This window comes from Nipponia nippon, unplaced genomic scaffold, assembly GCF_047370975.1.
Source record: "Nipponia nippon isolate SJK-2023a ecotype South Korea unplaced genomic scaffold, ASM4737097v1 scaffold_2, whole genome shotgun sequence".
Taxonomy (NCBI): Eukaryota; Metazoa; Chordata; class Aves; order Pelecaniformes; family Threskiornithidae; genus Nipponia; species Nipponia nippon.
In genome coordinates, this window is record NW_028262336.1 from 101,570,897 (window position 1) to 101,715,075 (window position 144,179).

At 42.7% G+C, this 144,179-nt stretch overlaps 1 long non-coding RNA gene across 1 annotated transcript; it reads left to right on the forward strand.

The window, feature by feature from the left end:
• The first annotated feature begins 7,350 nt into the window (after nt 1–7,350).
• LOC148055896 (uncharacterized) lies at nt 7,351–80,323 on the forward strand. The gene is made up of 5 exons (XR_015704757.1): nt 7,351–7,515; nt 21,145–21,321; nt 23,831–24,059; nt 65,698–65,810; nt 74,955–80,323. It is a non-coding gene; the product is annotated as an uncharacterized LOC148055896 (long non-coding RNA).
• The last annotated feature ends 63,856 nt before the right edge of the window (nt 80,324–144,179 follow it).

Genomic DNA, 144,179 nt, shown 5'->3' on the forward strand with positions numbered 1-144,179 from the left:
AACATTGTGTACTGCAGAAGACCGCCCAAATCAGGGGCAAACTTTTGGACCAACCATAGCAGTAGGCCTGTTTTGAAATGCTACTGGATTTAAGGTTTAAATGCAGGCAGCGCTCTGTAGATTTGCCTAACTGACTCACGATGAGAAGGCAGTTTCTATTCGGGTGGGGATAGAAGAGAAAAAGAAGCCAAAATGCCTGATTGTAAAGATTAATGCCTTTTAGAAAAAAATAAAGATGTTTTGAATCTGTGTGTGGCAGAGAGGCGTCTCAAGGGAGAAGCTAATTATGATATACTGCTTGAATACCATTATGCACTAATTACTGAAAAAAGATGATGGATTTGAAAACCTTTGTGTTACTAAATGCAAGCAGAGTAGGGCCAGTGTTGGCAGCTTTTGAAAACCCCCTGCAAGAAGCACCCGGATCATGCATTGCCTGGACATATCCCAACAAGCATGTGCTGAGTTTCCAACACAAAAGGTGAAGTACAGCCATCTAAACCCTGCCAGATCCAGGTATCAGAGGGGGTTGGTTGTTCTGGCCAGACCTTGCGTGGGATGTAAGGTGGGAAGGAAGGCGTGCACCATTTGTACAACTGGTCTGCAAGCTGCTGGGAGTGCACAGTCTGGACTTGCAGGAAAGAAGGAGAGCCATTTCCTAGTTGATAGCACTCAGAAATGTTGCCTTAGATTTATCTTTAATGTCCCTCTAAATGAGGGACTTGAGGTATGGTGGCAGCCACCCAAGACTCCTCAGGACTCAGCGGAGAAAGAGAAAGATCTCAGAAGGTGATCTGGGGTCCAAGGTAGGCTGAAACATCTTTCTAAAAAGGTGAGTAAATTTGGTGTTCTTCCCTCTGCCTGGGAAAGTGCCCTGGAGATGGTGGCAGGGTAGGTCTGGGCTGACATAGCATGGTTAAAACCCCTGTAAAATCCACCCTCCATTTCAAATGTTTTATGTGGAGGAGGAGTGGGGTGGGCTGGAGGTGAAATTTTGCATTCATGCCTGCAGTAATGGAGAAGCAGCACTTATTAGCTCTGGTATACTCTGTGCTGCACCTTCTCTGCTAGCCTCTGGACCTGAAGCATGCCTCTTTGCTAGTGCCACATGTCTGCTGGGAAGCCAGATGCATGTGCTGCCTCTCATAGGGCTTTTGCAATGTGGACTAACATACCTAAGAACTGGGACCACTGAAAACACTGGTGTGGCTGTCTCTCTATTGTGGTAAACTAAATGTCCCAAAGACTATTTTTTGTTGTAGAATGTCCCATTTCCTTACCTATTGGACTGTTTCACCTGCCAAAAATGGACACCTGTCCAAATTTCCCACCTGAACAGTTCCTTGCTCATGTTAACCCCTGAATCATGCCTGGAAACTGAATGGGGGAGTGCTAGTTAGCATGGGACAAGAGCCACATCCCAAATTTTTCATGCCCAGTGTCCATAGCAGCTTCTTCAAGGTCCCTGAGACTTGTCCAGGGCCTGACTGACCTGAAAAATTTCTCAGGGTCCATCCTAGCAGTTGAGCAGAACAGACAGCTAACCTCCAGGCATGGGCACTGTTTATTACACTAACTCCTAGGTGGCCTCATGGTCCAATTTTCTTTGACATGGAGTGATCAGAGAGTAAGCCTTCGTGCATATGGGATGCAAAAATGCAGATAACAAGCTGAAATACATAAATGCATTGCCTTGCTGGGGAGTGACTTCCCCTGGGATCTGGTTGAATCTGCTGCTTCTGGCAAATTTTAAAAACTGTAGACGAATGCTGAGGAACATACAGAAGATGTCTGGAAATGAAGTCCATGAACTGGTGATCTCCTCTGATCAGAAAGCAAACCCACTTTTCCATTACCTTTGATGTGTTGTTGGCTAAAAGAGGAGGATGTACTTTCTGTCCCTCCAAGGAGACACTTCTGGTTTGTATGTGCCAGCCATATTCATCCAGCCCATAGAGCTGAGTGGAATTCATTGTCTGACATATGTCTTTTGTTGTTGCTTTTTGCTGAATATCTGTCTTTCTCATCAAGTGAGAATTTTTTGCAGGAAAATTCTCAAGTCTTTTTTCCCCCTGCTTTTTTGGACAGAAGTTTGAATTTTTGAAGGAAATTTTGAATAAAAGCAAAGTATTTTTGTTTTCTATTTTTATTTGTTTTCAGGAGAACAAGCATTGCTCACCCCTAGTAAGGTGCTGAGCGTGTACCTAGGGAGGAACAACCCCAGGCACCAGTATATGCAAGGGCCACCCTGCTGGAAAGCAGCTTGGCAGAAAAGGACCTGGGGGTCCTGGTGGACACCAAGTTGACCATTAGCCAACAATGTGCCCTTGTGGCAAAGAAGGTGAATGGGGTCATGGGTTGCATTAGAAGGAGTGTTGCCAGCAGGTCAAGGGAGATGATCCTTCCCATCTACTCGGCACTGGTGAGGCCACACCTGAAGTACTGTGTCCAGTTCTGGGTTCCTCAGTACAAGGGAAACATGAAAATGCTGGAGAGAGTCCAGCGAATGGCTGCAAAGATGATTAAGAGACCAGAGCACCTCTCCTATGAGGAAAGGCTGGGAGAGCTGGGACTGTTCAGCCTGGAGAAGAGAAGGCTCAGGGGGTTCTCATTAATATATATAAATACCTGAAGGGAGAGTGCAAAGAAGACAAGGTCAGACTCTTTCCAGTGGTGTCCAGTGGTGTCCAGTGACAGGACCAGAAGCAATGGACAAACTAAAACACAGGAGGTTCTCTCTGAACATCAGGAAACTCTTTTTCACTGTGAAAGTGACTGAGCAGTGGCAGAAGTTGGCCAGAGAGATTGTGGAGTCTCTTGGAGATATTCAAAAACCCACTAGACATGGTCCTAGTAAGCCTGCTCTAGGTGGCCCTGCTTGAGCAGGGGGGTTTGACCAGATGAGCTCCAGAGGTCCCTTCCAGCCTCAACCTTTCTGTAATACTGTGATTCTGAAAGCTTACTGGGAGATAACACAACAGTACTGTAGGAAGCTAAAGCAGCTATAATCTTGCCTGTGCTCTCCATAGGGAGCAGTCCTTGAAGTCAGCTATTCCCAGAATCATACATGGATTTAATTTTTTGAGAGAAGTACTTGATTTGGTCCAAAAGAGAAAAACAAGACATATGTGGAGAAGACAGGAGATGGGGACCTGGGAGTGAAGGTGGGATCAAGGTGATGCGAGAGGCACCATGAGCTGGGTCTAAAAGAACGGAAGGGGTTCTCAGGAGAAGAGCAGTTGCATTTTTCTGGAGCATGTCCAAAGAAGGGCAACAAAGCTGGTGAAGGGTCTAGAGAACAAATCTTATGAGGAGTGAATGAGGGAGCTGGGGTTGTTTAGTCTGGAGAAGAAGAGGCTGAGGGGAGACCTTATTGCTCTCTACAACTACCTGAAGGGAGGTTGTAGCAAGGTGGGGGTCGGTCTCTTCTCCCTAGTAACAAGCGATAGGATGAGAGGAAACAGCCTTAAGTTGCACCAGGGGAAGTTTAGGTTGGATATTAGGAAAAACTTCTTCACCGAAAGGGTAGTCAGGCACTGGAACAGGCTGCCCAGGGAAGTGGTTGAGTCTCCATCCCTGGAGGTATTTAAAAGAAGGGTAGACATGGTGCTCGAGGACATGGTTTAATGGTGGACTTGGCAGTGATAGGTTAACGGTTGGACTCGATGATCTTAAGGGTCTTTTCCAACCTTAACAATTCTATGATTCTATGATTGGCATAGGCAGAACCTGCTAGACAGCCTGGACAGGGCAACGTGGGGAGGCAGCAGCACTACTCCCATTGGAAGCACCAGCTTGTTCGGTGCTTGTGTCCCGACATGGGACCAGCTTTCTCCAAACTCATTTCATGCCTGACATTCAAAACTAGACATTCAAAATGGCCTCAGCACAGCTTTCCAGTCAAAACACCTGGCGTGAACATGCAGACCCAGCTGCATCCAGCCAGAAATGGAATAGGCTCTGCTGGTTTTAGAGTGCGAATGTTTCCTGCCTTGATGGAAAGACCTAGATTTGTTATTGCAAAGCTAGGGACAATCTCACAAAGCCAAGCTTAGACCAACCAGAGAAGAAAAGAGGGCAACATACTGTGCAAGGGTGGAGAACAGGAGCATGGGATTTGGGGTGTGTGGTTTTGGGTGTGCATGTAAATTGTTTGTGTGGGCAATTTGCTGTTTTTACAGTGAAAAATCCTGATCTTCCAAAACTGCCTGTGTGGAAAAAAAGGGAGTGCAATTTTCACTACTCAGATTTATAATCTGCTCTCGAAAGTATGCCCACAGGAAGCAAAATTAGAATTTTCTTCTCAGGACAGTGCTAGCTCAGGAGTTTAAAATATATCTTGAGCTAACATTTTTGTGAGTCATCCTGCATCACCGAATAAAGATATACATGATGTGATCACTGCAGATTTAGGAATGAGACAGGGTTGTTTTGTGCCTTGCTCCATTATTGAGAATTTTCTGATTCCACCGCCAGTGGTTCATGAGGGCAAGTCTGTCCCTGGTACAGGTCCACAGGACACGATGGAGCGATTACTTCGATCCTGTAAACACGCTGCTAAGTTCTGAGCACGGATCTATGACTATGGATTTTTGTGGTGCTTTCATGGGTGTCATTACACAGAACAGATACTTAGACCGGCTCACAGTCTTATATCCTCAAAGGGAAAAATTAACTCCAGTTTCCATGCGTGAAATTATTCTGTTTAACAGGAGATATATCAACACACTACAACAGGGTGTAAAATACGTTTGGTTTGTAATTACACTAGCTGCATTGGGAGAATAAAGCAGGGATTAAATAAGGCCACATGTTTAATTAGAGGTCTCACAGGGCTATGAATACAAGGAAAGCTGATCTTTTTTCATGATATCAATACAATGCAGTCATCCTGTGTGGGTTTTACATACCATCCTGTCCACAGCCAGAGAAGTGACTTCTATTTCAGCAAGAATTAAAGCAAAACCAAAGGAAGAACAAAGGGGTGAGGGAGTTGATCTGGAAGAGATGATGATAAATCCCACTGCATCTTGTAAAACTCTCCTGCTCTTTCCTCCATAGCAGCATTATTTTCCCATCATAACCACTTCCTTAATAAACAATTAAGCTTTGTGTTTGGAATCTAAACGTATTTTTTGGGGGCGAGGGAGAGAAGGACTGGGTGGCTCAGGGTTTGGCAGTAATACAGTCAAGAGCCTACCGTGGTTTGGATTTGATCCAGGTTGTGTTGCCCTCAATTTATTAGCTATCCTGGTGCATGGGGAATCACTGTCTTCCCTCCATACTGTTTTGGTGGGTCTTCTCTGTATTAATATCAAGCACGACAAAATAGAATTCATTTATTTTCTCACAAATATTTGACCGATTTATTTTGAGAAGCGAATTCTTGCTGCTGCTGTTCATGCCCTCTGTAATGGAAACTCAGCTCAATAGCCAAGTGAATGCTGAATAAATGAATACAGGTATTCAGTCCCGATATTTGATTACAAAAGTGATAGGTACAGAAAAGCAATGAGCCAGGTGGCTACATCTGCATGTACAGTCCGTACCTCCACTGATAGCTGTGGGGATGATGCAGCATGGTCAATCTGGTGTCACTGCATGGATGGACTGACATGTTTCCTTGAGCAAAGCAGCCACAAACTCAGCTTGCATTGCACAGCTGCCAAGCTCTGCCACAGGAGAGGTCTTGCCTTCTCCCATCAGCTAAGCGACACGTAGCACCGCTCTGGCCTTTGGGCTGAGCTCTGGGGTGGCAGTGGTCCAGTGTGAGCTCTTTCCCTTGCTTTTGGTGGCCTCCAGCCCCGAGCTGCATCTAGCACTAACCTCTCTCATGCTGCTCAGCCTGTGCAGCCTCAACATGAACAGTTTGCAGATGGGCCATGGGCCAAGAATTATTCAACAATTCTGAGATATAAATGTGAAATCATAAGTGCTCTGCAGAAATTCATTCCTCAAATCAAAAGTGAAAAAAAAAAAAAAAGGACAATCTGGCAAATGGCTTGCTCTGAATAATTTACTTGTCTTCATGATAAAGCCTAGGCTCCCCTCCTCTGCTCCCTAACCAGAGGCTGTGGGGACAGCTATGCTGCTACTGTCCATACTGGTAATTGTCTATAGGCTGAGATACTCCCTTGCTTTTCAGTGCCATCAATCTGGCAGCTTCCCATTGTATGTAATCATTATTAATATCTTTTTTTTTCCCCAAAATGCTTGGAAAATGATGAGATAGTTTGCTAGCAAACAGTTTTCATGAAAAAAACAGCTGGGTTGTTCTACTTCTAGCTCTTTACAAAGGCTTTCTGCGTGTCTGTCGAGCTGGGGTGTAGCGTGATGAGCTGTTTCTGTTGAGAAACCAGAGTTTACAGAATAAACAGAGTTGAGGTAAACCCTGATTATGGGGAAAGTCTGTGCGTTAGGCTCTCTCGCAGCCTTAACTCACACGACTGGCCTGTATTTTTGGAAACACTTCCAAGGCTTTTCCTTTGTGAATTGGTGCAAATGGCTTGTTGGAGCCAGGCGTGCCTAAATTCTCACTGACTTTTCCTTAATCTCTTTGACTCGAGCAGGGCCTCAGACAGGCGCGAGGAGATCAAGGGGGTCCCTGGGGAGCGCTCAGCCGGCAGGGTACCGTCCAGCAGAACCGGCTTGGCGCTTCCAGCTCCCGGCCGCACACATAATTGTGTACTTTCCTAAATGGGAGAAGAAACAAAGCGATGTATGTCAATAAGCTAAAGGGAATTATCTCATGTACAAGGAACAGCAAGCTCTGTGTTTTCCCTTGTTTGCTCTGGGATTTTCGCTCTTTGTACTAAATTCGGCATGCCAGAGATTGAGCGCAGCACCCCTGCCCAAGGGCCATGTTCAGACATGTCGGGTCCTCGGGGTGGGAGTAGCATGGCAAGGGAGATTTGATGAAAAATCAGCTGCAAGGGGAAGCAGCAGAGCTCAAGCACCTATTTTTCTTGGACTTTGCACCTATGTGTAATCTAACTGCAGCCGAAGTGCCCTTGCGGCTGCCAGCTCTTCTTGCCGGGGCATTGAGACGTGGTGTGGAAATGGTCCCTGTCACCTCCGGCTTCTCTCCAGGCCCTGCCTGAGCCCCCCCACAATGAAAACACAGAAAGTCTGAAACCTTTTCATCACACAGCTATTGATTTTTGCAGAGTTACTAATATCAGTGTAGGTGGGATGAGGTATGTGCTGATGTGCCTCACCAGCCTGGAAAAGATCATGCAATTCAAATGTCGATGTAAGAGCCCGATTGCCCACTCTGTTGTGCGGTGGGAGTTATACAAGTGTCCTCAGTGGGCGTGAAATGCTAGATCTTTATTTGGACAGCCAAAAAGCCTGAGGTCTGGTGTTGACTTTACTTCAGTCCTTGCTTTAACAAAATCTCTTCCCTCTTCGTTATGGGATTACCTGTAATGGGGCTGGGGCGAGATCTCTAGGTTTTGTGGCATTAGTCGCTGCTCTTTCCAGCCCAGTGGGATTTTGCAGTTTTGAAGCCAGGAGGTGAGTGGCTTTCTAACTAAATACTCCAAGATTTCTGTTTGTTTTATTTTGCTCAGAGGAAGGTTCAAAGATAGAAGGCTGATTAAGAATGATGATGTGCTCCCACTCCATTTCTGACTGTCTTTTAGCCAGACCTTCAAAGAGAGTTTTATTTGTTTGTGTTATGAACTGAATTTCTTGAGATCTGTGCTTACAGGAGGCCATGATTTTACCTGGGAATTATTAATTGGGAGACGCTTACTACCTTCTGCTGCTCAAAAACAACTAGAACATGTCTGTGAAATGTGAAAGAAAAATGAAAACAATTTCCTATTTGCTCTCTTTGAAGTTAAGGGGGAAAAACCCTCAGAGTATAGCTGAATTACCACATAAAGCAACTTTTTTTTTTTTTTTATTATGTAAAGATCAAAGTAGAGGGAGAAAAGTATTGCGAGGAGCTTACTTTGATGAGTTTGGTTAAAAATCAAAACTTGGTTTGATGGGGGAGATACAGACACAAAACACTATGTGCCATGGATTTGCTGAATATGTTAAAAAAGTGCTGAGCAGTATTAAATTAATGCAAAACTGAAGATTACACAAGGGTAAACACTGCAGCTAATGTTTGACTAGAACTGAACTGAGGGCTGAGTGCCTCCACTTAATTTGCAGACCATGCCCACGGCAACCCCCAGGAGGCTGGGAGTGGAGGAGACAGACATTTTATAGTGAGGAGCCACATTATTATTTTTAAATTTAGGAAAAAAAAAAATCTGGCTAAAGTTACTGCTTCTAAGCATTGGAGAGATGGAACTGAGAGAAAGCAAGAAAGAACAGTGAGTGGCTTTTGGAGCTGAAAGAGAAAGATCTGCTAAGCTAATACCCAGTAGGTGCGAACGTCTCTAGTAAATACTAGATCATAAATAGAACTGAGAAAATCAGAATCGTTCAAAAAGCATGCTGCAGATAGCTATTCAGCCTGAAAGGGACTTGCATACAGTGCTCAAGCAATGTGCATGAAAAGTGTGCTTTCCGTGACTGTTCATTTGCATGCCATCCAGCAACAAAACTGTTGTGGCGAGTGAACATGATGGCATAGGGAAAGCAGTGAAATATAAAGTGGCTTTCAAGTTCAAACGAATATTTGAAAATTATTTCTTCCACTCCACCCAGCTTGGATCATGACACATTTTCCTTCCTTAGCAAGATGGGCCTGGTGGACTGATCCTCCCTTCTGGAAGGAAGAGCACAAAAGACTATGCTTGCTTTGCAATTAAGAGTTTTGTATAAGATCTTCCACTTATGAAGAGCACGTTTGAGCCCCTGACAATCTGTTGCAATTCCTATTTGTGTGAGTGGTTTGAGAAGTGAAAGGAAAGAGAGGATGGCAGCACTGGGCTGGGACTGTAGCTGGTTTAAACTTATTCCTCAGATAACTTTTTTTTGGTCATTAAAGCCCTGAGTGCCTTTTAAGCATGATATGCTATGTCTTCAGTAGCACAGCAGTGGATATCTTTAGATTGGGTTTTCATCATATACTTTAATTTTCTAGGCCGGGGGATGACCATAATTGCTGAACAATTCAATGTAATGGAATGGGCTAATTCAGCGCTTTTTACTGCATTTTTCCACATAATATCTAAAATCTTTTTTTCCACCGTAACCCATGTTTATGAAAGCAAGTACTTAACCCGCACATTTCCTGGGCTTGAATCATTTCCTTAATAAGGCATAAAATTTTGCAAAATCACTCCCCTTACATTAACACATCATTATAAGGAGATATCAGTGTTTAGCACGTCAGAGGCATACGCTAGTCTGTGCAATGTACAGCTACACCACTTAGCTTCAGAGCCATGTACCATGGCTATTGAATAATAATTCTATAAAAGCAAGAGCTTTCCTTTCCTTTTCTTTCTTTCTTTATTTTTTTAATTCAATGTTTTCTTCCTAGCTGTTATAGGCTGTTCTCTTGCACAGGATGAAGTATGTCAAACATGCTAGCTTTACTTTTAGTTTTGGCTTTGAGTCTGATAAGTAGAAACAAAGCAGCAAGCAATGGCTATGATTTGAAACTGCTATAACCGCAGTTCATAAAATAATATTAAAAGATGACAAAAGCCATAAAAATCTCTGTCTTCCCTTTTGTTGCTGTGTTCTGTCAGACAGGAATCTCCTTTTCCAGGGAGACACTGGAAAGGCTGATATATTACTTCAAAAATAAAAAAAATATATATACAAACCAGAATTTCTCCTGTCATGGGGCTGTGAGCTCCTTGTACCACTGCAGGATGCTTGAACATCCAGAGCCCAGTGACCTGGACGCACAGGTAGAGTAACTCCTGGGAGCAATTCCTCTGACATAAAAAAATGTGCTTGCTTGCATTATCTTAAGCATGTGCTCAGGACCTGGCCTTCATGCAGATTTCTCATTGCTGTGTGACCTTTGGTTTGGAATAAGACTTCTTACCAGAACAGTTTTGTTGCAACAGCCTTTTGCATAGAGGGGGTCACCAATCTAAAAGCTCTGTACCTTCTTATGAGTTGAACGTCTCTCTGTGTCTATTGAAAGAGTGGAGTGATCAAGCCTCTGCAGAGCTGGCTCCAGGGATGTGAGCCTGAGCCTTGCTCTGGCTTTGCGCACTTCTGAGCTCTATTAACTCAAACTACTGTACACACAAAGGTGCTTCCTAGAAGAAGGTCTCACAACTCTTGAAAAGTAGTAGTCAAACAAGTTGAATCTTGCTTCATTTCTGATTGGAGGCAGAGCTCAGGTCTGCCTGTGTTTCAGGCACTTGGACCATCTATCCTCAGAGCCAACTCTTGCTCATGAGAAGGCCACTCAGCAGCTTGTTCCCAGACAAACCATAGCAGGCTCAGATTTACATTAATAAAAATCTGTATGATCTCATCATTTTATAAGCTATCACAAATCAGACTCTTTGCTGGTTTCCCGGAACCTTCTCCCATTTTGTGACTCTGCAGTCTGGGTTTTGACCATTCAAGAAACATCAGGATGAGCACACCAAAAGAAAAAAGAATAACAGGTTTAATAAAGACCTGAGTGATATAAGGTTAATGAAAAGTAAACACATGAGGGCTAGCCACAACCAGAAATAGCGCTGGTAGCCTGCTGGGTCAGTTCTTTATAGTGTGTTTAAGGTTAGGATGAGCGGCTAGCAGCATATTACTACAGTGAGGCTATTTGTGTGGGACTGGGCTTAGTTCTCTTGGAAATGTGAAATCATAATTATTGGGTTCCTTTCAGTTTGAAGCAATCCAGAAACGATGCATCTTCTGAGTGTGTGGGAGGAGAATTTCCTTCTTTTCTTTCTCTCTTGCTCTCTCTCTCTCACGCGTCCTTTTCTACTTCTTGATCGTAATGTGTGACAGTAAATAGTACGGGGAGAATTATTCATACTGAATAATTTTATTGATATATTTCACCCTGGAAACTCTTCAAGCACATTGTGATTTCTCTTGAAAGCGTTTGAAAAATGCCACTAACAGTAAGTCACGTGGTATGGTTTCCCTTCCCCTAGTTGGATGACTGACTCTGTGATGACGGCTCTGATGGGAGTGCTCAGACAGGTCAGGAATGTGGAGCATGTCCGGGTCTCGCGAATTTTTCATGAGTCACGGGATTTCCACCAGATCAGAGCCTGTTCCTTTGGTTAAAAAAAAAAGAAACTTCATCTCTGTCATGAATTTCAGTCCAGACCAGGAAAAATCCTACTCCCCCTCCCTCTGGCTGCCCATTTTATTATCCTGTGTTCTGGGTGAAGAGCAGCCCATGAGAGCCCAAGTTGGCCAAGTTCCTCCATATTTCACAAGAAGTTGTGTAAGGGACACTTAGTTCCTACAGATTTTCTGCAGGCATGATAGAGAAGAGAAGCCCTACTGAAGGGTTTAGGGAGAGCAGGCTGAACAGAAACCCAGCTCCCCACTGAACACCAGTGAAGCCACTGGAGAGGAGATGTTGCATATGCTCCAACTAAGTGAAAATCTTCAAAGCTCAAGCTTTAATCCTGTCCAGATAATCCAGGACTGGACAACAAGGAACTGTGTGGGTGTTGTAGGTGAAAAATGGCTTAAACTGTGAATGCTAACAGGCAGCAGATAATTGTGTGTGTATGTATGTATGTGGGTGCATGCCCCAAAATGAGCTTTTGAACTCCAAGCAGAAGCCTGCTACTCACAAGCTGTAACTGGTACAGGCTATTTGTCAAACAAAAGTAGCTTGTCCTGAATTCTCCAGTTAATAAAGAGATGTGGGGCAGAGACACTTATTAGGAGACTGATCATGTATTGTGCTTTTGCACAGAAACTATTTAGACAGTGAAATCTGGGGCTTGGTGTCCTGGAAAACAGAGTTGCCCCAAAAGAAGGGCTCCCATAAAGAAGAAGTGGTAATGGAAAAGAGAAAGGGGGTCAGGGAGAGGAAGGTGACAATCCTGGCAGGAGGAAACCCCCTGGTAATGGGGACAGTTCCTGGAGATCGGGGAGATACGGAATCATTGCCACCAGTCCTGCTCAGTCACAGGATTGTGGCCAGCCCAAGTGAGAGCAGCATGAAGGTTGTGGGTCAGAAATCCTATGTACAGTCCCACCACGTGTGCTGTTTTCCATGTGCTTTCCTTGGCCAGCCAGGGGTGTGCAGAGCTTGGTGACTGTGCTCTCCCTTTTACCCCATCGACCTCCTTCTACCCCTGGGGTTACCCTAAAAAGGGCAACTTGTTCTTGCAAACTGAATTGCAGTATAGTGATGCAACAAAATAGTGTTTGCAATATAGTTATTATTCCAGGCTGGCACTTTTTAGGCAGTGTGTAAACATGCAACTTGCATGTCCCTGCTTTGAGGACTCTTATTGAGGAAAGCAGACAAATGACAGAAAAACACAGAAAGGAGAAATGACAGTCTCCAGGTTCATCAAAGGTCAGCAGCATGACAGGTCTAATTCCTCCTGACACTGACCTACTGCCTTCTCACATTTTTGTGCTGGTAAACAACAATCCAACAGCAAATGCCTCGTGGCCCTCATGCACCTTTAGCATCAAATTTCTAACTGAAAGCACTACTATTTTGATATGGTTCTCTGGACCTTACCCAGGGCCCTATTTCCAGATAATTTTTCTATCATGTTCAACCACACATGGTTACATCTGGGTGGAGAAATGCTCTGAAAAGGTCATTTGTAATTTGGAGAGAATTCTTTCAAATGAAAAGACTTGGAAAAGGTGCTGAATGATCTAGGGAGTAAAAAAATCCCAGTGAAGGCCTGGAAAACTAGGGAAAATGTTGATCATCATGGTGTGACTGAACTGTAAAGGGACAAAAAATTACAGTAAATAAGCTAATAGCAACACACACTTTCTTTATGTGTTTCTTTCTTTGCTTTGTGTCTTTCTTGCTTGCTTTCTTGCCTGCCAACCTCCCTTCCCTTCCCTTCCCTTCCCTTCCCTTCCCTTCCCTTCCCTTCCCTTCCCTTCCCTTCCCTTCCCTTCCCTTCCCTTCCCTTCCCTTCCCTTCCCTTCCCTTCCCTTCCCTTCCCTTCCCTTCCCTTCCCTTCCCTTCCCTTCCCTTCCCTTCCCTTCCCTTCCCTTCCCTTCCCTTCCCTTCCCTTCCCTTCCCTTCCCTTCCCTTCCCTTCCCTTCCCTTCCCTTCCCTTCCCTTCCCTTCCCTTCCCTTCCCTTCCCTTCCCTTCCCTTCCCTTCCCTTCCCCTCCTAGTTGTTGGTGCTCTCAGCAAATCACCAAGGGGTCCTAACAGCACAGAGTTTACAGGCAACCTGTCCCTACCCTGCTCCCAGGGTGGGTGCCCTCTTTAACAGAGAAGCAAAAGACAGAGAAGCAAAAGCCAAGAGAGAGGGAGAAAAAGAGAAAGAGAGAGGGTATGAGAGAGGGCAGGAAAGAGAAGGAGATTTTTTTTAAAAACGAGCAGCTTAAAATGAAGACTCACAAAGAGTCTTTTACTTAGGCGTCTTGAGCTTGGCATAACACAGAAGGTTACCAGTAAGGCACCGGCAGAAGCATACAGGCAGGTTAATGTCCCTAAAATAAAGTATGAGCCAGTAATAACAGGGTCTTACAAATAGCAACCTACAGCTGGTCAGAAAGTCTGCACAGTAACACACCATTAGATTTAGCAATCACTGTATGTACAGAAACATGTCCCCACTTCCCAACAAGCACTGGGGATGCACAGAAAAGGCTTTCGCTCCAGATGATAACCCAGTGTTGGGGTGAGGCAGTGCCCAGGTGCAGAGGAGGGGTCTGAGCCCCAGGAGCTGAGGATGCTCTGCTTCATTGGTACAGCACCAAAGCAGGTATTTGCATGAAGAAGTCAATGAGAAAAAAAACAAAAGGGTGACTGTTAGGGTGACATCACAGAGCTCTGTCTATATGGCAAAGCAATGAGCAGGACAAAGACTGTTCTTTCTTGCTTGGTTTTCATATCTATTGGGAGCTCTGCAGGCGTAAGTGAATTTTTCCAGGTATTTTTTTGACAGTGAAATTCCTCTTTATGGCAAAACTAGAGATATTGCACGAAGAGAAAAGAGATGGAGTCTTTTATGCCTTAAAAATAGAAAAGAAGCCGTAACTTACTTTTTGAAGTAGTTCACATTGTATTTTTCTTAATAAATTCTTTCTTTTATCAGTTTTAAATACTAGTTCTTCACCCTGACATGTGTTCTTTTGCCTCCTAACACACTGTGTATACCAGACTATTTCTTCAAGAAATGTAGTCTGAAAATAATCAACAATTTTAGGGGCAATGGCAGCTATTTCCCTGCTCCTCCATGCCATTTTATTATGGTGAAAGCACAAAGGAAGACACCTGGATATGAAATATTGTGCCTGAAAAAGTCCATACAGATGGAGAAATTTAAAAGTGACAGGAACGGAACAGTAACCTATTCACATGTATAACAGCATCCATCCAGCAAATGGCACGCTGTGCAGTCACTGGGAACCCAAGGGCCAATCTCCTGGGCTCTCTGCCTAGCTCTGCTTTTTCACAGTCTCATGAAGGCACTACCAGTTTTTGGGGAGGCAAAAACCTGGTGCAGGGAATTAAGAGTAACTCAAGTAAGGGACTTACACCCTGCGGAGGTCAGCATTGCTGTTAACTGAATATTTACATACCTGTCAGAGTGGGATCTGGCTGAATGGGGCTGCTCAGGAGCAAAGGCAGATGGTAAAACAGGATTGCCCAAGAGCAGGGGTTTTCACTGAGGATTGGCCAAGATCAAAGGAAAATGGCACCGCTGAGCTGACTAGGCCATGGCAAGTTATACCTGTGTAGGAGCAAATCCCTATGTGGTCTGTCCATCTGTAGCTTCTTGCAGGATGAGGGATGTAATTTTTTTTGAGAGACTTGATGATTCAGCAAAATAAAATTAGTCTCTTTGTCTTGGCATGAATACGCTTTTCAGGATGTTCCTCTGCCCAAGACTGAAATCGCTTTCATAAAGAGGTGAAATTCGAAAGATCCTCCACAAACAAACAGTCAGGCATCAAAAATGGAGAAGACATCTGTCCCTACACAACTATGTGGCTGATATGGGGAATCAAGAAAGTCTCAGCAATAGACCTAATTTACAATATACACAGTGAACATGCAAGGGACACAAGAAAAATAATAGAAGGCAGCCATTTATCGTCTGCAACCCAAGGGCTTTTTCTAAAGAATGTGATAACTTCATAAGAGTAGGAAATCCCCGACTAATACTGGGGGTAGACATATGTATTTGCTATGATTTAGATAAAAAAGAAGGAACAGCTACAACCCAGTCTCAGAAGGACCTGCATCCCAAGACATTATAACATAGGCTTGCTTTACGCACAGCTCTGGACAAAACAGACCCCTTGAGTAGGGAGAGAGGTGACTGGAGAGAGGAGGTTTGGCTTCGTTTGTCCCAGGGAAGGACCTTCTCCTCCTGGCACCTCCCAGCTGCTCCCATGCTTGTGTGAATGGAGAAGGCACTGGGTTGAGTGGTTGCAATCAGAATGTGGTGCTGCATCTTTATTTGACATGAATGTTAATCACCAAACAATCACAGCTCCTCACCCCAAATCGCCTGATAATCTACTGCCTCTCTTCGGCCTGTTCCCACCGCGGCTGCTTTTAAACCCTTGTAATGCCATTGATTTCAGTGGAGTTAATCTGAAAGGTACACACATGGGAGATAGATAAGAATAATTTCACTCCCATGCTGAATGACATGGCCTGCACTTCATAGTTGGCAAACGCTTATGTTTAGTGGCACCACCGCACACTTGGGATAGTAGATGTTGAAATTACATTAATCTGAATTGAATATTCCAAGCAAAACTACTGCCAAAACACACACTGGTTTTGGTAGTGGTGATGGAGGGAAGCCAGCGCTCCTCCTTCCACACCCCACAAAGAGTTCATGAAGAGTCTTCAGAAAGTTACTGAATGCATAAAGCGGGGGAATATCATTGTCACCTGACAGTAATGATCACATTTCATGGTAAATAATTACCAGCTCCCAATTACAAATGTGAGCTTCCTAAACTGCCGTAATTCATGGCAACATGCTTGCTGCCTCCAGCCATAAATCACAATTTTTTCTAGGGTGTGGGTGAAAGAGCCATCTGTGCTGATTTGCAGCGAAGCCTCCAAAAAGCCCAATTTATCAATATTATGTTCATCTTTCTGCCCACCTCCGTTGGCCTGAGCTTGTCTGAACAAGTGTCCTGTTCCTCCCTCCCAGTGCAGGGCACCAGGATAGACCCTCCAACACGCACATCCGACCCTACTGCACCCATTCCTGTTGTCTGCCTACAGCGCTGGAAGAGCTATTTAACCCACGCATACTGTTGACCACCCATTTTAACAAGTCACTGATATGCCTTGCTTGGTTTTCTGCAGCATGGTGTTTATTATGAGACTAGCAGACATTCATTTTTTGCCTGGAGGTACACCCAACAACAAGGCGCCTCGGTAAGCTTGCAGAGCAGTGATACTCCTACCTTAGTATTCACATCTCTGCCATGGTCCAAATGACTCATATACAGTGCTACAGCTGTTTCAGCGTTCTTGTTTTTTTTTAAGCTAGCTCTATTGGTGACTAAAGCTTATGTAAGTAATCTAAACCCTCAGTATTTGCAATATAAAAGCACCACAAGAAACCCCTCTCAGACCTTAAGCTTCTGTAGGATTTAATTTGGGGGAATTTTATTTGAAAATGCAATATCCTTCTCCCCCTCCCCCTCTTTCTTTCCTATGAGGAATTAAAAGAACAGATCTTGGATGGAAATGCACTATTTATAAAAATGAGCTTACCTCATTTGTGTAAGAAAGGAAAGACTGTCAACCTTGATTAGAAAGCAATAATTCTTAAAAGGAGTCAAGTAAGGTTTAATATTATTGTTTTCTCTAGGCCTGAAATGATAGAAGTTTTCAAAAATTTTAAATAAAAAATGAAAAATGAATACGCGACTCAGGAAATTAGTGCATCTTAGAACTACTGCCAGGGCTGTTAAAAAAAAAAATTCCAAAATAGCTCGCCCTGTTTTAGGGTTGGAAACCTTACAAAATGCTTAGAGGAAGCACTATCAAACTATGCTCAGTTCTGAGTTTTACTACAACTATGGCCAACTACAACTCTACAACTGTAGACTTACACTGACGTACCACAGTACTGAATCAGGTCCTAAGTATCATTCCTTTATCAGGTTATTTCATTCACCTTTTTAGCTCATGCTCCTTGTCAGAACAGGGGGATATGGTCCACGCAAAATTGGTTTTAAAATTATTTAGTTAAACGGGTGCAAGACATGGTCACTCAGACCAATTTAAATCTGCTCTGTACCATTTTAATTTAAGTAATTTCCTGATCAGATTAAGCTAAATCAATACAAACCAACTTTAAATAGATTCCAGTGTTTGCACTGGCTTAACTAATTTGATTTTAAAACACACCTTTAATTAAACCAGTGCAATTCTGAGTGTGGAAAAGGCTTTGCAAGGCAGAACTGCTTGTCCGTGATAATTGGCTAATATTTTACTACCCTGTTGTGCTAATTGTGACCTGTAAAATACAGTGAAAGAGCAATGCTATGCCTAAGAAGCGTGACAGTAGGTGAGACTTCAAATAAATGCTATGTCTTCGCCATGGCTTGGGGCAGTCCAGATGTGGGAAGATAGTTGTGGCCTGTCAAAAGACAATTAACATATTTACAAGGAAGACGTGTTTCATTTATGAAACGGGCCACTCCCTAGAGAATCAATAGCAGTTGGAGAAAGCAGTTGTACCTGTGGCTTGGGGGTTCTTTCGGCCTTCTTTTTATTTTGTTTCCATCTTTTTGACTTGGCTATTCTGAACATTTCTCACAATGTTGTTAACAAGGAAGAATTTTTTTTTCATGGAAAGAGTGACCATTTTTTTTGCAACGTGGAGAAACATTATAGGAAAGCTTTACTCAAAGCGAGTACGTGAAACTTGCAGTTTATCCCAAGGTTAGAATTGTGACCATTCTTTGGGTTGTTGGGGTGGGGTTTTTTTGCTCTCTCCATCAACATTGTTGTGTATACTCTGCTAGCCACATAAATTCTGTGCTTGACTCAAACTCAGAAATTTGTGCAGTATTTTTGGTTAGCAGCCCAAAAGTATTGGAAACATACATAAACTCCTCTAAATAATTGATGTTCCGAATAACAAATGAGCCAGGAAGCCTATGCGTTGTTACTGCCATTTTGCTAGCAGGGAACTGAAATGCAGGGAAACACAAAACTGAGATCCATCCCACCTCTCCTATGCATCTTGCACATCACCAAGAGGCCACGCACATCTGCCTGCAACATCTGCCTGTGCTGCTGGGAGAGGTGGGTGGGAATCAAGAGGGGCAGAGAGGGATCCACTCAGGATCACTTTGGTTCCTCCATCATTCTGCTGATTCTGCAGGGACGCTGAGCTCCTCTTAGGCTGATCATATCTTCTTAAGCAAGGTGTCTTCTTCCTCCATTAAGTATTGAGAAAGCCAGCAGGAAACTTTACGTGCCTCCACGTACGAAGGATGCAGATTGCGCAGTTTTATTTTGTTCATTTTTGTATGATGTTTGATTAGGTCAAAGCAAGATGGATGTTATGAGACTAAACAGGTGTTAAAAAAAAAAAAAACATCTTCTGCATAGTATGAAATTTAAAAGGTTTTGTTAATGTGTCTTAGAAGTCTGTAAAAAAAAAAAAAAGAGTCTGGCAGGCTGGCAGCAGTGTGCAAATTTACGAATGGTGCTGACTGTGCAGCAAGAAATGATGTGCTTTCTGTCTTACCTCAAAATGTCCCAGTGCTGTATAAATGGGGGAGGACGAGATCCCTCTGCTTTGGAGGAGAGGATGGTAATCAGAGCTGTTATCCCTGTGCTCTTCCTATCCTCTTGGGAAAGCTGGAGCAGAAAAAATGCTGCCTTAAACACTTTCTGGGGAGTAAAGTGTAAAGGCTGCATAGAAACCTTACAAACACTGTGGGGAGATGAAGCAGCTATGGAGGACCTTGATTGACAAGTGTCATCTAAATGGTGTAGGCATAGCCTATGTGGTCTCCTGCACGTCTCTCCCAGGTCTGAAGGGTGAGGACAGGATGGCAGATGCAGTTCTCCATCCCAGAACAGGTCAATGAGCCCAGATCGAGCTTGGTGCTCCTTGGGCTGGTTGACTAGTAGCTAACAGGTATTGCTGCATGGTGCAGATACACACCTCACCCTCTTCCTGAAAAAAGTCAATAAGCGCTGCATTGTTCCACTTGTTGCTTGGTTTCACCATGGAAAATGCACCTAGAAGTGTCTTCATTTACATACAACACGGATGCAAAGCAGACTTTCTTTTAGATTTGACATGACACAGTTTGATGTCCATAGGCCAATGTCACCCAGGAAGTGCTACATGGTAGCCTGCAGCTGTTCTCCCATTTTAATTACTGAGATGAGCCCGTGGAGCCCAAACCCCACAATGCAGTGCCCTATCATGACTAAGGGGTATTTCCTCTCATCAAGATGAAACAGAGCATATTGGAACCTGAAGCCTGGAGGGCTCCCAGGTGCATAATGTAGCTGTGCTAGTTAATTAATTCAAATTGGTTGGGACCCTGACAAGCTGCCAGTGTGCCTAACAAGCAGAGGTTGAACATGCCCTTGCTTAGGATACTTTTGTAGAGCATACAAGAAGTTCAGAGTGTGCAGCCAGGCACATTATAACAACTTGCATCCCACCTTGTAATTTCTGGTTTTAAAACCTATCTGGATGAGTCAGAAGCAGCACACAGAGAATTCAAATGCTAGTGCAAAGAAAGCGCATATCCAGGACCCTTCCTTTTACTGCGGGATTAAAGCCTGCAGTCGCCCATATTGGGCTGTTATGCTTTGTGCTGTGATGGTGCCAACATTTCCAAATGACAGTTGGGGCTGAATACTGTAAGCACATTAGGGACCCTGTGAGACCCAAGCCCTTCTGATGCTGAACAGCTCAACTGGTAAGGTGTAGAAGGATGGGGTGAGAAACAGAGGCACGGAGAGATGGAATGACTTCTGCAAGATCATGCCAGTAGCAGAGACAAAATTAGATGAAAATTAAGTCTGGTGTAAGAGGCTATTCATTCACCACTTGAGAAACAGATGTGAAACACCCTTTGATGGGGCTCAGACCTGCTCACGTACACGTATAATGAAGGCAGGCTAGAATTTCAGTCTTCAGCCAGAAATACCTCAGCAAACCAGCCATGCTGAGACTCCCGCTCTTCCTGTCATAGGGTTTATGATATCATTCCTATCCAAAATTGCACAGAAGACTGAAAGTTGGGCCAAAGTTTGTCCTTGTTAGTGATGCAGAAAAAGTCTGGGCAGAGCAGATGCGGAAGAAGAATCGCAGGGACCAGTCTGAGGATAGGTAAACATAGCTGTACGGAGGCAAGTGCACACACTCTTACTTTGCTAATTGTAGGTGATCTCATAGGGAAAGATCATTCCTCAAAAGACTTGATCCTAGCCACCACTGGAGTCTGTGCAGAGGTTCCTATAGATGCCAATGGAGCTGGATCAGGCCTTTAGAGAGAGTTGGTGATATTCTGGTGAAGAAAAAAATATGTGTCCAGTGCCCATAGAAAGCTGCAAAGATAATAGTGCAGGGCTCTACAGGACCGTGAGTTCACACTCACAGAGACATTCAGCTCCACACCAGCAACACACCCACATTATTCTTGCAAACTCCTGAATGGAAACTTTCCAAAAACAATACCACTAAACACATATCTGTCCTTCTCTTTGCGATAGGCAGTGGTGTAGTTAAGGGTAGACTTGGTTAGACAGAGTATAATCACTTCTTATTTTTGGAGGCAGAAGTTTGCCTGCTTTTTGGCAGCTCTAAGTGTGGGTACGCCAGAAAAAAAAAAAAAAACAACAGCCTTGTTTACCTTACATAGCTTCCAACCCTTTCACTTACTGAAACTGCCCCTGAGATGATATCCTTTATGTACACCACAGTATACATGATGGTGCTGTGATAGAAGCCTTATATCCCAATTGCTCGATAAATCAGACATTGTTTTTGCAAAATTGTCTGGCGTGCTAATTAAACAAAACAAAAGAAAACCAGAACTTTGCCTACAGACTCCTTTTCTCCCCTTGCAGGACCTATTCTTGCCAGTACCAAGGGTGGTTGGCTCTCTCAGCTGGCTCCTGTCTGACTTGTCCCCCGCTGAAGATCATGAAACTTCATCGCTCTTTGGAAGAGTTCATCTTCATGGCTTGGGTTTCCAGAATTTGCAGCCACATTGACGTAGATGTACAAGTGACAAAAGCAGTGTGGTAAGTCTTATCTGGCAGCCGGCTTGCTGAAGGGGACCAAAATGGAACAGACAATTTGCTGTATCTGCATCAGACGACTGTCCGACAGTCAGGGTTTTCAAAAAGAGCTGCCCAAAGTAAGAGATTTTCGGCATGTGCAGAGGTACATGAAAAGCACTCTTTTTCCTAAAGAAGCATCCAAAAGTACAGTTAAGAGAGTAGTCAGCAATAGCAATTTCTAAACTAATCTCCTAAAATATGGAAATATTAATTCCTGGGCCTTACATGCCCAATTTACGGAGCTAGTCAGGAGATTAAGATAATAATTTATTTACATTTTGCTTTGGACTGCATTAAAATGGTAAAGCCTGATCTTACATCTGATGCAGTGAATGGGCAACTTTCCACTGTCATTCATAGGCTTTGGATCAAGCCACCAACTATCATTTGGCCTGTTTTACTCAAAAGCCAAAAATTGTCAGAGTCGATATGATTTTGTTTTGCTCTGTCCTGTTGCACATAGCCAGTATGGTTGCAAACGTAAGGGCAGAAAATATTTTTCCAATAAACAACTCTTTTTCAGTGATTTTTTATAAAACATGTCTTTAAGATAACTTGTTTTCACTGAAATTTGAATCACCTTTATTGTGACGACATGCCACTAGTGAGAGGTGCCTTACTTTTATGTTCCATGACCTTGCATGTTTTAGTTAACTTTAATGTTTCAGGAACATGGATTCTGCTCCTTAAAAGTCTCCATTGTTTATTAAGCAAAAGAAGGGCACAGAAAATAGCTAGATGTATTGTTTGGAGGTTTACTTTTGCAAAGTTGCACAGTTTTTGCAAAGTTTGGCAGGAGAGCTTCAAAGTTTGTTAAGGAGTTTGTGTCAAGAATCTAAGGACCCATTGCAATCCATTGCATTTCAACTGTGTCAAGAATCTGAGGACCCATCACCTTGGGACCCATCCCTCTGGGTGAAGAAAACTGGAGGAGACAAAGGTCCAACGCCCTATTTGAATCATACTTATAATTTCTCAAAGTTCAGGAATGTTCTGATCAAAGACTGGCTTTGTTTCTTAATAGATAAAGGAGGCCAGATTCAAAATTTGCCTGTCAACCCAGGTCCAAACTTCTCTGAAGTTTATTTTGGGGCTGAATAGTTCTGCTCCTTAAATATCTGGGAAGCTCAGTGGAGAATTCAAACTACAAGAGTTATATGATGACATAATGTGTTTATCTTTTGCTATTTCTCCATGTTTATTTAAAAAGCACCCATCAGGATGACTCCACACACTTGGGTAATTATTTTAAATATACGCACAGCTATGCATAAAAATCCAAGTTATCTTAATTCGCTCTACTGCAACAGTTCCTATGCCAAAGCAAGAGGCTCCCTCAACTTGCCATCTTGATTTGCTCACCCTGTCATCTCCAATAAAAACTGAGAAAATAGAAACATCTTGCCAGGATGCCCTCAAGTCAGGGAATTTGAGGTTTTTAATATAAAGAGGGTGGAGGCTGCTCCAGAATGGAACACCCTGCAGGGGAAAATACATGCTATCAGTGCCACCTTCCTAAACAAAGGATCTCTTTGCCCAGGATTGCACCTGTGGCAATATCATGTGTGGGAGGAAGATCTCTTGAATAGCCACAAGCAAAGCATACTGGCTAAACCCATCTATTCCTCTTTGACACTTTATATTCTGACTTATGTTCCAGTGGTTGTAAAACGTTAGCCTTTTGGAGCTCTTCCACACTGGAAAATTGCATCATGATAAAACACAACCCCGAGGAATCTTGGTAACTAAGACAATGCTAAACATGCCGCTAAACATTGAACACAGACAGGGACTGTTGTTTTTAACATCACATCAGCTGGTTGTGGTTAAGCCCATGGGCTGACCAGCTGCCACAATGCTAAACATCATGGTGTCTGCCTGTGCTGAATATTTAAGTGTGTTAGCAGCCCTAACTCTCAAGGGTCTTTTTTTCTTGCATGATCTGGTTTTCTAGCATAGGCAAACATGCTGATATATGTGACTGTTGCGAGGTACCAGATTGGAACAGTTTACATGGTACTCTGATTTATGTCAAGGACTTCACTCTCTTAGTTGAGCTCCTGACTAGAGAAATTGCAAACACCATGTTAGTTCATGCCTTGCCTTTGTTCCTGCACAAAGTGTCTCTGACCCCAGCACAGCTGGATTGTTATTGCACTGGACTGATGGTGAAAATAGCAGACACATGGCACCCTGACAAACCTTGTTTTTTTACGGAGGTCTTATCCTAGCACAGGAGAAAGGGGAGACAAATGCTTGAACGGTATTTATGTACCAACAAGATGGTGAGGAAAGAAATGACAAGCATCTGCTTTCCTTCACATGCGTGGGCATGATGTATTGGAAGTACTCTCAGCTCTATAATATAAAAGGATAACACAAAGTTAACTCTACTTATGGATCAGTTCCAGAACTATTTCAGCCCCAAGAAATATGTGACATTTGGATGTCTTTTTTTATTTATTACCAGATATCGGACTCCTGCAGAAACAATCGATCGGTATGTGAATGGTCTAAAAATTAAGGCCAAGTTTGTGACTTTGTGCAGCTTGACACATGACAAACTCCCCACAAGACTACTGGGATGACCAGATATTTGGCTTTTGAAAGGGAAAATAAAAGCATACAACAAGTGAAATCAGTGCTTTCCCTGAAAATGAGGACAAAAAACTCCAACAAATGACACACATCGCTTAAAGGTAGGAAATGGAAACCTAGGTAAGCATTATTAAAATAGCATATGGCCTGAGAGATGGTCAGCTCTTATTTCAGCTTTTCCATAGTCAGAAGGGCTATTTAGGGTCTTTCTCCTCACTTTAGCTGCTGATTTACCAGTCACTGAAATTACAGCTTCACCTGCACTACTTAAAATTTCAAAGTTGTTGGAACTTAATATTTTGAGGTTTCTTTACACATGCCAAATTTTACTGAAATTAATCAGTGGCTTCTGTTATGAGACAGAAATGATGAAGATAATGAACAAAATGTTAACTTCAGAAGATACAAAGGATGAGCTGGAGGCTCTGAAGAGCACTGAAAAGAGAGAATGGGCATATCTGAGCTGTTCATGCAAGCATGGGGGCTCCTCGAGGAGGAAAGAGAGTATGCACAGGCTGTGGAAGAGGAGGGTGAGCTCTGCTGCTAAGTGGGCTGAGATGGGAGTACAGAGGACTGTAACAAAACTAAACCCTATGTGGCATCCTTCTCCTAACTCCATTTTCACTTATAAAACCCTAAACCTGGACACAGGTCCTTCTAAGTGAAATAACATCCATGCTGGGGATCCGGTTTTGTACATAACCATCACAGTTTAAACAACAGCTTATATCAAGTGAACCTTCCTTCAACTTCATGGTGTTTCCAATATTGTTGGTATACAGTTGGGCTGAAGAGCTCTTCTTCCTGGTGGTTCCTCAAACGTTTCCCACTCAGGGCAGACCCCGAGGAGGGTAGGCATCTTCCCCACATTGGGCTGGCAGCTGGGCTTTTACCTAGGCTGCCACCTGACCTCAAAGCAACTGCTTGGGAGGCAACTACTGTCACATAGTTGGAGGTAGAATCCAAACCTCTCAGAAGCCTGACCAACGTGTGACAATACAACTATAGCGCAGTTTCAGATGAAGTGGGTATCAAACTGAAGATAGGGCTGTTGGCTATGGGGACAATGAAGAAGGTCCAGTCTGTAGAAATTCTGCACAGAGGAAAGGCTGGGAGAATGAAGAGGGCACAGGGAGGGAAACAGGTCTGTTCTTGCCAGGTAGTACCAGGGAGTGGCAAGATGTCAGTGAGGCAATATCAGAGTTGTGAACCTGAGCCAAGGGGAATTGATTTGGGGAAGATAAGATTTAGGAGTCATCAGCATAAAGATGATAAAAGGTATTGGGAGACAATGGGGTGTCCCACAAGGAAAATGCATTAGCGAGAGAGGGAAGGGCAAATGAACATTGACAGACAGGCTACTGGGTATGCCAGCTGGGATAGGAAGTAGTTGGAAGAAGGAAGATTATAGAAACCTCTGAGAAGCTGGAACAGCTTGAAGAGGAAGGAAGGAAAGAAAACAGGAAAGAGAGGAAGGCCATATTCATAAGCAGAGTAGTTGAAACGTGTGGATCCATGGATGGTCTTCAACAGAATTTGACTCCAGCTGAGAGTTTCCAGTGACAGGGAGTGAGCTGCAGAAGTAACAGGCGCAATGCTCAGGTCAGGTTGCATGCTACAGAAAAGGATCTGAATATTCTGACTTTGGGATGATTCAGAGATTAATGAGTGTGTGGAGCACTGGTAAACTCTGAAGGTGGGATATAATAAGCCAAAGGGATATTTCATTCTCAGTGCATACCCACAGCTTTCATTATGCTAAAGAAACACTGTAGGTACTCGTAAGGTTTCAGAAAACCTCTCCTTCATGACCTTAGCAACATGTAAATCTATTGCCCAGGCCCAAGGACACTCCTCACTGAAAGGGAAGCAAGACTGCTGATGGATATTTGTTGTCAATGCCAATTTGCCTCCTCCTGGTAAGGATTCTAAACTTCATGGCCAAAAAAATCCTCATTTGACCTAAATTCTATTGCCATGTCCAAACCAAGGGCTTCCTAGCTCTCACTGGACCCCAAAAGTGCTTTGGTCAAAAGGTACACAGGGACTAAACTGGAGTTTAGGGGAGATTAATTTGGTCCAAAGGGATCATGGTGTGAATTTCCCCTTAACACCAGCCATCAGTAGATCTAGTTCTGTATCCCTGGTCTGCCAGTGCTCTGAAGGAGAAGGACATAGGTGTTCCCCAAGAAGAAGTGGCAACAACAACCAGCCTGCTTTCCTGATTTCAGAGTATGTGGTAGGTAGCTTTTTTGGCTCAGCAAGTAAATCCTTCAACAGTTCTGCTTGCTTTCTCTGCTGTCCCACTAGACAGGATGACTTTGGGGCTAGACAAGAAGGGTTTTCACAATGCTGTGCCTTTGTAAGCAGAAAATCCTGAGTGTTTAGGGCGCATTTCTTGCAGAGCCCAGGTGACACAGCCTCTTTATACACAACAGTTTTTCCCTTTCCAAAATCAGAATACAACTGTGAGTGTAAAGGATCATAAGGACTACAGCAATACAGTATTCATGCTTTTATTTGTATGTCTAAACCCAAGGCTTTCTTTTTATATGCAGGCTCATTTTTAATTTGACCCCTGGTATTAAAAAACTCATATGGCTTGGCCCTTCTTTGTTGGATGAAAACTGGGACTCGAGTAGGTTTTAAAAGAGTTTTCATTTGGTAACTCTGCTGTAAAACTAAAGCAAGCTATCACTCATGACAAATTTTTATAAGTTTTTTTTTTCCCCACAATGGAATGGATTCAGGTAAATATTTATCTAATTAGAGGACCAATACCCAAACATTTAGGCAGTTATCTTCCAGGGATATGAAACCCAGTTGGAAATACTCAGTTTTTTGAATTTTCTGTGACTATTCCAAATTTATGACTAGTGAGCACCTAATTAGATTATTCCCTCTCTTCAGGAGTCGATGAACATCCCCAGTTATCAAGATATACATGGTCTGACTCACCAGAGAGAGATCGCCAAATTTCTGAGCTGCATACCAAAATATACAAACAGCCAAGAGCTATCAGTCGTCCCATCTGTTAGAGGGCTGCGGGAAGGGAAGAGCCAGGAGGAGGAGCTTCACAGAGGTCCCACCACCACGCTGCTCACTGGCCCGGGGCTGAGCATGTGGTGGGCACCTGGGGTTACCAGTGGCACTGGCCAGAGCTATCCTCCTTTCCCACCTTTTCTCCCAGCTGGAGAAGTAAATTCCCCAGCAGCCTTGGTGCCCTACCAGGCCCAGCCACTGGTTGCTTGACATAACCTCAGGGGAAGAGCTGCACTTGAACTCTTTGCAGTCACGTATAGCTTAAAAGCAACAAGATGCCCCTTCATCCCCTAATGTGAACTATCATTAATAGCTCAGGGTATTTAATATGACAGGTTATGGTACATGACATCTTTATGCAGCCAGTCTACATTGGATTACTCAGCTCAAGAGTAAAGGCAAAAATACAGAATAATGTAGATTTGGCTCTAAGAACATAAATTTCGAGTGTAACAGAGGGGCGAGAAGAAGCCAGTGGCAATTCTGACTGTAGAGCAGCAGTCCTCAAGCAGGCTTTCCTCTGATCAACACAGACACTATGGTGCAGTGCCAACTGGGCTGAACTGCTTCAAGATCCAGAGAGGCTGGTGTAGCATCTTGCTGGGCACCTCCACAACCACAGGGCTCTTCATGTGATCTGCATGACCACCTTACTGTAACTAGGTACAAACTGCTCGGGATGCCTTGTGATTGCTATTAGAGTCCTTGCTTGCTATTAAAAGGTCAGTTTTCCGTTTTGCAGGCAACTATACAATAGAGCCAGCAGTCTGAGAAGCTGCATTCATGTCACATAGATGTACAAATTCAGCCCTCACCTTGACAAAGTGCAGTTTGTTGTGCTGGTGATGGAAGTCACAAGCAGCAAAAATCTGCAGTGCTACATCTAAACACTTCTTTTCCAGATGTGCGCACAAAGCAAGTTCCCACTGTTCATCTTGATAGGTGGTTTCTGTCTGAAATGCTACATTTGTGCATGAATCTGTAATAATGCACAGTTGCTATGGCCTTTCTAACAGTTGCCAGGTCTGCTGAAGAACAGTGAGAAGATTACATTTTCCTCTGAATTCAGTAGAGGTCTCCAAACAGTACTTGTGTGACTATAAGGAGAGTTAAGCCCAGGAAGCCTGTAATTATCAGCTAAATAAATAATTATTTAATTAATACAAATGCTGGGCTAGATCCCAGTCTGACTTGGCAGTTTTACTCTGTTTTGGGGAGGTATAAAACAGCGCCAAAGCCCCCAGATCTAGGCTTTAGGGATTCTTCTTTTTTAAGAAAGTCCAGGTGTCATGCAGAGAGGAGGACCTAGCCCTACAGGTTAGTAAAATTCTCCAGAAACAAATAAGAACTGACCCAACTGTAACTTTTTTTCCCCTTTAGTTTCTCAAATGTTAGGCTCTGTTCCTCACCCCAATCTCCCATAATTTTTTTTCATCTTTACATACCTCTAAATTTCCTGCCTTTTGGCTGGGACCAGGCGTGCAAGAGCCAAATACTGTTATAGCTGGTTTTGTGTTGGTTCCAGCCCAATTGGAAGCAGGAAATACTAAAATTCTCCTGGGTAATCGTCTTCTCTGGAGACTTACAGTCCAATTTTGCAGATTCATGAGTGTTACGTGCTTTAGGCAAAGTTCAGAGATGCAACCGAAGCCAATTGTTACAAATATGTAGACATGAGACACACAGGGAAGACAGTGAGCTTTGTATGCCTGTAACATCCCTTGCTATCCAGGCGCTTGCTTGCACCAAACTACTGCAGAGTCTGTTTAGAGCTGAGTCCTAAATCATACTGTTTCTGCTCACCTCTAAAACTTGGTCTGCACTATTTATTGTCTGAGGGTTCAGGTTCAGGGTGAAGCCACCAGAAGAGCTGGTTCAGGACCGAAAAGCAGGGACAAGAATAAAGCAAGCAAACTGCATCATCCTCACTTCGGTTCTCGTCTTTGCTCCTGGAGCTTTTCCTCTTTTGTGACGTTGGTGATGCTGTGTTGCATTATACCTCCTTGCCAGTAATGCTGTGTGACAGAATTGCCCAGCACAGCACAAATGGCTGCAGACACCGTTGTTACTGTACACAGTGGCAGTGTTGAGAATTCAGGATTCAGTCACTGTATGAAGGGTTGACTGGGCAGAAATCTCCAACTGCCCTGCACTCAAGCAGCATTTGCACTAGCTGTGGTGGGGACAGGACATACAAGCACTGCTGGAGCGCTTCCGGACCTGTTCTGCCAGCTTCTCTCTTCTGGGGCCTGACAGCAAGTTTAAACTGGTTTGTTCTGGGAAGAGCATTCAGAGATGACAGTCCTGCAAATACAGTGCCTCTCCACGGTGAACTTCATCTCAGATCTGCTGATGGCAAGCATGTTTAGAGCAGCTACGATGCAATGGCACTACTATGTAACGGAAATTTCTACTGGCAGTGAAAAAAATAAAATCCTTTTGAGAAAGGAGGAAAAAAAAGACTGAGAATAAACTGGGGAGCTGTTGGAGGAATGGAAAGGGATGAGTGCTGAGTTCTCCTCCTATCAATGTGATTTTTATCGCTAGTGCACAAATAATCCCACATGATGCCCCTGTCCTCACTGTGTGCTCAGCAAACAGCATGGACATACAGAGATTTATGGACATCAGCCACTGTCAGAGAACCAGGGAAATTTGCTTCATGAGGCCTGTTTCTGGGGAAAAAAACCTGAGCATGTGTTTCTTTGCCTGCTCTGGAACTGATCAGAAGGTACTCGTTTAATAAGACTATTATTTTGTATTGTTTGCATGACATTAGCACAACATTAGTGCCCATTGAAACTGGAGACCCATTTTAAGTGGCACCGTACCCAAGCACAGTAAGAGACAGTAGTCGCTATGCTTATCAGCTGAACAGACAAGATGTGGTATGTTCCCTTTCCAAATGGGGAATTGATACACATAAGCGATGAAGTAATCTACCCCACAGATATTCAATACACAAACACAAGCATGACAGCCAGCTGCAATACTGAACCATGGTAAGAGGTTTAACAACACAGAAAACAATAGACATTGTATACTGTAGGCTTATAAAATAGGACTGGATAAAAAAAGGTTCTTTTCTCCCCTGAGAAATGACAGATTTTTGTAAACACAATTTGGCTGAAAACTGGAATATGTGCTGATTGGTATATCTTTTGTTTGGTAGCCTTAATTTATTTTAAGGCAAAATGCAAAAGCAGACATCTCTTATGGAGAATTTGTCTTTGACCAAAAAAAGAAGAACAATTTTCAATGAAAATTTGCTTCGATGAAAAATTTGCAGCCAGCTCTGATGAAAAGGGTCGTATGGTAGGTGCTTCCTTTCTGTTTGCTCTTGCATCCAGCTCTGCAATTCTGCAGTGTGTTGGCCTTTGCTTGAATACCACCTTCTGCTCCTAATATACTGCTGCCAGCTCCAGCAGCTCGAGCATAAATCTTCCTAAATTTGAGTGTTGGGATGTTGTAGGGGAGGAGGAGGAGGAGATGGAGAAGGGAGCCAGGGACAAGGGGGAATTCAAATCCCAGTTTTAGAAGACAGGTGTCCAGCTTTGGTTAACAAATTAAAAAGGAAATGAAGTTTTAGCTGTTGTGGTCATGGAGAAAAGCTAGAAAATGTGAAGCTCACAGTCTCAAAAAACACTCAGCCATGAACAAAGATTCCTGATTTTCTGCTTTGTTTGTAATGCTGGGGGTTGAGGGCCCTAAATGGGCCAGGTGCACCACAGCTTGCCATGGGCATTTGGGGCAGGAGCTTCTGCCAGCATCTCTGTCCTTGTGCCTGCCCCATGGTGGCCCAGGGTGCTGCCACCAGCCGGCTGCCCCTGCTCGCGCGTGGCCTCTGCACAACTCCAAAACCTGGGTCCCACACACCAGCCCTGGGGAGGAGGAGGAAGGAGCAGCTGGTTCATCCTGCTGCTGAAGGTGACTTGAAGCCCCTCAGTGACTTCTGCCAGATTGGCTGCAGAGGTGGAAAGCCCATAAGAAGAATTAAGAAGGACCTTGCAAGGACCACGTATGGGCTTTTGTCTGGAGCAGCTCCGTTGCAGTAATGCTGGTTGCAAGTAACATGCCCAGCAATTGCATCTTCACCTCTCTTTGGACTGTTAGGGATACTTATATCCATATGGCATAAGGCTACTTCTATCCAAATACTGCATGCTGGTTTTGCGAACCCTAAATGCCATCTTCCTCTTTCAGCATGCGCGATCTTTGCAAATTTTCTTTCTGGCTGGATCTCCCTTCTGTTTGAAAAGCAGAGTTCATTTTCTCCCTGTGAAACTTCCTCTACAGTAATAACAGAAGAAAGATTGATTTTCCTTATCTCAGGTTAGTAATTTCCCTATTCTGAACCATGAACTTGAAGGACATTGGTCTCCTACTGGGAGCTCCGGGAGGCTTTTGGTGCAGGACCAATCTCCATGAGTCTAAACAATATGTTAAATAATCTCAACAACTTTCAGCATGTCCATTGCAACATGGGTGCTAAGGAGGAGTTTGGTGCATTTTTAAGTTCCCTGGGCTGCCTGAGAGGTGCAGGGGGAAGAAAGAGGCAGACTTCAGCTGCTGAAGCAATAACTCTGGGGACAGCTGGCAGGAACAGAAGCAGAACAGAAGTAAGAGGGCAGAGGGGTGTTGTGAAGTTAAGTGGAACTGAATAAGCAGGGATTATTTATTGCAGGAAAACAAGAGCTTGTTCAGAGAGTCCAAGCAAGGCACTTCCCAGCAAAGCTGTTGGGAAAGGCTGAGAAATGTTGCACTGGAAACGTGCACCTCTGAGGACCAGACCCACCAGTCAGGAAGGCTGTTATGAACCTTGGGAGTGCAGGGGAACATGCCTTTCCTTAAATTTCATTACAGAGGTAGTAGAAGTAGTGTGGAGTTGTGTCTAGCATCTATATTTATCCTGGTCTGAAATAATGCTTCTGTGAACAAACTCATGTGCCAACATATTTAAAATGGTGGAAGATTGTCATGGTTTAAGCTTTCTCATACCAGTGGTTTGTCCCCTAGTCCTAGGTACATGACACTAGACCCCACCTACAATGCTGCTGAAAAATTTTTCCTCTGTCGAAAAACGGTGTCATTTAATTCTCAGGAACTACTCAGCTACTATCATATGTATCAAGATATGTAGACCAAATGCTCTTTATCAAAATAATTTTACAAATTCTAGCATGTTAGAAGGATATTTAAATCAAAGCTAATAGCAGATGTTCTCTGACATAAACACCATAAAAAAATATGTTCAGATACTTTTCTCTTCTTTGCCTGTTACTTCGTGTGAGAAGTATACCACGGAGTAATGAAAAGGTTATGCCAAGTGTTTAAGAGAAAATTCTCAGCTTCAAATACTATATAAAAATGGAAACATAAACACAGTTTTTAGAAGGACGTGTCTCCAGGGGGCAGACTGGGTGGCCCTAATGGTAAGAAATGCCTCATTGCACAGGGTATCTATCTTTCACGTACAGTTACTTGGAGGACAACACACATTGTTTGTAAATTAATTCCGTAGCAGAAAATGGGTTGAAAGGGTGAAAACCACAAAAATGTGGGGAAAAATGTTTGCAGATCTGCCCATATCTTTTGAAGTAAAATCAGTTGAATAGTTACGGTAGCACGAAGACTTGTTTGGGTGGAAAAGACCAGCATATATATAATAATGGAAATTCTTAGCATCTCTGTCTCTGCATCGTTTGTTTGTTTTATGTTGTTTTTTATTTTTCCGGTTTCCAGCACTGAGTTGTATAATGTACATATTCCCTGCATAAATGCTTCTAGGCAGCTATTGAAAATCAACTATAGTGATTCTCAGAAAGGAGGAAAACTATTTTTATAAGGTTTGATGTCAGACATCACTTGTCTGTTGTGAAGGAATTTATTTTGGAACAGTCATCTTAGGTCATAAGTTATTCTCGATATGAATGCACCCCTGTAAAGGTTCTAAGTACAACCTCCTTGACTGAGTAGCAAAACCTTCTATGATCTGGATTGCCATTTAAGTTAGCGGGTACTTGATGCTTGAAAGGACTATATATGGAACTGCAACACATGTGAGCAACTAATACAGATACACTTAACGTTGAATCCCACCGAATTGGCCCCGTTGAAATGGCCACTAAGCCAAGACCATCTGTGTATCACTTATTAGGCAGTGGGAGAGCTTGAAGCATTTTTATTAAGTGTTTATCAAAGCATGATACAGACCATCTGCATCATGTTATCACCTATTCTCCATTTGTGACCAAAAAGGTATACCTAATACCAAATGTCTCTTTTTTACTTTCAGTAATTTTAGGATGGCTAACATTTATGTTTCTTCCAGTCTCAGAGAGCTGCATTTTGTATACTTTTTCTAACTGCCTGCATGTATCTTAAGTTCATATTCATCAGTGGGTGATAAAAACAGTCTGTACTTTCCCAGCTTATTTTGCTTGTGGAGATACTTCTAAGTACCCACATAGAAGCTTTATTTTTGTCCTTACTATTTTGTTTTGCAAAAGCTACCATACAAACACTGCCTTATATTCAGGAGAGTGTACACACACACACACACACACTTTTATATATATATGTATAAAAACCCTGTACAAACCATGCTGATTACAACTAAATTGTAAATATCTCTTCCAGCAGGGAATCCCTCAGCTCGGCATTACTCTGTACTACAAAAGTAGCAGATGAGTCAGGTTTCCTAGTAAACAGGACCAGAAAGCAATGGCAGTGAGGAAAAGCAACAGCCACAAGGAGACTTGTCGTGACAAGACTGTCATTACCTTTTTTGTCCGTCAAGTATGTATTAATGAAGGGTACCTCAGTTACTGAGTTATTACTTAAGGGACCAGAGGTAAATCAGAGAGGCTACAACTGCTTTCCACATGAACAGGGGACTTTGAGCATTTTCTGAGCTAAAATTTCACTAAATTCACTAAAATGCTCTGGCAGGGAGTTAAAGTTTCACATATTGCATCATCAGAAGAAAATCAGCCACTGGCTGGTGAATTATCTGGGGCATGCTCCTTCTGGGAGCTCATGACCCTTTCGTGGCTGTGCAATGCATCACTTACCTGGGACACCAGGGCCTGACACTTCTGTACAGGTAAAAAAGGTACCAGTTAGGGTTGTTTGAGAAACTGGGTTTTCGATTGGCCATTGAGGTCTCTCTAGAAGAATAAAATCAGGCAGTAGAACTGGTTTGGCTTCACCTGGCATTTTCTCCCGGTTTGCCTAGCTGAAGTAAAAACCTGAATATGGTTTGGAGTGAGTGGAATATCTCATATCAAAATAAATTACATTTCCCCCTTTCTGATACTAATGAGCAAATCAAAGGAGAAAAAGGACTAGATGTGAAAAACAGGCTGGGAAACAGGGGAAATGTGCCTCTTTTATCCAGTGGTCCAATGGCCGTGGCATACACCCACCTCCAGTCCTGTTCTACTGAGAAGCTACAACCCAGATCTTGACCTTCCCAGGCTGTGCCTTCACCACTAGGTGACACAGGTGGGACACGGAGCATCTCCTGCTGGCACCAGTCTCCTCCACACAGTGCCACAGAGACTAAAACACATCTGTGCCCCCCGCTACACGGGACACCTGATTTCTGTACCCCGTTCCACCAAGCATTTGACCATTTACATATGGCAGAACAGCATCAAGAAGAGAGATTGAGATTGACTCACAACCCTAGGAAGATGTGTGGGGTCTGTCTGAGGCATACACAAGGCACACATGAGTAAGGGTCTCAGTGAATAGAATTTGGGTGCTCAATTGCTCCTGAATAAAATAGTATAGCTCCTGCTGCAGTATTATATCAAATCTTTTAAGTACATAGGTGTAGCAAGACTTGGAAGATAATCCTGGAGTTGATTCATGTTTTAAACCCATGACAACCCAAGAATTGGAGCAAAAGATATTATTAGGCTGGCAGAGAAGGGGATCATGGGAACTTTAAGTATGGTGGCTGGCAAATACTTTTTAAATGCCGGTGGGAGGAGTTTCAGGGGAAAACAGCAAGGCAGGGGTGAAGACGCTTATTGAGTGACACGTGAGACAACAGCTGTATATGACAGTTGGAATAATTTTAGAGAGAAGGGAATGGGAGGAAAAGGGGGATTTACAGAAACCCTCTGCTATTTCAAGTGAGAGTTTGGATGTAGGAGGGGACACCTATTCCTCAGTATTCCTGAATTATGCCTCCAATATACATGTGCATCAGGTCCGCCAGTCTGTCCCTTGTTGCCTGCAGTCCTGACCTATGGTTAATAATCATTATGAAGTGTTTTAAAAGTAGGAGTAAGGAGTTTATACTAAAATTAAAGAGAAAAATAACCCGAATTCCTACTTTCCTTACAGAAGAAATGCAGAGAATTGTACTCATTATAAAAACCAAATGGAAAGCTGCAGCCCTCAAAAGGCAAGGAATGGTTTGTGTGCAGAAACTGCTTGTGTTTTGTTGAAGCTGGCTTTTAAACCGGTTTAATTAAAACGAGTTACTTCTGTGCATTCTGGTCAAGCGGTTCGTCTGGTGTAGCTCCAGCCATTAAAGAATCAGCTGCAAATCAGCGTCAAAGCACTCGCAAACCGAAGTAAGAGCTGCTCCAAGTTAAGGAAATTGTTCTTAAAACACACTCTTGGTTAAGCGGCGCATGTCAGTATCGATAATCCATAGCTGCCGGCTGCCTGCACCCTGTGCTTCCCTGCCTGCAGCTGGTGGCACGGCTCTGACCTGGGGCGCTTGCTGGGAGCTGCGCTCCTCCCGTTGATTTGGGTGCTAATGAACGCAGTAGGGAGCAGCAGGCAGACCTCGCGGGGTCTGAACTCAGTGCTTTGGCAGCAAAGCGAACAAGGCGCTTGTTTTGAATAAATTGGCTTTAAACCCTGTTTATTTTTGATCCTCGCTTTCTCTTAATAGCTAGTGACTCTGTTCAGGATCTGAGATTTCTGCAGAAAGTGGTGCTGTGGGGGAGGTTTCTTCATTTATCAGCCTGTTTTACAATCTTTTGCTTCACTTCTAAGGCAGTCACATTGATGGAATAACTACTGTGTGGCGGTGCCACAGTTGTAGAAGTGCATGTTCTGTTACATTTTGGTGTGGTTTTGTTTTCACACACTGGCTATTTTTTTGTTGAACTAACTCTTTTTTTCCTAATACCTCCAGCCACAAAGTAGTTTCATCTCAGCAGATGTCTTAAGCATAGTTCAGCTGCATCAGCAGATATTCCGGCGATGGTATTGCTCCCCTGTGACTCTCAACAGGGATTTTATTTTATTATTTTTTTATTTAAGTGCTGGCAACATGGTTTATTTATAACAAGGAACATATTTCAAGAGCATTTTCCATATCCATATCTATTTCTTCAATCTTTATCTCAGTAAATAGAACTTTGTGTTCACATTTAGATTTTTCTTTTTCTCCCCCTCCCTGTACTTTCTGCTCTTCAAACAGCAGCATGGCTAAGAAACATTTGGTGAAAGTGCTGTTTGACCAGTATTATAGTCTAGAGCAGACTCAGCGGCACTATACAAACATTTTCTTTACAGCATTAGTTCTTTCACCTACCAGATATATCAAGCTAAAAGTTCGTAACACTGCTTTTTTCCCTCATGTGTGTTTCAATCTTTCTGACATCTGGAAAAAGTGGTTTTTGACTTGGTCCTTCCTGCATAACTTCTGTTTAAACTCGATTCACAAAAAAGATATAGTGTTTGCCTATCGTTTGGGTGATTAAGACCATTTCTCCTTTTGCCTGGCAGTGCTACAATTCTTTGGTAGAAGGAGCCCCAAAAGAACTACTCTGGGAATTGTCACATTTTATGATGTATGAGCTTCTTTTTCTTTTTAATTTTACCACAAGAAAAGAAGGAGCAATCTCCCATCTGCACAGATCTCCTCAGCCCTGACGAAGGTTGAGGCTCGGAGCTGGTTAACCATTAAAATGAAAGGCCAAAATCGTGCAGAGTTCTCTCAGGCAAAGCTCCTGTCTCCTTCGGTAGGTGCTTTGCTTGATTAAACATCGAGGGCCAAACCATTAACAGATGAATGAACAGGCTTTCTTGGAGGATGGCCCCCACTCCATGGACTGGGGCTGGGACAGGGTCCTTCCCCTGAAAGGGGGACCAGAGCCCTGCTAATGCAACTGCTAGGGTGTGGTAACAGCTGGCACCTTTTTATCGCCTTTTAAGGGGAGATTTTTTTTTTTAAAAGTGAGTGATTTTCACACTTGCAGATCCACTGGCTGGGTCCCATCCCTATTTCCTCCAGATGTCACTCCTGAGCAGAAGCAGGGCAAGGGCCAGTCACTTCTGTGCTCCCAGAAGACTGACTAGTCTTCATTATAAATTCAGATTCAGAAGAGCCATTTACATCATCAGTAAACTAGGAACTAGGGTAGGACCTTATGCTGGAAGTTTCTACTGGCATAAAATGATCAGGGTGGAAGACTTCCATCTCCTGCACCTTAACCATAGGCAAAGAGGAAGATGATTTAGCTAAATAAAATTTGTCCGTAGAGTAAGCTGCCTGGGAAGGGAGGTCTGGTGGGATCCTGCCTACTGATAGTACTGATAGCTGCTGAATGGTGGCTCCATATTTCCAGCCCCTTTGGCTACGGGAAAGTGATTGCCCATAGTGCTAGACTGTTAGCAGAGTCCTTAGCATGAGTTTGGCTTAGGTCAACTATCACCCTCTGTTCCTGGCTATGGTGGGTCTGGAGCTAGTACAGAGGAGGAGAAACTCCAAATGAGCAGTTTGGTGGTGGACATCCTGTTTTGGAGGGTAAGTGAAGTTAGTAATACAGATGTGGGCTGTTTGCAGCCTGCTGTCCTCAGGACCAGAGACTGGTCCTTGGCATGTTTAATTTACTACTACATTTACCAGTAGAGACTTCAGTGCCCCTTACTATTTCTGTTATGGACATAGAAAAACATGAAAGAAGAAGCTATGAATGTCCCAGAAATCTGCTTTAAAGACTTCCTTACTATCCATTGCTTGAAGGAATACTCATTTACTGTGTTCATCTAAAGATGGACTGTTTTAAAATGCTGGTCAAAAGAATAATGTTTTTTTCTTCCCGCTCTCAGCACTAGATCCTGTCATGATTAATAAAGCCGTTTAAAGAACATTTTCCATTTCTCTTTTCCAGCTGCCCTACCTTGCCCTGACCTCAAATTAGTTAAATGAAATGGTGACCTTCCTGAATGTGCCTTCTCTTTCCATGCTGTAATCCCAAGCTCTGTTTTGTCTGACTTAAAACATTGTTATAAGGATTAACTGTCCATCTCCAGCTCTGCTTTCACACCGTCCCATGGCAGCCCTACTTTACAACCCCTGTCATTCACGACTGTCTTGTATTTTCACAGGAGCACCACTGTGGTTGACACAAATGAAAAGAAGAAAGAACTTCTCCTCCCCATTGTCCATAATCACAAAACGTGGTCTGTCCATTCAGCTGCAAAAATCTTCAGAGCAGGGCTGTTGAGCCCTGTTTTCATTCCTGGTAGTGTTACTTGTGCAACGGAGAGATAATCAAACCTCTTTCCTTCATACACTGTTTTAAAATATCTGGGACAGATCTGTTTATAAATAGTACTGAAATGTGCATTAGTTTACCCACCCTTTGTAACCCCCTTTTGGTCACAGGAAAGATTTGTTGGGAGAAAGGTGTGGTTACATGATCTCTTAACTGGTGATTTGGTTCATAGAGGTAGTTATAGAAAGAATAGGGATTGCAGCTGTTGTAGTTTCTTTGTGAGGGACCTGTTCCTATCCTGACTCCCAGCACTGTGCTCAGTCTCAGGCCTGCCTGTGTACAGGCTGTGCTCGTGTCGTCGGCGCATGCTTCTTGCCCTTGCGCTATCGTAACTCTTCTGGGAAGGATCGTATGTGCCTTCAAACCCTTCCAGCCTGATGCAGTAACTGCAAGGACAGATGGCTAGTGAGAAACCTGGGAGCTGCCCGCACTGCAGGTAGAGTTGCCCTTGGGTGGCACTGTAAACCCTGGCCAGAGATTAAGTGCCTCCCAGGGAGTAACACTGGGATTTCTGCAGCCTGGCAGGTTAGGTGTTGCTCCAGGTGAGTGATGAGGGCTCCTGGCTGCCTCAGCCTCAGCCCTACCCTTCATGTCACTCTGTGCAGCAGTGCAGGTGGAGCCATTTGGGATGTCAAGATCATGGTGTTTACTTCACCAGATGAAGACGTGAGACTCTTAGCAATGGTGACAACTGAGCTGGAGATGGCAGCAGACCCTTATCATGAAAAAGAAGGCCTATGGTTTCAAACTGTCTTTTAAAATTGTCTGTTTCCAGAATGTCCAAGGTGCCTTTTCTGAATGGAGGCACTGTTGTTTCAGATCCCCTTCCTGCCATCTTGATTATATGGGCCTGACACCCAAAGACATGTTCATGCCAGCCTATACACTGAAAGTCTCCTCTGACCCCTTGAAACTCTCTCTGGAGCATCAGAGTCTCTGTCTTGGCCTTCTCCCCCATTGGCACTCTGTGCTTCGTAGTATCTGGAACCTGTTGAACTTTGGGGGAGATCAGCACCTCCACCTTGTCACAGGAATCCATCAAAAAAACAATCCACTTTCCTTGTTCTTCTGAAAACAGGGGGGCAAATTTGCGTTGTTAATATTTCACCGAGTATTGGTAGAATTGCAGCCTACCTGCACACCTCAAACATATGGGTTATGCCTAAATTGAGATGGCTATATATTTTTGCATGTTGAAAGTGGCAATCCTATTCCCCCATTTCTAAACTTGATCAGCAACTTCCCATTAAATACATGTATTTCACTCTCATTTGGTTCTTTTCTCCCTTTATTCTGTTTCCCCTTCACTTTGGGACAAGTTCAGGTATGACAGATACAAGTTTAACTCCTTTGAATTAAGAAGAGCCACATTTATTTTCATTTTTCCTTTGCTGGAGTCTCCCATCTTTCACTTAAACATTTATCAGATAATGTTCTCTATAGAATGATATAAACACAAGGTAATCCCAGAAACAGGAGTTTCTCCAATTTTTAAAACAATTTGGCCTCCTAATGTATCCAAATGTGCATGTAGTGGAGAGGGGAAATTTAAGAGTGGCATGTTACACCAGAGTAACAAAGAATTTCAGCAGGTTGTATAATACTGTATTTCCATTTTTTCCCCTAACATTTTTGCAAAGATGTGGCATTCATTTAAAAATATATTTAGCAACAACATCCAGACCAATTAAAGAAAGCTCAGCAGTGTCTGTCTAGGATCACAGCTGAAAGTTGCTTTTTAGTTTGTTTAACTGAAAAAGCTTTAAAGCACAATAGTTGTTTGCAGGAAAAGAAAAGAAATAAAAAGTTGCAAACAAAAATTACTGACATGATAATTAAAAAAAGATTCCTAAATAACAATATTGAACTTTTTTTTTTCCTGCTGACAAAACAAGGTTCTGAAAATCATGTGGGAAAAGTCTTTTCATTTGAAGATCTTTTAGCCAAAAAGACCATACGCTGCTCTCAGCGCAGCCTAATAGCTGAGCTTCTTGGGAGACTAGCTGTCCTAGAGAGTCTTCACACCCTGATGTCAGTTGTTTGGTTGCTTCCAGCAAGCTAAAAGTGCAGCCACGGTGAAGGGTGAGGGCTGGAGCCCTGCCTCAGCTGACCAGGTGAGGTTTGTTGATAAGTGCTGGTGCCCTGGGAAAGGACTACATTTCTGGTGAATGCAAGAAAACCACATAATGGCAGAACTATAATAAGGTTGTTGGCACCTTGGTAGGTTTTAGGTGAATAAAATCTGTGATTCCCCAACTCGCTCTCTCAGCAGGGTCCTCATTGGCCATCTCCTTTTTGGTCCCAGAAAGCCTCTAGATGCCAACAGAACCATGTCATCTTTGGGCTGCACCATGTTCCCAACTATCAGAGAAGTATTTCTCATGATTACACAGGCATGCTTCATGTACAGTAAACATGAGACAAAAGCGTGCTCACCATCAGCAGTCCTTGCCGCATTTAAAAAAAAAACAACCTCAGTGCCTCTACATATTAGGCTGTGAGTTAGATGCTATGACTAAGGAGCAGAAAAGCTGGGTACACTACCCTCATCAGCCTGAGGGCATTCAAAACCACATTTACTACTGAACTGGGGAGTACCTTGAATCATGCCCTTGAAAATAAGGTTGTGTGGGAGGGCTTTTCCAACCCTTCTTACTGAAGTGGTGTTATGGTGTTGCAAATAATGTGGGGTTCATATGGCTGGAATGAAAACCAAGAGGAAAGATGACTCAGGCTGCTCGGGGTCAGGATGTTCAGCTGGTGTGGTGCACCCCAGGGCTGGTCTGCTCTCCAAGGACTGCTCATAATTTTTTGTTCAAATAGATCCTGGATTAAAAAAGATATAGTCTTGAGAACCTCTGCTAGGTTATAAAATCATATGTTCTTCTGTTCTGGACAAAGCTTTTGCTGTTTTTGTTGTGTATATGCTGATGGGGGAGAATACCTCTTGGAGATCAATTTGACAGCAGGAAGAGAGGGGAGAAGTGGGTGGACTTCAGATTAAGGTGAGAATGGAGCCTGGTCATCTGCTTCCCAAGTGAATGCGTAGCCACTAGGATATTTTTTAAAAAAAGAAGTATTTTCACTCTAAAATACTGAGATTTTTAAAAGAGTGAGCCTAGGCCTGCTTTTCTAGGTAACTTCAGCAGATCCCACAGAGCACACTGCAAGCACTGGGTAGCTGGAGGCACCTCCTGCATTTGGTGCAGAAGCTCCAAAGTGGGACAGGAGTCCAGACACATCGCTGTGGCTCGTGGTTCCTATTGGTCACTGTGGAGTGCAAGGTTTGGGGTTTTGGGGGTTATTTTTAGATTATTTTTCTGAAGATACAACTCTGCCCTAGTTGAACCAATCTGGGTCTTGGATTCTGTTCTGGTGACCACGATCCATGCCAACCCGTCTTTGACTCAACCTGGCCTTCAGTGAGTGCCTTTGAGCAGCTGTGTGAATCCCACTGCTGAACATAATGTGCCGTGCCATCTACTTTTCTTAACCAGCCAAGTGTCCAGCATTGTCACTGCTTGGTAACTAATGCATACAATTTTGACTTTACACAGTGCAATGCAATACATTTGGCTCCACAATTTGAAAAGGGTCTGCCCTTTGTCTCTCTTTATCAGTATTATCTGACATTGAGTTATGAGCTGCTAATGACCCAGAGATAATGAAAGTCATGTCTCAGAGAGCTCACAGTCTGAAACACTGATGCAAGTAGACAGGAGAAGCACTCAAGAAATCCAGCGGGAAGAATAATCTGTGGCTTTGAGCATAATATATATTTTAATTACTGTTTGTTTGGCACTGGTAGGGAATATGGAAGAAAAAAGCTTTTAGGAGAGTTTTCAATGGGCTGACGGCAGTGGTTTCATTTTCTTCAGCTGAATTCCCCTTCCCCCCTTAGTTTTTCTTCTCAGAGTACTGGCACTTTGATAAGTGTTGATGGAAAACACTGTCTTTTATGCTTAATGTGGATGTGAGGAGAGGGGAGAGTATATTGAAAGTGCTGCACGCAAGTGCCAGAAATGCCTGTGGTTCCCACACTCGAAGGAGCAGAAAAATTCCCCCCAAGAGGCCCAGCAGTGTCAGAGGGTGCAAAGCAAAGGCAAGGTGGGCCATAACCCAAGCTTCTGTCTCTTCCCCAGTTCTGACTAATTTGGAGGGCCTAGTAAGGTCATGTAAATTAGGAGCTCAGTGGCCTAGGATTGCCTTCTGAAGACGTTTCTCTCAGGTGTCTTTGCAATAAAGTCTTTCAGACTTTGCTTAGGCCAGTCTCCTGCTGGAGCCTGTTGGCCACTTATTCTTCTCAGCTGAAAGAAGATAATGATTCCTGTCTAAATTATTTAAGATTTACACTGGTATGATCTGGACAAGAATCTGGTGCAAGTATCCTGTAGATGTGCCAAGAAAGGAGGCAGTTGCATGTGAACACATTCATTATGCATATTACCCCAGAGAGGCAAGCCACTGTCTCCGCTTGCCACTTCAAAGGAGTAGAGTGGGTCTGTTAAGAGAAAAGCAAAATCCTCAAAATGCCTCGAGGGAGAATAATTGAGATTTCGTTGATTTGTACAGACAGCAATGGAGACAGAAATCTCACACTTGATTTTAAGTTTATACGGCACCCTTTTCTCAAGCACGCTGTTGTATGCGAGTCTGAAATCTTCAGCTAAAACACTGTAGCCCAGCAATGAGACTCCATGATCTTCACAATATGCCTTTGTTTTTGTTTTTATAAGTCAAGAATATGCAGCTGATGAAAGACTGTCACAGATTCCCTGCAGAGCACTCCCAGTCTGAATCTCTCTCTCATGCCACCAGAATGAATCAGTCTGCAGACAGCAGTTTTTAGCAAAGATGCTTTATTACCAGGGCTGTAGCACCCACTAGAATGAGGGAACTCATTACTTTTAGAAAATTATTCTGATGTTTGAAGTTCTTTTACAGCCCCAAACTGGAGAAATTGCAAAGCTCCACATTTCTTTTTTAATGAGAATGAATACACTGGATCTCTTTAATTAGACAGAGGTGGAAATGTATTAATTACCAGAGGACAACTCTCCATCTTCAAGTAACGGTACAGATGGACTGGCCCGAGCTCCCAGCGGTAATAAAGCATCCTGGCATGTTGACTAACAGCCTTAGTGCCTGCTGGGATGAAAAGAACTGGTGGGTATTTCCAAACCTTCACTATCATGAAGTACCATGAACAGGAACAAATGCTGTACACCTTTGGAATGCTTATTTTCTAATTATACACAGCACTTCTATCGAATCTTACTGATTTACACATGAAAAACAATTGGTTGTTTCATTTTCCTCTTCACTTACACACCATCCACGTTTTAGCAGCAGCGGTCTAGAGGATGGAGGCAGTAGACTGTGTTTAAAACATTGTTACTTCCATTTTTGAGTGGTTTAACTTTAAAGTATTATTTGCTGAGTCTAAGGGTTTGTGAGAAGCGTGGCTGCTAAAAAGCATGCTGAAACTGAAGGAGAGGAAGGTGATAATCAGAACAGCCTGATTTTTAAGTGGGATTGTGAATTAACTTATTCGGCTGGAGTTCCTTTCTGCTGTTGTCTTTATCAACTGTTGTCATTCCCTCATTTGTTATAAATGCCTAAATAAATTAAATGGAGAAAAACATTGGATGTCAAAAATATTGACTCGAATTCAAAGTGGTTGGGAGCAGTTGCAGTGCCTATGGCTTGAACAGGGAACGAGCAATTGTTCACGACAGCAGCAAAAGCCTGAGCACAGAACAGCCTTTCTGGAGTTGAAGGGTAATTATTGACATCAGGACTTGCAAAAGCATTGGAACTTTATTGTTAACAGAAGATCATGCATCTGTGTGCTGAATGTACATTTTTCTTCCTCTAAACACTGCATGAGGCTTCAAAGAGACCCTAGGTACTCCCTGGCCCTGATAATTTTTATTTTTAGATTTGACAAGTGAAGATCAGCTATAAAAAGTCTTGTTCCATTGGCCAAGGTGATTTAGCCAGTAGAGGGGAGTAATATTAACTTAACTGTCTCTGCAATTCTCAGATTTTCTTTATCAGCTTGAATGGTACATTAACTTATTGTTTTGAGCAGTTCCATGAAAAATATGCACCAGAAAGTGTTTGAAATTGTGTGAGCAAATTTCTACTTTCTACTAAAGCTGCACCTTTTTGTGTGCTTGTGTGATATCAACAATAGTTCTTAGAGTAAGGAGATTATCTTATGTTATGTAGTCACATTGTAGGTATGTATATCAGCCCTTTTCCTCATTGTGAATATTTCAATTCATTAGCTGATTTCATCAGCTTTTAACAGGATTAAATCTCCAATACACAAAGTTTCTGCAAAAAGTCTGAGAGATGTATGGTGAAAGAGCATAAGGATCCACATTTATCTGACCTTCCCCCTGCCTTGTCTTCTCCTTCTGAAAGAGAGGTGGTGCAGAATTTGTCACAGGGCAGCTGCAGCACCATGGTGGGCTGCGCTGTGGAAAAGCATTTGACTCCTGACCAACTGGTTGAGCAACCGACATGTGTGTCCTGGCCAGTCAAACCATGTTCATGTAGCCCTGGTCCCTACAAAGGTCTTGATGCCTCTTGGCCCACCAGCAAGCTAGACAAAGTTGTTGTAAGATATGGGTAGGAGAAGAGAGAGTAGAAAGGGCATAAGGATGTTGTGGTAGAGGGCTGAGGAGTCCTGCAGTAAGGAGAAATGAGGGAACTGAGGTTATTGTGGTGGGGCTGTAGGTGATATGAGGATGAGTTCATTGTTGTGATTTGTTTGAAAGTTTAGTCAACCATGAAGCATAAATCCAGTGGAAATCAGAATTAATTAGTGATGAAGCTCAGAGAATTACTTGTTGATAATATGTTGCATTCCTCTGCATAGTTCCCTTTGCCACATTGGGAAAGTGTTCTTCTTTTCAGACCTAGTTATATGAAAGGTCATCTTTTTGACCCAAAAATGTTTACGCAATGGCTTTAAATGATGGATTGCTCTGTATCTTAACTTAATGACAGTGGCACTTGAAAAATGTGGTGGTGATGTATGGATGAGAAAAATAAGGCTTATATCCTGGTCTCATGCCAGGATCACGTTAGTCAGGCTCTGGTGTATTCTGTTTTGTTGTGTTCAAGTATGTGCATAGGACCCATCAACACCACACTCAGAGCACCTGACTTCTGCAGTCATATTGAACAGTTCATTGGCCTGACTCTGATCTAATAGTAGGAAAAATCAGTAATGATTTGATTTAAATTGACAGAGATAGAGCAATATATTTAACGTGGTGATGTCAGAATCAGGTTCCTAAGATTTGCTCTGACTTCAGTGTGCTCATGCAATAACTGGAAGAAGTGCTAACTGTAAAATGATAGGCTCTTTGCTTTTTTTTTCACTTACAGTTTTTACAGCCAGCTCTAAAGAGTTGGAGTCTTGTGGGAAGCACTGTAGACTTCAGGCCTCCATTTATCCCCAAGCCAGGAGCAATGCTGGTAGCTGAAACGTGAGCTTCTCTAGAGCTCTGTAAATGATCTCCTCTTGGTCCCAGAAGATCATGCTCTCACGGGGTAAGAGGCAGCTGGAATATAACCTGCTTTTCTGAGCTGGCTTTAATGCTTAGGACCAGTGGGCATCCTGTTGAAAGAGCGGATATGCCCCTTTTTTACCCTATGCTTAATACTTTCTGAAACACAGCAGCTATGGAAACACATTCTGGCAGCACCTCATCCATCCTAACCATTCCCTTCTAGCTTTAAATGTGGTGGTTCTGTTCAGTTGCAAAATTGTGCAGCTCTGGGCTTTCTGGGTTGTCGCTCTGGGTATTTGTGATGGGGATTGTCCATAATATTTTTACACTCATCTCAGTTTCTGATGGTTTCTACTTACTTATATTCAATGTTTTTTATCTTCAATCAGTTAGAGATTACTCTTCTGACTGTGGCCTAATCATTTAACAACTTTCTTCTTTTGGGAAGGATGCCACTTGCTGGAAACATCCATCTTCTACAAAGAGACAGCCATGGCTCTCACCTTTTACCATAGCTAACAATGTCTATATGTCAGATATGACTCAGAAGTAATTTCACTGTCTCTGCATGAACAGTGTTAGCATCTGACACAGCAAAGAGCCCTGCATTGCTGTGCAGAGGTCCTCAGCACTGCCATCCTGTTATGCTGGCAGGCTGACTCATGCGGCTTCAGTGGAGATCAAGGACTCACAACAACATCTCAACTGAGCACAGGTCCAGGAATCTCCTTATGATTCCTCAAAGGAGAGCCTGCTCAATGGGAGGGAATGAAGTTGTCATGTTACAACCAATAATTTTATTTTAACCTTGAGAAAGTTATCTGTCCTGTTTGGGGAAAAAAAAAAAAAAGAAAAAAATTTGACAATAACCAGGTAACTCAGTTGTTTTAGGGCAATTTTGAGGTGAAAGAAGGGAAAAAAGCAAGACACTTTCTAAAAGGAAAGATGGAAAAGTGAGGGAGAAAACACTAAAACTAATTGCAGGGTGTCATGATGCTACTTCTAGATAGGCACATTTGCCATTAAGTTGAGGGAAAGTTTTGCCAGCAAAAGATAGCACCATGTTTTCTTCCCTCTTTTGGCAGTAAATAGGTAACACTCACTTTCTCTTGTGATGTGGTAGTGCCCAGCAGCTTTTGAAAGGGTTGCTTTGTGTTGCCGCTTGCCTGAGAGCTGTTCTCCTGCCCTGACAAAAGCAATGTTTGTGTCATGTTCTGGTTTATAAACAAAATGTTCTATTTCATGTATAAAATGTGAAATGACTTACCATGAGAGTTTGATTAAAGTGGTTGAAAAGACCAAGAATTGCATGCATGAAATTAGTTTTTCTTTGATATCAAAGACCCTTTGGCTTGGGCTTTTTTGTCAGATGGGAGAACAACTGTGCAGATAAATGACTTCAGTTTCTGTCTGCCTCAAATAGCACATGTGATGTGAGCAGTGCTCAGAGGATTCTGGCCTGGAGACTTTTTTTTTTTCCATGCCAAGTTGATGTAAGAACACTACAAAATGGTTTATGTAGCATTTGGGCTGATACAGAGCCAGGTGGGGTGCTTGTTCGAAGGCCTAAGTGTTTGCAGCCATCCCAAAAAGCACATCTGTAGATCACTAAAATGCATCCTGTCTTGCCATATAGCTGTTGGATACTGATTTGTACTGAGAATTCGCACGTGTGAGTAGTGATGACAGTGCTAGCATTAGGCACCTTATAAGTATGTAGCACTGCCTAAAATGTGTGTTCATCACAGCTCCCTATGGTGTGCCACGTGCCATGTATTTCCCACACTGAGTTTTCATTAGCTCAAGAAGTAATAAACATATGGGTACTTGGGGCTGGAAGAAATGAGCTCTGCCCCAGGGTATTGCCATGAACTTTTGGCAGTCAATAACGGGCACTGCCTGGCCAGTTTGATATAGTGAGTACTACCAACAGGATTAGAGGAACTAGCAGAGGAGTTTAATATTTTCTAACCAGTTTATTAAGATTCCTTGGACAAAACCCATTTAAACTCATATTTTTTCAGAATCATGTTTTCAAATATGGTTTATAGTCTGAGAGCTGTCTCAAAAGTAGTTATAATTAAAACATGTATAACTGTAGTCTGTACAATTTTTAAGAATAGCAGAGGTAAATTATACCCTTGTCTATATATACATTATAACTAATTGTTCAGTTTCAGATATGTGACTGAGAAAAAAATGTGTCTTTTAGCTTTTTTTTTAGGACAGTGAAAAACTGGATCGTAATTAATTTTGTTCTTATGCTATGCTTATCTCTGTAGTACTTGAGTGTCTTGTGATATTACTATCAAAGTAATCTCTGTTGCATGTTTGCTCTTTCAGTTTCTTAGGGAGAGAAACAAGCATAAGGAAAAAGTTTGAGTTTCAACTGTATGAAATGTGAGTGTGTTTTTACAGATGCACGTGCACACACCCAAACTGATATATTTATATCTAAGTTACTTTACTTAATGATCACACATGTCATTGGAAGTAGATATGTGTGGTTCAGTTCAATCAACTGATACTCTGAAAATTGGTTTCAGGTTCTCTTATACTTCAAACTTAGTCATCTCATATGGGAGTGTAGCCAAGAAGTCTCATTGCTACATGATGTACTATGAAATCAACACACAGTACAGACTAAACTAAAACTGGTGTTAGATAAACAGATCCAAGCACAGAGTAAGTCTGGATGACCTGAATGGATGTGTCATATATCACTATGAGTTATTGATGACCTTTCATAATTCACAAGTGGCTCAGGTTCCCTCCACCACTTCTGAGCTATGAGATCATTAATAATGTGTGCAAATAAATAACACATCTCGAGTCGGCGCATTGTATTTCCTATTGCTCTCTCTTTTCCTCCATGTATAGTATGTATGCATATAATATTTATTTCAGAAACAGTGAAATTCCCACCAGCAGCTGTTGGGAAGAAAGTTATATCTCATAGTTGTATCATTGGAGAGTTATATTTCATAGCTGTGAGGTTATAGTCATAAAATATAGCCTTTTAATGTGTTAAGAAAAACTTCTGCACTTATTTAAACGAATAGGACTATTGTATTCAAATTAACTAAACTTTGCAGTACAGTTGCACCCACTGGGTCAAATTCTACCCTGACTTACACACTGAACTCATTGGAAATTGCAAATGGCATCATCAGTCAGTACAAAAATGACTCTGCAAATCCTCTGGGAATGGTGGAATCACACAAGGGATGAATTGGTCCAGCAGTTAAGGTCTTTTGACCCTAAATGTGCTGTAGCCTCAGTTACTGTTTGCCAAGTCTTCTCTCTTTTAACTTGGAGTAATGCGACTCTCTCAGCCAAAAGCTAAAATGATCCCAAGTCCATTGAAGTTAAATCTTTCCATTGAATTCAGTAGGCTTTGGATCAGCTCCTAAGAGCAGCTGCCATCTTGGAAAAAATCTATGTGAAAATTATCCTTGATTTCGCTATTAATGATCTTTGCCCTGAAGTTACTTCATTCCCGTATTTTTCCAATACTCTCTTTAAATGCTGTTTTTCATTCCTCATTGTTCATGCAGCTTTTGAGGTCTGTTCTCATCAGTGGGTTTCTTACTGTGCTAATAAGAAAAATATTGCTGTTTGTAATCTCTTGTTTCATCGTTTTGTTTATTATCTTTTGGGAATGTATGCAGTTCCATGGGTCAGTCATGCCAGTGAAAGAAGTTTTGTCCTATCACTCAACCTTCCTGCTTGTAGCTGCACAGCCTTTTATTTCAGTCTGTGATAGGCTCCTCCTGGAAAATGCTGTAGTAATTAAACCAATAAGACATATCCATAGGGGGAGTAAGCTGAAGGCTATAATGTATATATTGATGCATATATACAGTGCCCCGGTAGTTCATTAGTTGGTTATTTAAGGCTATTTCAGCACATGGGCAGTAATCCAGTGTGCTAGTAGACAAGTATAGCAGTGTTGTTAATCAGACTGGTACCAGACTAGGAAACCTCTGTATTAACCTGATGTCTGTATCCACACAGTTAGGTTTTCAAACAGCAGAACCCTTAAATAATAGCATAAGCAGATGAATCTTATTTAGACAATTCCTTCTTTTTTATATTAATTGCACTGCGATTGTGCAGTTAGTCAATTAAAGAAAAACTACCAGCATGATAAGAAATATGTGCCTAAGTGAGTCTTCATTCTGACACCTTTAGCCGTGCTGTATGGTCCTTCATTCCATTTTGCTCTGTCCACTGAGCAGCTTCTTGGGGAGGCTTTTTCGCTGAGAAGCAGTTTTCACAGTTCAAAGCATCCAGGGTGAGGAAGCCCAGAAGTAGGCAGTTCTACTGGTTCCTGAACGGCCCAGCCTATTTAGCACAACCAGCAGTGCATTGCTGCAACCTGTAAGGGACTAACTTAATTTACCTCAAGATAGCTATCCAGTGGAAACTCTTGGAGGAGGAGTTTGGAAGAGAGAGAGAGAGAGAGAGAGAGAGAGAGAAGTGGTTGAATTGAGGATGTGTTGACCCTAAGACAGCATGGAAGGTCTGGATGGTGGTCTCCTCTCTGGAATGAAGCAATGCTGGTGTTCATAGCAACTATCTGAGATTATAGCTGAGCTATTCAAGATTATACCAGTGCATTCGCTGAAGATCCACTTTCCACATCTCCCAAAGTAATCAGGAAACTTGAGACTTCCCAAAACTGCTACTGAAATCACTGCCGCTGTTAGATCACACTGGCTACATTCTTCAAATTGAGGTGTCCTTCACTTTATATATGACTTTTGGGGGCTGCCCAAAATGTGAGTCATTTCTTCACAGACAGTTTTTCAAAAATTGTTGCCTCTATGTTAGCAGATACCCGTCTTTCTGCTAAATAAGCCAAGGATTCAGTTAGCTGTACTAACTGCACAGAGTAAATTACCCTTTGGCCCCTGAATGCAGCAACCTTTCCACTCTAGCCATGAAGTAATTGATGGAGTAGCACAGAAAATCTTGCATTCTTGCTGTCTGGCAAAATAATAAATAAAAATGTATCATTTCTTAATGGACCTTGGAGAGGTGAGTAACTTAAATCTGGTAAACATATGAGAGCAGCAACCACCTTTATTTTGCTCAGACAGTAGAGGAAAACATTGCTTTAAAAATTCACCTAAATATCCTCCTACATGAAATGAAAAATTGTTTCTAATCCATCTAAGAAAATGTAACAAATATTTTTTGTTCAGGTTAACCAGTTGCAGTACTACCCAGAGGAGTACTGGTCAAGCTTCCACCAATGGAAATCAACAGGGAGTCTTTCCGTTGACTTTAATGGGGTTTGTTGTGTTGCTCGGTGCTGATTTGAGAATAATGGGGAAGCTGGCAACATAAAGCTACTCTGATTCATTAGAATGAGGAGCAGATTTACTCATTGTAAGAGTGCATAGATAACTGGTTTCTGAAAAGTTTGATTCAGAAACTAAAAACTTACCCATGGCCTCTTTGATGTGAATGGGGAAAATCCTACTAGCATTAGCAGGTGCAGGACTGAGGCTTCAAAACCAACAGAGAGAAATGGCTGGAGAAATGGTCTGATGGGAACCTCACAAAGTTCAACAAGGGGAAGTGCGAAGTGCAAAATCCTGCACCTGGGGAGCAACAATCCCAGGCACGAGCGTATACTGGGGGTCACCAGCTAGAAAGCAGCTTTGCAGAAAAGGACCTGGGGGTCCTGGTGGACACCAGGTTGACCATTAGCCAACAAAGTGCCCTTGTGGAAAAGAAGGCAAATCACATCATGGGCTGCTTAGATAAAGTATTGACAGCAGGTCAGGGGAGGTGATCCGTCCCCTCTGCTCAGCGCTGGTGAGGCCACACCTGAAGTTCTGTGTCCAGTTCTGGGCTCCTCAGCACAAGAGAGACATGGAGATACTGCAGAGAGTCCAATGAGGAGCCAAGAAGATGATTAAGAGACCAGAGCACCTCTCCTATGAGGAAAGGCTGTGAGAGCTGGGACTGTTCAGCCTAGAGAAGAGAAGGGTCAGGGCAGATCTCATCAATGTATATAAATACCTGAAGGGCAAAGAGTTGAGATCCAGGCTCTTTTCAGTGATGCCTAGTGACAGGACCAGAGGCAATGGGCCCAAACTGAAACACATGAGGTTCCCTCTGGACATCAGGAAACATTTTTTTACTGTGAGGGTATCCAAGCACTAGAACAGGTTGCCCAGGGAGGTCATGGAGTATCCCTCGTTGGAGGTATTAAAGAGCTGACTAGACATGGTCCTGGACAGCCTGCTGTAGGTGGCCCTTCTTGATCAGAGTGGTTTGGACCAGGTAAGCTCCAGAGGTCCTTTCCAACCTCACCCATTCTGTGATTCTGCGATGCGTGGAAGAGAATTAAGGTACAGCAGATTGCAGCTGTCCTCAAAATGGAGACTGTGGAGAACACATGTAGCCTCAACAGAGATTATTCCATTGATTGTGACTTCAAATCACAATGAGACAGCAACGGTAATAAAATATACGGCAGGGGCGGAGGACAAGGAAACCTAGCCAAGACTACTCAGAAACTGTTATATTCAGTAACTGCTTGTTATTGGTGTGGAATAAGTGTAAACTGTATGAACTTGGGTGTATGGTGTGAATTAGTTATTGAGGTTAAAGAGAATTGAGGTTAAAGAGAATTAAAGTTTTCTCTCTTTTTCTTTTTGAAGAGAAATGGTTCTCTCCTACATCAATGAAGTAAATAAAATCCTTATCCTTGACTTTTAATGAATGCAAGATAGAAAACCTAGGAAAAAAATCCATCATGAATTGAGAACACGCACGTAATTAGTGACAATTTGAGACCAAGATGACAAATACCTTTATAAAGTGTTTCTCTAAAAAATAAAAATATTTCTAGTTTTGCAGAATTCCATCATGTGGTTACTTAAGAGTAAAGACAAAACAGTTAGGAAATATGAACTATGTCTTAGCCAGCTAAAAGACTTACCAAACCATGGGCAGCTGCTTTTTAAAAGATGACAGCACTGGGAAATGACTTGAACGAGAACAGAAGCACACTAGTAATCCTCAAAAAAAGGAATATTCTTAGTAATTGCCATTTTTTTAAAGTACTTTAATCCAAAACTCAGCATCTGATAAGAAAATAATCTTTGAACACCTAGAAGACAATAAAATTATGATCAATAACCGTCACTGATTTGTCAAGACTAAATGTTGACAAACAAGCCATTTTTATAGCCTAGAGTAATTAGCACATAAAGAAAATGAGGTAAATGTTATATTGAAGGTCAGAGTCTCAGCTGGAGAAAGGAAGCATAACCATGTTGACTTCATCGTACTTATTAAAGCAAGCTGAAGATCTACTACTGTAGAACAGCATTTCTACTTTAGAACAACATTTCTATAAGTCTAATAAAGTTACCTGAAAAATTAAATTGAATTGTTTCTAAACATTTCACATAACATGAAAACTGGGTAAAACGGTCACAAAACTGAGCAATTTGCAATGCTTTTAGGTGTTGCAAAGATTGTTTCTAAAATATCATATTTCCTGACTTTGTTAATAATCCAGGAAAGGTACAAATTTTATTAATGCAGCCTGGTATGTGCTGTGAACATTTGGAAAAAAGAATAAAAAATATACATTGAGTTAGGGAGAAAAGCTGGGGAATAATGCAAATATGATATTTTTATGGGAAAAAAATTCAAAATACTGATATTCAGAATGAAGAAGAAACCTGACAGCAGTAGTGCCATTTTGCTTGCACAAGCAAAGATCTAAGCCCAATTTTATTACATGTGTATTTTGACATATAATCTGTATGTTCTATGTATGTGTTTCCATTTGAATTAAATTAATTTAGTGGAAAGGATTTCCATTATTTTCCTTATGTTATTATCTACTGAAAGAATTACTCGGTGTTAATGTTACATAGTGACATGCTTGTTAATACTCATAACTAAAAATATTTTAGTACATAGAATAAAAAAGAACAGTCTTTTACAAACTACAAGACAAGAAATAAGATTTACATGCAAACAATCAAGGAGAAAATGAAAGGGCAGTGACACAATACTGGCCAGGCGGATAAGCAATGCTTTTGGTGGAAGTGATGTGAATCTGTTCATTATTAACTCTGTCTTGATGATATGCCTCTGCTTTCAGGTCAATGTTGGTCAGATGTTACTCTCAAGACGAGATTCTCTAACCATTTGCTGCATGAGCACTCAGTCATATCTCGGACATTACTTCAGCCCAAGGTCTGGTGCTCTCTAGAGAAAAATCCAAGTATAGTCATCATATGATGATGATATGATGTAATCATACAGAGTAATTCAGATTACAAGGATCCTTCAGCCCAACTCCCCCCAAAATGCAGGACAATTTAGAGTTACATTAGGTTGCTCTAGGTCTTAACAACACTTTGTGCAGGCTTACAAAGTAATACAGGTGGAAAGGGTGCAGACTGTGCTGCCTCTGATATTCCAGAGCTCTCTTGGTTTTTCAGGTAGATATGAGTTTAGATTCACAGGTGCTCCCATAAAACCAATGCTTTTTGATACAAAGCAGTTGCTTTTTTTGCAACACTGATAGGAACATCACAAGAAGGAACTGTTGTCATTGTGCTGTGGGTGTAGCTAGGCATAAGCAATGAAGGAAGGTCCAGCTTTATCCGACTGGATGTTTGTAGCTTGTTTGTGAGAAAATAGTCAGAAATATTTGCTACTGGAAACTCATGTGCCCAGACTTGTATATAGGTTATATGCAGTATTACTGTTCCCATGCTACAGTTTGTAGTGAGAATGTGGGGCAATTATGAAAGTGAAATTTGCTTTTTCTGCAATGTATGCAATTTATTTAAAGTGAATTGTTCCAGGGAACATCTTTGCCAAGAAACTCTTTCAGGAGATAATTTAAGGAAAATGAGCACCAAAGAATGGAAATTATGGGATTGAATTCGCTTAATTCAAATGGAAAATGCCTTCATGGTTTCTACCCAGCAGGTAATGCATATGTTTATTGCATTATAGAAACTACAGAGCTAGTTAAATTATTTCACTATTTTTGACATTCTGAAGATCTTTCCATTCCTTGTGATCTGAAATTGATACTTTTTCTGCTTATTTTACCGTGTATTTCCAGAGATTTTTGCCAGCATTTTTATGAAATTGCTTTAAAAAAATCATGTTTACTAATAATCTCTTTTCCTTCTGAAAGTAGGGAAAATAAAGAAAGCAACAATGTTAAAATAAATTTTAAAAATATTGACACATACAGTTGCCAAAGTTTTAATAGGAAGTACTCGTACTGCTTGAAACATTCCCCTTACAAAAGTATAGGCAATTTTTTCAACAACATAATGGCACAAGATTTGCTAAGAGCTATCATAAATCATAGAATTATGGAAAAATTCAGACTGGAAGGGACCTCCAGCGGTCTTGTAGTCCAGTCTTCAGTTCAAATCTGGACTAGCTTTGAAGTTAGATCAGGTTGCTTAGCATCTTGTCCAGTTGCATTTTGAGTATCTCCAGGGACGGAGATGCCACAGCTTCTGCGGGCCACTTGTGCCAGTGCTCAACCACCATCACTGTAAAACTTTTTCCTTACTTCTGATCAGGGCCTGAAACAGGACACACTATTCCAGATGTATCTTCACAAGTCCTGAGTAGAGAGGGATAACCACTTTACTCAGCCTGCTGTCTATGCTTCTGCTAATACAGCTCAGTATGTGCTTAGCCCTCATTCCTACAAGCTTACAGGGTTAAGTCGAGTTCAGCGGAGTCCTTATCTGCAGAGCTGCTCCCCAGCCAGTCACCCCTCAGCCTGTACTGACACAGGGTGTTAGCCCTCCCCAGGTGCAGGACTTTGCATTTGTCTTTGGTGCATTTCATGAAGTTCCTTCTAGTCCATCACTCCAGCTGGTTTGGGTCCCCCAGGTGACATCCAGTGTATCAGTCACTCCTCCCAGTTTGGCATCATCAGGAGACTTGCTGAGGGCTCATTATGTCCCATTGTCCAGGTTATTGATGGGTTTGTCATTTGTTAATCCACACTGATTGTTCGCTGTTGCTGTCTTTCCCTTCATGTGCAGTGAAATGACCTCCATGAAGACTTGCTCCATAATTTTCCCAAGAACTGAGGGAAGACTGACTGTCTTTTAGTTGCCTGGGTACTCTTCCTCACTTATTTCAAAAAATATTTTTTTCTCTTACTGCAGACCCAAAGAGGCAGTCCTGCCTGAGGACATCCCTTTTCTGTGGAGACAAACATATCATTGTATAAATAATCAAGTCTGCCCTCTCCAACCTGAAAATATTCTGTTTGCTTGGGAAAATGGGGCCTTCATGGGGCACAGCTCTTCAATGTCCCCAGGCATGTCGATGTTGTCTATTAATCATGAATCTTTCCTGAATATCACATCCAGGCTTCTCTGTTTGCATGCAAGCATATGCTCAGGTGTAGGCACAGGCTGAGTTTTGGAGTTGTTTTTGAGAGCCTAAACACATCTGGCACCTTTGCACAGGACAAAGATCTTGTTCACTGAAGCAGACTGGGTAGAGGAAGGACCAAACATTCCTGCTAGGTCTGCTGACCCATACCCCAAACACGGCCATTCCTCAGCACTTCATTGTAAGCTTCAAGTCTAGGCCACATTTGAAGAAATAGCCAGCGTTAAAGACAGAAGTGATGTGGGTGACGGGCTCCCACCCCCTGTGAGAGGGGCAGACAGGCAATTTCTCATTCCTTTCTAGTCCAGGGGAACATGATGGGCTTGCTGTGTTGCATAGTTTTGTAACTGGAGTTGAAGAGAAGGTTGTGGGATTAGTCAGGCTTCACGTGTTTCATGTACTCACTATGAAAGAAATGCTAAAATAACAGTTTTTAGGTGTAGCAAAAGAAGATACATTGTTTGCTTTCTCAGACACTCTAGGTGACTTTAGGCAAAATCTATGGAGAGGGGTTAGCAATCAGGCTATAAAAATGTTTCAGCTCTAGCTTTATTCCATGCTGCCCTATGGCCAAGCACACTCTCACAGCAGATCTCAGCCAGTTTGAAGGACTTGATCCATGAACCATTCAGATAACAAACGTTTTTTCTTCCCAAATCAGAATTGCAGCAACTCCTGTTTTTGTTGAAGGATCATCCATAAATGAAGGGGACTTTCACATCAGAGGCATGTTTCTTGGCCGTGACATCCCGTCTGGGCTCTGGAAACTCCTGCTCCCCTGTGAAAACGAAGGCGGATGAGTGTTCACTCCTACCACACTGCTGACGGCAGGGCTCAGCCTGGCAGCTCCCAAAGGAGCCTGTGCAGAAAGTGGCATTACCTCATATGTCACTGTGGTATTTTAAAATGGTTGCATAATTACTTTGACTGTTACACTCGGACTGGGTGACAGGACTATGAAGACTGAAATTTGTTCCAGAAACTGTTTGGATTTTGTCCTTTTTTCCCCCCTTTTTTTCTTTTTTTCCCTTTGTAGCCTGGAGGTACACAGCAACCTGAGATGTTACACTGGGAGGGAAAGTCACTGAGGAGGGGGGGAAATAGATGATTTCAGACTCACACACACTTTCTCCTGTTACTCAAAGCTTAAAGGAAGGGCATGCAGCCACCTGATTTCCATTACCATGACAGGCCTCACTGATGGTGCCCAGTGTGCACGTACATTGCTAGTGGGTATTTTGGCACAAGGCAGCCATCTCCCAACCATAGTGCCATCGTAGGAGGAAAGATAAAGCCTTACTCAGAGATGCCATGCGCCTGAGGCCATCTCCTACGAGATGTGTCATGACCAGAGACAGGAGCAAACACTACCATGTTAGGCACCCCTCTGCCCTTTTTGAAGCAATGCCTGCCACTGTCTCTCTGAGAAGGCACTTTTTGGAGCACAGCGATGCCCGCCCTGAGGATTGCGATCTGTGATTGGAGGGACGCAGGGACCTGGTCCTGTCTGACCGCTGGGAGCTTGGTACCTGCCTGGGGCATGCAGCACTCTCACTGAACAATGGCCTCAAGATCAAGGTATAAAGAGGTTAGCCCATGAAAAGTAAAATCATTTTAGTGCAAAGTAGATGTCCTTGGCTTTGAAGGGAATAAGGAGAAAAAGAAGTCTTTGTTACCTTTATAATAGATATTTACATTCAGCCTTTAGACCGTGACCTGTGTTATCTGATCCAGACTAAACTGCTGTTGGTTTTGGGACCTCACAGGACCATGGTTAAGATGAGCACCCTTTGAAGCATGTGAGGATCTACTGAGTGGTCTGAGCTTTTACACATATTTTGTAGGGCAGGAATGAAAAATGAGTTTCAAGAAACGCATTTCTCACAGGCACATAGAAAGCCCTTTAAGTGTGGACTGCGCTCCACACAGAAAAGAGACCACATTAAAAAGGCATTTAAACCCCTGAAAGTCTTTTTGACTTTTGACTTCAAAAGAGTTCCCTTGCAGAACTGTACCCACAGTAGCTGTCTCCTGATCATATGGTCAGGCATGAGGGAAATTCAGCTGATTTTTCCCTCAGTTATACAATGAAGCGTGTTACAAAATATAAAATTAGAAAATTATGTTGGGTTCTTAATCTTTTTATGCCAAACAAATGGATTCTTTATTTTCCACTATATCTACTAGAAATGCAGACAGTGATGTACGAAATGAATTTGGAAGCTAGAGGTTAGTGAGGTTACGTTTTCAATTTTTTTTCCAGGGATGTGGGGAGCAATTAGGCCTCCTTGCTGCCTTATCCAAAGTGAAAAGACATCTGGTCCTCTCAGGCACTCTGATGACTGCAGTTCAGTGATGTGGTCCCTGACAAGGACCCAGCTAGGTAGACGATGCCAGAGAGAAGGCTGTGATAATTTGGAAATAACCAGACTATCTCACCCAGACAGCATCTAAATAAAATGGAAATGGGAGAAATGAGGGCACCGAGGCTGGAGTGTGTAAATAACCAATTAATACGTTTGTTGGCTGATCTGAAAAGTAATTGAAATAAATAATTGAAATGCAGACCATGTTCTACTCTCCCAACATCAGGATTTTTTCCTTGCCAAAGTGAAAAGAAGTTAAAAAAACCCAAAACAAAACTTTTGGGGAAAAAGTCATAGAAGGTTTTCCTTTTGGAATTCTGAAGTAAAAGCCAAGAAAATTAAATGCTAGAGTCATAAAGTTGGCAGCAACTTGGACATCTCTTTGACTCGAAAGGAACCCCTGGCTATTCCTCTGCCCAGGTTGCAAGGGAACATGGAGTGTCCTGATGCAGGCAGCTCTGTCGACTGCGTGTCCTGCTTGGGACTCCCTCCTGTGCATCGGTCATCCTCACCTCCTAGCAGTGCTCTCCTCCTTGGAGCATCCTCAGCCTTATACCTTGGCAGGGCCTGGCAGACTGCTGGGAAAAACTGAGAGGGACCGACAACGGGTTAAGTTGCTACTGTCCTCCAAAGGCGTAGCAGACTTCAGTTCAAGTCAGCTCTTTTAATCAGAAAGGACACTTAATTTGCAGAAACCACAGCACTCTCCACAAGGACCCATGAAGGCAGAAACGTTTCAGCACTGACTGATGGCCAGTGCAGGTTTCTGGGATGTGGGTGCAGCTCCTTGAGCCAGAGGAAGAAATCAAACCTGCATCTTTCATTTTTCAGCTGAGGGCATTGATAGTGTGCTATTGGGTGGAAGATTAGCTACCACCAATGTACCTTTATTTACATGACTGTTATTATAAGTACCCAGAAAGTTAAATATTTAAAAAATGTGAAGGGCTTATGTTCAGAAAGTGTCTAAACAAAGTGTTTCTGACACTTAAAAAAACCCAGTCTTCATTCGTTTTGGCGAAAACTGTTTATTGAATTTGGTCAAACTTCAGAAAGTCATCAGCTAACCTGATATAGCGGGTTTTTTTGGTGACTAATGATTTACCAAAAGAAATATGCTGTCTTCTTCCCAGGAGGCATATAATTCATTTGGGAGTCCATGGTAGATTTTCCTTTCTTCCTTTCACTCCTTTACAGGGGATTTGAGCTTCCCCAGGAGACAGGTTGCTGCCTTTCGCATTGCCTGTGATTCGGTCTTTCAGGGTGGAAGATTTCTCACCTCCTCTTTTGGATGGGAGCAGTAGACCACCCTTTTTGCTCTGCCTCACCCAAGGGAGGGGGCTGCTGTTAGCCCCGGTGGGCTGCGAGCACAGAGAGGCCAGTGGTTAAGGGAGCCTGAAATCACAAGGGCTGCAAAATCAGTGTCAAGTAGGTGTCTTGCCTGCCTTTGCGTGCTGCGTTTGCGTAGATCTGAAACCAAGCAAAGGGCATTTAGTTACCCATGTTTGATTTACACCATCCTCAGGCATGCTAGGCAGTTGACTGAACGCATTCGGATCCATGGCTCCTGCCTGGAGGAGCTTGCACTCTAGTTTTAGAGGGATGGGCTGAGAAAATACAAGGTGAGGTTGCTCAGAGACTTAGCCTTCCTTGTCCTCTAAAACTGCCTGCTGTTTGCTTAAATTAACCCCTTCTGTGTGACACCACAGACTTTCAGCTTTGTCACAGTGCTGACATAACTGCAGGAGAGTATTTTCCTGGGAGAGTTTGCAATGCCGGTGGATTCAAGACAGGGCAAGTGGTGAAAACAGTTTCCTGGGACTCTTCCCTGAGAGCTGAAGTGAAGTCCAGCCCAGGCAAGGGGTTAGCAGAGGGAGGACAGCATAAGCATCACATGGAGTGCTGGGAGACCCTAGGGAAAGCACCATCTCCTGACAAGGGGAGCTTCTCCACATCCCAGTCTCGCCCCATGTAACACGAGGGCAGGGATCTTGCTGGTCACATGCAGAGGAACGTATGGGAGCCTGGTTACATTAGCCCAGAGTCATTCAGCTGTTGATTGTGGAAAGCCTCCCAGGAAAGTGGGTGGTTATCTTTAAAATGATCTTCATCCAGCAGAGCAAGGCTTTGATTCAGTTTTGCTAGTGTGGAATACTCCCATAACTTTAAATCATGATTGTGAGTTTAAATGTATGTAGTGAACATTTAAGTTCTGTGCAAACAAAGACCAGACAGGGGCCAAGACAAACTGACGCATAAGCAGCCATGTTGTTCCCTCTTCAGTCCAAGAACTAGATTCTTTCACAAAACCCTCTGTGTGGCAATGATAAAAAGATGAATATTTGACATAGTTGTAAGATAACACTCTGACGCCCTAGTAAACATAAGTGAATTAGTGGTTATGAAAGAGACCCTATGACGTGGTTGCTTGCAACAGCGGCAAGTTGGATGTGGTGCCCCAAAAGGCACTTTCAAGCCTGGTCTTATCATTTGCTAGTATAGATTCATGGGGAGATGTTCAACAGGATTTGGGTTACTGTTTTGTTTTATAGCAAATCTCACCTACCCTAGCTATATAAGGTACTCAATGTGTTGGAACTATGCTTGAAAAAATAGGTCTGGATGATAATCTCTCTCTCTTTCTCATCAGACCAAATTGTCATGCCCCTGTTTGCACTGGATTAGTAATCCCCCAAAGGTCAGTGCAGCTACTTGTGGAACAAGCAGTGCTCAACGCCCTGCTCTCGGCTCTGCTGAGCATCTGGGAAACCCTGCTGCAGCTCAGTGGTGGTGTAGCATCTGCTGACGCTGGTGCCCTCGCCTGCTGAGTTCAGGGGCCCGCTGGAGAAGTCGTGCTGGTGTTCACGGGGATGCCAGAGACTGACTGCATAGTCAGGAAAACTGGAGAGACTTTGAATTTCTTCAGGCTGTAGCTCGTACGATATTAATAAAAAGCTCAGATGGGAGAGTTTACCAGCATAAGTCCAATTTAAAAATTGAAATAGATGGAATTTCAGTACCCTCTGCAAACTGGCGTATCAGACTCTTAGAGCAGCTTTCAGAGTCCTTGTATCTCCTGCAGCATAGCTGGTTCTTATTCTCTGAACTTGATTTGTTAGCATGTCTGCTGTCAAAATGTCTGTTTCTTATTTTTGTTGAGTTATACCTTAAATGTGTCTTTTTTTGGCTACTTTCATTCTCGTTTCTGCACAGCGGCAGCCAAGCAGGGGCCCAAGTACTCATTCCTGGCCCTCAGATTTATTCCCATCGCTTTGATGGGTTGAGTCTGGTGCTGCCTGTATCACAGAGCACCTGGATGGGCCGATTGCAGACATTCGCTGGCACTGCAATCTCAGCTGTGGAAACAATTTTGCTGGCAGTGGAAGCCCAGTTTCACTGGGGAGGGGCCCATATTTCTTGCTTGAAGTGTGTGAAGCCTCATCAGAGTTCTGTTATCAGACCTGCTGGAATTTTTTTCCCCTCAGTCTCTTCTTGGTCTACCTTCTCTCACTCCTCTGAATCTTACTTCTGCTTCTTCTCAAAGTCCCTAATGTATCTTTTCTGGCTTCTTTTGCTGTAATCTCTCACCTCATTTTTTCTTTACCCATTAGCTCTTCCTTCACTGTGGTTCTCCACTGCCTCCTCCATTTTCTCTGCCCCTCCTCTTCATTTCTCAGGAGCCTTCTGTTTTTCTCCCTATGTCCCCACTTTCATCCCTTCTCCAGAATCTCCATAAATGACAATTCCAGTAATGGGGCATATCCCTTGAAAAGACATTTCTCTCAGTCCTCAGAGATGCTGTGAGATGCAGGTCTGGGTGGTATCGCTGCTGTTAATATTTTATTAACAAGTGATGCTGGGAACCCACGGTGCCAATCGTTGTGTAGCTGGGCAGCAAAAGACTGCTCTTGCCCCAGAAGTCCTCACATGCTCCACAGGCATAAAGGGATTACAGTCTCAATCTTACACATCGGCAACTGAGGCTTACGGAGAATAAGGATAAATTTACTGAGCTCTTTAGGCACATAAAGTTGCGAATACATATTGTCTCCCCAGCCTTATGTCCTTATGCATGTTAACTGTCTGGTTCCATTTAACCTATTGATTTTACTGGGGTATAGGAATGACACCCATGTAGAAACCATGGAAAACTTTGCTCATGGTGACTGGGTCAAGGCCACACAGAGGGTCAAGACCATCCGTTTCTCTCTACTGTCATGGGAAGAACAAAAACTCAGCACAATTTAAGGCAAGGAGAGAGAATAGGGGGAGGAAAAACAATGAAACTTTATAGACTGTGCTCATCGTGCTGTATCTGACTCTGGCTCAAGGGCCTGGACTGAAAAGTCTGTTTTCCTGAGGCACAGCTAGAGCTGAAAACTGCAGCATGGTCCTCGTATTCTGTGATATTCCAGTATAGCATTCATGAAATGCTGTGTCAGTTTCACAGACATATGAGGATGGAAGACTGTAAAGATCTAAGTGTGAATATCGTGATTCACATTCTCCTCCTCTGTGTCACTCTGATGTTTAGACTGTAGGTTTAATGCCATCTCCCAGTTAGCAGGTTTTGATGTGCCACAGGTTTTTCTATCAAGATACAGTTGTATCGTTTCCTGTTACCTGGAGGTCAGTTGGTGCTTGGCCAAAGGATAGGTGGACCTGTTGTTTGAGAGCAATGAAATGGTTAATTTGATAATGTTTAACTTGCTAAATCCTCAATATGCAGAGGTAGCATCCTCAGGAGTTGAGCGGGGCAGCATGATCTCCCTTAGCTATCATTTCAGATGCCTGCAGAACCAGGAAGACTGTGTATCAGTTTACACTCAGCTTGGTAATCTTGCATGGGGCCTGTTTGTGTCTCTTGTGCTGAAGGCTGAATGTAAAATGAACATTGTTAGCCAAGAAAGCAAATAAAGGGAACTATTTCCCAAGGCATTTTACTCTGTTTATTTAACGCCTCTGAACAAACCCCTTTCTACATCCTCTGAACCTACTGGCCACTTCAGATAGCTCCATTTCCTGCTGGGTGAGTTTTTTCTAAAATGTTTATTCAGCTCCAGGAAATGATGATTTCCTGAATATTCTGAAACTTCATATTTTTATTGTAACCCTGTTTATTTAATAGTCTTACTTATTGTGCAAGTGTGCAATGCACAGCAACACCCCTTGCGATGTAACTGTAAGGAAGGAGTGGAACTAGACCTAGTACATCAAAAAAACAGTTTAAGTGAAATGAAGTCTGGTTTTGCTAATTTATACACTAGTGTATTTCCATTAGCATGAGCAGTTACTCCTTATTTATACTGGCCTTAATGAGTTCAGAAGTAGGCTTTTAAATTTATCCTGCTCTTTAAGGAAAAATGCCTAAAAATTCAAGCCAGTGAAGGGGAATTAATTAACTTAAAGATCAAGATTTTATAATTCACAGTTTACATTAATGTCTTTTAGTTTTCTTTAAGCAGCAAACCAACGGAAGGGACTATGTTTTCTTCACTCTACACTGGTACTAAATCAGCAATGCTTATTTTGTGAGGTTGAAGTGAACCTGCAGCCAGCACTCCAGCCTGATGTGGATTTCACTATAGAAAGTGAAATTTGTACACAGTCTTAATGAAAAGTCTGTAATACTTTATGCACAAGGATAGGAACCAGGAGGAGCTGTGCTGAAATGAGAAGAGCTTCTCTAAGGTAAATCAAATGGGATTAGTCCCAGAGGAAATTCAGGAATTGCATAGCCTTGCCATTAACCCTGGACTGAGCCAGGTGTCCCTCCCATGCTTTCTACTTTTTGTTAACCTGCATCTGCTGGCATTATCAGCTGTGACTACCTTTGGTTTTCTACATGCAGAACAAATAGTTTGCACCTCTGCTGAGTCTGAAAAGAAAGGCAACGTGGGCATACTGCACTGTCATGACCCTAAATGACGAGCCCTTACAGCATCCGAGTAAAACTTGCCCCATCCTTACCTGGAACTTCTGCCCTCACAGAAACCACATCCTTCAATGGCCACCATGTCTCCATTTGGAAAGGGTTTTGAAGGAGGAACAGACTGAGGATTAGACTTTCCTTTTCTCAGGCATACTTTTATCTGTTTTGCTCCAGAAACCAGCCTCTTCCTCTCCTGTGAGTCCCTTGTTGCCACTCCTATACTGTCTGTGGTGAGGAGGCTGTCGCTTTTCCCCACTTTTAAATATTCTTTTTAGAGTTTCGCTACTCCCTCCCTCCTTTCCTTCCTCTCTACCTTCCTTCTCTCTTTCTCCCTCCCTCCCTCCCTCCCTCCCTCCCTCCCTCCCTCCCTCCCTCCCTCCCTCCCTTCTTTCCTTCCTTCCTTCCTTCCTTCCTTCCTTCCTTCCTTCCTTTTGTGCTTTGTTATGCATCCCATACTCATCCACTATTTTTCCCCAATGCAGGTGGAGACATGCTGCTGCTGCTGTCTCTGTCACCAGACGTTGCTGGGATATCTTTATCACTGACAGAGACTGAACCCCTTGTAGCCTTGTGAAGCAGTGCAATACCACTGCGCCCTTGTCTGAAAGGAGTAGTCTTATTTTTGACACCAAATATTTGATATCCACATTGCTGAGATGAGTAACGAGGGTGCCATTTCTGCCATTTTACCTCCTCTCCAAGTTCACATTGTGTAACTTTACCACCAGGATGCAGGACCACAACTATTTGATTTTTGAGTGGTCTTGGACTGTGTTTGATTAATCTCTGATTAATTCACCTTATATCCTTGTGTCACCTGCTTTCCATCTCTGCAGGCAGACACTTCCTTCTCTTCCTCCTGTCTAACATGATCAGGCAGAGCTGCAACACTTTTCTCTTTTTCTTTCCAGGAGCCTTTTTCTTCCTACGTTTTCTGCTCCACGATAGCTCTGACACCAGACCATCAGCTCCAACAGCCTCTTCCCCAGCTTTAACAGAAGGTTGCCTCATCTGGAGACATTTGGTATGTTTTAACTCTCTTTAGGTTTGGTGAAGTTTTCAGAGGATGTAGGGGACCCATGGAGAATGTTTTTTTACCTCCTATACGAGTTTTGGCTGCTTGGCCTCTATTATCACGTCAGCTGAGGCTGCTGGGAATCATTTGCAGAACCATGTTTAAACCTGAAATTTCATGAGAAAAATCTACCCCAGGCTACTATTGCATTTGTAAAGTAAGCTGCTAGGTGCTAGGAAAGCAAGAGAATCACACAAATAAATAGGTTTAAATTAACTCCAGGTCCTATACTAATGCATGATGACATTTACAGCTGCCTTGGCTTACCCTGCCATCTTCTGGTGATACCTGCTGCAAGATCAAAAGTTAGAGGTGAAAGGAGATGAAATATTTTATTGCTAAGAACACAAGAGTTGGCTCCAATCCAACAGAACAGTTTCCTTAAATAACCATTTTTAATATACAGCACCATATAAGATTCCTGCAATAAACGTTAGGATTTTAGATTTTGATTTAACTTCTTTCAATAATGTATTTATTTTACTGAATGATACTTCTCTAGGCCAAAGAAACGTTTCTGGCCTGACAATGCCTGCCCTGGCAAAGGCAGATAAAAAAAATATACCACTCATTTCTCTATCATTATAAAGCAACCAAGGATATTGAGACAGCCAGAGCCATTGACTGGCCAAGTATTCAAGACTGTGACTACTTGGTCTCCAAGTCTTTAGATGCTCAGTTACAAACTGTTTCTCAGCCATCCAAAACCGGACTATTTGACACTTTCCACAACAAAACCACCAATCTGCACTCCAATTCTCTCACTGTGTCTCTCAGCCTAATAACTTCAATAATTTTCTTTTTTGCTGGTTTTCCTGCTTCTTTCCCTTTCTGTTTGCAGCCTGTCCAGAACTAGGCTGTTTGTCTGTTTTGTTTTTGCCCTTTGACCAGCCCCCAATACTCTTTCTTTACACAGGCCTCAGCACTGGCCATCCCTTAAGGCAGGAACTGAGTTTGAATTTTTCCTTTTGACATTTAAAGTGCTGCTGTTTTGGAAAGTCCCTCCTTCACCCAGAGGAAAATTGGGAGTTTTTATTGGAAAACCAAAAAATATTCTGTGTTTGGCAACAAAGAGATTAGTCATGTCTCAAAACTACAGGCCATTCTTTAATGCTCACCAAAAATGTTCATTTTTCTTTGTCTGAAAATGTTCAGTTGCCATAAACAGAGGGCTGGCTTTTTTTGGTGTTTCCACAAAACGATGAAAATTTTCATGGAAAGCAGCTGTTGTGGGTAAAAAAAATATTAGACAGAGTAATCATATAAAAGTACTTTTTTTACTGTTCAGTAGAGAAGTTTTGATGGAAAATTTTGACCAGCCTTGCTTTAAGACCTTTTATGGTGCTGTGTTATGAAAGGATTAGACTTAGACACTCTATCTGGCTTCTTCACCTATTTCTGTTTATACTTCGTTATGTCAATCTCTTTACTATCCTCAGCTCTGTAATCCCCTCTCTTTTCATATTTACAATATTTATTCACTTGCTTTATTTAAAATGTTTTGCTTGGTTCTGGTTTCATTTAATTGACTGGGCATCTTAGTTACGGGGTTTTTGTTAATCCGCCTGATCTCTTCCTGGCTGCCAAACTCTGATATGTAAGGTTGCTCTCAAGAGTTGCTCTAGTGGCATGGCACTAGGTCGTTAGGGCACTTCAGTGTTGCAGACTTACATGGCTCCTTTGATGCGCCCAAATGGCACAAGGCTCCTTTGCGTCCTTGCAGCATTTTTATCCTGGGACATGGCAGCACACTCAGATTCCTGTCCTCCTTGGTGTTTTACTACTGTGGGACTTCCAATTTGTAGCAAAAATTGTTAGTACTCACTAATTGAAGGAGGTCCTACTTGATATTATTGCCCATCTTCATGGTGTTTAAGTTGTTTCTGCTGTTCTGGCTCTCAGCCTTCTTCTGCCCCAGCTCACGTCACCTGTTCTGCCCTGGAACTGCACCCTGAGAGGCACCGTGCTCCCACAGCAGCACTAATTAGGTCCCTAATTATGGCAAACTGCCCCGGCTAATTCCAGATGATGATGACTTCTGACACCCCACGGGGAAAAGCACCCTGGGGATGCAGGACCATAACTGTTACAGGAACTTGGGCTTCAGAAAGACAGAACTACTTTTGAATTGGAGACACTTTTGGATTCCTCCACAAACAGCCAACAGCAGTGATGTTTAGAAAGCATGCACAGAGTTGTGCTGGTGTCAAAACTGCATGCTAATTTTTTTTTCTTTAATGCATTGAAAGTCTTCAGGGAAATGGCAAGTTAATTTGGCTGATTGGTGTCACCCCCCTGAAGTGTGTTTACCAGAACCAAGACTAATTACCTCTCCAGACAGTATGTGAATGCAAACATATCAGCTTTTATTTTCCTTCCTCTAACTCCCATCTGATCTCACTCAGTTGCATCTTCAACCAGTGAACACATTAGTAATTCTGCTGTCAGTCTCTGGAGCTCAGGAGCAGGGAGTGCAAAGAAAGGGTGGTTTGCTGTGATTTGCAAGGTTCTGGTGGACAAAGCTGATGCCCACAGTGTGCTGTAGTGTCAGGTCTGAGTCTCCACCACCCATCAGCTGAGAGAGTTTTAATTCTAGCTCAGAAACAAGGGTAAAACCCAATCGAGTCAGGCTACCTATACCCTATACCCCATCTGCACTTCTAAGGCATTGAGGGAAGTATCACTTTTCTCCCCAGACAATCAAAGCCCCGAGTCTGCTTTTGTAGGCAGGGCAATCAACTTGCGTGGAGCATTGGTTCAGATAAGAGGGGGCGTTTCCTGCATGAAACTATACAAGTAAAGGTTATGTGGGCTCTGCCTTTCTCTCCAGCCTTGCCAGGATCCTTGTGTGCAGTCTCAGGCAACACCCAGGCTGAGCAGTGACCCAAAATATTCTGCAGGCAGTCACATTGTGCTCATCGTGGAGCTTTGTCCCACTGTGCCCCCTGGAGCACCCGATGCTACAGGACACTGTTGATTTTGCAGAGGTGATGGTAATAATTGAAATAAGAATGACCAGATGGTGAGAGGTTTCTCATAACCGAGGGCGTGCTCTTAGCCAGTGCCTGTACTGAAGAAAAGATATTTTTGGCATCTTTTTCTAAACATTCTTCTTAAAACAGGCAGAGAGGCAGAGTTTGATCACAGTGACACTGGTGCAAGTCCAAAGTACCTGCTGTGAGTGACTGAATTATACTAGATTCACAGCAGGGTAATGAGATCAGACCCTGATCCGCAGTGACTACTCTGGTCTGCAGTAGGCGTATGTAATTCCTGTTTGAAAATGCCAGGGACTGCAGACATAGAGGCTGGTCATGATTATTAGTGTGTTTTACAGGAGATGCAACTGTCTGTTGAATCTCTATGATTAAAAAAGTACAAAACCACCTGATTTCTGTCTCATTTCAGGGACCGGTGGCACATTGCAGGTGGTGAATTGCAGGTGGTTTGCTAGGGTAGCCACAGCAGTACCCTGCTGGAGGCTCTGGCTCTCCTGTGCACAGCATGGAGAGCCGGCAGCCTTCCAAAGCATGGCAAAAATTGACACCATTTCATGCTGCAATGCTATGAAGAAAAGCCCAATTAAGAAAAGTTCAATTCCTTATTTTTCTGTCTTATGGGAAGACGACACAATCATGTCTACATCAAAAATACTTGACTGTGTTTCTGAGACATCACACACTTATTTAGTCATATTTGAAGCATGTGATAGGTGGGTTTTAAATCTCTGCATGAGGAACAAAATAGCTGTTCAATGAAAACATACAAGAAATCAGAGCTTGTGAAGACTGTGCTAAAATGCCAAGAGACAGTATAGTTTTACGGCACTTAGAGAAATATTCTTTAAAAGAAACATAAACAGTCCCTCAAAAAAGCAAATTGACCATGGCTGAAAACAAATCAGTGAAGTGAGGGAGGCAGGACTAGATAGCAGTGAGGATGGTGGGACATTTGGGTAGACATTGCTGAATAAGGATCCAGAGTAATTCTTAGTTTAACTTTGGTAATGGAGTTTTAAAATCAAATTTTCCTACCCTGGCATTTTTCAGTGTTTCCTTCACTGTGCTTCCTAATTGGAGAACTCACATTCTGGTGCACCTGAAAATAAATAAACCTGTAAAGAGATTAATTGAAAAAAAAGGGAGCTGTTTTTGAGAAATGTGTGTTTTTAATTGTAGTTTGTGTTCTGGGACAATCCTTCAATGATTCTGCCTTCCAGCTGTGGATTTCCCCATCCTGTCTATGACAGGATCTCCTAATAAATCCCAGGTTTCAAGGTGGAAAGCCCTTCTGTGTTTTAGGTGGGCTTGCTTTAAGTGAAAGATGCAGGCAGATCCACCTGATCCCCACATCTGGCTTGTGCCACACCATCCCATCCTACTTGAAAAATAATTAGCTGCAAAATACATAAGTTTAGCTGAGACAGTGAGAGCTTAGCATTCGAGCCTGGCTTTGACGTCCTGTTGGGGCTAATGAGACAGGGTATTCAGAGCTCTCAGTTGTGGTTTGGGGCTGTGGCAGGCACATACCACGATCCTTCTGCCTGTTTGATGGCTGGAAAATTATTATTACCTAGAAGGTCAAAGGCTCAGCTTTAAAAGATAAACAAAAAAGTGGAAAATGGGGTTTCTGTAGCATCTGGATATGCCGGGAAAACACAGTGAGGGTTTGGTGAGGACCAGACACTGCGCGCTGCTTGCTGCCTGTGCCACGCGGGCTGTGTGACTGCAGACTCTGGCCGTGTGGGAACGCAGGCATGGACAGCATCTGACACTCGCCCTGGAGGGGGAAGCCATCGCCTCTTTGCTGGGCCAGCGCAAACAGCAGATAGGATGGGAGGTGGATTTGGCATGGTGCCTGCCAAGTGTGAGCTGAGGTCTCCGCTCAGGCTGGTTATGTCTGAGACCAGGAAATTAAAAGCAATGTTTAGCGGGCAAATACGTTGATGACACACAGGGTTGCACCTGAGGAAAGTCCTGTTATGAGGACTTGAAATCAACATATTAACCTGTCAGACAAACACTGAAAAACTGGGTAATAATTCTAACTTTTCATTCCTTTTCCCCTTCTGAAATAAATTATTATGAAATTTACATTCAGTAGATCAGTAACCGAAAGAATTTTTTCAAAATGGAATTTAAATGCCCAGATAAATCTGGTAGGACATTACCCTTCTGAAGTATGCAAGATATTCCTTGGCATGCTGCTTGTTACTTAACACAGCCATTAAATGTGGTTTATCTGTGGCAGGGGAGGGGGAGATTAACGAGACCAGCAGAAATGATGAATTGACTGACTATGATGAGGTGCACTTGCAGAGTAAGCTACTGTGGTGAACAGTTTTGTAAAAACAAGAAATATTAAAGCTGGACCTCTGGGGAGGATGGACGTGTTATAACTACAGACAAAGTTTCTTCTACGGGGGCTGCAACAGGCTCTTTCCATGGGAATGGAAAATAGGCTTTTTATAGGACCCATGGGAGTCCTGTAGGACTCAGGGCTTCAGGATACCTATAGTCCTATCCTGTGATCCTACAGTCATATATTGTACAATCCTAAGGTACAACATCTTTCTAATGCTGGGCATGATATTTTGGCAAGCTACTTAGCACGTTTGTTTCAAATGTAGACTCAGCTTTTTCCAAAGTTTCTTGGGATTTCTGAGTGACTCACGTTCGACAGAGCGTCAGAGCCTTTGGACACACTTGAAAAAGACTGAATACAAGAACGTAGCATTGGTCTGAATAAAGTTAACTTAGTTAAACAAATTTAATTTGAATGAAATAGACTTTAGAAGATAATTTAGTAAAACCAGTGCATAGCTGTGAATATGCATGGGTGAACACCAGAGTCTTCCAGAGATGTGAGGAGGAGTATGACAGAGCCAAAGTGCTCAGGGACAAGGAGCAGAGGAGCTGTGGGGGGTAGGACACTGTTTTCTGCCTCCACTAAACCCCTGTTTCCTACCTGATTTTGGACACAAGGCTAAAATTACCGTTAACTCCTCAGGAGCATTGGCACCTAGGATTGAACGGTGTCAGGGCGTAAATGAGTGCTGCACATATTCAGTGCTGTGCCACTGCCTGTACCCCACTAGTTGTGCAGCTGCTACCTTTGGTTTGAATGATGTAGGCTTCAACAGTCTAAGATCAGATCTATCTCCAATGCCAGGTTATTTCATTGTGGCCATGATTATTTGTGTTATAAAAACCACTATGGCACCATCTTGCAGTCTGGTTGCAAGAGATAGGTTGAGACCACATGGTGAGGTCAGCTGAGTGATTACTTTTTTGGGGGGGGGGCTAATAAATGTCGCAAATATGCTGAATTCAGAAAGAAACTTTGAATGTAAAAGTCGAGAAGAAACTTTTTTGAAAGATACTTGTGCCATGAACCTTTTCAAAACATGACCTTTTACTGAATCAGAACACAGGGAAAAGGCTTTTGTTTCCAAAATTAAAATAAAAATTTCATACTGGGTCAAATGTAATGGTTTGGGCTGACCCAAAAGGACGTATGTCAATTCAGCTTATGCTAATGTTTTTTCCCCAGCTAGACCATGGTTGCCCAGGTCTGCCTGTGGCTGCCCTGTTTCTCCCTGCTGAGGGCCTGGGGGAGATCAAGGATAACCCAGTAAGGACTTGGCTGCCTGAGCCCATTGTGAGGGCTCTGATGATGCCTTCATAGCTGGCCTAGGCACCACCTATCCCAAGTTGCCTTTAACAGCCAAGGTAAAAATTGCTGAATGTCCAGAAAATTGTTACAGCTGCATATGTTGGCCAGTCCTTAGAAACACTGATGCAGAAATCCCTCCTCTCTAGAGCCATCCTCGACCTCCCACCCTGGTGCTACCTTTCTCCCCACTCCCCATGAGGGTTCCTCTGTAGTTGCCAAGTCTTGAGTTAGCTCTGGGCACACTGGCCCAGGGTAAAACAGCGTTAGGACATGGCAGAGGGGCTGGGAACCATCGGCCTTCGGAGAGCAGACAGGGGAGCAGAAGGGAGCACAAAACCATGGCTTGATCCCCAACAGAGTGTACTGGTGTTGGGATGCTGTACCATACCCTGGGGAAAAGAGGAAGGACTTTGGTGCCTCAGTGTTTACATGTCACACTAATGAAATAAACTTGAAGTCGTGGGAAAAAAGGAAGGGCATGATTCTGTGGGAGGAGCATATGGTAGCGAATATAGGAAGCATCATGCTGGGCCAGACTAAAGGTCTGTCCAGTCAGGTAACGAGTTTTTGGTCGTTGTCAACAGTGGCTGAATGCCTACGGTGAAGGTCCCAGTGTACATGCCACTTCCCCTAATGCGCTCCCAGCATCCAACCATTCGCAGCTCAGGGGCTTCCTGAGGCAGAAGCGGCTGTAGTACACTGAGCCACCTTCGGTGAATTTTTACCTGTCCAGTCTCTCCTTGAGCCCATATACACTCTTAGCATGCATGGTTTAAGTGTACACACCCTGTGCAAAAACATCCTCTTTCACTGTTTTTTATCCAACTACCAGCTGTGAGCTCCACAGTGTGCACTGGAAGAGGCAGTGAATGGGCATTTCCTACTCACCCTTTCCCTGCTATTCGTGATGACTTGATTTTTGACTGTATTAAACCCTTTCCTCCACTCCCAGACCTTCTATTTTCCAGGCTGAAGCATTCTAGGACATTCAGCTGTTCCTTGTGTGCAAACCACTCTGTACCTTTGACCCTCCTTGCTGCTTTTCTCTGAACCTCCTCCAGTTTCCACTATATCTTTTTTAAGATGTGGGGGTGGAAGAACAACCAGGACTGTACAAAGTGTTCATGATGCAAGCCCGTCATGGCTTTATATGGTGGGAAATGCTGCTGAGTTAGCTTTTGGCTCAGTTGCACCAATCTGAATGGTACTACAGACAGAGACGGACACAGGAGCTGTGGTAGGGACAAACCTTCTGGGAAAGCACAAAGTGATCCCTGACAGCATGGGAGCCCTGTGCCTGGGAGGCCCCATTAACCTGGCAGGCAGAGCTACTGCAGACTGGTCCTGGAGGAGAAAGAGGAGGAGAGGACAGTCATGAGGCGTCTGTTCCTTCTCATCTGAAAAAGCTAAAAGCCCTTCAGCCTGTAAGCTGTGATGTGCAACTCCCCATCGATGGCCAGGTCCTCTGTGCAGGAGCAAGGGGGATAGGACACAGAACGGGCTGTTTGCCAATGGGCACGGGCTGGAACAAGGCTGGTTTGATAAAAGCAACAGACTTAGGAAGGGAAAAGACCTCAAAGATGTCTGGAGGCAATAGAGGGTGACTGCTTGTAAAGTAGGTGGTCTGTTAGGGTCTGGTGCTGGAGCCTAAGAAAGGGATATTTATACAGACCACCCAGGAAACAAGCTGCCTGCTGGGACTATGTCTTTTCCAGTAAATGGGGGGAGGAAAAAAAAAAAAGGAAAAGAAATGGATGCAAACTGGGTCCCTGTTACCAGGGACTTCATTGCCATAACTGCTCATGCCATCGCAGTTAGAGTGGTCCACATTCTGTGTACAAGCAGCACTGAAGATAGCTCCTGGAAACCTGTCTTGTTTGAGGTGTCGCTGTTGTAAGCAGTAATTCCTCTGATATCAGGTAAAGGGACAGAATTGCATTTTAACCTAATTTATTTCCCCCAGCATGTGAAATATGTTGAGGAGCTAAAAATCACTCATCCAATGGATGCAAAATCTTGGTAGTTACCTATGAATAAATGCTGTTAGAGGCTACCTCATTTTAAAATGAGAAAGGTTTTTGTAGAATGGACAGTAAACATTTGCCCTGACGTTGAGAGACCTCAGGACACTGGGTCTCGGCTGCTGCTGTTCCAGCTATGTCATCTCTGACTTCAGGAAAGCTACACCGATATACACTAACCAGGGAGACAGCCCCCATCTCATTCACGCTGCATTTGCTGCATAGGTATATGGTTTGCCAAAGGCTTTAGCTCTGTGTTTGTGGCTCGATTTATCAAAAGCAGAGCCAACGCAGGCAGTTGTAAGGGTGGGGCTGCATGCTGAAATTTCAGTGCTTACAATCTCTGTTTCAGATTAAAAAGAGATTCATTTCTGCTTTTCTGTGTTTTGTTTTGCAGATGGCAGGTAGCTGTTATTTACTTGAAGACATTTTTTACATCTTCTGAGTGCTTGGAATAGGGTAGGCTGCGTGAAGGAGAAGTGGGAAGAGTTAATCCAAGCAGGAGAAGTTTTGACTGCAGCTGTGTGAAAAATGGGCCAGAAAGTGTTTTATACATTTATCTTTGTTTCAACAAAGCCTATTTCTTTTTCATACTTCAAGTACATGAGAGGGGGTAGTCAACCTGAAATGGTTTATTTAATCCAAAATAGAACATCTTGGTTTTGGCCTGCTTAATCCTAATAAAAGAAATAAATAAGAGTCAGTCTCTAACTGAAAACATCTTCTAAACACCAATTTGAGAGCATTTCAGTTTGAGAATGGTGAAAGAACACATCTAGACTGTAAAAAAGAAAAAAAAAAGATTATTATTTCTGGACAAAAAAATCTTATTTAAAAATAAGAAAAATCTGTTGGAGGAGAGAGAGGGAGAGACAAGTCCACTTTCTGGTGCTTGCAGTTAGGTCAATGGCAAGGCTTGCTGAGCAGGACTTTTTCCCTCAGGGAAGATCCAGAGGCGCACTCAGTGAGACAGCTTCCCTGGTCATGTCACCTGCAGCTCAGGCAAATTTGGTGCTCTTGAGGAGCTGGGGACTTTCAACTCGCCTTTGGTGCTCCCTGATGCTTGACCTGACCAATCTGAGGATGTCTTTGCAGTACCATGTCACCGCGGTGTCAGAGAGGCCACCCAGGATCCTCGGGATCTCTTCCTTGAGCCCTTGGTTCCGATAACCCTGTCCTGCCGCACCTTGGTGGTTTTCCCATCAGGCATAAAAATCTCACCTGGGGAGATCTGCTGGGTTTGGCTGCTTGGTGGCTGAGCAGGGCCATAAACCCTGCGCACGCTCTGCTGCCATGAGAAGCAGCATCAGCAGGCACCAAGGCTTGGGCAGCTGAGCTGCCTTGGACAATTATTGCAGCCTGGAAGCCAGATGAAATCTTGATTGAATCTAGCTCATAAAGAGTAACTCACTGAAAACTCCTTGAGTTACTTGCACACATTTTTCTAATAAATGAGCCATGCAAATACTTAACCCTATTATTGCTTCTTAAGAGAAACATATTAATAGTTTATCTTTAATAGTATGCTGATTGAAAGGTTATCTGCAGTACATTAAAGTTTATAATGAACAATTTTTAATCAAATAGATAATGAAAGGAGACCAAATATGGCAGGTGAGAATGGGAATAACACACCAATAAACTTTCTGATTAAACATTTGGAGTGGGTGAACAAGCATTTTCCTGCAAAAGGAGTCTTGAGGAAATCTGCAGGTGTCCCTGCATTTACAGGCAGGTTTCTGTCAGGAATCAGACTCATTCCCTGGGAGCTCACAGCAGCCTGCTGGCTTCGCTGACACCTTGGGTGCCACGGCAGCTCTGCTGGGCACCTTGGACCCTGCAGTCCAAAGCTCAGGGAACAGCCTGATTAATTTTTCTGCAATAAATCAGCTCCAGATCTTTTTAATTCATTTCCTTTCGAAGAATAACCTGCGGCAGTCTTGTCTCTCTAGCTCAGAAGTGAAACTGTCTTTTTAACATCAGAATTCACATGCAACATGGAAAATTCTTGTTCACCGGCTGTTTCCACAATGGAGGCAGTAACGCAAACCTGTGTCCTGGGCTTCTTACTGACCGTGGGCCTTGCTGGTCTGTGGAATGTGTCCATGCACTGTTGGAAAGTGCAAACAAAAGGCTGTCTGAGGGCCTGGGCATTGCTGGCAGGAAGCGAGAAAGCAAATTGGGTGCTCATTTGCTGTTCACAGGAGATGCAGACTGCCACCATCAGTTCATCCCTTTGCCGTTTTCTCATGGTGCCACATGGAATGTTCTTCTGCTCACTCTGTCCCCATTTTTTCCCATCTATTACAATCTACCATCTATTAAAACCTTTTTCCTGTTTCTCTTTCCCCGTTTCTCTTTCCCCCCTGCCTGCGTACTAGGCAGCTTTCCCTCTCCCCATGCAGGCAGGTGGTGAGGGACTGCCCGCTGCTGCCTGCTCCAGCTGCAGGGAGGGACACTCTGCCCAGCACTGGGTGAGTGGGGCAGAAGAGGAGTACAGACACTGTTGCCTAAACCCCAGCCCTGCTTGTGGCTGCCGCAGGAGGGTTTCCACAGTAGCCAGAGAGGGGGGAAGACAGACAAGCAGCTGTTTTTACAGATCCCAGACGCCTGCGTAAGTGTTGTGTGTCTGTAGCTGGGCATGGAGCACGGGGTGTCCTGGAGTCACGCGCTTCCCTTCTCCCACTCCCTCGCCACTTATCTTCTGCCTTCCCAATTTAGGAGACACTGGCTTAGGATCTCCCTCAGCTTAAAAAAAAGAAAAAAAGAAAAAAATTGTTCTGGCTTTTGAGGCATGCGATGTAGTGTGGGAGCAGCAAACCCTTGGCGCGGCGGTCGCAGAAAGCAGAGCCATTTGCTGAGTCAGGCCCTTGATGAGCTGGCAGCGCTGCATCGGCCGTCTGGTATTCATTGTCGGCAACTTGCAGTCTCAACTTCCTACATCATCTCTTAATCCTCTAAAAGATGTGTTTCTCTGACTCAGAGCTGAGCACGCTCTCGCTCCCCGGCTGCTGTTAGTATGCTTTTCCGTGGTGTCACAAAGCACTGGGCTGACCTGGCCCACGGCGCTGCTGCCATCACTCCTGGGTGATGTCTGTCTGTCCTGTGCTTAGACTGCCCACCACTGAGCTTCCTCTGGGTGGTAGGCAGATGTCTCCAGCCCATACCCGTTCCTGTGGTTGGAAAGCTTTTCCTACCAGCTAAAGTGTATTCCCCTCATGCTCTTGCACTGCTCTTTCTGCTATATTCAGCATGGAATGGAGGGGTGGTTTTTTTCTGCTGTACCATCCCCACCAGTCTTGTCTTCTCTAGACTAAACAGCACCAGACCTTCAATATTTCCTCCAGAATAATTTTTTCTTGACCTCCTTGCTTTCCCCTTGGGTTTCTCTGCTTCCTCAAGATCCGCTGTGCTAGAAGACACAGTTTTTCCTTTGACAATCAGCATTTTCTCAGGGATCCAGGAGATTTCATTGCAGGTGGTAAAATACTTTTACACTCGAGCCAGATCAAGCTTTCTTGTTACAAAAAATTGCTGTTTGCCCCCGTGTTCTTGGCCTGGCCTATAAATTTGGGCGTTGGCTGCATACACAAAAATAAATTAATGGAACTGTACTAACTAGCATGAAAAAATAAGAGGGCAAGGAGTTCTTGAGAAAGAAAGGATGTTTCTAAATCAATATAATATCCTGCTCATTGTTTAAGAACTAGCAGATCTTCATATAATAGAAGGTTATATGACGAACCTTCAGTTAATGTAAATAGGTACAGCTCTGTAATCGAGTTATGCTGAGCTACATCAGTTGAAATTTTGTCCCTGTGATGACATTTTGGGAGCTTTAAAGGAAGAATATGCAGTTTAAAAATCACAGTTGTTTGAGGGTTTTTTTGTTTGTTTTTTGTTTTTTAATTAATGTTAATGTCCCAAGAAACATAACTGAAAGAGAGCAGAGAAAGTTTTTCTTCTGGGTTTTTTATGTTTGGTTGTTTGCTGGTGTGTTTAAACTGAGCCTTTAACATCCCTGATTATCTCCTGTTCACTGCATCCAAATACAGAGCATTATTGTTTGTGCAGGTCCCCCTGTACCTGGAGGAAAGAAAAGCCTCTTTAAAATGGAGAAAGCAAGTAAAGAGCCTCAATGAGAGATTGAGGAGAAGTGCAATGCTTGAAACACATTTAACTTCATTTTAAAAACTGACTGTACTGAATCTAGGTGGGGAACCTGTGGAGAAATCAGGAAACTCTCCTCATCCTTGAGGACAAGTTCAAACATGCCTTCTGCTCCCAGGTCACTTACTGCTGCTCTAATCATTGGACTTAAAGGTTACTCTGGAGAGAGGAAGAAAAAGGAAGTTTCATTTAAATACCATATGGATAAACAAATGCTATTACCTCCCCCACTCCCAGAGGTGTATTTTTTAATCAAAGTACTGCTACTGTACTCTTTACTGGTCCTAATTCAACCATACACTAAGTAGAAATAATGCTATTTGCACTTACAGACTTGCATAGCGGTAGAAATACTCTACGAACATTAGCTACAAAAATTACAATGGAGGCATTTTTATTTCTAATTAAATAATCACTTTATGCACAAGCAGTGTAAAATTACATCAAGTGTAAAATATGTTTAGTAAAAAAAAAATTACTACATTTAGAGGTCTTTTCCATTGAACTGGAATTAATTTTAAGTCTTTTAAGCCCTTTCCCTATATTGTCTCACAGTGCAATTCAGCAGTTAATTAGTGGCACAGTTAACTGATTTTATTGTATGCTAACTTAAAAGAAACAGTTATGGAATTGTAAGATAGAAAAGTGTGCATGTCTATATATTGCTACAGTAGCTGTCATTGAGATGATAACATTTAGATGTCAAGAAAATCAACTAGAAATAAGCACTGAGGAGAGTAATTTCCAGTGATGTCTGGGTATTTTTTTCTCTTTTCTCTATGTAGGAGCAAGCAACAAAATTGTTCATTGCTTCTCCTTCTCCCACCCTGTTGTTATAAACTGTTGTGTGAAATCCTGTTCTGAAATTCTCCTTTTCCCGTGGCGTTTCAATGAGAGTAATTGATCTCCTGGCCTTCTCCGAGGGGGACTGCACTAGCAGAGCAGGCTCTCCTCATGTTATTTCAGGAGAATTATTTATGGGAAAAGAGCTAAGGAAATAGGGTTATTGCTAAGGACTTGGGAATGGGGGAAGATGAACAGAACTGGAGGTTGTAAATTAAATAAAGAATGGGTTTGAAGGAAAAAAAAAAAACACAGCAAGTCACGGGATCCAGTTCTACTCTTGCTTCACACCAGTTTGCTGTCACTGACCTAAACACTTCTACACAGCTACAAGGCGAGCTTCAGAGTCTGTGTTGTTACTGTACATAATAGGTCTGAGCAAAAAAATAGGCCTGGAAAAAAAAATTGTGAAATATGTGTACATCCCAGGATAGATGCCCAGCTGATGGTAAATGACACAAATCTCAGAGTTCAACAGAGCTGGTGTGATTTGGACTTTTGGAGAGTCTGGTGTGTTTCATTTTTTTGGTGTTATGAATAATTGATAATTATGCAAACTGTTACTAAACTTGTTTCACTATTTTGTGTATGGCTTTCTATTTTTTTTTTTTTTTAAATACTGTATATTTTTAGCTCAACCCAACATAGAAGTAACCATCAGATTGTGTCCATTTGCTGGATTTATGCTGCCAAAAAATGAACTCAAATCTCAGTTTAGTGTTTAGGCGCTTTGAAATAAATCACTGAATTGCATCCTTGTCATCTTGCTTCTTTGACTCACTATGCAGTGGACCCCCTAATTCAGCAAAGTAGCTTTTTCAGCCTGACACCCTTCCTTGTTTTGTGGGCTGGGCAGATGAACAGACACTTTTGAGGAGAAATGTTGGAAGTTACAGCTAAGTTCATGTCAGTCTGTTCTTGAACATTTTTGAAACCTGCTATAAATTGCTGTATCTTTTATAAATCATCCAAAGGATCATTGAATGGGAAACTGCAAGAGCAAGTAATCCAGCCACAAATTAATGATTAAGCATAATGAACTGCCACTTACCTGAGGGATTGATATTTTCATCTGAAGCATCCTTTCTGTTCAAATGTTTGGCTGAATTGCTTCCCCAGGATTTCTTTCAATTTGAACCTCTTGTTGGCTGAATAATTTTTGCTTCCTGTAGCATTTCAGATAAATGAGATTGTACCGAGAGAAAAGCAGAGCTAACACCATTCCAGTGGAGAATTTCTTGGCTCCGCAACTTGTCTTTTCTCACTTCAGAGACTCTCCAAGTAACAGAACATATAATATAGCCTTTTAATGTGTGCATTGTTTCCAGCCTTCCTTCTAATGGCAATGCTGTAAATTGAACTAACCGTTCGGTCATGTTTTAATAATTAACACTTTAACACAAAAGAGTCTTTTTTGGTATCCTGTCATTGAGTGAAGTTTCATAGGTGATTTAAAAAGTCTGTTTTGTCAATCTGCTCTGTAGTTGCAAGGAAAGAGATTCTAAATTAAACCTAATGGGCCATGTTTTTTTTAAAAGGGCCTCAGCCCAGACGTAATTTGTGCCTGTAATACCGTGGTGTGATATGTGTGATTTTACTGCCTCTCTGTAGTAATGGCTTCGCAACAGTTGCTGTTCCTGTTGTAGCTGGAGGCAAAGCTTTGCCTTGGGTCGCTTTCCTTGTGCTGGAGGCACAGCCCCTGCTGCCAGGTGGGATGTCTGCCAGGGGTATGGCCAGTGACACCCCTACCCCCTCTTGATTTAATGGGAAACAGGTCGGTTTGGTAGATTTGCCAGACATTTGGGTCTAAGGAGTTGGTTCACCAAGTTGTGACCTGATCCACTGGCTAGAAATTGCATTTCCCATTATATGATCAGGACATGTTTAACAGACAGGGTACCAGTGCAAATCTTGGGGCACTTGCCTAGTGCTTCCTTGCAGGAGGTATGTTTTGGGATAGCAAAGGGATTCATACTCTGAAATCGTTCAGCAGTGCTTGATCTAAAGCTACATTCACATCACTGCATGTCAGGCACATACCTGAAGCACCTAAATTAAGAGGCTGTTCTCCTTAGCTTCGTATCCATAGTCAGCTGAGGGAAAACATGCTCCAGTGCTTATTTGCACTCTGGAAAGTGAGAGAATTCACTGTGTAAAGAGGGAGACTCCCTTCCCCACATAAACACCTGCCATAGGAGGTGTGGATACTCCCCTTCTCATGCTTGCTTCTGTGATTGAACAGAAGTGACGTTTCTTTGCTCCTTCTGTGACCATGAGGTGTAAAAAAATGCTTTGTTGCAGCATCTGCTACAGCTTTCCATTGCCAGCTTCTCTGTCCCTTCCTCTTCCCTATTTTATTACTCCAGAGCTACAAGAGACCCTTTGGGGTAAGTAGGCTTGTGCTCCATAGTCAAGTGCTCTGCAGAGAGAGATACCTGGGCTAGTTTTGGACAGAGCACTATGGTACTGGAAGTGGTCTAGCAGGGTGCCAATGGATGGAGAAATTAGCCCGTGCAAGGCTCTGTACTGCTGCTTCAGGTGGGTTATGGTGGAAGCCAAGCCACTTGTCCTGAGAAGGGCCCAGGACTGTCCCAACAAAGTGTAGCTGGTGACTCAGATGAAATAGGTGATTTGGTGACAAAATGGGAGATAAAATAAAAACCTGCCCACAAGAGTGGTGTACTGCTCACTGGTGTGCTACCAGAGAAATAACAGTTTGCAAAGATTTAATCCAGAAGAAAATTATCTACAGGGACCACACCCACAATATGAACCTAAATTGCCAAATAACCCACTCTCCTTATGAAATAAATACCTAACCACAACGCCACAATGAAATGGAAAAAGCAATTTTGCCCAGAGAATATTGTTCCTAAAGGCACACAGGGCAAAGCTCAGAGCCCACCACACCCAAAAGTCAGGACAACAGCGAGAAATGAAATGCCAAATAAATAATGCAATCTTGTAAAAAAAACCCCGACACACACGCACACGCACACACACACACACACACACACAAATTACTTCTCTCCTTCCCGCCCTTCCTCGCTTCCTTCTGTTTCTCATCCTAAGCAGATTTCCAGATAGCTGCTTAGCTGTATGGAATTTGTGAAGAGAAATCCAGATCCTGGGCACGTACAACACCCCTGCTCGTCACAACTAGTCCCAATCCCTTAGCAAGTAGCTCAGCACCCAGCATATAGCCAGTACTTGGGGTACTGAGTGCTTTGAAGGAGTAGGGTAGACCCTGCTTTGTTCAGCTGAAACTCTAGCAAAATGGTCTGCTCTCAGCTAGTCCTCTTGCATCGCTTCTTGCTGCTCACCCATTCCTGCTAATGTCTTTCTCTTGCAATTACAGAATACACAGCTAAAATGTAGGTTTTGTTTTTTTCCAGCTAGCCAGGATTTTTCTTAATCCAAGATTATGTTACTGCTGGTTTTAATAAGTAAACAGTCAAAATATGATTGATGGTTGGGACTTCTAGAGGTGTTCTCCATTGGCCTAATTCTGCACATGTTAAGATGGAAAATGAAATTCTTATCAGCTTCAGCAGAAGTGGAGTTGAGACAGCAATGAATCCTACTGGAAATCCTGTTTTTTGTGTTGGCAACTTTTTATTTTTTGCTTTTCTTCATAATCTGAAATAAAGCTGATGCAATTTTCCCTCTTTCTCTACTTTTTCCTACCCAGTCATGAGGGTAGAATGGGTCTGTTGCTATTCCAGTATACTTCAGCGCCACATATCATCACACCTATCTAACTGTCCCTTTAGTGTCATATTTTTAATGTTTTTATGTCCTTAATTAGAAGGTTCTTATAAAACCAGGGAAGTAATCTTTTTTTTAGTATGAGTTTTGTGATGAGGTTGAACTCTGTGTAAAGGCAGCGAACACAGATAGATGGGCTCATTTGGCTTCTTTTGCTAGGGTCAATTGATGGAGGAAGTTTGTGAGCAATGATGGCGCTGAGGCTACCACAGTCAACGTCCATGCCTTAGGACGGGGACCTGCTGAGTGTTCTGGGCAGAAGGAGCCAAGCACCCCTCCGAAGGGGCTGACACATGGGCAAATGTCTTGGTGGAATATTGCTTAATGCCATTTACCAGGAGGAATGAGGCACTGGGGATCTCCTGTATGCGTTGCACTGAACGCAGCCTTCTCCAAGGTAAGTTTGTTTAGGAGGAGGGAGGACACCTGACTGATACCTCTTCTCAAAACCAAAACATTTTGCTTTGGCTTTCCATTCCAGTGAAGAGTGGCATCTTCCAGAGCAACAGCACAGTTGTATTAATGAATGAGGCTCCAAAGTCTCAAATTCTGCTCCCGCCTGGCCAGTGTCCCAGCACTGCAATCCCCGGGTAGCAAAAATCATGAGTCAGTTCCCCCTCCCTCCCCAGCAGCCTGCTCGAGTGCAGTCAGGTCATGTTTTCAAACTTTCCTCTGCAAACAGGAGGGATGGAAACTTCTCCTGCAGGAATGAAAGTTGAGGTTTGTGTTCAGTCTCTTCGTTCCAAGCTGGGACTTGAATACCAGCTTTACGTTTGTGAAACGCTGGATAAATCAGGAGAGCTGGCAGCGATGGGGAATGTTTTTATGCTGGTTTTTGTGGGGATGGAGTCCAAACTACACCCCAGGATCTGAACGCTTGTGGGTTTGAAATTCAGCCTCCCACTTTTCTTTCTACTCTGAAATGTATTTTGAAAATACAAAAATAGTATAAAATGTATCTAAATGGCACAGCACAATGCCATGAACAGACTGTTAAAACCTGCCCAGGACTTAACATAACTCATTAAGCGTAAGGTGGGAAGTAGGTTTTCTTGAACAATTACTGGATGCTCCCCTCTCTTACCCTAAAAAGTTACACTGGGTGAAAAAAAAAAAAAAGACTTTGGATTTAGACAACAAGCTGATTTGGAGACTAGCAAGAAGAATAGCTGTACAACTGCTCAGAGGCAGGTTAAGTTTGATTTTGCGGCACACTGTGCTAAGGAAGCTGCCTTGTTTCCAATATTTGAGCAGGAGTGCGTAGAGCTAATTCAGGTATCTTTATGAGCAGAAAGAGAAAGCAAGGATGAGTGCAGGGAGGCTGAAATGTGACACTTTCCTTTCCTTGGCAGGGGCAGTCTGCGATCTACTGGTCCCTGAATATTCCTGTCTTTGACTTTTAAATGAAAAGGTGGTTGTACGATTTCTTTTTCACATAATTTTTTAAAGAGAGAAACAAGGGAGTAAGACTTAATGCAAAAGCAGTGCACCTTGGGATGAATGAATAATGGAAGAACACCATCACTGCAGCCACATGTGGCATTGTTTACTTGTGTCACTGTAAATGATTAATGTGGAAAAGCTGCATTTGAACAAGTGAGATTGATGAGAGCTTTACAGGCTATTTTTGGGTAATTTAAAACAGTGCCTATACTGGATGGTAAAAAGAAGAATGAAGATGAGACAGCCAGTGCTGTCAGCTTTTCTCTCTCCTGATTCAGTCTTTGGCTGTGCCCTGCCTCTGCTCCAGAAAGCCAAGGCTTTGGGTGAAGGATGGAAGGAGAAAAACAGAAGGCTGGGGGAAGATTTTGGTCTTGACCACACTGGCAGATGCAGAGATATTTGAACTCAGTCTTCCACATTAACCCTGGAGCTTGTAGCATGGAGAAGGTTGGGTGACGGTGGGTGCAGAGACACCTGAGCTGGCTGGATGTGTGCTGGGGTGAGATGCCCAGATGCAATTTAGTCATGTTTGTCTGGGCCCAAACTAGTAAGTTCACAGTGCTGACACTTACTATCTCCTGTGCAGTGTCCAGGTTACTGAGATAAGTTACATCCGGACCTCATCCTGGTAAAGAGGTGGGTGTTATGCTGTGTCCAGGGGTCTCTACTAATGTGCCTATCTCTGTACTCCAATACCTCATACCCTGCAGATATGTCTTTAAGGTTGCTTAAATCTGAAAGCCCAGTTTTCATAGTTATTTGAAGCAAAAGACAGATTACAGGTAAGGGTCTTTTATAGCCCAGCAACAATTTCCAGGAGATAAAAGGAGCTGTTCCTTAAGCGTCTGTTAATAATTTGTAGGGGACATGGGAAATAACAACAGTCAAAAGCAACCAAAAAACTTATCATGGATGACTTCAACCAGAGGGCCATTTGCTGCTGATCTCCTGTGGCCAATAACAAATTTCCTTAGTGTTTCTATAAATAATAATGTTGTCTTCTCAAAAGAGGAAGTCCCATATCCAGTACAAGGTAACTTGACAGTGGACTTAAGTCTGCTGGATGAGAACGTGTTACTTCCAGACTCAAAAAGCACAGTTGCTGAGGTACCAGAAATCACAGTCAATTTATATATACTTTATACAAATGAAATAGGGCATTGACCTAAAATCTGCACATTTGGAACTTTAACAGAGACAGTTTTCCAAAGCTTAAAGCATTTGTTGGCATAACTGACTGAGGATATGCATTTTAAGTGGGAAAGCGCTGAGAAAAATCAGGAATTGTTCAAGAATATTGTGCTAGTTGTTCCAAACCCCATGATTCCATCAACAAAAAAGGCTTATGTAGAACAACAACAACAAAATTCCTTAGTTAAACAGAGAAACAATAAAACATTAAAGAATATACCAAGAACAAATAAAAGGTCTGATCCCAATAGAGTTAAAAAAAGATAAGATTTTTTTTTAAGCCTGTTAAGAGCCAAAACAGTTCTTTGCCAGGTAAAAGTAAACTGCTAGATACATATGATAAAATCATGAATGCTGATACAAAAAGGCAGAAGGGCTGATAAATACTTCTTATTTGTATTTATCCGTGCCCATCTGAAATGGTGAGTTCTGTGACAGGAATTTTATTAGCTGTAACAAAGAGGGATATGAACAATTTGCTAAAATTAAACACTTAGCTTATGCCATGGAGATGTAAGTTTATTACCTGAGGAGTTATCTGAAGCATTATTATTAATTTCTAGCATAACTGCAAGAATGAGGATTTCTGAAGTCTTGCTGTACACTCAGTGTCATTTTGTTATCTGTAGATTAACCAAAGGACTAAAGAACAATAGATGTTCCCCAAAATGCTGTGGTTAAAATGTTCCAATTTGGAAAAAAAAAAAGCAAAAAAAAATCAAACTACAAAACACAAGCCTGTTAGTCAGTGATCATAAGACCCATCAACCGAGATTTCTGTTTCACTGGGCTTTTTCATTTTTGTTTTATCGGTCTGTGAGAAGCTGGCAAAGAGACGGAAGAAGCTGGCTGCAGCCCCTGGCTCTCATGGGTGACTTTAACCACCTCAATGAGCAACATGGCAAGGCACAGGCAATCCAACAAGTTTCTGGAGAGTGGCAAGGACTATTTCCTGACACTGGGGATCCACAAGCCAACTAGGTGAGATGTGCTGTTGGACGAGCTACTCATTAGCTAATGGGAGGAGATAGAGAAAACAGTGTTATACTCCTCACAGAGGTGCACTTTGATAGGATAAGAGGCAGCAGACAGAAGTTGCAATGAAGGAAGTTCTGATGGATATGAGGAAAGATTTTTCTCAGAAATGTGGTAAAATATTGGCACAGGTTGCACTGAGAGGTTGTGGTATCTCTGTTCTGGGAGGTGGTCAAAGCCCAAGTGCACTGAGCAACCTGATGCAGTTGATGTGTTTTGAGCAGATTGGGCTAGATGACCTTCATCGATCCAGCCTAACTTATTCTGAGTCAGTGGTTAAACTGATTGGTGTGTTTTTTAAACCTACAGAAGCGCAGAGAGAAACAAAATTAATGACTTTTAAAATAAGATCCAAAGAAACAATGTTATTAACTGTGATTTCTTAAATCTGTAATATCCCTTTAGCATACTTTCTATGTTCTCTCTGTAGTGAAGGTAATCAAACATGGGACTAAAATATTGGATGAGACAGCAAACACACTGCTGCTTGGAGTATTTTAAAATCGGCAAATCCATCCCTAATGTAGCTGCTGGCAGAAAAATAAATGATCTGTTCTTGGTTGCGCTGGATCTGTGCTGGGTAACGCTGTACTTGGGATACCTCTTTCATTCCTCCTGCTCCTCCCCTGTTCTCATGACCATTGCAGGAACTAGACTGTGTAGCCCTCAAAATGTTGAACTTTGACACCTTGCATATTTACCTATTTTGCTCAAAAATGCTGCAATCCAGCATGGTAGAATGAGATGCACTGTTGTCAGTCACACAGAAACCACCTGAAGAGAAAGGAAAAGGAACAGAAAATTCTTCCTGTATTAAAAATATTAGTCTTATTCTTGTACATGTGACTGCTTTCTTATCAACCAGCAGGTCTATAGCTTTACAAGACTGTGATGGGGCCAGTTTGACCCCATCTTCAGGCTTGAGCAGGGAAGTCAAGGTAATCTATTCTATCTTAAATATTAGCTTACATGGCATTTGGGGTACCTACACACTTCAGCTAGTAACACAGCAAGTATGTTAAATTAATAACTTTGGTTTCTAACTGACACACTAAATATGGGGTTATAATTACCTTGGAACCTGGGCGGAGATTCAGACCTCCTGAACTCTTCATGAGATGTGACTCAAGGAATTTAATGGCAAGCTCTGAGCACGGTGGCAAGTCTCCTGGTTTGAAGAGGTAAACATTTATCTCTTACCGGAGGTGCCTGAAGCTTTCTGAGTAGATGGATGTTGCAGAGTGTACCATTAGCACTCCAGATCTTGCCCTTAGTGAAATCTCCTAGTTTCAATTTCAGATTCATAAAGATACGTAGCAAACTAACCCAGAGCATTAAAGTTTTTCTGGACTGCTGTTACCTGATAGTAGTTTTTATGGTGGTTGTCTAGTCATAGCAGTAAGATAACCCTTTTGAACAAGAGGGATGTGTTGGGACACCATTTAAGTAAAAACACTCCTGGAAATATTTACACCAGAGGCTCAAAGTCAGATTCAGTGGATTTATTTCCCCTTGTTAAATAAAAACTGTCTATCTCTTCTCAAGAAAAGCAGCACTGTGAGCAGAAATCTTCAGTGTATAAGGCAAAAACCAGCAGGTCAAGCCTGTCTTTGTTCTGTATCAGCTAGTATTAGCTAATGAAACCTTCAGTGGTGAAGATTTCCATACGTTATGAAACTGAACCAGACCAAATTTGTGGTTTAGGTGCAAAGTCTCTGAAGCCCATTAAGCACATTACAACCACTTCAGCTAGTCGAGACCTTCTGTATGTTGTTGATCAGTCTGCCTTTGATTTAGATACAAAGGCTAAAGCGACTTGGGGTTCTCATTCCATTTCATAAGAGTCCACAGATTAGGAGAATATATGTGGCAATATTTGATCTGTTCAAACTCAGAGATTTGAAAAATCAGCTGAAACATTTTCTGAGGAGACCTATTTCTTGGCTCTGTTAGATTTCCAGTATTTTGGGCTTTTTCTTCCCTTCTCCAAGAAAATAACTTTCACCATGCAAGAATGTAAGCCCTTATCTTTTTTTCTAAGGCCTGCATCTTGATATGCTTGCTATATGATACTACCACAATTCCTCAAGGAGTAACATAATAGTTTTCAGCACAGGAAGGCTATCCAAACTTAGCCAAAATATGGCATTTGGAAAAGTAAGCTTTGCATCATTTCTCTAAATGAGACAAATGTAATCAGATTGCAAATAGCTGGCCTTCTTAAACTCCACTGAAAATTTCATAGATGACTCAGATCAATAAGATTTAAAAGTAAGGATTTGCATTTGCATGACTCAAAGTGGAAAAATGAGCTATAGATCATGAACTTAAGCTCTTCTAATATGAGATTTCTTTAGTTTGATAAAACAGGACATGATATTTTGAAAGGAACTGGGAAAAAGTGACATTGCCTGAGTGTAGAGTAGGAGCTTATTCACCAACAAAAGAATGCAGAGATTTTGGTGACTGCATCTTTCTCAAGCTGCTGACTTAATACCTGCATTTCGCAACTATTGCTTTAAGCGCTAGTGAAAGAGTGGCATTTTTAAAACACTAATTCCCACCTGGCTGGGTTTTTTCATTGAACTCTGTCGACAAATGTCTGCAACATTAGGAGCAATTTTACATGAAACATTACACCAAAATATCTTGAAAAAACAAATGATTGTGTTCTTACACATTTTCCCCCTTGCTCTTTTTCATTGCCTTGGTGTTCCTCTTCCTGTTTAGATGTGTGGCCACTGGATGATTTTCAAAGGCTCCAGGGCTCAGGCCTTTGGTCCAGACTCCTACTGATGATGGAGGGCTCAAAGGAAGAGGCTTTGCCTTCTCACAGAGGGTGAGTTTCAGCAAAAGCAAGGGGAATTTGAGTTTTCTGGAGTTTGTCAATAAACCTCTAGGTGAAACTGAAGAATTATGTTTGCACTTCAGGTCAGATCTGCTGTGAAATGCCTATGAACACCAGTACATTGGAGAAATGTATTCAAGAACATTTCATCCTTGTGAAAATATTACCCTGTTACAACTGCCAAGGTCACTGAGACCCAGAGTGATCTGCTGGTCACGAAAGTTAAAGATGCCTGGCGGCTACTATAATTAAGTTATGAGTGCTAGGAGAATAGGGGAGCTAGTTTTCCCACAAATATTTATTTGAATTTAAAAGTGACTTCAAACATGTCCATGCTCAGAAATCCTCTGAGTTCTGTTTTTTTTTTCTCCTTGAAAACACTCAGATACTGAGGTTGGATGTGGGTGCCCAAGCCATCCCAGTTTCCATAGCCTTTCACTTCAGCCCGACTAAAGAACAGAAGCAATATGTCTCAGGTTTGCATCAAACACAGTGGGCCTTTTGGGTATTTGCAACTATCTATTTGCATCTCATGGGCAAAATCCAGGCTGTTGCCTGGGTGGATTAACAGACAGATAGAACATGAAATGTATTTTAAATTCCCACTAGGACTTGTTTGTGGATGAACCGCTAAAATAAAAGAACAGTGATATTTGGATAAAGTGCCTTGATAATCAATAGCTACTTGTTTTCATATCAATGGATGTCTTAGGGTAAAAGCTTTAAAATTCATATTGCCTGTCCATTTGGAAATGCTCTTTTTTTTGCTTTAATTTCTGCTTTTTGGATTTCAGTTAATTTTCTCTTTTCCCCTCTTGAAATGCTGAGTTAGCAAGTTCACAGGCAGGTACATGCAATATCCAAAAACCTACTATCTCTAGGCCCCAGCATAAAGTGGAAAAGACATCTTATACTACTTCTTTGTGGTTCTGATTACATTAAAATCCACAACACTGAGTGTCAAGGAAATCAGGAGATGACCACAAAACACAGAGTGCACACATGTGAAACTGAAGTGCAAGGGATGGCGGTATGATAGGTTTTGTGTGGCATATAAGATCACTGTGCCTCTAGACTAGGTGTTTAACAATTTTCTATCGTTGTTTACAATGGAGAGATATAGAAGCTAATAAAAATATACAAGAGTAATTGGCAAAAACTCTCCAGCTGTGTCTCATGTGGTATTTTAACACACACTGTATAAACAATATTCAGCATCTTAAAGTACAATTAACCTGCAGCTAGCTGAGGGATTAAACATGACTATTCTCAACTTGAATGACCCTTTCGCCTAAGTCGAGCTGCCCATTTAGCGCCCTTAATAAATACAGGGATAATTTAAACCATGTGGCTGCAAATTGAAAACATGGGCTTTTGAACTATGTATTTTCTTTCTCGTGTTGGAACTCCTCCCTGGAGATAGACTCAAGTCCCATGATCTTGTAAAAGACAAATCTGTGTATCTTTTTTATTAAGTGTTTCATGATATATATTTTTTCAGTTCCATTGCAGTGGATGCATCTGAAAGATGTATTCCGTTGACAGTACACAATACCCTCAAAGACTCTTGATCCATTTATCAACTCAAGCTAATAAAAGGAGGATAATATTTCTATGAAAAAGAATGGGTTTTAAAAGCAGCTTGACAGCTTGGTAGAATACATCAATTAAGTGTACAGAGAAATTGGAGGAAAAATGGGGATCTTACTTTCTTTGCTAGCATTAGAATTAATAAAAAAATATTTAATCTGTCCTTCAACAGGAAAAAAATAGAGTTCATTCCCAGCTTGCATACCTTGTGGTTTGAGCTGAAGAATGTTACGCTCAAGTCTATATTCAACTACTGGTTTAAATTATAGCCTTTAGAAAATAATCTACCATTCACTTTAATTAATATCAACAATCACAGAGTCAGTTGGAAAAAAAAAAAAAAACACGACACAACATGCTAATGTGAAATTAAAAATGTTTCTGTCTTTTTTTTTTTTCATAAAAAACATCAAAGTGTCTCATCTATTGGCAGCTTTGGTATCCCGTAACCTTAGGCTTCTTTCATGTTGATCCAAGGAAGGTTCACAACCAGTTTTCTCTAGTCGGTGGCCCATGAGACACATCTGGCCCCATCATTTCATCTGCGGTCAGGAGAGACACAAAGTGCTCTGCTAGACTACTTTACCACAAACGCTCTTTAGTACCTTCTTCCCCTGAGACAAAATCCTTGGGCTTGTCTTTCCTACCAGTGTTTTGAGATTTATCCCCATGGAAAAAGTAGTGGCTGAGGTTCCTCTCCAGCACTGGGCCAGAGAAGGCACCTTTCAGGATTCGATCTTGGATCCTGTTGGGTGCCTTGGCTGGGCCTTTTCCTGTTTAAACTGGCAATGCCGAGGCAAAGGAGCCTGTCCTACTGATGGAATATTCTTGCCCTCAGCTGAAAGGTCCAGATGTCACTGAATACAGGGTGGTAGCAAACCAAAAAAGCAAAGGAGGATGTTTTTCTCTGCAGATCTTATGTGCAAGGACTCGTATGCAGCTGAAATGCTTCAATGTTACATAGCAGAGAACAAATCCGACCTCTGAGGATTTCAGTGGGCAGGTTTGCAAATCTCCGACTGAGTGCATGTGTTGTGTTTGTCTGCTAGGCTGGTGCCAGGGATCATTTGTATTAGTTAGAAACTTGTCTTCATATTGTCAGCCTGAAATCTGTGTGCAGCCCTTGGATCAACAGTGCGTCTCTTCTACCTATGATTTGCTGGAACAAACTGAGTAATATTAGGGCACAGTATACCAAGGGCTTATAGTAAACTATTAGTTTTTGGCTCACAAGGTTGCAGTTACAGAGACAACATTTTGTGGACTATATTCCCATTGAACAGCAACATTTATTTCTGTTTTGTTATTCTATCTCACTACCACCAGCTCTATAAAGCTCCTCTGCGAAACACAAATCTGCAGCGTAGTCTTCCACAACGTAGCCAAGTGATGGTAATTAGCCAAGCTGAGAAGATTTTTTTCAACTGTTCTTCTATCTTCTAACAATACACTTCATATATTGGGACTGTACAGTTGTGTCAATAGTATAGCCCCTATCCCCTATCATTGAAAGAATTGTCCACAGTGTATTTCTTATATTTCTTTGCATCTTCTCTTTTGTGGGGGTGTATGACAAGAAAGGAGAAGTCTATGCCTTCAGATCTTAAGAAGAGTTTGTGCAGGATCTGATGCATCCAGTTTTCTTCTCTGCAATGCCCAGAGGCCCTGCAGAGTGATGCAAGTAACAGTCCTGTTCACCCTTGGGAAGCTAACACTTGGAATGTTCAGTATTGCTTGTCTGGGTCACTGTGTAGCACCACAAGTTCAGTGAGAAATCTGCTATTAGTGTGTTGTCAGCTTTCTCAATTTGCTTTTTGAGATTTTTAGAAGGTGGTGGGGAAGAGGTTGACTGACATTCCTAAATAATATCTTTTTTTCGCAAGGCTCAAAAATGATAACTGGCAATTTTGCTTGACTAACCAGGAATGCAGTTAATACATTTTTCCATTTTTTTTTCATGGTTTATTGCTTAAAATTTTATGACTGTACATTCATGTGCAATAACTTTTGTGAATGTTCTTTGCTTTGTTCATTGCCCTCCGGTCCCATTCTCAGTGCCAGTAGACCTCATTTTTTCCTCAAGAAGGAAAGTAAAAGAAGTAAATGCATGAGGTGGCTTAGTCCTGCAGCCCTTTGGTTCATACTTTCATGTCTCTAATGGAAGGATGGCCCCATGCAGTTTGCTGGCAAGTGGAATCTCTGCTCATGTGTCGGTTACATCACCTCCATGGCATCAGGAAAACTTTGGTATATGATAGCAAGGGACAGGAAGGTTGCGTTACCTCTTTCAGGAAGGCTGCCAAATGAAAAAAAGCAATGTTGCATACTCTTAAATTACACATATGATATGGATCATTCTAGATGTGGTTCAGCGCTTTGCTGAATGGGGTCCTTTCTGAGTATCTACAATTGCACTTTTTCTGTGGGTGCCTTCTCTTGGCCTTGTCTCTGAATTTGTCTTTCTTCTGCTTCAGTGCTGTTTATATACCTGAGGAATACCTACTGCCAACAAATAAAAAGAGAGATTTTGATGACTGCAGTTGATTGCACATCATCTGCTAGTTACTGAAGTTTAAGTTAATATTTCTATCAAATCCTCCAACTTTGAAATGGAGGTTTGTCTTGATTTAGTTTATTCCTTATGGTATCAAAATGTGGTGACAGCTTAAAAAAGAAAAATAACATACTGCTTCAGGAAGCAAAACCAGAGTACAACATTTTTAATGGTTTTAATTATATTACAGCACTGTTGGTCTTTTTTCTAAGCATTCACTCCTCATATTTTTCTTTTGTTAGTAGCCAGTTGACAAGGGGAAGCTTATTCCCTCTTCATATTATTATGTTCGGCTTTGTAAATTCCTGTTGGAAACATTTTGTTTATCAGAGCTATATGAAGAGTTGTTAAGTGGGTCTTCATTAGCTTCAGCTTTTGAAAGACCCATTTGGTTAAAGCAAAAGTGTATTGCTCCTCTTTTTCTATGTTCCCACATTGATTCTTCTGGTAGAAACTCCTTGCTTCTGTGCAGGGAGAGAGATGACATCAGGATCCATGCAAGGAAATCCTGCAGAGTGAAACACTTCTGTTTATGAGCAGTGGTAATAATGAAACAGCTGAGCAAGAGCTGGAGAAGCCCAGCATGCATGGTCGGCATCTCTGCTTTCAGGGCTTACATGCCACACTCTGGTGCCAACGCCTGTAGGATAATGCTTCCACCCTGACCGCACTGGGCCAGGTGGCATCTGCTGGCCTGAGACCCTGACATAAATACAGGGCAGAGAGAAGCAGTTTGGACAGGACCCTGTCTGGGGTGGATGGTCCATGTGCATGAACTTTTGCACAGAGTCGTTCCTTGACAGGAAAACAGTGGTATGAAATCACGGCTTCGAGGGAACATTTTGAGCCTGTGTGAAACTTCCAGCCAGCTCCTGTTGGGACCTTCAAAAGGTCTTCTATCCCTGCAGCCTGCAGAAACCACCTATGGGCTTCAGGCCCAGGGAAACCCTGGCAAATATTCAGTACAACCTACAGTCCTGCTGACGTATCTGTGACAGGGAACTGACAAGAAGAGGAGCTTTTTTTTTCATCTGCTTTTGGGTGAAATCAGCATAGAACCAAACAAGAGGGAAGGATGGGGAGAATTAGTTTGCCCTTTGCCAGGAAACCCTGCCATTTTGCCACCTTCAGCACAAAAAATTGCTCTATGGCTGAAATCCTGCTAAGGAAATGTCAAGTAAAGTGCAAATTATGTATCAAGGTTTGTGTGTAGAGGCCGGGCCTTTAAAGATGTTATATATCCATCTCATCTTTATTTCCTGCATTTACTGTAGTTGAATGTTTGAAAGAGAAAAGAAAGGAGCAGTAAATTACAGGAATAGGGAAAAAATCAAAAGAAAAAAGCCTCCATCTTCACAGCTGGTAAATCTATCCTTATGCTTCTGTTCCCCGTGACTATTTTCTGATTTGGAGCTCAATAGCCATATGTGATATTTAAATATTCTTTAAAAATGTCCATGTATATTTTTAATGTGTTTAATACTCGTGGTTGTATCAACATACAACAAAGTTGTACAAGGACAGTAAAAACCATGGTGCAGGCTGCCAGGAAACTGGAGACATGCCACCACTGAAAGTTGCCACCATTGACCTGACAAATCTTAAGGGATTGTCTTGATTCACTTGAACTTGCCCCGGTGCAAGGAAACAGACTGGATGATCTCTTGAGATCCACCCTATCCCTTCACTCTGTGATCTTCCTATGGATTTTCTAGTGGCAGTATAGTGTTTGTTATTGTCTGCTGTGCCAAGCAATGCAGAAACCTTTGTGAAATGAAGCTTCTATTTTAATAAGCAGACACCCTGATGGGAACCCAAAAGGCAGCAAGAAGAGGTTTAGAAAACATAACCTACAAGGAAAGGTTAAGTGAATGAGGTTTGTTTTTCTGGAGAAGAGACGAAGGGGGACATGATACATTTTCCAGAATGCAAAGGCTGTAACAAAGAGAACAGTGATTAAAATTGTTCCCTGTGGCTGTTAGGAAAAGGGCAATAGGAATTTAGCTTAATTTTCAGCAAGGAAGATCAGGTTCCATGTTACAAAGCAACTTCCCAGCTATGAGGATGATGAAACACAGTCTGCTTAGAGAGGCTGTGGCTCTATCCTCTGCTCGCCTTCAAGAGCAGGTGAGAATAACATCTGTCAGTGGTCATATCCTCCTTATTGCCCCGGGAGCAAGGCAGATCAGATGAAGCTGAGCCTCTTCCAGTCTTTTGTGTATGAAACAACTAGGAACCATGGGTGAATTGCTACCACTGCTGACTCCTGGCAGGTTGGCTTTGAACTGATGCTTGTGAGAGGTAAAGTGCTGGCTTTCAGCCACCCCAGCCCTGCTGGCCTGGGTGTCCCGGCGGGTTTGGCATCCTCTCAATGCCCAGAGCATCCTTGTGGGTGAAGGTCCTGCCCAGGTCCCCCTGCAGCCCATTCAGGCTGATTGCTGGATGCTGCAATGTGCCCAAGCTCCCCATTTCGTCTGTGGCCGCCCGGCTGAGCTGTAGCCAGCCTTCATGGTTTGAATAAAGCAACATGTCCCTTGCCCAGGGATCAGGTAAATGCTCCAAGTGACAGCATCAAGCACTGAAAGTGAAAGGGGTTATGGATGAAGTGAAGTCTGACAAAACACCCAGTCTGCTCTCAGCTCAGCAGCACACGTCTCAGTGCAGCCCACCTGGAAGCCTAGTCCAGCAGTTCCTCAAGCCAGCACCCACCACAACACTCGGTGAGAAAACCTCCTCCGGTCTCCTGGCTGGGGGCCACCAGGAGTCGCTGGGACGCAGGCTGCTGAGTCTGGCAGGGTGTTTCAGGGGAGGATCATATATGCTTGCTCTGTTCTCTCCCCTGAGGGATGCATTTGGCCACTTTCAGAGATGGGATACTAAGCTAGACAGGGCTTTAGTTCAATCAAGTATAACCACACTTTGTTCTCACCCTGCTCATGTTCAAGACCCTTATTTTCTCAGAAGAAGCACCACAGAAGAGCAAAACAAGAGTTTTATCCTGTGCTTTTCCCCCCTGGCTCCTCCCCACCTGGCTCCTTCGTGCCAGGTTCGTGATTCCCACTTCACCACCTGTGACGCTAAGGCAAGGAGGTATGGCAGCATAGAACATGAGTGGCCAGCTCCTGCACAAACTGATGGGAAATTCCTCCTGGCTTCCCTAGGAGGAGAGTGAAAGCCATCATCATGCTGCCTTGGCCAGCTCTCTCTCTTTTGTCATTAAAACTTACTGGAAACACAGCTTATGTACAGATACCAGCTCTTCTGAATCTAGGAGTTATTTCTTCTAATGCCCACTTAAGGGAAATACTTGTAACACTGAAAAGCTGAATCCCCATGTTCCCTGCAGTAATAAAAGCACCATAAATAGATTTCCTAGTCAGGCACTACTCTATTTACAGCAACGAACTCCCTGCAACTATTCAAATCCCAATAAATATTCACTCTGGAAAATGGATTCCATTAAATACGTGTCGGTAACAATGATCGAGGAATCCAGCTTGATGCCAACCTCCAATACGCATGGTCTCAGGCACAGCAGCACCCTGTACCATGCTCCCAGCATGCAAATAGATGTTGGTCCATGTGCAGAAAGGCTGAATTAAAACAGCAGGGCTCAGATGCTCATCTGGGAGTTAAATGGTATCCAGGTGTTCCTAGGTCCCAGGGACTTCTTTTCCTCAGCATTACCCAGTTCAGCTGGGAGCTGAATTCCACCCCAAACAATGCCCTAGCATGTCCTGTTTGAGCCACAGCAGCAGCAAGGCAGGACAAGTAGCCCTCTGAGGAGGTCACCCCAAGGGGCAAATGTGCCTAACATCTGGAAGCAGTTGCTGACACCCAAATAAGGGGCTGAAGCAGGGATTTGAGCAGGCAGCAGCGCCTGAAAGGAACAAGGTCCAGGCAGGGGACCTGGGGGGTGAAAGAGGCACAGAGGGAATGCCAGGCTCCATAATGTCTCTGTTGAGAGTACTGATGGTAGCACATCCACTATGGAGCCTGTGTGGAACTGATCTCAAAGGGGTCTTTGTTACAAGGGTTTTGCAAAACAGCTGTGTATTTTTAAAGTTTTCATTATTAAAATATTTTGCAAAGACTTCTTGCAAAACTGCCCTGTTCCATAGAAAGAGGCTTGGCAGGCCAGGACGCTGAAATGCCAGACCCAGGTTTCAGCAGGTCCTGCAGCAGCTGACACAGAGCATAGTTGCTAATGACTCTGAGCCATGCCAGCTCTGAATGAAAACTAGAGCTAATTTTAAGCTAATTCTATGTTGAATGTTCCTATTGGTCTGGCCACAGGGAGACGTCTACAGATCATTTTAATCTTGTCATTTTCTTTAATGTTTCTGTGTCTCATCTGCACATCCTGCTTTCCAAGTTCAAAATCTATTCTGAATTAATTTACAAGCTAGGCAGTGTGAAGACTTCACTACAGCTAATGACTGATGCCACCAATATTTATAATCTGAAGTGTATTTTTCTTGCATTCCTTTGCACACTTTGCACATTTTTAGTAGTTCAGTTCAACTTCAAATGGGAAATGAAATTAGAAACCAAACCAGAATACTTTCTGCATTTTATCAAATGTGATTTGCGATAAATAGTTAACTTTCCTCAGTTTCATATCTATGCTTTTGTAACCTTTTTAACTCCTTCCCCTCTCTCCTCCTCACACGCTGCTGGTTCTGGTTCATTTCATCTCTAAAATTTTCCAAACTTGTGATGTCAAAACACATATTTTAGCCCATGCAACAGCTTTCCAATCCTGACAGCCATGAGGGACTGGGTTTTCAAAAGAGGCCAGCTTTGCTGTTGGGACAAGACCAGACCCTTTGTATGCTGTAATAGGAACTAACAGAAAAACAATAACAATAATAACAAGAAAAATTGTGTCAGTTCCACCCCCCAGCTACACCCTTGTGGCCCCTGGATATTTATTCCCTGTTCTGTTCCCGAGTTAAGTGCTGAAAGCCTTAATGTGCTCACGTAACGTCAGACAGAGCATTTTGATGAGCAGGCCAACCCTTGCCAAGATTTGGCCCTCTGATTCAATGTGGATACTCTGCTACTGTCTTCTTGGTAAAGGGTGTCTCTGGATGGACAGGCTTTGCCTCTGCAGGCTGCACTGGAGAAGGAGACATCCCAGCCGCTTCTGCCTCCGCTCGGTTCCTCCTGTGCACATTCAGGCATGCGACCTGCCATTCCCCTGGAATCATTTCAAGCCACCAAATCAACAAAACTAGTTCACAAAGTCTTTGACTGAATTGATCCCCTCCTGTTTTTAATAATGCGGCAAGAACAGGACATTATCAAAACCTGGCTTCGGACCCTTCCTGAGCGTAAATTCTGATTACTGCTGGGATAGCTTTGGGAGTTGGCTCAGAACTTCTCCATGGGCTGGAAAGATGTCATCAATCTTTCTCCTTTGTCACTGTCCCTTTGGGGATGACAGCAAAGTGCTCCATCCTGCTACTGTGCTCACAGCTCAGCAGCTGCATGGGCATCTCCCGCAGCACCTCAGGCCATGGGCTACAAGCACGGGGGTGGCAGGTTGTGTACTGGTATTTGGCAGAGCCAAAGCCCCTTCCCATGTCACTCCTCTTTCCTACAAGGAGGTGCTTTGAAATTCAGAGGGCTCCATTTTTCCCACATGTCTGAGCTCCTTGTGGCTGACACCCTCCATGCCATCCCCTTGGTCAGATGCTCTTAGGAGCACTCTCCTGCTCTGCCTCCTCCATCCCACAAATATCATCTTGTGAGTCTAGCAGCATGTGACCCTTGCCACATGTTGATTTTTCAAGACTTTCCAGGGTTTTTATCAAGCCATCCCTTGTTCTTTATACCTGGATTTCTTCCAAGTGTTGCTCTACTGCCTTGCAGCTCTCTTGACAATATTTCTAGTGGTCTTCCACTGGGACACCAGCCTCTCCCATCTCTTTCAGAAATGAATTTTCTACAGTCTCAGACTTCTTGGTTGGTTGATATTCCAGTCGATAGTTTTCATTCCCCAAAGACTGTATGTTGTCATTGCAGCTCAGCTGATTCCTTTGGTGTCTCATCATGAGAATGCTGTCTTTTGCCGTAACTATTACCAAGTAATGCTTTGCTCCCTTTGGGCTTCTCATAGACTGGAAGTTATTTTTGTGTCTTGAATCAATATCTTTAAGGTTATCTCTCTGGAGGTGCTTCTCCTCTAGATCCCCAGGTGCCACTGTGAATGCTTGTATAAGAAAACATTCAATCTGTGCATCTGTTACTTCATTTTTGAGACTCGGAGAGGGGTGCCTTTTTCTGCTATCATTTCCCTTGTGCCACTTAGAAAGTTGTCATTTCATGCATATATGGGATTTGATCATGCTCCTCAATGCAGGTAGCTCACTATGGGACTTTTCATGACACTAGGGGCAAGTGTCAAGGTTGGCTTGAGCACATCTACAAGGAACAAAACTCACCACCTGGTGGATTTACTACCTCTAATTTTCTTCTTTCCTTGGTACAAGCAAGTAGTTACTATGAGCAGTTTTCTCACTGATATTGGTAGCTGCATTCACATAATTTTTTTAGTGGGACTAAATTGGGCCTTTACCCTGCGTCAGGCTAAAATGACCAGTTTTCTCTTCCATGTTCTCCTGTCCATAAAGCCCTTCTAGTCCCATATTGCACCGCCTGAACAGCTCACATTAAACTGCTGGGACCTCAAAGAAGTGCTTTCAAGGCAGGTGGGGTGTATCTTGACTCTGAGACAGTTAGTCCAATGACAGCCTAGACCTGAAGCAATGTTGGCATGGCAGTCAGGAGCAATAATTTTGCCCCAGCAAAGTGCAAGTTGCTCAAGGTAATTTTACTCTGATTTAGGTAACCACACAGTGAAGGTGTGGCAGCAGGGAACTGCTACCTGAATACTTCAAGTCTCGAGGGTTTCTGCAGCTGATGCTACCACTTTTCCTCCTCCTGCTATTACCCAGGCTATCTACAGTGTATGTACCTGTGCTGGAGTCACCCCATCTAGGATAACCCTGCTTTGGTTCAGCCTCAGTTTTTGAACCTTGAGTCAGGAATGAATTTGCGGCAATGTACGAGGGCTCATGTTGTGCATTGTGGTCTTCATGCCCTTAAACCTCCAGGCGAGCACCCTAGCACGGCACCTTTCTTCTTCCCGTTGTGTCCAGTCCCTCTCAAAATGCTCTTTTGCAGTTGTCTTAAAAGCCCAGGAAGAAGAGGGTATGTTCTCAGCAGGGAGGCACCTGTCAGGGACCTGTTTCACAAGTCACTTCAGGACTCAGCCCTGGGAAGAAATATGGCTTTTGAAAATGTTAAAGGAGTTTGAGCTCCCCCTCCTTGCACAGCCCCACAAGCCAAAGCACCTTGACACTGAGCTGTGAGATGTGCTAAAGGCAGCTTCTTCCCCCCGCTGACCCAGCCTTTCTTTTTCAGCTTTAATCCTGCAGCCCCTTGGAACTGGTAGCACTTCTTGTGGGGTTGCCTCTTCTAGCTCTCCATTTAAACTGACCAAAGAGAAAGCGGCTCCCTCCAGAGAGGGAGCCCAGGGAGCCACGGGGGGTTAAAGCAGTGTGTGCCCAAACCACACCTCTCCCCTCGCCTGCCTTTGTTCGGGCTGCGCCAACTGCGGGCACTGAGGTGGTGGGCAGCTTGCCACTCTCCAGATGGACTTGCTGCCTCTAGTTTTCTCCTTTTTTTTTTTTTTCTTTTCCTTGCTGCAGGCTAAATCCTGATCCCAGAGAAGTCAGTGGCAAAACTCTCATCTGTTTCTTGCGGACCTGAGTTTGGCCCTGTATAAATGAGTCGGGGTAAAATGGCAAATGAGTTGTGGCAGAATATTTGTACCAAGGCACATAGGTGAAGACTTGAATTGTCTCCCATAATTTTGGCTGCTGTAGCAGCTGAACTCACACTGAATCCCCTGAATGCTGACTGAATTATCCATGTTCTTAAGATTGTGCTGAAGCACCCAAATACAGCTTTCCCCCTCGGAGTTTGTATGCAGCCCGACATGTTAAGGTCAAGATCCGCGCTCCAGAGAGAAGCAGATGGTCTCCTGAGTGATGTGTTTTCACTCACTGAGCATGAATATGAAAAAGCCTTCTTATTTTCCAAGCATATGAAAGTCAGTAATGTAGAACAGTCTCAGGGAATCTTAATATGTGAATAAACATGTGTGTTGCAAGAGTTTATTTTGGTCTTTGTGCTCACTATGGATTCCTAAGATTAAATGATACCTGAATACTATATATCATTGTTTTTATTAACGTGGTTCAGATGTCAGAACCATGCCAAAAGGCTGTTTCAATCTGTGTAGATTTATAATAATTCTGACCTTCATAATGAACTAAACAAAAGCAATTCTGGAATCAGTAAATGTTCACTTTGCAGAAGTCTCTATATATTACAAATACCAAATATATCAGGGATATTCTGAAGTGTTTATGGTATAGCAGAGCTGTGTTGCAGAGGGAATGGGATGAAGACAACGCTGGAAACTCTCTGTATAACAAATTATATTGAGTTTTAAAGCCTGATCTTGCTCTCTCACTGCATCATGCAGCCTTTAGCAAGGAGCTTTAGGCAAAGGCACCAGCTAGGGACCACCCCCATCCTTTATGTCCCACAAAGCACATCACACCATGTCCAAGCATGTTGCCATGTGTATCCTTCTCTACACCACCTTTGCCATCAGGCAGTTTGAAGGTCTGTGCCCTTCATGGCCTTTCTTCCCCCATCCTCCACCCATGCAGGAACTGGGGAAGCAGCAGGACACCTTACCGCATCACCTGCCATGCTGGGACTCTGCCACATCACTTCGTCCTACCGTGGGCAGAGTCATCTGGGTGATTTCTCCGAGTCCAGGCTGCATAGGGAGGCCAGTATCTGCTCCTTCTTCCCAAAATTGTTGTGTTTAAGAAGGCAGAGAGGAACATCAGAAAGTTTTTAACAACCAACACAACATTTGGAGAGACTGTTTCAAGTCTTATTGAACCAGTGGAAAGACACCCATGGATTTCAGGGAGATTTGGATTAGACTCTAAAATTGCTTGCATGTCTAAGAGGGGTACAAGGTAGAAAATCAGGGAAAAGGCTCTTAAGCATTTTTTCCCCCTAATCCTTCACCTGTACCAGCTGTTGGAAAACATCTTACCAAACATCCTCTCTCATCATGCTCGCTGCAGAAATTTCCTGAGCTTGTCCAGCCAACCAAAACATTAATTTCTACTAAGACACACACAACCCCCCACCTTTCTCGCCAGCTCAAGTAACATTAAACGTTTTATTCAAACACAGAAAAACACGGAGATTCAGAGCTGAGGCTGCTGCTTCTCTATGAGCTCTGTGTATTTTTAATGTTTCTGGCTAGAGATGTGAGGTAAGGAAGAAGTGGAAGTGAGAACCGTGAATTCCATGTTGAAAGAGTCATATGCAGGTTTTTAACAGCATTTTTAAGTGCACCTGAAGAATTTGCAGTTGCATCCATTTTGTGCGCAGAAAATTACATGGTTGTGCAACTTCTTTGTGCACAACAAAGAAGTAACTGCGAATGCCTGTATAAAATGTCATCTCTCTGTTCATTTACCCACTTGCCAAATGCAAATAGACATGCCTGCAAGTTCTGCAAAAGGGCCGTGTGGGAGTCTGTGTTGAAAATATGCCCTTTCATGGTCTTTAGATGTTTCCTCAGTTGGTTCTTGTCTGCTTATTTTCCCCTGCAACATCTAAGCCATGTAAGAAGGGTAAAAGAAACCCTCTGACAGTCTGAGGCACCCCCATAATCAACAGTTCATTGGTTCTTAAGAGCATTAAAGCCCAGAAATGAATGCTGCAAGAAACTTTATCTGGGAGCTGACTGACTGATGGACGGAGCAAACCACAATGGTAGGCATTTAAAAACCCAGCTGGCTGTGCCACACTTGCGCTCTTGAGTGTGAGGAGAATGTATTGTACCTCTCCTGAAAAGTCTTACAGCACAGTCGTTCCTTTATGAATTTGATAACCAGGTTGCACACCATGCATTTTAAATCCTCCAAGACACTAACCCACTAATTGTCTGCAATTTTTTAATGTGGATTTTTTTTGAGGGGCGAGATAAACATTTATAGTTGCCAGCACGCACTAACACTATTGACTGAAAATGGATGTTAAAACACTGTTTTGCATTGAAATAGAAGAAAAAATCCTTCTAAAATCACAAAATTCTCTTTTGCTTCACTTTTTTTGAGCTTGTTGTTAGATCTGTACCCTAAGCCTGCTTTTAACCTCTTTTGACTCAAAGTTTATTTGTTTCTTAAAAAAAATAGGTCCCCAGAGATTTTATTTGTCCAGTATGTGCGTTGTAATAGAGGCCACAAGGTATGGCGTTAGCAGAGAGATCTTGCCGGTCATCTTTTTTTTTTTTTTTTTTATTCTGGTTCTGACTCATTTGTTGATTTGGGGGAAAAGTTTTTGACAAGTAAGACTTATTTCACCCCATTCCTGATGAAATAAGCTTAGCCCAGTGATTATGGCAGCAGCTTGACCCACCAGAACGTTGAATATGCCTCCCAGGCTTATGTCCCTGTGCAGATTCTCAGACCCTCTAGCACTGACCCCAGCTCCCTGTATCACAAAGAGGGGGAGCTGGGTGTTAAAGGATGGAACTCCCAGAAACACATATGTTGAAGGAGATGATATACTGTGAGACACTCTAAGAAAGGCTTGTGGTTTTGGTCCTTCCACTGTAGAATTCTCCTGCTCTGAGGTAATTGCTGAGAGGCAAATTTGAGATTCAGAAACTGTGGTTTGAGTGTCCCCTGGGGAACTGGACTGGGACATAGCCATCTGACCCCATCTATAGGCTGGGGCGACCATCCCTCTGCTGTCAGCTGGGCTCAGCCACATCTCAGATACTCCCACAAACCTTTCAAAAGCCTACAGTGGTGGACATGCTATGGTTCAGTTTGTTCCTGTGTGACCCCCTTTAGCATTAGGAAAGTGTTTCCTGATTTCTAACCTCAGTCTTCCTTTCTTTAATCTGTGCCTGTCTCTTGTCATCCTATGTGCCATGGCAGAAAGTCCTCCCTTCTCAAGCAACCCTGTCATTTCAGTCGTCTTCTTCTGCATTTTGTTTCTAGGTTTCTTATGAGACCTTTTGCTGTTCTCTCAATGTAGTACAGCTCAACCATATCTTTCTTGGAGAGCAGTGCCCCAGAGTGCACACAGATATTCCCAGTCACTTTGTAGAGCTAAAAATTGATTGTGTGTCTCACAGGGTGTAATTCTGCTTGTGCATTGCCAGTCTGGGGCTTCCCTCTTCTGCAGCAACACAAAGTTGCTGTTCAGCTTGTGATTCACCACAGCCTCTAGATGGTTTTCTGTAGAACTGCTCTCCAGGCAGCTGTTCTGCATCCTGCAGTATATAGCCGGTTATTCCTGGCGAAATGCAGAATCTATAAGCTTGTCTCTAGATTAGCATGTTTTTCTGTTAGACCTTAAAAACACTGATTTGCCAAGATCATTTTGAATTCTAATCCTGTCCTCCAAACTCCTGACAGTCCCTCCCTGCTGGCTGCCATCTGTATATCCTCTCTGTTCCATCGTCTGGGGCATGAATAAAAAATATTGAACACGACTAAACCTGGGAGAGGCTGTGCCGCACCTAGCCCATATGTCCTTCCACTTTGACTGGCAATACAATATTCTCTGAGTACAGCCTTCCTGCCCCACCGTGTCTTCTTCTGGGTTACACCTCCCAAAGCTGACTTCAATGACAGTTTTCCTCACCAGGGACAAAAGCCAAACTAATGTGAAAGGCTGTTATCTGTCTCCTTTCCTTTCTCCATGTTTGTGTTTACTAGTATTAAATAATTTTTTGTTATAATCAGTTCTGAGAGGAATAATCTGATAGGCGCATAATTTGCTGAGTCTTCCTTATTTTCCACTTCAGAGGTAGACATGACATTTGTCCTTTCCTACTCTCCTGCCTCAGCCAAGACAATTTCTTTCTGCAAGCAGTGCAGAAGAGCGCATCACGCTACCATTAATACAAATACATTAATACAAAATTTTCAGACATATTTGAGATCTTTAAATATATTTTCTGGGGAGCCTTACCTATTTAATTTTTGATCTATTCTTTTGGAATCTACGTTCCTGATGTCCCCTTTTATTTTCTGCTGTTACTCCTCCTCCTTGCTGTCCCATGGTCATTCTGCCATGTTCTGCTCCCAGGGGCTCTCTAAGCAGGTAGCCTCTTCCCCTTAGTAGCATCATGTCTTCAGTGCTGGAGGTTCCTGTCACTTCTCTAAAAGTACTGTAAAACTAACCTTCCTGGTCTGAAGGACCAAAGTAGCTCTGTGCTGTGACAGCGGTTGTGCAATTTTCCCCTTTTATCACGCCCTAAAATCCCTCATCAGGTCGATCTCCCACGGTCTCAACCTTAAGGCAAATGAGAACAGTTTAGTCTATAACGCAATATGATTTTTGCCCCCCCCACCCTGGTCCTGGGGGAGAGCAGGGAAGCGGGCAGCCCTCCCCGTAACGATGGCAGCAAACAGGGACTGAGCGTTGGGCTCGGTAACTCCTCATCTGCGGAGGGAAGTTGGAATTTTGGGCTTATTAAATTGCCCTGTCATTATAAAGGCACTGCAGTGGCTCAGATCTAAAACCTACCCAGGCAGATTAGGAATGTGTCAGATGCCGAACCCCTCAAAAGTGCTAATACCTTGCTGCACTTTTATGTGGTTTAAGTCCTGCATTTGTTTTGGAGCCAACAGACAGTGCCAGGAAAGAAGACGAAGCAACCTTTGCCAGTCCTCCCTTTGTAAACCTTCATTGCACAGTGGGAAGCAGGAGAATTTACTTTAACTAAAGCCAAGTCAGTGGTTTAATCTTTGTAAACATGTCTTAAGTGCTCTGCCTCTTATCTTTATGCCATGGCTTTTGTACAAAAAAGAATGGGTAAAAAGCTGTTCAGCCAGAAATATCACAGTTCTGACATGAAAACTGGTCATTAATCACTTTTCTGCGGAGCTCTGTGTGTGCGTGTGTGTGTGTGTCCATGTGTGTTTGTGCTCCTGTGCTGTTGAATGAGCTACTGGTAGCCTACAGTGCAAACACAGGCTGCTCCTGCAAGTGCCAGTACACTTAAGATAAAATAAAATAAAAAAAAAAAAAAGAAAGGATTAAATGGTTAAACGGGAAAAAAATCCTCATACAACAAAATCTGAATTCTTCTGGATTGTTTGGAAAAGTCTTCCAAGGAAGCAAATGTCTTTCAGACACTGAGGATGTTGTAAGCTAGAATAGAAAATTATCTAGTACTCTGTATGTGTCCATATGCATGTGTGTGTGTAAATGAGATAAATATTTTAAAATGTTGTTCTTTTAAAAAATGAAATCATCACGCAAGTTTTGTTTGCTACCTTTTTCAACCTTTGTGGAATAGGTTAGCATTGTGGATGCTGGTTGCATACTAAGGGCAGGTGTGAGAAACAATAGTTTGAAGGCTCAGCTTTTAAACTAAGACTTTTGGAAAAATATTTCCTCCCTATTACATTCAGATAGAAGTTTATATTTAATTTTCATGGAGCACGATAGCCTCTTATACCATACATCACTCGCCACCATAGCACAAAGAATGCAATATAGAATATGAGGAAATTTGAGGCACAAAATAATACCACTTTTTGCATGTAGCACTGAGTAACTGGACTTCTAAAATGAAACTGAGAGAATGACATGTAATGTTGGTGGACCAGAAAAAGCTAACAGTGAATCCTTTAGACACAAAGTGAGCTCCAGGACCTGCTTTTCCTACATTTGTATGAGGCAGTTATATTTACCTCATCTCTCCGTGCCATGCAGAAGCAGGCACCCAGGGGATGTTTTGTTAGGTGCTGTGGTTACAAACCTTTTCTTCAGGTACATCTTCCTTTTTAATCCTTTTTGTTATGTTGACAACAATAAAGGGCAAATTGGGTGCATTAAAACCACATTTTACCCAGAAGCTTTGTGGCGTACCTGCAGCCAGATCATTTTGGTTTTGACTTCAGAGGGGATCCCTTTGTGCAAATGAGGAGCATGTGCATCTTCTGAATCCCTCCTGAAGGAAGGGATTCACCATCGTACTATTCATCACCATCATACTATGTGATGGTGATGTGTCACAGGCTGCTGAAGGTGCTATTTCTATTAAAGTCTGTAAAACATTATGGGACCTTGGTTCCCAGAGGGGCCAGCAGGAGGTTTCCTCAGAACATAGTCAGATGGGAAAAGAAGGAAAGGATATTTTACATATATATTTCTAAATCAAACTAAAAAAACCTCTATTGCACAGGAAGAGAGACCTGGAGAAGGCTCTTCAGTGTCCTTGCTTGCAAGGCAAAGCACTAAGGGGAAATCAAGAGTGGGAAGCCTACTGGGCTCTGAGAGAGGTTGGACTCAGTTTTGTAGAGAGCAGATAGATGCTGCGCTGCTCAAGCATCTCAGAAATGCAGACTTGGGCTGGAGAGAAAGTGTTTTGAGGGCACCACAGGGCTATCTGTCTGCTCAGCAAGGCAAGCGAGGTGCTGGGCTGACATAGCTCCCCTCTTCCCAGACCCAGCAGGTTTGGGTCTCATTTGTTTGGGTATCATCTGCACAGTGTGGTGATATGTGCTCCACAGATGTACTGTGTGATGCATCAGGATGATCTGGTTGCATGTTTTTGACACCGGGGAGAAGATTTGACAGATGACTAGAGAGAATCATGGGCTGTTTTCTTGATCTTTTTTGTTGTCAGGGGTTTTTACCTTTTGGGTACCCTCATTTTCTGAGATAGTCCAAGTTTTCTGTATTAAACCAACCTGAGAGAAAGGCTACCATTGCAAATGTTAGAGACAACAATTTCCCTGCTACATCCAACTGGGAAGTCTCCTACATTAGATCTTGTCTTTACTACAGCAAAGAGATTAATTATAAAATGAACAACTAGCAACAGCTTGGGTATAACTGGTGACAGTGGGATTATATTTATTGTTATCTCCAAACAGAATGAAGTCCAAGCCAATAAAGTATATTCATTGTGCCTTAAAGAGAAAACTTCGTTTTAGCTGAAAACAATGCTGGGAGAAATTCAACTGGGAGAAAGATTTTATTAACAGGAAAATCTGAATGATGATTGAGAATCATTGGATTATACTTCAGCGGATGCCCAAAAAAGCCACACCCAAGAAAGAAATCTGCAGTCATTAAATGGCCTGCCTCAGAAGTGAAGTAAAATTTCTTATGCATATGTGTACTTGGACCCCAAGAGAAAAGGCAAAAAGCCCTTAATGACAATACATATACATTAGAAGGTAGGATTTGGAGAAAATTGGTAAAAGGAGCAACAGGTCACAAGAAGAACCATGACAACCAGAGCTGAAGAAAGTTGCCTGTTGAGGAGTATTTTGTTGTATGTTTAGGATTTTATTTAAGTATTTCCAGAACATAAAGGATACTAAAAATGACATGAGTCCATTACGAGATGGAAATAGTAAAACTGCCAATAAGAAAAAAAGTAAAAAAGAGGCTTATTCTGTAATATTTCTGTCCTATATCCGGGGCGGGGGGGAACCCTAATCATTTATTCATGTCAACCAACGGTGATCACATAGTTTTTGTTCTAGAGGAGGTTAAACAGCAGATAATAAAGTCAGGCAAATATCTGAGTAACCTCTATCCAGCAGTCTGAAAAAAAAGCCAGCCAAAGAAAATAAATCTTAGCACACTGGGGAAGTTCCAGATGCCTGGGAGAAAGCTAGCACAATAAATGGTATGACCCAGATAATTTGTAGACCTGTCAGCCTGATGCTGATCCTGGGGATTTGAGTTGGTACTGCATAACATTTTTATCAGGCAACAAGGGTGATGCAGAATCGATGGGGCACGTGTCAGATGCACCAAAGATGGGCAAACCTCTGGTCTCCAAATACTCTTGCACAGGGTTATGTTCATTGTCTAAAGATGTTTCTGATATATATGTGTTTCTGTGCATAGTGGGAGAGAATACTGGGGGGGTAAAGAAGCAGGTGGGAGTTAGAGACCTTACACTGATGTTGATGTTCCTGAGACTATCCACAAACAAAGCACAAAAATACGCATGACTGGAAAACATACCTGATAGACAGAGGTCTAAAGGGACCATCAAAGCAGAAGGTCGCTTGGTTACAACCTATAGCCATCTATATGTAAACAGCTGACTGGAGAGATTGTATCAGTCTGGCAGACAAAGAAAACAAGATCCAGTGGCTGAGGCTGGAAATAAATTTTTAATTAAAAGTAATTGACTGTAAGAAAGTACTTCATCATTGGAACAACTTACAATGGATAAAAAAAAATGTTTATACTGGAAGTTTTTCCAGAAAGATCTGTTTTATTCCAACCATTGTCTTTGGACCTGAAGCAGGAACTGATCTCAGTAAGTCTTGTGGTCCATGCAAAAAGGACATTGGCTTGAAGGTTCATGGTAAGTCCTGTCCTTAAAATCTATGACCTGCAAAGAAATAAAAGCAGTGCTGCATGCTTAGGGACCTGCTCTATGTCAGGTGCCTGACAGAGGAGGCCCCACTCCTGGTGAAATAAGTGATTTCTGAATTGAGGCGACATTTCATTCAAGAGAGTGAAACTCATTTAGGGCTAGTGTAACAGCTTGGTGGTTCAAAAAAAACACAGTGTGGTAATCTAATGATAAAACCAGTAAACAGTGCAGTGAGAAAAGGGTGGTTATTCACTATCTTCAATATCTTCTTTAGCACATCACATTCAAGTAATTCCTTGGACTGGAAGAGATACTCCTTATTGCATAATTAGATTCAGCCATTTGGGAAAATGGGGTGGGGGAGGAAATATTAGGGTGGTTTTGCTTTGTTCCTTTTCAAGTCATTGTATCTGGCATTGTATCTTGCTCATCACTGAGCAAGTTGGCAGTATCACCAATTCCCAATAGCACTATTTCACCCCCTTTTTGCCCAAATAAAAAAAAAAAAAAGCTTTAAAAAGCAAGAAGCACTATGTAAGGTAAAAGACAGTTAAGAGAAAGGCCACCAGAGTTGCTGTCTGCAATGTCTCTTCGCTAAACCAGCTCAAACTTGAAATAAACGAGCAGTAGGGGACATCTGTGGACTGTCAAAGATGGTGCAAAGGTTGGTGAAAATCTTTGTGGCCACTGTGATTCATAGATACCAGCCAAATACAAACAAAAGCTTTTTCTTTTGTGACACACATAGTATTGTGGCTTGAATCACACAGAGCCCTATTGTTGGGTTATATTATGTTATTCCTTTTGTAGATTCAAGTGGAGAAATAGGCTTAAAGAGCTGTTGGGGCAGAGCCTGTCTTGCATGCAGACAAGTGAGGTAGCTCTCTCTCCTCAGGCTCTTCTCTCACAGCGTTCTGTCCTTAGCCCTTTCTTCCCTCTTCTCATTATCTGTCATCCAGAGACGTGACTGCAGACGGGGCCAGACCTCAATGGACTGCAGGTTGCTGTGATCATGGGCAACCTCAGTGCAGTTTTCAAGAACCACCAGGGCCTTGGGTAATTATTTGGGTGTTTAAAGTACACTCAAGTCCAAGCTACACCAGCAACACTAATGGCAGAGCTGATCTGGGATCTTAAACCAGCACTATGATCCAGCCACACCTTTGGTTTTTGGGGAAAACCAATCAGCCCAAATGTTCCTTTTTGCTAGTACTTCATTCCATATTTTCTCAGCAAAATTGATGAATGGACATAAAATGAAAACAAGCCATGCCTCTGCAAGTAATCTCTTGTAGGGGATGCCAAACCCAGCAGCTTGATCGAGGAGAGGCAGCTGCAGCTCCATGCCCACAGGGCCGTCCTGTAGAGGGGCTGAGCATGAATCCACCACAGGCACATTTTCGCACCCACACAAGGTGCACATACACATGTGGCTGGTCACACAGATAGAAATACTCATGCAAACACAGGCAGCTCAAATGAGCTAAACCTGTCCTGCTCTCTGGTAGTTCAGGGTGACGGTCTGTGAGTGTGAAATGCACACATACATGTAATGTGGGTCCCTCCAGCAGCTGGGCTTGGACTATCAGTCTGCCTAGCAGCTGTCCCTGGATCCCAGTCTCCCCAGGCACTGGTACCTGGGCATGCAAACCCCTGTGGCTGTGGCCCCACTCCAGGTACCTGAGGTACAGACTCCCCTTGCACACACTCACACACACATGCACACACTTAAACACGTCTCTCAGTCATCCCCCATATCCCTTGGTCCCTCCAGTAGCTGACTGACAGACCCTTGGGTCCCTGCAGGATGTGGCCCAAACCTACAGGCACCTCAATACCTGGCCTCAAAGCCGCTTATCCTACTCGTCATCCAGTCTGGCTTGGTATTTGAATGTGAACACACACAGACATATGGCCCTAAACAATACACACGCACTCCGGTCTCTCCTGTCACATGTCACTCTGACCCTGCTCCCGCTCCAGCTGCTGACGTCAGACCCCACATACCCACGGATGCTGAATAGGGTCCCTCTCTCAGAAGAAGAACTAGAAAGGGCGTTTAATCAGGAGACAGGACAGACTGTGCTGATTAGGTGCAAGGCATGGGCAGACTAGTGTACTGACCAGCTGCCTGTTTGCATGACTGGCCCCTTTTATCCCCTTATGTCTCTATTTTTACATGCTTGTTTCTCCCCAGACCCCCTAGGTACCTCCCTTTCCCCACATTTGGTTCTTCCCCTAAATGTCCCGTAACAAGTCTCATGCAATCCCGAAATGCCCTTCCCCAGCATCTCATTCCCCCCCAGAGAGTAAACCCTCTCAGCCTGTCAGGTGCTACGGAGACCCTCCCCTGTTGACTCGTCTCTGTGTGTTCATGCCCTGTCTGTGGGGCTGACGCTCTCCTGCAACAGCCCTGGGAGGACCTGGGTCAGGATGCTCTGTTTTCTCTGATCAGGTTATTGGGGTCCCCTGCCTGTCATTGGTATTATGTGCTCCGTCATGGTTGTGGAGATAAGCCTTTAAACACAGAAACTAATAATGTGAATCCAAGTATCACAGCTGGCTACCTCAGTGACTAGTGGTACAGCTTCAGTGCCCAGCCACAGCAAAGGACAGGGAAGAGAGAGCTGAACTTCTGAAGCACCACTGGAGAAATCTACTTTAGAAAAAGTCACTATAGAACACAGACCACCATTAGTCATCTCTGTGTCAGTACCTTCTCATAGAGAGCAATGTGCAATTTGCTGCAATTTTGCCTCTTTTTGAAAATTTTACATTATGTCAAGATTCCTGATGCACGGAAAGTCCTTTAGCTGTTACGCTGCCGAATGTCAGGACAGGCAGTGACACTTTCCATGTCATGTGCAATAGAAAGTGCACTCCCGAATCTGCCTGCAGTATGCAATTCCCATTAATGTCAGTGGGGCTCATTCCCTGCCTCTCCTGAAGCTTCTCTTTACTTCATAAATGAACAGGAGGGAGTTTAGAGAGAAAGGCAGAATGTTAATTTTCTTCTCGTTAGGCCTGGATGGATACCTCCAGCATACTTCCTAAGTGTACCAACTCATTTAAAACATTTAATTTGTTTCACCCAAGTGCACACTCTGCAGATACTTTAGTGAGGGAGTTTGCTGGCAGGGTATCTCACAGAGACAATAGAAGTTAAATAAATAGCAGGCAATATTACGTTTGCAGATAACAGACAAGTGTAGCTAATATATATAGATTATCAAGACTAAGCCATTTTGAAAATCTGTTCATCAAAAATTAGGTCATATCTGGCAGAGGCAGCAATGAGATCTCTGGCCATGCTGAGGTCAAAGAGGACTTTGAGGCCTTTTGTTGAAAGCTTGAGAGCAGTGTCTGGCTCAGGAAGCTGATTTAGCACCCGTCTCACTGCAGCAAAACTGTGTGTCCTGGCTGAAAAGAGGAAAAGAAGAAGATACAATGCTGATAGGCCTTTCATCTCCTATTTGATGTTCATGGAGCCCTGTAAGCACTCTGCCAACTTGCCACCATCCCCAGTAGTCCCTTGTTACCACAACTGATGACTAAGGATGATGCCATGACAGCATCTCCTGCAGCAATGGGCTTCTCCCTTGGCACTGGCTGCTCTCATCCTGGGACAGGCTGGGCCCCAGCACTTCTGTCAGTCTAGCTGAGACTAATCCAAGCTCCCCCTTTTTTTTTCCTTGATAAACTAGCAGAAATACTTCTGGCTTCAGCACTAAAACTTCTGTGGGGAAAGGCCAGAGCCCTAGCTTTAACTCAGTCTGACCAGAGCAAGCATTCTAAAACTGTGTGCGTCCTTCACTGTGGTGCTCCATGTGCCCGTCTTTGATATAGCCACTGTCACCATAAACTTCCATCACTGAAGGAGGTCATATTGAACTCTTCTGCTCTTACCTGTTTGGCTCCCTTAACAGCTGCTTTCTCAAGCAGAACGGGGCGGGGGCTGAAACAGAGCAAGAAATATTTCACAAGGCTGATTAATCAGAGGCACTTCTTCTGTCCTCAGCTTCTTCACATCAGTCTATAGGCTCCTTCTCTGTTGCTTTTTTATTTGCGGGCTCTCAGGAGTTTTAGGTGGCTCAGGCAGTATTTAGTGTTTTCCTTGGCATCCAAATTCTCAGCGGCAAATAATTCCCCAAGAGGAAAAGGAAGCTGGTGTTCTTAGCTGAAGCAGAAATATCTAACAAGTCAACCAAATGATCTCTACAAGCCCAGATCAAAAGACAGATAATCTACAAGTCACTATTGCTTTGTTTAAACTCCTAATTTTTCAGGGCTGAATCTAGTGTTTGGAATCGTCTTAGTTTTGCTCATTTCTTAGCCCCCCTCTCTCCGCCTCTTTCCCACTTTGGTCACAGAAGGAGTTGCTGAGATAGTCTTAGTCTAAGCAGTAGCCACCACCCAGAAGAAATCCCAGTTTGCTCTTTCTAGATGTTAGTAGCAGTTATTAATATTTACCTTTCCTGCAGTGGTTTTGGAGGGCTGACAGATGGTTTTGGAGTACTGTATTTACAAATCTTCCAAGGGTGGAGTACTTGTGTTATTTTGCTAATGTGCTTGGCCTCTCCTGTGGCAATTTTAGTCCTAATCTGTGGATGAAATGGAGCCCAAAAGCATGCATAATTTTTTACCAGATAGTTCCACAATACATTAGGAGCTGGACTTTCCCTTTGCTAATGCCAGTTAAGAACTACACTCTCATCATCTTTCCCCTTCTGATGTAGCCAGCATGTTGGAATCCTTCATAAAAACATGTCACTTATGCAATGTAAGGATTTGGTATTGCAGACAACTTGCTTAGAGTTTACTGGCACCAATAAGAGCAAAGCATACAATGGTAAATGGAAGCTCATTTCTCGAGCCAGCTTGAAGCTGAGGGTCTTTGTATTTGCTGTTTCCCAACTGTGAAAATTATATGGAAGGTTCTGCAGGTATCAGCATTTTGCTATAATCATTTCCATATAGCCAAATAGAGAAATTTAAGATTTTGGTTTCTGCACCTGAATTTGCAGGTTTTTAGAGCAAACTGAAAGGCCTCTGAACAATATCCTCCTACATTTACATCTCGAAGTGTAAAGATCTTGAGGGTGGTGACTCATAAAGCATTTCTGCCTTCCTCAGAGATCCAAGCTTGCAAATGGAAACAAGGTCTGCAATTCCAGTGAAGAAGCCGGCATGAGGGCTGGGAGGGTGTCAGGGCCCACACCACATTACATGATGACGGATTGATGGGACCACATCAATGGGCCTTGAAAGCCGTATGGCTCTCTGGGTAAGAGGAGATGGCAGGAACAGAGGAACGTCAGTAGTTAACCCGCCCATGGGACAAGAGAGACCTCAAAACCAATGAGCAACAGCCTGGAGTTGTCTGGAGGCTCACATCTGAAACCAGCAGGTGAACTTGGCTTCCTGAAGAGAGATCTCCAGCCAGTGGAAAGTCATCAAAGCCTCCACCTGCTCCCCCACTTAAATCAAAGTCACAAGGTGTCATGCCACAACACAAACAAAAATAAAGTCTGGCTCAACCTGCGAGGTATATATTTTAAAAGCAAGGCAGGCCTCACTAATGCCATGGAGTTCCTTTTTCAGCTCCTGATTTTTTTAAGTCTGTAAGAAATTACCCAAATCTAGAAGTATTATAAGCTGGAGCCAGAGCACCTGCCTCTGCCTCTTTTGTCACAAACTCCACAATAACTCCAGTGGTAAAAATCAGTCAAAGGAGTAAGAAGGAGCAGTTAGCATTTCCTTCACAAATGATAGAAGCAGCACCAAATGATGTGTGTCCTGGCTCTTATACAAGCTAGGATAAAAATGTAGGAGTCATGCAAGCTGGGATAAGCTCTCATGCTCTGGGATGTAATGTATCTCCTAAAGCACGCAGAAACTGTTCCATGGGCAAGTCATTGCATAGCAATACATTGTGTGGGGTTTGCACCTTTCTTCAAAGCATCTGTGCCAACAACTGCCAGAAGCAGAATACCAGACTGCAGAAGGCATTTGACTGACCTGCAATGGCAATTCATATTTTGCTACTGGTTATATTCTGTTCCCCTTTCACTTTTTCTTTCATAAGGCCATCAAGGTGTATCCATATTCCTGCTATCAGAATGTATCAACAATGCCACTCAAAGGCAAGAGGTTTGCATCCAGTGTTAGGTTTGCCAGGTAATGAAATTGTCCTTTTAATGCTCGTTTAATCACTGTGATTTCTCTGGTGCTGTAATACATATGTGATGAAATGATGACGTCTTACTTCCACAGATTATATGAGTATCTTTGTGTTTAGCGCACTCACACTTCTGAAAGTTACTGTTCCTTTGTTTTGCCTCCTGCAACAATATTCAGAAGACCATATTCTTAAAAGTAGCAATTAGCACATTGCAGTGGTACAAACGTCAACTAATCCCCATGGTGATGAGATCCCAAAGGCAAAGTGTGTGCTAATAAACTGAACAATGCCAGGGAACATTTCTGGGCACTGAGACTCGGTCATCTATATTACTAATGTGTCATAGTCCTTTCAGGCACATTTTCAGCCCAGCCCAACAACCAATCTCTCAAACAGTCCTCATTTTGGGAGTTAGCATGGGACACTGACCATTCCCCCCAAGCAATTTGGATGTGGTCACCCTCCTCTGAAGATCTGCACAGTGTAGGTGCAGTGCAGCCCATCCTGTGCCCAGTGTCTTCATTTCTATAGGACAGTGATGGACACAGTCAATTTACCAGTGTTGACAGCTGAACTTCTATCTCATGCTCACATCTTACCTTCATTCCCTGTACTCCTGCATTTCCTATTCTTATCAGCCCTCTCCTCTGCTTTAACACATTAACAGAGCATGCTGCCAATGAGTTGAGCAAGGATAGCCATCATTCTTTATGCAGTCCCATAGGCAAGGGATTAAGAGCTGCAGGACTGACAGAAGGTCCTGGGTGTCACATTTTCTCATGTTTAGCCCCCCCCTTCACTCAGTCAGGCACCACATCTGCTGGGCAAAGAGTGGGATCTTCAACAGCCAGCAAGCCAAGAGGTACGTAAGAGAGCCGATGGGGAAAGTCCTGGAGAAGAGTAGGGTGCTCTTCACAGAGCTAGAGCAGGGTGCCTATGGATGCTCCCTCCAGTGCAAAGAGGTGCTGTCTGCCATTTTCTGGGATTACATTAAACCAGCCCTTTCTTTAGGAGCCATTCGGTGCAGAGGAGACTTTCCAGGCAGGCTAGTAAATGCTTTCTGGGTTTAGGAGGAGCAGGGGGATTAGGAAACATGTTTGTGTTTACACCCTTGCAGTGGAAGTAGATTGCCCTTGTTTGCCAAAATGATTTGTGGATGAAGCCACAAGTCAGCCACTGCTGAGATTTACACAGTTTCCTCTGACTAAGCCTCGTCCGCCCCACATGCCTCATGACAGCTCCCCTGCCCAAGTGCTCCATAGGCACCCCCAGCACAGAGGGCCAGACCAAGGGCAGGATACCTCCAAATTCATCAAAATGGGGCCTAAATGAACCTCGTGCAGCATGGAGGCACCGTGGTGTCCCCACGCAGCAGCCCCTCTCTCCCCAGCAGCTCCCGTGTGTCGTCTAATGCTGCATGAAGTGCAGTACCATAAGCACAGGCTTCCTCCATCTGAGCACAGACCATATGGGTGCTTCCCTCCCTTTACATGCAGCTGCAGGTTTTCTGCTACATATGTTCAGCCTCCCACAGCTGGAAGCAGTAAGAGGTAGTTTGATTTACATGTTATATGCAGGAAGGATTGAAGTTCGCAAATTTTTAGCCCTCTGCACACTAGCAGGCTCACAATAATCTTTATTAGTTGGTTTGCTTGCTTTATGGTTCCAGTTTTCATCCTCCTGTGAGAAGCTGCTTGCGCTTCCTGCAGGAGGAAAAGGCTCTTGTCACCTTATCACTTCACTGTTATGGATCTCTGTCCACCACTTCCTAGTTTGTGGAGAAAAACCCCATATTCAGCATTGCTTCTGTCCATCAAGCAAAAGGGTTGAGCTGGCGTTTTGCCATTCTTGCGAGCGTGGGTTGATACAAAGTGTCTGAGGTTTTTTATAGTGCCTATCACCAGAGTATCAAAGCACTGAAATACTGCTAATCATGTTCGCCTCCCCATTGATCTTATCACCAAAGGCCAATCCTACTAGGGACCATCAGTCTTCCACATGGTATTGCTTAGAGGCTTTGTTTCGTTAGATAGGCTGATCTGTAGCCAGCGCTGGGATAGTCTCTAATGCTGGGGTCAGATTCCAGGCTTTAATTAGTACTGATGGTAAACATGCTGTTTGTAAGAGCTTTTTGCAAGATGACTTCAGCACTGTTTATAGACATTTTTTCTTAAATTAATTTGTTTCATGTAGTGAACCTTCCAGTGCTTAAAGAGGTCTATGGACACTGCAAGTCTTGAAATTGAGGTTAAAAAATCTTGCGATAGGTGGAACTCATGTAGGAAACATCACAGAAATGGATTTATAAGACGTCTGTGATGTTTAGAAATAGCTGGTTGTACCATTCTGAGTTGACTGACAATTTTGTCCATAATCTATATAATAGTTACATTAGACCTTTAAAATTTCAATATATTTTTATGCTTTGGCACTCTTCAGACACTATGAAATAAATCTTGTGGGTTTTTGCATGTTGCAACAACTGGGTGCATGCTACTGTGGTCAGTTTTAATAGGTATTAATACAGTGAGTAGCAAGCAAATTATAACTGTTTCACATTAGACATAATTTTACAGCAGACAATTTTATAAGGAGAATTGAATGAATCAAATACAGTAATTTGTATTAAAATATCTTTTACATTCCCTGTGTTCCAGTGGAACTGATGACAAGCCTAGAGAAGCATGCTAGGACAAACAGACCAGAAAATTAAATTCTTCTAGCTTTCATATGTCACAGCAGGAATAATTTGCATATTTTTTTCTTTCTCAGCCTTTCTTTTCATTTTCCTTTTTGGAGAAAGGATTACGACATAATCTTACATTTCTAAATCCTATCAAAAATATTTTTTCTTCAGTTTCATAGAACTGTAATCTGTTTTAGTTTTTTTGGGGGTAGACTCTAATGTGGTGTGCATGATAGATGGCATTTACTAGCATGTGAAGAAAGCCAAACGGTTAAAGTCAAGGTTGCAATCTCAAGACTCTGGATCTTTGGGGAATGTTTATACTCTCAATTAAGCATATACATGTATTTGCCAGATGTCCAAGATCAGACTGCATTTTTGACATACAGCCCACACTAAAAGAGGTTGTGCTCAAGCTCTAGATCCCCCTGAAAGCAGAGCACTTAAACACATGGGGTGCTTTTGGGCTGATGCACCGGCAGCTTTGAGCTCACTGTGCCCCATTAGTCAGGAGATGCCTGCAAAGGCTCTGAAGGGCTTCATGGCTGTTGGCAGCTGTGAAGCATCCAAGGTCAAGTCTCCCTTAGTATAAAGTTAAACTCCTTCAGCCCGTAGATTTAATGTCTTGCCTAAGTCACTCACCTAGCTATAATCAACGCAGAGAGAGATACACATGTAAGGGCGCCATTCATCCCAAACTGCTGTAGGTATTCAAGACCAGTGGGAAGACTAGTGCCTGTCTGTCCATCAGCTACAAGGAGATTCCAAATAACAGGCTTGGCTAGATGTCTAACATTTAGATAGCTGCACTATAGGCTCAAGCTGTTGGCAGGCTGCTGCTGGGGCACAGACAGCCATCTACATGGGAAGCATGGAGTGACGGAGGTCACCATGGTTTAGGTTTTGTTTTCAAGCCCTTTCTTTACCTTGGAGCAGACACAGCCGCTTCACGTCTCCGAGCCCATCATAAATCAAAACAATTACTGCCTTCTCCACCAGATCTTTACCACTTGTAAAATAAGGACTATCAAAATATTTGTGATGGTTGTTACACAAGGCTGATACACGGTCATTAGTCAGTGTATGCAAAGTGCTGTGTGATTTGTGGATCAAAGATGTGGACCCTGTCTCTTTGGTTTAGAGATTTCCATTGCACTCATCACCTGCTCTGAAGTCTTGACCCTATAAACACTTCTATATGTCCTTAACTTTTTTATGTGAGGAGTTTCATTGATGAGCTAAGCCCTGATACCACTCACTGCACAGTTACTTATTCCTACTCACTTTATTTATAAACCAGGACCATTTCTCAGAAGTTCAAAAGCTCAAGGCACTATATACGCTTATGTGAGAAAACTCAGGTATGTTTCTATTTGAAGTGTCCTTATTTCTTGGTAATAGAAATAAAAAACACTTTGTTTTCAAAAAAGAGAAGCTTTGTAAATATATAATAATAAGAAAAAGCTATTAGCTCTTTCTTTGTTCCCCCTTTCCTTTTAGCTAATACTCACTAATGCTATTTCTCTGGAGAAGGGATTAATTTTTGTACTACGGGTACTGGTGATATCTAGAACTAAGTGGTGGGAAAACTAAAAAAAGATAAGTCATATTTCTGTCTTCATAGCTCCTTGTTTAATTTTTCAGATGGGCTGATATATTGTTCTGCATGCCTGTCTTTGAGATACTGAAACCCAGCAAAAAGAAGCCTTACTGACCAAAATGGTTTTTCTCTTTTAGAAAACTTGTTTTCTCATCAGTGTCACAACATGGTCAGCTTTTGAGATTTTATCAGATGTATGGCAATGAGACTTTTTTTTAAGGAAACCTCAGTTTAGACAGTCATGTCATTACATGGAGACTTGCATTTGAGGAGGAAAAAGTGGGTGGACACAGGACCTGGAAACTATACTCTGACTTTAGACTTTACATAAAAGCAGCTTGAACTGTGCTTCAAAAGAAAATAGCTTATTTTTTCAGGCAATCTCATTTAAGGGAGGGAACTCATAATTTTTAAGTTCTTGAGGCTGTTGCAACTCAAGCTAATATCAGGCTATACTGCTGTTAACTTCTTCATTAGTCTTGCATTAGTCTAGCTCTGGGGACTGCTTATCAGCATTGATGCTTTCAGCCTGTGGTAAAAACTAAAGTTGTTTTTATTCGGCATATCTCCTTACGAGTCAAAATTGACACAGCACCCCAAGGAGGAATGGGGAGGCAGAGTGTGCTGCTGGCTCAAGAGCGTTTCATAATCTGACTGCGAACACCTTGGGGGACCCGTTGCCCTCCTGTGGAGGGAGGATGGGAAGGAGAGAAGGTGTCCCTGCACTTTGGAGCCGACCAGCTTTCCCTCTTCTTCTCTCCGCCACATGTATGCAATTCAGCTGCTCACTGTGGTTTCTGTACATAAGTGTGGCCATGGAGTGGTCACATAGTTCTGCTGGTCCGTGACATTATTTCATGCCTTATAAAAGTTGTTGCTTTTGTATTAGCATTTTATACTAGATTTTTAAGGGACCAAAACAACCTGTTTCTGTACAGTGAAACAGAAGGCTCAGATCTTTAACTGCAGGCTAGGACCCCTGAGGAATAATGATAGGGGTTGAAAGGAAGCCACAGGTTTTTGAGAGGATGAAACCTCGATGTAGGATGGTTGTGCCCTGGTCCAGCCGTGACAGAGCACACTCCCTGAGCAATACGTTTCATTCTCCACACCGTACTTGTTAAACAGCTATAATAACTTTTGCACATCTGTCTGCCCCATGCAGAATTGTGGGCTGCCACGTCTGCGTAGCATTACTAATATGTCAAGACGCATATAAATAAATGACAGGTAGTGCTACTTGGGTACTCTCCTTGCAAGCCAAGTGAGTACAACACGGCCGTGAGGTTTTATCCTGTGTCATCTTGTGAGAGTCTCTCCTTTTTCACAGAGCAGGAAAATTTGCTGTTTCCTTGATCCTTTTAGCATTTTCTTCTGTCTGACAGTCCCAGCTGAGTTTGGTCTGTTCATGCTTTAACTTTAAGCCTTAGCCAGGCCCCTACTGTGTCCTGTACTGAAAAAGTGTTGTGCATCACTAACATATTGTTTACAACATGGCTTGTTTTACATGTACATTATTCCATAACTAACAGTTAATAATAGCTAACAGTTATATGTAGATTTTACATAAGTGGTGAAAAACAGATGCCCTACAGGCACCGTATATGAGTGCTTGGAGTGCTCACCTCAATCAATTGTACAAAAAGCAGGGACAGCTGTAGCAAAGTCAGTACCATTTTGCCAATGCCTTCTAGTGTCACCAGTGAGAGAGTCAGCAGCCTTTTAAGATTACTCCAGTCAAAGACTAGCTGAAAGGCCAAGCAGAAGCATCACAGAAGTAATCTAGAGATACCTTCCCCACCTCTTGGCAGCGTTCAGGAAAGAAACAGTTCACCTTTGGCTAGATCCTTCCCCCTTCTGACGTGGTAATCTCTCTGGATCTGCTTATTTTTAGTCTAGGCAGATGCTGAGGAGGAATTTCTGATGAATTCGCACTCTTCATCTGAGTGAATTTTCCAGGTATGTTCTCTTTAATGTTTATGCAGGGGGTGAGACTCTCACGGCTGGAAAAATGTCACTACGTTTTCTGTGTATGTAGTGCATCTGTCAAAAGGTGTGAAGATCTGCTATCTAGTGACAACATTTCTTGTGGTTTTCATTCACTTGGCACAGTAGTTAGGAAGATCATCACAGGTTTTCCCTTTATTTACTTTAATAAGTGTTATTGAATAGCAGGCATTGAAATGCTGGTGGAGTTCCTGGCTAGAGTAGACATAGAAGAGCAACACAGACCTATCTGCATCTATGAGATCTGCATAAAAACACCAAGTCATTCCAGCCATTCTGGAAAACAAAACAAATGTACAATGTGTAACACTATTCACAGTCACAGCCTTAAAGCTCTGTGCCATAAAGATGACAGCAGTGAATATCACGCTCAAATTTAACAAGTTGGAAAGAATAATCAACCTGTGCTGACATAACAGTTACATAAAAACTCCCTGAAAATATTTGGCATCATGGCTGTAGCCCTCCCTTGTCTGGAGGGGCAGCCATATTCCAGCGGCTCCAGGTTGATATGCCTCTCATTCCCACCAAAGTAGCTGATGAAATAACCGAACTGTGTAATACCAAGTGGCAGTCTGTAGAAAACTGGCTGAATTTGACCATAAGGTCTACTGCTAAGGCCTTAGGAGGTGGTCTTTCAAAAAGCCCTGTGCTTCAGCACCATGGTGTGCACAGAAGAAAATAGTTACGGAGAGAGCTGGTTTAAGAGGTGAGCACTCTTGGAAGTTGTCGAGGACCCCAAGTCAACAGGGCTCTGCTTGGTCCAGTTTAGCAGAGAGGCTTCCAGCAGGCAGCTGGAAAGAGGGAGCAGCCTGTATCCCCAACCTTTGCCCAGGCTCTCTACGGATCTGACACCACCTGTGGAGCAAAGCTGCTGTGTTTGCAAACAGCCCTGTTAGCAGAGATGCCCCTGGAAAAGATGAATCTAAAATCTTTGCTGACCATCCCACACATTGCACTGGACATGCTCATTACCAGCTCTCTCATGTAGATATTTTTACACCACCTATCTAGACATTCCACCATGGTATACCACCATGTGGATATCCTTACACCACCAATGCTGTCCAAGCTCAGGTTCTGGGTGAAATTCAGAGCTGTCCAGAGGGCCAGTACCACCTTCTTGTGTCCTTCAAGATCCACTTGAATCTTTTTCAGCAGTGAAGTTTCACAGATGTCGTGGTTTAACCCCAGCTAGCAACTAAGCACTACGCAGCCTCTCGCTCACTCCCCCACCAGTGGGATGGGGGAGAGAATCAGAAGGGCAAAAGGGGAAAACTCGTGGGTTGAGATAAGAGCAGTTTAATAACTAAAGTAAAATAAAAATAGAACAGTAGTAATAGTAATAATAACAACAATAATAAAAGCAAGTAATAATAGCACAATAGTAATCAAAGCCAGCGATACACTCTACAATTGCTCAGCACCCACCAACTGATGCCCAGCTTGTCCCCCAAGCAGCGATCATTGCCCCTCCCCCGGCCAACTCCCCCCGCTCATATACTGGCCATGACATCATGTTGTATGGAATAGCCCCTTGGCCAGTCTGGGTCAGCTGTCCTGGCTGTGCCTCCTCCCATCTTCTTGTGCACCCGGCAGAGCATGGGAAGCTGAAAAGTCCTTGACCAGTGTGAAAGCCACTTAGCAACTACTTAGCACTACTTAGCAAGAACCAAACCATCAGTGTATCATCGACATTGTTCTCATCCTAAACTCAAAACACAGCCCCATATGGCTACCAAGAAGAGAATTAACTCTATCCCAGCTGAAATCAGGACAACAGAATATACCCAACAAGACCTGAATGAATTCCTGGTAGCCCACCTGCACAGAGGCAGACTTTCTCCACACACGATGACACTTCTTTGCAAGCTCTTAGCTACTGTGAGAATCACAATAAAATGATGCTATATGGGACATGCTGACAGGCTTACATGTCTGATTTGTTGTTTGGCTAAGAGCTTCCCCTTTTCAGGACATTCAAGAGCCCGTGTCCTTGGTCCATGAGTACCTTTGGTTCCCTGCATCTCCAAGGTACTATTTGTATTGTGGTGGTTTGCTATGGCTGCTGCTGTAAGTGCTCACATAAAACCTCTGCTGAGTTGCACTGAGTGCAAGTCAAAGCAGCCTCTGAGCACACTTAACTCATTCAGCAGCTTGCTGGGGAATAGCTCTCAACATTTCTTTTTACAGCTTTTCTTTTCCTGCACTTGGTCTGTACAGTCTGCAACTTTCCCTTATTCCATGTGGACCGTGATTTGATTGACCACCGATCCATGCAGACCTTCTGGAAATATCCTTCAATCCTATGTGCTTAGGGAGAAAGAAAGAAGCCATGTGTGCTCAGTGCCAGGCTCCTGGGCTGCAGGAGAACACACAGGGAGAAGGAGTCCACCACTGAAAAAGCCCAAAGCCCACCCTTGTGCACGAGCCTGTCCCACCGCACAGCCAGGGATGCAGGGGAAGACACGGCTTTACATCAGGTGGACACCCCTTGCCCCAGGGCCCTGGAGAGCCCCTGGCTCTGCAGATCTCCACACGTTGTCCCCACACGCAGCCACGAGTGTCAGCAGTGGCAGAGGATCCTCCAGCCTCGGTTATACTTTGGAGCTACATTTGTTAATTGTTTCTCAAGTTCAGCTTAGGCAAATGCCATTTTAGCATAATTTTATTTTCACAGGGGACAGATTAAACCAGTAATAATAATGACACATATTAGGTGCAGCTGTTCTATTTTGTTTCCCTAAGAAGGCCTGCAGCACTGTTTCCTAATGTAAGCCCTGATCCTACAAATCTGAGTGAATTTTACACACGGGAATATTTCCTCTAGAGTTGGTTGAAGCTGCTCAGATGTGCAAAGCTGGGCCTTGCTACAAGTATTTTCAGGACTGAGCCCATAGTTTGAGTGGCCCAATTTAGCCTAGTTTTTGCCCATATTTCAGAAAAAGAGAAATTACCAAACATTACTACAAACAGGGCCAAGGAATCCTCTCCTTAATGGTAGTCATGACAGTAAAATGACCTTTTTGACTTTGGAAATAGTCTTGCGAAAGTCTGTTGATCATTGTGTCTCATCTTAATGATGTACAAACCTGAAAGTAGATGATTACCTAAAATAGGGAAACAAATAAGAGAACTTCACAGTCAGCCTCCTTAATGTGTAGCTGAACATGGTGAATTTATATGCTGTGGAGTAAGTGACAGATTCCTCTCTGGTTTTGCATTACTACCTATAATAAGTAAAAAGTAGCACAGAACCCAAAATAAGAAACCAGAAATGAAGAGAAAGCGAGGACTACCACAGAAAACTATAGGAAATCCTTTATCTCCATTTAATTAAATGTATTTCCATTGATAATTATGGTATAACCTACAGTATAAAAAGTATTTTAAAATAGTCTTAGTTTCTGTACATCTAAATGCATTTTTCCATACAACAGGAATAATATTTGCTTCACAGAGGAGCTGTGACATTGGACTTTATAAATCATGGAGAAGTCCTTGCACAGCAGGTATAATGTAAAACATTCTACAGTAAGTGATTAATCTTTTCTTTAATCAGGCCTGAAGACTAAATAGTTTAAGTTTCTAATAGCTCAGGAAATTTTCAGGATGTTCCATAGACATTTCAGGACATGACCCTCAGCTGGATAACAGAGTTGTAGCTCATTGAGTCTCTTGTCTAGTGGTTGATGATTACTTCTGTTATTTTTCCACATTTGTGATTTTTTAATTCAATTTTCATATTTTCCTGTCATTGCATTGGGTTTTTTTCTTAGTTTCTGCCTCCTCTGACTGTGATGGAAAAAAGCAGTGAGCTATTGTGTGCACTGGCAGACGGGGGCAGGGGGAGGCAAATTAATTCTGCACAGGGCATTTGGCACTCTCTGAATTTTGCAGACTTGTCTTTCCCACTTAACAACATTCCCACTTAACAACATAAAAACATATTTGCATTTAATATAGGGGGAAAGCAGAGGAGAAAGTGAAGCAGATCTTGCTGTGACCTTAATAGATAGTGAAAAGGAAAAGGAAAAAAATGTATTTCAATGCTTCATGTAGCTGGAGGCCAAAGCCTCTGGCTGTTGTTACAAGAACAGTGTTAACAATATTACTAACAGGAGATGAAACAGATGATGGAACTGGGAAGAACAATTTAAGGAAAAATGACCATCCCTCTATTAGACTCAGTCACATACAGGCAGAGAATGGTTACTGTCGCAATTCTTCTACAGCTGAACAGCAAGAAACTAGCTGTTGGATCCCTGTGGGTGCATCAACAGCAAAACAAAAAAAAGTGGCTAAATAGCGCAAAATATACTGTGAAAACAGGAAGGAAGATCATGTAGGTGGGACCATATGGCATAAGCTTCTTCAGTAACTATAGAACATTCCTCTTCTGCGAATGAAGAAATAGAGCTCAATATGGAAATGTTTTCCCATGCGTTCTATGATATTGGCTTAATATAGAACATGGAGGGAATCAGACTTGAGATTGTTGCTAGTATCTGTATCTTTGATGGAGATTTTTGGGCCATGTTCATTGAGGAGCATGAGCAAGGATGCAAAATCAGTGATAAGTACATGAACTATGTGCCCGACCAGAACAAATACAAAGGAAATTCATCCAGCTGGGATAAGGTGGGGACGAAACTCTGCTTTTTCTGCTCATTGTTTTCTCCTGAAACATAGCATCACTTTTTGGAGGAGAAATTGTATAAAAATTGATTTCTTTTCTTCCTTCTTTGTCAGGAGAGACTAGGAAGACAGCAATTACATGCCGTTTTATTTGTGGAGGAATCCTGAAACAGTCAGCTCACAATAGTGAGGACAGGAGAAAACCTCAGAAGGGTATGCATGTTGAGTGAGGAAACACAGATGGCCCTTGATAAGAATGAAGAAGCATGAACCCTGTGAAACTCTGTGAAGATACTGTGTGAAGGTTTCCTGGAGTACTGGGGTTGCAAAGCCCAGGATGTAGCGCTGAGGAGACACAAAGCAGGTGTTGTTTTCTGCTGGTTTGAGTGGTTGCAGCATTTAGGGCCTGAGTTTGGGTGTTAGCTGAAGAGGAGCAAATTGAATCCCTGTGTGGTTGCAAGGTAATGCATGGGAACCTCACCTTGGGCAGAGAGAGGGCTCTAGATTCATGAAGGACATGGGAAGGAGAAAGGGGAGAGAAGAGAGCAGCTGAAAAAAGAATCTGGATAGAGTAAAAGGAAAAAGGGGATAATAAGAAATAGGATAGCATTGTTAATCTCATTTGATTTTGGACTTCCATTTCCTAGAAGGGACAGAGGAGTTGATTTACACTGAACTATCTGAGTAACAGGTAACTGGGACACCGGCCTCAGGCTTGCAATGGGTTAAAAGATCGAACAGCTTTAACTGGGAATGCCAATGTTGGTACAAGTGGCATGTAGGCCAGGAAATGGATTGAAGTAGCAGAATACACAAAGTTGCATAAATCTAGGCTTCAGTTGTGGAAAAGGAAGCTAATTACACTTAATGATGCTGGTGTTGGAAGAGAGAGCTGCAGAAGGAGAAGGGAAAGTCGCCAGCCTAGGAAGGGACTATCCCAAGGGCATGTCAAGAACATCATCCTGCTTAAGTGATTCAGCCATTTGACTCAGGAAAGGGGAACTTCACAGATGTGTCATAGAATCATAGAATGGTTTGGGTTGCAATGGACCTTAAAGGTCATCTAGTTCCAACCCCCCGGCATAAGCAGGGACATCTTCCACTGGATCAGGTTGCTCAAAGCTCCATCCAACCTGGTCTTGAACACTTCCAGGGATGGGGCATCCACAGCTTCTCTGGGCAACCTATTCCAGTGCCTCAGTACTCTGATAGTGAAGAATTTCTTCCTTATATCTAACCTAAATCTACCCTCTTTCAGTTTAAAGCCATTACCCCTTGTCCTATCTTGTAAAAATTCCCTCTCCAGCTTTCTTGTAGGCCCCCTTCAGGTACTGGAAGGCTGCTATAAGGTCTCCCCAAAGCCTTCTCTTCTCCAGGCTGAACAACCCCAACTCTCTCAGCCGATCCTCATAGGAAAGGTATTCCATCCCTCTGATCATCACTGTGGCCCTCCTCTGGACCCACCCCAACAGGTCCATGTCTTTCTTGTACTGAGGACTCCAGAGCTGGATGCAGTACTCCAGGTGGGGTCTCACCAGAGCAGAGGGGCAGAATCACCTCCCTCGACCTGCTGGCCGTGCTTCTTTTGATGCAGCCCAGGATGTGGTTCACTTTCTGGACTGCAAGCACACATTGCTGGTTCATGTTAAGCTTCTCATCAACCAACACCCCCAAGTCCTTCTTCTCAGGGCTGCTCTCAATCCATTCTCTGCACAGCCTGTATTTGTGCTTGGGATTCCCCTCACCCATGTTATCCCTAGACACATCTCCTCACAGTTCTTTCCTCAAGGATATCTGGATACCGGTATCTTGTGGTTAGCTGGACAACCTGTGCTGTGTTGTCTGGATGCAACCCCAGCTCTCAGTCTATGATGGCAATCTTCCCAGCTAAAACAATGGTCTTTTTCATTTACCAGTGATGCAGACCTAGCAGACATATCAGACCATAACTGTTTTCTCTTTTGTGTGTGTGTGTTGTTAATCACCAGTCAATGATTTTATTTTAAATGAGCATGACAAAGCAAGGGGCCATGGTAGCTGGAGCACATTGTAGCTCTGGCACAAATGCACTTGAGCTGTACCAGACATCCATGTTCTTTGTAACCAGGGCTATACCTGTATCAGCAAGGAGATGAAATCTAAATGTAACCCCTGCACTTACATAGCAAACCTATGAGCTGACTAGATTTTATGGGGCTGCTGCCTTCAGCAAGACCCAGGAAACTCAGGGAAAGCAAACATTTATCGTCTTCTAATATTTCTTAGATCTGAATCTTTCTTACCTTTCCCTAAATTTCTGTTTTCTTGCTTGAGAGACCAAGACCCCCAGTGGGCTTGTCTGCCCCTCTGCCTGGCCACAAAGACTGCTCACTGAGTTTGGAAAGAAAGATAGAGGTGACTGATGGCCCTTTGTTGGCTCAAAGGAAGCTGTTCCTCTGTACAATTATAATATTGCCAAGCAAAGTCAAATATGGAAGAAATCCCTGACTGTCTGCAACTAAAAAGGAAATCTAACTCCATACAAATTATTCTTTTCATTCTAATGGTAGAAATACTGGTGTTTTCAATAGATAGGAGCATTTTGTCCTCTGAGTAACATGATAAGGCTGTAGAGAAACCCCTGCCCTCCCAGTGCCAAGGGAAATGCTGCATTTGGAGCATCCTCTGGCTATGCAAAATACAGTATGGCCCAGAAGAGAGGATGTTTGAGTGAGCATCTCATGGCACAGCACCATTAAAGACTGTGTAAGGTCTAAGGAGAGTTTTTGGCTGGGGACAGTTTTCATTTTCCAATCATAGACAAGGAAGTTGGTCACCCAGCCCCTCTGTTAAATCAAATTATTTCTAAGCACATCGGTGTGATGGACCTGAGCAGAGGCAGACCTTTGCACTTGTGGTAGTCACGCAGGCTCCCCATGTGGTCACGGGAGAGAAGCTCTACTGCTGTGCAGCTCTCCTCCTTGGGAAGCAGGCTTCTAAAACAGGCCAGATGAGTCACACTGAAGAGCTTGCTTGCCTCCCATAACTCTAACGGTAGCTGATGGTGACTTGCTCAGGTGCAGAGGTCTCCACCACGAGTATGCCATGTCAGATGAGGTGAAGCCCACCACCGGGTCTTCCAATCTCCTTTAGTTTGGGGCAACTGACAGCTATCTCCACTGGAGACAGCAGCTCTGTGGAAGGCTGGAACCTGGAGAGAAAAGCAGACACATGTCTAAACACACCTGTAGGCCAGCCTGGGCATCAGTGGTTATTTGTGCCAGAACTGATTTTGGATCCCTGTGTGCAAAGTGCAGCTCTGTGAAGCATTGCAAGCAGGAGAAAGCAAAAGTGTGTGGGAGGTTCATATCGGAGAACAATGACACATCTTTCTTTCGAAACCTGGTTGCCATAGAACAATAAGCAGTTATCTCAAGTGTTTGGAAAGCAGAGTTTCTTCCTAATAAACACTTAGGATGGTGTTTATTCCCTGCTTAACAGACTCTCTGTGGGACAGCAGACTTAATTGTAATAGTAGTCTTTCGAAATGACATATATTTTCCTTCTCCGAGATCTCTAACATCTATTGAGACTGTCAGAGACTTAGAACATAACCAAATACAGCTGAAATTTTCCATGAAGTGGAAACTGGAAACATCTGATGATTTGCAAAAGTTCATTTCATAATTTCTTTTTTTAAAATTATTTTCTTTTAGTTAATATAACATGTTTTTCATTTTTATACTCATTATTTACAGTATTTCACAATGTGTAATTAGTGATAGCATGTAATTACTTAATTGAAGTATTCTATTATTTTAACTATCTTCAAAAATCATAGAGAGGCAAGTGTTATTTGGCATTAAAAGTTTGATCTTTTTTATTTCAGAGTGTCTCCTGCTTGTGATTTTTGATGCTGGCTTAAATGTCATTAAATTATGTAAAAATAATAAAATTAAAACTTAAACATTAAATTCCTTCAAAACTGGCTAATGATATTCTGAAAATTCTGAAAATATTTTTTCATTGTAAAAGTGATAAACTGATAACTTTTTATCAGATATTACGAAAGTCCAGTTTTTTTCAACTAAGTTTAGATTTTTATGAAAATTACACTTTCAGACAGTACAAAAAGCAAGATTGGGAATAAATTCCCACTGGTTTATTATAGAATGCTCTTCTGCAGAGTAGTTTTCATACAAATTTTGTTCAAACACAGAGACCTTTGATCTAGAGCTTTCCCTTCAGATACAGACTCATAATTCCCACTAAACCTAAGAGATGTGCATGCCATTGCATGCAGAAATCTGGAGAAAGAATTGAGTCTAAAGTTTGAACAAAACAAAATGATCAGATAGCCAGATAAATTATGGTGATGGAAGATGTGACTAGGCAGGGACAGCTAAATTAATTCAGATTGCCTCATGTTTGCCATAGGCAAACACATACCACAGGTTAATTCTGAAACTTGCTGCAATGCTAATTTTTCATGTGTTAGAATTGCTTTTAGCTATATCTACTTAGAAGGAAATGGTTTTTGAAATAAAATGTGTATTGATATTATTATTTTATAAGCATAAATATTGAATTGATTGCATATTTTGATGTAGCATACAATGAACCAGTGTAAAACACACACAGTATTTAGGCAAACAAAATTATCTACTTCAAAAGTTTGTGACGTCTTAATCTGGAGGGTGGCACCTGGGTGTGCAGAAAAGCTAAGAGAAGTTGGATTTTCATACATGTTGCTTTAATGAAGAAAAAGAACCATCTAATGGGGCTAGATGAGCCCTGCAAAAGTGGTGATCAAGTGGTGGGCAAGGTGAGGGAGAGTCAAGAGAGCCCAGTGGAGCTCCTACACCTTTCAGACATGGCCTCCTGGCTTTGGTGAATGCCACGAGAAGAAAAGGAGGAGGGGAGAGTGGAGAGCATTAAGGTCCCGGCACTACCTGGCACTCTCATTGTCACCTCTACGCACAATGAGCTTTATGGCTCCTAGGGGCTGTGACTCCATGAGGAATGTATGAGCCCCCGCTGCAGCTCTGGCATTCAGGCCTGGAAACCTCTCTCCCCAGACGAGATAACATCTGCTGCTGCTGCTGCTGCTAGATGATGATATTAGTTAAGCAGTTCAAGTGGTAGCAGGCTGTGCAGGAGTGGAGAAAGTTCAAGTTTAAAGGCAGCTGTTGATGCATGACTGAACGGGGAGGGAGGGAGAATTGTTACAGCTGCACATAATGGCATTTATTTCTAAGACGGGGGTTTGAGGATTGGTTTTTTTCTTTTAAATAAAACCTTAGAAATTAATTGCTGCCTGTAGTCAGGTCAGTGTGTTAGAGGGAGCTGGTCGAGGAGCCTTTCTGGTGCAAAGAGACCCCAGTGAGAAACATCACAGACTGATTGTGGCCAGGAAACTTGCAAGTGTGTCAAAGCTGCCTTTTTCTCTGCACCACATTTCACGTCTGCAACCTTACAGTGAAGAGAATGAAAAAGTGAAAAGTGCTCTGACAGCATGTAAAAACCCCAAAGGCGCGCACCCCCCACCCCACCCCCCCCGCAAAGCAGAGGCCAACTCCACCATCCTGTCCCTGTTCCATATGTGAGATAATTTGTATTCATCCAGATGCTGGGGAAGTTGTCGTATTTCCAAGGCATCTAGCACATGGACTCAACAGATTCTGGATTGCCTGTATGATCCTAAGGGCAGGGGAAATGCAAACCCCTGAGTGCTGCTGTGGGCACCTGGTCCCTGTAAAACACAGAAAGCAAAGCAGGACTGTAAGGGCAATCATTCAGGATCCAGGTATCTCAGAGACCGAGCACCCAACTGGCCCTGACCGTTCAATGTGGGCATCACAGGCTGTCAGCAAGGTGTTGCAGCCACCTCCTGTATTTCACCAAGGAGACTTTGTATATTACCCCAGCACCCAAAGCTGGACATTTGAGCGCTTTGCAAATAACACCCCCCCCCCCCGCCCCCGCAACCTGGGCCTTGTGGCGAGTCTGCTGCGTCTCTTCCTTCCACTGTTTGGCTGGTATCCAATTTTAGGGGGGTTTGGGGTTTTTTCAGTGTGGGTTTGGGGGTTTTTTGAAAATCTAAGTCAACAGAACCACTCAGTGAAAAATACAGCGATGGCTAACTTCTAATGGAAGAAATGTGCAGACTTTAGAGGAATATATGGCAAGAGACAGCTCAAAACAGAAGGGTCTATGACTTGTTTTCTATAAAAAGGTTTTTTTTTCCCTTGACTTCTCACAGTGCTCTGGGGGGATGGGGAGGATACAAAGGTCTTCGTGTTTGTTATTGCCACCTTCCCTATCTGTGGAAATTGTGATACACATAGGCACCGATCCTCCTCTCACCACTGTAAACCCACAATAAATCTTCTGGTTTTGAGCAAGCTGGTTAGATTTACCCAGCTGCCCCCTCCCTGCGCCACCCCGGTGTCCCCGCGGTGCCCCGAGGAGCTGGGCGAAGTGTTCGGCCGAGGGCAGGAGGAGGGGAAAACTGAGAGGGCTCAGTGTTGCTGTATTATGAAGTGACAGATAGAGCCAGCCAGGCAGTGCCCCGGCCCTGCGCGCGATGATATTCATTTCACACAGCCCCTGCCTGTTCCAGCTGGAACGATAGGAGATGCAAACTTTGACTTCTGCGTTTGAAAGAGATATTGTTTGATGGAAGTGTGTGGGTGGCGGGTAAAACAAGCAGCTAAGTGTCAGCACAAGAAGCAAACATTCTCCTTCCCCCCCCCCCCCCCCCCGATGTAGTTTTTGACGTAATGAGCATTGCTCCCAATTTTCCTTCCAAATAGGCATTGCACCCGTCCCCATGGCAACTGTCATGCTCAAAAGATGTCCTGTCAGGAGCCATGAAAGGCCCAGAGACATTTGTATTAGATGGTCACAACCGCGCTAGCTAATGCTTAACAAATACACTACGAGACTGCATTCGTCAAAATGAAGAGCGCAAACATTTGTGTTCCATTAAACAGAAATTAATAAGATTCAAATAGGAAGAAACCAAACTGGACTGTTTTTTTGTGTATACAGCTGTGTTATGAAGTAATACAGGGAACGTTAGTATGAATAATGATTGCACATGTGCATTCAATTTATTTCTTCTACTTCTTGTATGGTCTTCTTTAACCCTTTTTCTCTATAGGTTTTTCAGAAATCAAACACAGGTTTAACAGCTGGGCAAGACAGGGATTTCAACCGCTCCTTTCACACTACCGGGGTCCAATAGCACTTCTTTATTTAAAGGCACTCTGGGTCATTGGGAAGTTGTGCTTTTGAAAAATGTTCACGTACTTGATGATTGAGCACATGAATGTGGTGGTCTGATTTTTACCAGGGAAAAGAAGCGCTCCAGTCTCTAAACAAGGCGGGTTGTATCCTGAACCGCTGTGCATCCTCCTACCTTCCTTGGCTACAGGGAAGTGGAGCTGATTTATCCCAGATGAGGATCTGGCCTCAGGTCCAGGCATTAAAAAAAAAAATAACAATAAGGAATCGTGTTTCCAGCTCAGCTGAAAATCAAAAGTGAAAGTTCAGGAAGACAGCAGAGCCTCCTCCCACGACAGCCCTTCTCCTGGCTCCCCGTCACCCAACATAATTTAGAGCAGTTCCTTCCACCCGCTGCTGCAAGCGAACAACAAAAGTGGATTGTGTTACACAGCCTGACAATGACAGTCTGTACTCGGCTTTACAGGCCACAAAAGGCTATGGTAGCTTTGCTTTCTCCGGTCAGCTTAACCTCGCTCCTTTTCTTCCAAGAAGGAAAAAAAAAAAAAAAGGAAAATTGGCGATGGTCCTGGCTCAGCAATGGGCCCAGGCCAACTGCCCGGTGCATATATGTGTACCAGCGCCTGGACTGCCTCTGTCTTCACTGCTCATAACTCTTCTTCACTTATCATTTCCCTGTTTTAACCTCCTAGCTTCACAGGCAGTAGAAATAATCATCCCGGAGTCTGTATTTCCATCGCACGAGGTTTTTATTCCTACAAGGCCTAGTTTTGCAACAGTTCGAATGCTTGAATATTTGTGCCAGGACTCTTACCTCCTCCCCTCTTCCCCCTTTCTCCTCACACTCCTGTCTCTTTCTTTTCGTCTGTGAAACTCCTATTATCCTCCCAAACCTCCATCTCTCAGGCTGAACTGAATAAGACCCTTATCCCAGGCTGGGCAAGTGGGAGGGGAGGCAGCAAATGGAAAACATTTCTCTTTCTAGATGTAATTGCAAAACAGGAATTTGCTATTCCATCAGTATGCACATGTCCAGACCTGGACTTCTGTTGAAAAGCCAACTTTCACTTAATCCTTTGGATAGGAAGCTGTTCTTCCAGAGGAGTTTCACCATGCCACACTCCCATATTCCTGTCCTTCATTTTCCCAAGCCTCCAGGACAGGACAACAACCAAAGCAGACTAACAGTCTTCCCCAAAACCAAACCACTGTGTTCAAAGACAAATGAGCTCTGGGCAGTTCTGGATGACTACAAGGGATGAGCTCATCCCTGTTGTTGCGTCTCTTGTGTGTGTCATGCAGTCCCATGAGATGAAAGGCCCTCTCCACCTGCATGGAGCACCTTCCACCTTCCTGAACACCTCCAGGCTCTGAAGACACCCAGCCTTGGAGCAAGGCAGGAACTTTTGTTCACAGCACATGTTTTAAATTGGAAAATGCCTGTTTGCTGAAACCAAAATCTTTCTTACAACTAAGTCCTTTTCAGCAAAACCTGTTCAGAAGCTCCTGACCAAGGTCCCCTGCAAAGAGAAAGGAGGCAACTCTCACCGAAGTGCCTCTCAGTGCAGCCACTCAGTTTGGGTTTCAGAGACTTTTGGCTCAAGTCCTGGTCCCAAACCCTCAGAACAGGGATTTAAGTGGTGTCTGCACTCTTCTAGGTTTGTGCTTCAAGAAATCATCAGCTCTTGCCATGTGTGTTAAGCAGGTAGTAAAATCTGTCTCTCCCTCTGAATACTTCTGAAAATAATTGGTTTTGCAATGCGCTGGAATAAGGATTTTTTTTAAAAAAAACTTTTTAGTGAAACAAAATTCTCAGTTTATCCCCTTTATTTCCTTTCTTTATCCAGCAGCTTCAAGGAGAACAAACCAATATGCAGTATTCCCATATGGGGTTCAATTTTCCTCCTGATTAGCTTACATACCTAATAATATGTGTTACAAACAATTCTTGCCATATTAATGAGCTAAAGTCAAAATAATGGGTGTCACTTTTAAAGCCGGACCTTCTAGGAATAGTCCATATTTCCCAGCCCATATCCATACAAAAGATTCCAAGGTTTTGTGATCTTGTGTTCGACATATCACACGTATTCGCTCAACTCAGGTCATTGTTTTAGTGAAGCTTTGGAGTCCTTGCAGTCTCCAAGCCTGCATACAGAAGCATCTTTGAATTATGTTGCTGGGCTAAAATCAGGCCTCATTTTTTTATATCTTTGTCACTCCTCAGCAGGACAGCATGGTAAATGACAGGAACTATCAGCACTCAGGAAATATGGTCCATGCGCCTCTTCAGCAATGTGAGCTACCATAAACTTGTCAGGCTCATCCTTTCCTCTCTACAATGTTTTCCTGTAATGTTCAAAAGAAGCTTGAAGTTTAAACTTTAAACTTTAATTAAAGAAGTAGAGTCAGAGACAGGTGACCTAGGAGGAATACAGAGATACTGTCTGAGCATGCAGGACCAGGGCTAGGAAAGCCAGAGGCCACCTGAAGGGTGATGAGGAAAGGCTTCCACAAGTATTACCTATCAGCAGCAAAAGGAAGACCAGGGAAAACGTGGGCCCACTGCTGAATGGGGCACGGGAACTGGTGACAAAGGACATGGAAAAAGACCGAGGTACTCAATTCTCTCCTCCTCCTTGTCTTTACTGGTAAGATCTGCCCTGAGGAATCCCAGGCTCCTGAGACCGGTGGAAAAGGCTGGAGCAAGGAAGAACTTCCCTTGATGGAGAAGGATCAGGTTAGGGAACATTTAAACAAACACAATGTACCCAAGCCCATGGGACCTGGTAAGATCCACCCATGAGTGATGAGGGAGCTGGCAGATGTCACTGCGAGGCCACTCCTGATGATCTTTGAAAAGTCATGGGGATCACAAGAGGTTTCTTAGGACTGGAGGAAAGCAAATGTCACTCCTATCTTCAAGAAGGGCATGAAGGAGGATCCAGGGAACTACAAGCCAGTCAGCCTCAACCCAATCACTGGGAAAGTGACAGAACAAATCCTTCTGGAAGCCATTTCCAAACATATTGAGGACAAGACAGTGACTGGGAGTAGTCAGCGTGGATTTATAAAGGGGAAAACATGCCTGAGCAACCTGATAGTCTTCTGGAGGAGTTAGGCACCTGAAGTGGGGCTAAGGCAGGATACAGATACTAAACACAAAATTGCCTTTTTGCCATTTCTTTCTTGAGGTTGCTCCATAAGAGACATGGCAAAATCTCTGGCAGGCCTCTGGCCTCCCTCATTTCTGAGCAAATTTCTTTTTATGAGCAGATAGTTGAGTGTCAAAACTATCTATAGTCAAGGCTGAACAACCTGAACTGATAAAAGTCAAACTCCAGAAAAGATATTGCCTTGTGTGTATTAGCCAAAACCTTTACCCTCATTTGCTTGAAGTCTGTATTTTATTTAGTTAGTCTCATTAATATGTCGTTATGACTGCAGTGTGAAAATTTTGGTAATAGTCTAATATTCATAACAATGAATGCCCTGGTGCAAATATTTTCCTTTATGTCAATGAAGTTTCTGATAATTAATTTTGACACCCTGCATTAAAATAAAGAGCCCTTACTGAGCTTCTTGAGCCAAAAATGTAGCATAACACTCAGAGAAGCTTGAAAATTTTCCAGCAGATGGGTTTTCTATCAGAAAATGTTGTTTGATTTGACAAAATGAAAATGTTTCACAAGCATCTTACTGAAACTTTGGCACTTAATTGTAAACACAGCATTTAATTTTAGCTTTATTGAACTGTCCATAAATTATTCCATCCTGCTCTACACGATGAAAACCTCTGAGTTTTGAATTGAAATGCTGAATCCCTGAATGACAGAGGTGGAGAAGGTGAATAAGGACCCCTCTTTCACCCTCACCCAGGACAAGAACCAGAAGGAGGATGGGGAAGGGGGAGTCAAATGCATCTAACAGACGTCAGGCTGAAAGCAAGCAAAAGGAAGTCCTTTCGTGTGTGTTTAAGCTGACGATGTCCTTCACAGAAGAAGATGCTAAAAGTTCAGGGAACAAATCTTATGAGTACTACTACATACAAAGACACCAACCCCAGCACAGAAGTCTCTGAGCCATGACTCCTTGAAGACTACAAGAATACTCCGGTGAAGAATCACCATTTGTTTGCTGTTTGCTGTTTGGTACAGAATGCTTGGTTCAGGGCAAAATGCATCTTTGATCTCATGTTCCCAGGGAGGTAGGAAGTGGGGTTTCTGACTAGTAGCAAAATTTTTTTTTTCCACCTGAATACTTTCTGCCTGTTTGTTCTATCCTTATCTTTTTCACGATGGGAAAAAAAAAAAACCCAAACCCAATATTCAGAGGGTTTTATTATAAAAGATTAATTTTTTTAGAGAAAAAAAACAACCTTTATTAAATTTCAAGTTTGGGATATACTTAAAAGCATTAAAGGAGAAAATAATGAAGCACAGGAGAGAAACTCCAGTCAAACTCCTTTAAAGCAGGCAGTAACAGCACCAAACACTCTTTTTTCTTTTCAGACTAACACTTTGTCCATAATTCACTTAGTTATTTCTACAAAGTGTACCCTTCCCCATGTAACAACACAAACAGATGCCATTCAATAACTAAGCATAACTTACAGACCCAGGTTTCTGCTCTTTCACTCTGTAATTTGGAAGAATTTAGGTCAGGTGTACCCTCAGCTTTTGGGAGAAGGGTTTCATCCATTTTCCTCAGGGGACCAAGAGAGGCCACAAGCATGAAAATTACTTAGCTGGGGTCGATTGGAGATGTCATCTTTAATTTTTAATGTGCTTGGCTTTTCCTATTGGCATGAGAACCAAAGTGTTTTACTATTTTGGAAAGTTTATTTCTTATTATTTTAATGTAAACCTTAAAAAAGCAACATGATTAATCATTCTGGGACTAAGTATGAAAATTGTTAGCAGGAATCTTTACAGTTTATTGAAACATTTGCTAACTACCATGTGAAGATACATATTTACTAGCCGTTTAAAACTCTGGTTATTTTTCGAGGACACTGGAAGGTCTTTTAAGATCTGTTACAATCCAATACAAAATACTTGTTTAGGGATATTTCATATCACAAAGTATTGAGCTATTTATCTTTATGCTATGCCTGGCATGTATATGTAGCGAGTTTGCAAGTTTTAGGCTGTCATGAATGTTTCTTGAGAAACAGCCTTGGACGGAAGTAATTTTTCTAAATTAAATAAATATGTTGTTTCTGATTTTCCAAAATACCCAAAGGAACTAGCTCACATTCTAGATCAACAGCCTGCAAAATTTCACTTTGAAATATGATGACATTTTTTACTTAGTGAAGCACAAAATATCTCCGGAAACAAAGAAACATTCTGCAGAGGTTCTGATCCTGCAAACTTTACCCTCTCCAGGCAAGTTTTCCCATTGACTTTAACAGGGCTACTTATCTGAGTTTTCATGTTAGCTGAGTATCAGGCTGGAGCACTATACACAGGTGTCTGTACAATCAACATTATTTTGTAATTAAAGAACATAATTGATGCTTTCCAGGATATTTTGACTTTTAAAAAGAAATGAGGGTTGGCTGTTTTCTTAAGAAAAGAAAAATTATAACCCTCTAATGGATAAGGATTTTTGAGGGTCAAATTCTGAATCATTTTAGACACGATCCCCAAATCCTTTTCTGCATTGTCGGTTTGTATAAATTGTGTTCAAGACTCCAAGTTAGGAAGCATAGGGGTAGGAAATAAAACCTTTTGAAGGCTCTAGCCTCTCTGAAGACAGTAACTCAAATTGTGCCAGGAGCTCTGGGTACAGCAAACCACAATGGACACAAATTCAGGCAGCACGAGGTTGTTTCTGAGTCCATTTCAAACACACTGACTAAAGCCTTTAGGAATCGATGGAGAAGATCCCACAGAGACACAGTTTTAAATGAGCTCTTAGGGATAATGGCTTCATTATAGAAGGGGGACAAGAGCATCACAGAACTTCTATCTCCCCAATACCATAGAGCATTAGAAATGCCAAAGCACAGATGTGCATATGGAGAGCAACAGCAGCCCTGAACAAATTCAACCATCATTTAAAACCATGCCACAGCAGTGAGGAACGGAAGGCAAAATGGGCTCCAGGGTGTTTATGACTTCACTGTTTGCTTGCAGTTATACATCACTTTGGCTTAAATTTCTCTGCAAGCAAGGCTTTGTCTTGTGTAAGATACACTTCTTGTTAGCTTTGGCAAGAGCTACACAACTATCTCTCCTCTCAGTTCTCTGCCATAAAGGTAAAGTGGATGTGCAGGAAGACTTGGGTCTGCTCCAGAAAGTGTTATCCATAGAAACAGAGAGTCATATAGATGTGCCCAGAAAGCCTATTAGATCATCAGGACCAATTTCTCTGGATAAAATAGTCCATGGCTTGCTTTGTTTGGTTTTTTGGTTTTGTTTTTGTTTTTGTTTTTTTAAATATAGTTATTTCCATATCATGTTGTCTACCTGGAGTTTCTCTGAATCACAGTCTTCCATATAGACATCTAGTCTTGAGGTGAAGACTTTTGGGCCAGTAACTTAAATTACTTTGGCTTTCCAAAACATTTGCTTTATTTTTTTTGTGAATTTGTTTCATTTTTACTCTCCATTGCTCATCATATTAGCTTTCTCCACTTTAGTCCCACAGTAATGTCTTGTGATGAAAGTACTCATGGCATATTCAGGTTACCTATTCTTGCTCTTTTTAATCAGGTCTTTAGGTCTTGCACTGTGCAGAATTTTTTTTTTTTCAGCAATGGAATATTTTTCCTGGCTCATTTTTTGCATCTTCTTCAGTTTTTCAACAACTTTTTATAAATGTGGGATGACCAGAACTGTACATAATATTCCAACATCTGTGTCCCTGCAGCTATGTACAAATGTAAATTATATCCGTATTTCCACTGGTTGCTCCTCTTTTTTTACATTTAGGGCTTGTTTTAGCTACAGCATTGCAGTAGGAACTCTAATGCAACTCCTTGCCCTTGAGTCTCAAGTCCTTTTCAGAGGCACTGCCTTCCAAAGCCCCATACTCTGTGGCCATCCTTGTCTTCCTTGGTCCTACATGCAGATTTCTGTATTTTGCTTGTATTAAAACACATGCTCTTTGTATGTCAAGTCCATATCATTTTGTACATCTGCCCAGCCCTCACTGTCATGTACCACTCTACCAGGTTTTATGTCATTAAGACATATTCAGCAGTAATTTACATTCCCCTCTAGATTACCAACAGAAATACAGACTAGCATCATCACCAGTACTAACTCGCACATATTTCTATTGTAAACATTTGCACCATCATGTGATTTCCCACTGAAAATGCTATTTTAGGGTCTGCCAATTATTCAGTTCTTCACCTACTCCAGAATTGCTTCACAGATTCTGTATTTTGCAATGCTACATAGATACATGGCTTGATACTAAACCAAGTAGCATTCGGTAAGTGGTTTACATCTATACAGTGTCTTTCATCAATGAGCCATCATCAGACAATGAAACCTGTTTGTTTAAAATGCTTTATTTTTCTTTAAACCATCTTGACTGGCAGTATTTTCTCACCTATTATTTCCTTATTATAGCTGAGTGAAAAGTTTCTTTAAACCTTCTTTTTCCCACTGAAAAATGCAAATGGAAATAGACCAGTATATTTTCTGAAATCATGTTAATTGTTTCGAATTATTTCAGCTGAAAACAAGTGTATCTATATATGTATGGGTACAAGGAGAACTTGAAAAAAAGAGTTGAAAAGTATTGGGCTGACATTTTAAAGGTGGAATATTTGAACTTTTCAGTCTGAAATATTTAATTTTGAAATTTGCTTCAGCTTTATTGTAAGAACATATTATATTTGAATACCAAATAAAATATTGCATTTTGGGTCAAATAAAGCAATTTCTTCAATCTTTTTTTTTTTTTTTTTTTTTTTCAAAAAAGTCTCATCAATCTAGAACAATTTAAAGGATGGAATGGCTAGTGGATTAGGAAAGACTTCTGTTCACACATTTGCTTCCTTTATTGATGAATGTCATTTCATCTTCTCCATTTTCTTCCTAAAATTTCTGTCAGATGAGAGAACCTCTCATTACTTTTAGTTCTAATTACCTATTTGCTTTCGTGAATCCTGGCACAAAGTCAACATCTCCTCAACTATCTGAAATTATCCTGATACACTAAAATCTCTCAAGCATCTCTTACATGTAAAGCCAATATGCCAAAGGTCACCTTGGATATATCTTCCTCTGGAGCAGGTGATTTTTAATAGCCTCTGTAGGTAAATTGCTCTGTAATACTCGTGTGAGCAGCATGTGCCTCCTTCCACTGCTTTTGAAGTGTCTCACAGAATGATTTATTTCAAACGTCACTGGCTATGTCTTTATTAGAAATTTTGTCACCTCTAAACACTGAAATTCCTATAGCACTCATAGGCTTTTTTTTTTTTTTTTCATGATCCATCTATGCAGTTCTACAATGGAAAGACAGGTATTTAGTAGACCCATTTATTTCCTTATGCCTTTACTTTCCTTATTGCTTTTCCACAATGCCATACTTTGTGTCTACATCATCTTTTTCCTGCCACATCTTATATATTGTCACTATTGTTGTTTTATTCCTAGCTACCTTTCTCCTTCCCTTTTTTGTTTGTGGAATTGAAGTGCTTTGGTCCATGCAGTAAACGTCTTTTAAAAAGCTTTGTTTCACACTATGCTTTTTTTCCTGGCTTTTCTTTCTGATCTGTGAAGTCTGCAAGAACCTGTCTCCATACATAGTTAAAACTGTCCTAGTATTTATTCTGTGTAAAGTTATATTAAGCATCATTTGCCTGAACACCCTAAACCAAAGTCTTTTGTCTCATACTGCTAGCATAACTGCATACAAAGCACATAAAGTTCACAACTGTGAAATGCTTGAAATAAAAAGGCAAGGTATGAGAAGGACATACTAATTTCAAAGTTCATTCTTTTAATCATATCAGTTTTCAGTGGCGATGATTTTGGTTTTTGCCGGAGCATGTATTATTTAAGGAACTCATTGCAGTCATTTAGGATGCCATCACCATTCTGTGCCCAGTCCTGTCCCCTTGCACTCTTGTGCTGACCTGTGGGATTCACAGCCACAGCCACAGCCGCACAACCTGCGGTCATGTCCACTCTTGGGTTTAGGCATTGCTTAACATGCCACTGGCATGGGAGGATGCAGCCAGCCTGAGAGCATGTTATAAAAAAATAGGAGTGCTGCCTCTCAAGTGTGATTTAATTGCAGAGGAAGAGCACTCAAACAAAAGCTAACTTTATTGACACTGGTGGGGAAAGCCCTATTCTGTGGAGCTGAGTGTGTAAATGGTGGTTAA